The sequence below is a fragment of the Mytilus trossulus genome, chromosome 14, assembly GCF_036588685.1.
Source record: "Mytilus trossulus isolate FHL-02 chromosome 14, PNRI_Mtr1.1.1.hap1, whole genome shotgun sequence".
Taxonomy (NCBI): domain Eukaryota; kingdom Metazoa; phylum Mollusca; class Bivalvia; order Mytilida; family Mytilidae; genus Mytilus; species Mytilus trossulus.
The window spans coordinates 20321955-20445265 of NC_086386.1; the positions used below are offsets into that span (position 1 = coordinate 20321955).

The 123311-nt window shown below is 31.6% G+C and overlaps 3 protein-coding genes and 1 long non-coding RNA gene across 7 annotated transcripts; 1 reads left to right on the forward strand and 3 right to left on the reverse strand.

Annotated features, from left to right (window-relative positions):
• Positions 1 to 16520: 16520 nt before the first annotated feature.
• LOC134696086 (uncharacterized) lies at positions 16521 to 34183 on the forward strand. Its single transcript, XM_063557679.1, has 8 exons — positions 16521 to 16633; positions 23708 to 24113; positions 24402 to 24533; positions 25845 to 25989; positions 27145 to 27310; positions 28810 to 28951; positions 30600 to 30731; positions 32522 to 34183. The coding sequence occupies exons 2-8, from the start codon at positions 23729 to 23731 to the stop codon at positions 32710 to 32712; spliced, it is 1293 nt and encodes a 430-aa protein (XP_063413749.1). The 5' UTR covers positions 16521 to 16633; positions 23708 to 23728; the 3' UTR covers positions 32713 to 34183.
• A 5331-nt stretch (positions 34184 to 39514) lies between these two features.
• On the reverse strand, positions 39515 to 46426 carry LOC134697560 (glycine receptor subunit alpha-2-like). The gene is made up of 6 exons (XM_063559841.1): positions 46415 to 46426; positions 45033 to 45259; positions 43746 to 43828; positions 42577 to 42708; positions 41642 to 42006; positions 39515 to 39926 (listed from the first exon to the last, which is right to left on the reverse strand). The coding sequence occupies exons 1-6, from the start codon at positions 46424 to 46426 to the stop codon at positions 39756 to 39758; spliced, it is 990 nt and encodes a 329-aa protein (XP_063415911.1). The 3' UTR covers positions 39515 to 39755.
• Positions 46427 to 47761: 1335 nt separating this feature from the next.
• Positions 47762 to 48941, reverse strand: LOC134696660 (uncharacterized). The gene is made up of 3 exons (XR_010102983.1): positions 48843 to 48941; positions 48507 to 48571; positions 47762 to 47822 (listed from the first exon to the last, which is right to left on the reverse strand). It is a non-coding gene; the product is annotated as an uncharacterized LOC134696660 (long non-coding RNA).
• Positions 48942 to 61260: 12319 nt separating this feature from the next.
• LOC134696479 (glycine receptor subunit alpha-2-like) lies at positions 61261 to 90964 on the reverse strand. Of its 4 annotated transcripts, none has more exons than XM_063558315.1 (9): positions 90862 to 90964; positions 76249 to 76354; positions 75653 to 75717; positions 72640 to 72707; positions 68384 to 68610; positions 66856 to 66938; positions 63533 to 63664; positions 62322 to 62695; positions 61261 to 61729 (listed from the first exon to the last, which is right to left on the reverse strand). In XM_063558315.1, exons 2-9 carry the CDS (start codon positions 76311 to 76313, stop codon positions 61523 to 61525), a joined length of 1221 nt encoding a protein of 406 aa, XP_063414385.1. In that variant the 5' UTR covers positions 76314 to 76354; positions 90862 to 90964; the 3' UTR covers positions 61261 to 61522. The 4 variants fall into 4 exon arrangements, with proteins under 4 accessions (XP_063414385.1, XP_063414384.1, XP_063414386.1 ...); XM_063558314.1 differs by lacking the exon at positions 72640 to 72707 and adding an exon at positions 72876 to 72943; XM_063558316.1 differs by lacking the exons at positions 72640 to 72707; positions 90862 to 90964 and adding exons at positions 72876 to 72943; positions 86303 to 86409.
• Between the last annotated feature and the right edge of the window lie 32347 nt (positions 90965 to 123311).

The following is a 123311-nucleotide window of genomic DNA, read 5'->3' on the forward strand; positions in this document are numbered from 1 at the left end:
GATAATCAGGTTCTACAATCGACTCTTCGTTTACGTTAAAAAACAAAAGGATAAAATGAAGTACGAAGAACATTGCGGACTACTATTTCATAAAGGTTTTTTCCACATACAGATTTGACAGTCTCTTCTTGGATAGAACAGTATTTCAAACAATTCATTTTTTTTATGAAAAGTTTTTATTGATGATACTTGTACAATGGTAGTTTACGGCGACACGGAAGTTTCAGACTAATAGACTTATGAGATCCTCTCAGTAGCAGTTTTTCCCTTTTCGATGAGATTTTTTTAATTTGCTTTATGAAGTCATAAGTTTGACGTGTAAACAGTTAATTAGATAACTTTGACTTCTAACTCATTCAACTATAGAACTTGTTTGTAACTGGCATAATACTCAAACTTTCCATAAGACTCACTGAACTAGTATTTAGACTTCTTAGTTGAGAATGCTTATTCAACATGTACACAAAGTAAGATTTATATGTGACGTCTAACTTAGCACATCTTGCATTATGTTTCTTAATGGCGTAATCCTATCAAGGAATATATGGTCGGTTTCAATTTAAATTGAAAAAGAAAAGAAACAATGGCGATGCTCAAAAGTCTATGTTAATAAATATCAGGAAAACTCAATAATGGTGCTTTTATTTTTGATCTTTGTCTAAACCAGACTCAAGTTTTTGTGTTATTTCCATTGTTAGCATAGATGTAGGAATAATTAATAATGGCAGATGGCATTGATTAAGGGCATATCCAACAGTTTATTTTTGACGGTGAAATTTTTTCCTTTAAGATATTTTATTCTTCAATAGACAGAGAATCAAATTTTGCCAAAAAACAATATGTTGTCGATTTCGTTTTTGCAAAAAATGCTGCTGAAAATTTTACATTTTTGCAAAAAACGTTTTTTATTTAAAAAAAAATAATTATGATTTTTTAATCAACATAAACTTATATAATTGTGCTCAAATTGAAGCTAAATAATTTAAGATGGTAAGAACAATCTAATTTACAATTTAAAGCATTTATTCTTACTCTAACAAAGCCAAAAACGTCATGGTGAACCCAAACAACGGCAAGAAATCAACATTTGAAATGCACATTTTTGATTTTTTTTAAATATTTCTAACGGTGTCGATTTGACCAAAGTAAGATATGTTATTCTTTGAATTAAATGGAACGTCATAACGTCTTGAAAAATATTTGTCACCATACTCGTTTTTGAGAAAAATTGAGAAATATGATATTGTTTACTCAATCCCTGCCGTAAGCCTCACAAATAGCGCAAAAAGTAAGACGTTTTCCGAAAATAACGTTACATTTCCCCGCTCATTTTTCAAAGGCAGTGCGACGGTGTGGCAGACAAACGTATTTACACTGTGACTTTGTTGGGTAGTTGTCTCGATAGCACTCATATCGCATCTTCTTATTTATAATGAACCAATATCTGGACGAGATAACAATTCAGTTAGTTTTACTATTGTGTTCGTCAAAATTGTGAAACCAGGGTGTGAAACATACAAACCGTAGAATAACATAAATAGTCCCTCTGGTATCTTTTCATTTCTCTTTTAAAAACAAAAGTATTACGCGTTAGAAATCCGTTTCTGTGTCTCGGTCTATATTACCATAGCAGGGTTATTTTTCATACTATATTCCCATTTGATTTTTTTGTTCTGAATATTCATTTAGTATGCCAACTGACGTCCTTCATCCATAATCATTAATTATTTTCCGTTACTTTTCAATGAAGCGTTTTGCTTATATCGAAATTAACAAAGAGCACGTGAAATTTGCAAACAAACACTTATCTAAAAACTCACTGACTCCGTATTATCAAGTTATTCATTTTGCAATTTTCGGGCTTTTTATTCTTTATAGGCCTCTAGCTATAACAAAAATCTGTATGTTGATTCTTAGTGTTTTGAACTATATGGGTCGTTGGGTTGCTGTCGTATTAATTTATATCTTTAAACCTTTTTCAAAACCAAAGGATTGATTTGGGTATGGAAATATTCACATCTCTGGACTTCTCCCGTCCGACAGTATTTCTTTGCTAAAATTAGGTGCGGCCGTTTAGCTGCTCGGATGTATAAATTTGCAGCCTCGTTTAGTAGAAATAAAAGTGTCGTATATCCGATGCATAGTGCAGTGAGAGTGTCTCGCTATCTATACGTTAAAAAAACATCTAAATAAATGATTGAAGGGATATACGAATTTCGAATAAAATCTCTAAACAACAACAAAGGTCACATGAATCTTCAAATAAGTCACATAGCTAATATTAACACATATGCTGCGCCTTTTGCAGTTGTAGATTAAAAACAACTTTATTTAACTAAAGAGATCAACAATAAATTGAGAATAAAAAGAACCGAAAAGCGAGCAAAACGGTCGCTGTTTTACGCTTCAATATATGAGTTATTGCATATACACAATGGAGATTGTTTTCTGTTCTACTGCCTTCCACCTAGTTTGGCTGCATACAATGTAACTACTGATGTTGACTTCTATTTTATTATTGATTATTCAAATAAATGAATTGAAAGAAAAAAATGTGGAAAGAAACTATAAAATTTTCGTTTAAAAATAAAATATAAATAAAAACAAAATACCAAAACTGAAAAACTGTATGAGACAATTATCAGTTGAGAACTAATGATTATGCATCACTATATGAAACTGATAAATTGATTGCTCTCGTGCTCCATTGGCAAATTTATCACGCATATTTACGACGAGGCGAAAGTGGATCTGAAGTAAATCATTGATACATTATTATGATAAAGAGTTTGCTAGCGGTAAAACGTATGCCCTACTAGAATAGAGTAGAATAAGATCAACATCTTGAGTTAAGGAGGCTCCTGGGTACAAAAATTTTAGCAAAATATTAAACCTTTATTTTTTCATTACAAATTTTATTTATTACACGATTAGTTGTTACTTTATAATATGGTACAAAAAACAACCCACAACAATGATTTGGTTTGGCCCCAGATGACTTTAAAACTTGAAAAAGCTCCAAATTATTTCCCTTTGGTGCGAAAATGCCATTTTTTGGCCTTAAATTTGAAATATCTTTTTTTAACTCATCGGTGACCTATATTTTTTATTATTGTTTTCAAATAAGCTGTACATAAACTAAATTATTGTAAAATTTAAGCGATTTCTTATATTAGGTTATTTTTTTATTTCGATATTTTCTCTTTTTCTCCTATTAGTTCAACAGAAAAAAGGACATTTACAAAAATGTATGCTTTTTCCTGAGGCAGATTTTAGCTTAAATGAACGGTGACCCCATTTTTTTAATTCATTTTTCTTTTAAGTATATGATAAAGTTCATTTATGAAAAAATATAGCAAAATCCTATATTAGAAAAATAATCATTTATACCCAGGAGCCCCCTTAAGCTATAAGCCCCCTCCAAAATTTTGTATTATGGTATTTTGATGGCTGTTCTTTTTTCCTCATGAAGACCTACACCGCTTTTTATGGGCTGAATTATATGTGTTTCCTCATACACCTTAAATACCAAAACCGTCAGATATTTTCTACTTGTATGTCAGTGTAAATATTACAATGTGTTCCTATTTCATTTTTTTTTTAAATTATTACAGTGTCATCTTTTGTTTAACATTGTTTACGAGTTAAAGGTCGTATTCATTTAAAACGCTACTGTACATTAATAGCACTTCAACGCAAAGTTTGATGAATGTTAGTTTACGCCGTATTTTATTTTTCTAAAGAACCTTTGTTTTCATCTTTCTCAAGTAAAACAAAACTTTGAGTTTTCTATTCTAAATGACAAAATCTCGGAAAAGTTTGGTAAAGACTGAATTAATTACAATTTGCATTCTAATGCAATAATAAATCATTACGCATTTGTTCTCGTTGTTCATTACTACATGTATTGACGATAATTTCAACAAGCTATAACATTTCAAAAAGGGCTAGTCGTCTCTTAGCTGATGAAAATGGAAAGTGCTCTCGCATTGTAGATTAATTCATTTACTACAATAGCCACATATATATTGCATCGATCAACAAATTTTACCACACACGTGAGGTCACACGTAATGAAGTAATATATATCAGTTAACGTTGTTGTTTACGAAACTCCAGAAGATTCGAATTTTTATAGATAAAAGTTACCTTTGTACCAATATCATATATAGGTGCATGATAAAGGACCAGGCAAAATCTTATTGTTAAAATAGAGAGGACAAATCCGATACTCTACGGGATTGATGGACATATACTAGGTTTGGATTGTCCTAACCAATCAATAAACTTTGGTTATTCACTTTTAATATCTTCAAATCAGGTAGCAAGAAAAATTCGCGCACTAACTGTGCATCGTTCAATTCCTAATATCGACTTCTAGGAGTCGATAATAAAACGGAAACTTAAGTGAGTATGGTCTTTTATGATAGACCAAAAGGACAAAAATATCTTTAAAGATTTGAGTTCTAATTTCTGTTAATATTCTGTATGAGTTTTTTGCCGATTCCCGCCGTGCTCTTTCCTTTGACGAAAGAACCCTCCCTTTCCAGACGGCCATAGCAATTCCAATGGTGATTCCGTTAAGACGTCCTTAAAACAACGTCAAATTACTGGAAACAAAAGACGACGTTTACGTTTGTTATTATCTCCCCTGAAACTATTGGATATGCCCTTTAAGTTATTGATTCAGATCAATTAAAGTAGAACATATTAAGTAAATTGCAACAAAAACCATCGAAATGCATTAGTTTTCGTTCAGTGTACGTTCAGTTCGTTCAGTTATGATGTGTTTTGGTAAATGTATAATACATTGATACCTTTTGTTCAGTGAGCAATGTAACGATCCATGTGTTTGCTTAAAAACATGCTGACATTTAACGTAACCGTATAAAAGTAATATTCCGGTATAACACTTGAAAAAAGAATAAAATAAAACTAGTTTAAATGGGCATCAACTATCCGCCTAACCTGTGACAGTGGTATGATTAAAATTAAATGTGAAACTTGATAATTCAGTAAATCATTGAGTCACAATATCCGTTAGGGCTATCATATTTCCAATAAGTAAGTGGATAGAGTTCCATGTTGATGTGATCACTATTTCATGGTGAACTATTTTAACCAAAACCTAAACCAGGACGGACGGATTGATGGAATAACCGACAAACGGACAAAAACACGGATGGAGAAAGAGATGAACTGACGATAACACTGACCAAAAGGGAACAGTGAAAGTGTAATTCTCAAAATGTTAAACTAAATTTAACTAGAAATTTTCTTTAACTATTGACAACAAAAAAGGCAGGAATGGTTAACCAATGTTCAAATCTTATAAATCGTTTAGCAGACACTTCAAAGTAACAAACAAAAACTAGAAGACACGCATATAATCTTCAAGGAACGAACAGATACGATATATGTGGTCACCAAGAGTAGAAATAGTGGGCTAGCATCATTGTCTTTCGCAAGATAATCTGAAATGTTTATAATTTTACAGAACATTCTATTACTATTTTTATATGAGCGTAATTGCACGATGAGTCTTATCAAGATGCTTGATTGTTTGATTGACAACATATTTGTTACGTTATAATTCAACAGATTACCAGCATTCCAATGGGAACAAAGTGTGCTCCTCTTTTTGCCGACTTGTTTCTTTATTATTTTGAGGTTGACTTCATACATGATCTTCTAAGTAAGAAAGATAAGAAGTTAGCGACATTCTTTAACTCTACTTTTCCGCTATATAAAATGATGTTCTTTCACTGAATAATTTAAAATTTGGTGACTACATGTATGTAAAACGCATCTTTCCCATCGAACTAGAGAGAAGGAATACTACAGATACATTTAAGTCTGCCTCATATCTTGACTTACATCTAGAAATTGACAATGAGTGTCAGTTGAAATCAAAACTTTACGACAAAAGAAATGATTTCAGCTTTCCAATTGTGAACTTTCCATTTCTAAGTAGCAACATTCCAGCAGCACCTGCATACTGGGTATATATCTCCCAATTTATACAATATTTCCGTGCTTGCATTTCTTATCATGATTTTCTCGATAGAGGGTTGTTGCTCACAAGGTGGTTAAACGAAGAGATCCAAATGGTGAAGTTGAAATCATCCCTTCGTAAATTTTACGCACGCCATAACGAGTTGGTTGACCGTTGTTATTTATGAAATAACCGTTTCACAAATGATATCGGATATGTTCCTTACGTCATAACTACAATCCCCTTCCTTTTCATGAATTTGACCTACCGAATTAGACTATTTACCGGATTTGTTATTACATAAGCACACGACGAGTGCCACATGTGAAACAGAATCTGCTTACCTTTACGGAGCATCTGAGATCACCCCTAGTTTTTCGTGGGATCGTGTTACTTATTCTTTATTTTTATATGTTGTCACTGTTGTGTCATGTTTACTATTGTTTGTATGTTTGTCCTTTTCATTTTTCCAATGGCGTTGTCGGTTTATTTTCGATCTATGAGTTTGATTGTCCCTGTTGTATCTTTCGTTTCTCTTTTATGTAGACGAAACGCACGTCTCGAGTACTAAATGATAATCCTGGTGCTTTGATAACTTTTCAACTGGAAAATGTCGTCGTAGTAAAACCTGTAAATGATCTTTAGATAAAACAAATTAAGTCAAGGCCCAGTGTTTGGTGCCGTAATTTGACCTATTATGGTTGAGTTTAATATATTATGACTTTGATAGAGAGTTGTCTTAGTGGCATTCATATCTCATTTTCTTATATCTATTAAAATAATTCAAATTGATACGATAGTCCCTAGCTTGCATTGCCTATCATGATTTTCTTGATAGAGAATTGTTGCTCACAAGGATGGTATTAAACCAAGAGATCCAAATGGTTAAGTTGAAACCATCCCTCCGTAAATTTTTCGCACGACATCACGAGTAGGTTGACCGTTATGAAATAACCGTTTCACAAATGATATCAGATATGTTCCTTACGTCATAACTACAATCCTCTTCCCTTTCATGAATGTGACCTACCGAATTTGAGTATTTACCGGATTTGTTATTACATAAGCACACGACGAGTGCCACATGTGGAACAGGATCTGCTACCTTTCCGGAGCATCTGAGATTATCCCTAGTTTTTCGTGGGATCGTGTTACTCATTCTTTATTTTTATATGTTGTCACTGTTGTGTCATGTTTACTATTGTTTGTATGTTTGTCCTTTTCATTTTTCCAATGGCGTTGTCGGTTTATTTTCGATCTATGAGTTTGACTGTCCCTGTTGTATCTTTCGTTTCTCTTTTATGTAGACGAAACGCGCGTCTCGAGTACTAAATGATAATCCTGGTGCTTTGATAACTTTTCAACTGGAAAATGTCGTCGTAGTAAAACCTGTAAATGATCTTTCGATAAAACAAATTTAGTCAAGGCCCAGTGTTTGGTGCCGTAATTTGACCTATCATGGTTGAGTTTAATATATTATGACTTTGATAGAGAGTTGTCTTAGTGGCATTTATATCTCATTTTCTTATATCTATTAAAATATTTCAAATTGATACGATAGTCCCTAGCTTGCATTGCCTATCATGATTTTCTTGATAGAGGGTTGTTGCTCACAAGGATGGTATTAAACCAAGAGTAGGCTAATGCCGCTACAAGGCAGCACTCGCCACCCGCAAAGTGGAGAGGGATTAATATAAGTTGCAAAACTTGTTTCCCAATCCACTCTAAATAAATTGTGTAAACTATTAAACCAAGAAATCCAAAATGGTTAAGTTGAAACCATCCCTCCGTAAATTTTTCGCACGACATCACGAGTAGGTTGACCGTTATGAAATAACCGTTTCACAAATGATATCAGATATGTTCCGTACGTCATAACTACAATCCTCTTCCCTTTCATGAATGTGACCTACCGAATTAGATTATTTACCGGATTTGTTATTACATAAGCACACGACGAGTGCCACATGTGGAACAGGATCTGCTTACCCATCCTGAGCATCTGAGATTACCCCTGATTTTTGTCGGGGATCGTGTTGATCATTCTTTATTTTTATATGTTGTCACTGTTGTGTCATGTTTACTTTTGTTTGTATATTTATCCTTTTCATTTTTCCCATGGTGTTGTTGGTTTATTTTCTATCTATGAGTTTGACTGTCCCTGTGGTATATTTCGTTTCTCTTTTATGTAGACGAAACGCACGTCTCGAGTACTAAATGATAATCCTGGTGCTTTGATAACTTTTCAACTGGAAAATGTCGTCGTAGTAAAACCTGTAAATGATCTTTAGATAAAACAAATTTAGTCAAGGCCCAGTGTTTGGTGCCGTAATTTGACCTATTATGGTTGAGTTTAATATATTATGACTTTGATAGAGAGTTGTCTCATTGGCATTCATGTCTCATTTTCTTATATCCATGAAAATATTTCATAGAATTATTCAATGTGTATTAGTTAATCTCTCGAAATGTTAGTGCAGCTAACAATATATAAAGTATTTGTGGGGTTGCTCAAAAGTGCTTAAACAATCAAATGATCGGTCCGTTAGTCAGCTTTCGCTGCGAAAATAATTAAAACAAGAATGTGTCCCAAGTACACAGATGCCCCACTCGCATTTTCATTTTCTATGTTCAGTTGATCATGAAATTGGGATAAAAACTTTAATTTGGCATTTAAATTAGAAAGATCATATCATAGGGAACATGTGTACTAGGTTTCAAGTTGATTAGACTTCAACTTCATTAAAAACTACCTTGACTAAAAACTTTAACCTAAAGCAGGACGAACGAACAGATAGATGAACAGATGAACAAACGAACGTACTATTGTAGGTGGAGCATAAAAAGCAAAAAAAGAACAAACTTTAATAAAAAAAAAATCCATCAATGCCAAATTAGAGTATGTTCAGACTTTGGCAGCTAATTAATCTCATGGTTCAAGCTCACTACACAAAATCCTAAGTGCAATAAAGGATATACACCTTACAGCAAAATTTTGCCATGCTAGGTCATTATCACGAATATGTTATACATTGTATTCAGCCTCATATGAAATTATAGCATATAACAACAAAAAACAGCAACTCAGGGTATTTATGCTTTAACACCATAATGACTACAAAATATGTGTATCAGTATACAAATCCTCCCTATCAGGAGGAGGTTTAATCTCAGGATCAGAAAATCTGTGTGCAAAAACAAATACAGACTTACATTTACCATAGAGAGTATAATATAAATTATAAGTACATTAAGTTCTTTCAGATTATTTATCTGAGCATGCAAACTTAGTAAAGAAGTTTAGTCTAAAAGAAATCTATAGTTCTTGTCCATTCGTTTTTTATGTGTTTTGTCATTTGATTTTGCCATGTGATTAGAAACTTTCTGATTTGATATTTCTCTGAGTTCATTATTTTTGTGATTTTACTTTTTTTCATTACAGAAGAGAACTTTGTATTGAAATTGTGTGATACTTCTCAAATGAAAAGTGTAAACTTAGCTTTATATGATTAAATAATTTTATCAAAATGAATGTAGAAAATTTAATTTGATAATCAAATTGACTTTGAGCAAAACAATGCTATTCAGTGGTTGTAGTTGGTTGGTTTCTGTTCTATTGTTTTTCATTCATTGTTGCGTTAAAAAAAATGATATTTTCATTTTACAGGTGAATGAAAAAGGTTTAAGATAGTCTGAGTTTCTGAAATAATATACAAAAAAAAAATACAAAAATACTCCATTTATAGAATTTTAGTATAAAACAAGAATGTGTCCACAGTACACGGATGCCCCACTCGCACTATCATTTTCTATGTTTAGTGGACCGTGAAATTGGAATAAATTCTCTAATTTGGCATTACAATTAGAATGATCGTCTCAAAGGGAACATGTATACTAAGTTTCAAGTTGATTGGACTTCTACTTAATCAAAAACTACATTGACCAAAAACTTTAACCTGAAATTTGCACTATCATTTTCTATGTTCAGTGAACCGAACAAATTGGGGTCAAAACTCTAATTAGGCAAAAAATTAAAAAGATCATATCATAGGGCACATGTATACTAATTTTCAAGTTGATTGGACTTCAACTTCATCAAAAACTACCTTGACCAAAAACTTTAACCTGAAGCGGGACACACGGACGAACAGACGGACGGACGAACGAACGGACGGACGAACAGACGAACGGACGCACAGACGTACGGACGCACAGACGAACGGACGCACAGACGAACGGACGCACAGACCAGAAAACATAATTCCTCTCTACTATCGTAGATGGGGCATAAAAAATAGTGCCAAAAAATTATTTACCATGCATTATAAAAAATATACCTTAGCTCCCCCTCCCCAATTCCACCTATTGAACGTGATTTCAGGAGTCCAACTATATATTAATTGATATATCTTTTTAAACTATTGAATAAATAAAGGGAAACATGTTTCAGCATTTAAAAAACGAATAAACTCAAATAAATCGACTCATATTAAATGCTTAAAAAGATAATATTGACTGTTCAAATCTGAACAGATCAAAACATAACTGTATGAAAGATATTGGACAGACATTAAAGATTATTGAAGTATTTAACATGTAATACAAATAACATGTCAGTATTACAACTAACCCGTGTGTGACAAATTTTCGCTACTTATCTGTTTATATATGAACATCTATGATATAAAAGGTTATTACGATGAAAACGGAATCGACGTAATGTTACGTGTAGGTTCGTGGATATTTACTGCATATACTACACATTTACATACACATGTATCACATGTTTGCTATAAATACTAAATACATCAGTAAAATGATTGGGTTATATCTAATATTTTAAATTTCAGAAAACATATAATGTTGCACATATCGATGTCACACAAAGACAATAAAAAGTATAATTTTTGTTAACCGAATTGACAAAGTAGACCAGTATTCAAACGTTTGAAAACCTAAGATTAAATTTGTAGATTGAATCCCGCATATTACTAAGATTGAATGGTTCAAGCTGTAAATTATGTTCACAAATACGTGTATGCCGCGCATTTTGTTTTGCCATTAGAATTATGTGTAGAAGGCAGTCCAAATGAATTCATCGTAGATTTTGAGTTCTTACATTTATTAGAAGGAAACAACCTAATAACCAGATAATGTACAATAAACAGATTATATTTGAGGTTATGTGAAGTCGGACTCGTGACTCATATATTCTTAATAAATTTAATAATTACTTAGAAAAGAATAAATCTGTTATTTTTTAGGATGTTATACATAAAATATACGTTTGATTATACTATATAAACGCATGTCGTTTTATTCGACTTATACGGAAAAAGTCGTGAGAAGAGGAACATGGTGTTCAAAACCATCAATTTGCATCCTCTTTGGTGTCTGTTTCGTCGTTGTCTCTAAAATTAAAAATATATATTTGATTATAACTGTCTTCACAAGATCACTTAAGGCCTAGAACATTTGTTTACCTAGCATTAAGTCCAATTTTAGTATAACAAAAATATTCAAACACACATATAATTTCTGAAAAAAAAAATATTAAGTAAAACAAAACTTTAAACACAAGAATTGAAAATAACATGCATACAAATTTCATAGTGTATTCGAATAGACAGGCTATATTTCTTATAGAAATTAATTGAAACTGTATTTGTGCTTTCAGTTATATTATGTAATACCAATCATAAAAAGATAACTCAAACCAGTGCTGCCGAACTAATCATCTGTGCATTTATTCTTTCGTACCAAATATTAAAATTGAGAATGGAAATGGGGAATGTGCCAAAGAGACAACAACCCGACCAAAATAAAAAAACACAACAGCAGAAGGTCACCAACGGGTCTTCAATGTAGCGAGAAATTCCCGCACCCGGAGGCGTCCTTCAGCTGGCCCCTAAACAAATATATACTAGTTCAGTGATAATTAACGCCATACTAATTTCCAAATTGTACACAAGAAACTAAAATTTAAATAATACAAGACTAACAAAGGCCAGAGGCTCCTGACTTGGGACAGGCGCAAAAATGCGGCGGGGTTAAACATGTTTGTGAGATCTCAACCCTCCCTCTATACCTCTAACCAGTGCAGAAAAGTAAAAGCATAACAATACGCACATTAAAATTCAGTTCAAGAGAAGTCCGAGTCTGATGTCAGAAGATGTAACCAAAGAAAATAAACAAAATGACAATAATACATAAATAACAACAGACTACTAGCAGTTAACTGACATGCCAGCTCCAGACTTCAATTAAGCTAACTGAAAGATTATGATTTCATCATATGAACATCAGGCACAATCCTTCCCGTAAGGGGTTTAGTATCATACCATCATAACATATATGAGAAGAACATAACCCGTGTCATGCCAACAACTGTTTTTAGAATAAATGTGTTTAGTTCCGACGCAAAGACCTTATCAGTGACTCAATATTAACGCCAAAATATGCAATCTTTAATGACTTGACAACAGTATCGTAATTATATCCCTTCTTAATAAGTCTATTCAAAGGTTTTGTAAGTTTATGAGGTGAATACTGACACCTTTGTGCTTTATAAAGAATATTTCCATAAAAAATTGGATGTGAAATACCTGAACGTATAAAAGTCTGCATGTTGAGCTATATTTACGAATGGTGTCTTTATACCGATGATAAAATTTAGTAAATGTTTTGACTAGTTTGTAATATCGAAAACCCTGGTGTAATAATTTTTCAGTAATACATAAATTTCTCTCGTTAAAATCTAAAACATTGTTACATACACGAGCGAATCGTACAAGTTGAGATATATAAACACCGTAAGATGGTGACAAGGGAACGTCACCATCTAAAAACGGATAATTAACGATAGGAAATGAAAAATCATCCCTTTTATCATAAATTTTAGTATTCAGCTTTCCGTTAGTGATATAGATATCAAGATCGAGGAAAGGGCAGTGGTCATTGTTAGTATTAGCTTTATTTAAAGTAAGTTCACCAGGATAAATTTCATTAATATACATACTGAAGTCGTCATTATTGAGAGCCAAAATATCATCCAAATATCTAAAAGTATTATTAAATTTGTTTATCAGATGTTGTTTTGATGGGTCTTTGCTTATTTTTGTCATAAATAGTAACTTTGACGAGTTTACGCATAGATTAATTATCAGTCTTAAAATTGTTTTGAAAAATAAAACATCTATCAATTGAATCGTAGTAATACACAAATGTTTTCTTCGTTGCTGAGTTATATATATGCTCGGATGATCGTTAAGTATGTCAAATTCTATTTTTTAAACAATCTGAATATAAAAAAAAATCAAAATCTATAAGAAACGGTTGGTTAACTTTATAAACATTTATATCTTACAGTATATCTCTTAGTTTTAAATGTATCAAAAAGCGTTACTTTTCTACTGTTCCCTTTGGTAATTCGATTTAAATCAATGTTGGTTGATATTTCGTCTTCGAGAAACAGCAAAATAGTCATTGCTGTTCATTACTGTGCTATAATGAACTACAAAAATGTACAAATATATCATTGCAACGTTTATTTCCTGTGATAATTATGTTAAAATGTTCCAATAAAGGTGTGGTTCAGAAGTTTGTGTGTACCTGTAGAATACTTTTAAGTTGCGAAGTATCATTCATAAATTTTACGGTGATGTTGTTGTAGAGCAAGACAATTTATATGTTATCCATGTAAGCTTATCGATCCTTTATTAAATGACTTATTCTCAAAGAGGATCAATTTGACATAATAATTGCGATCCTGAGATTTATGAATATCAAACGTGCGTACATAATAACATATGGATGCTAATGGTTCTGCATCACGTTGATACGTATATTTTGACATATATGTTACGTTATCCTATACTAAACAACAATAGGTCAACGGTCTAATGGTATCCATTTATCCATTAGATTGCTTATGATTACTAACTGATGCGAATGCGTAGGATAATAATAAATAGATATTTACAAAAGGAAAGTGCCAGAGATAAAAAAAAAAAATCGGTTAAAACTATTTACATAACTACAAGGTTTACTGTTCTATAATGTAAAAACAAAAGATTGGTAGAAAGTAGTACCGTTGGAGGTAGTAAATTCCATTGTGTAATTGTAAACGGAAAAAATGAATATTGGTAACAGTCTTTAAATGTTAGTAGGTGTCTATAAGTTTGTAGATGAAATTGTAGGGTTCTATTGTCTGTTGGTATGAGTAATTCTGATGGTACAGCGACAATATGGTGAACAATTGTATAGAACATTATACGTCTAGTTTTAAGTCTGCGTTGTTGTAAGGTAGCAATGACAGGCATACCTAGCAGCCCGACGTAGAACCATCTGAAGTTTATTGTATTGTACAGCAGTATGAGGGTTCCAAACCAAACAAGCATATTCTAGTTTTGGTCGGACAAGTGCTAGGTACGCCTTAAGCTTTTTAAAGTTTGTGATGGATGTTCTCTGATTAGGTTTTAGAAGACTAGGCTTTTATTTGCATTATCAATGATGTTGTTTGTATGCTGGGTCTATTTTGAGTCGGGTTGTAGTGTTATACCAAGATATTTAGCGGGGGAGACAGATTTTATGGTATGGCTGTGAGATGTAGTCGTGTTTGATTGTATTTTTCTCGTTTGTGGCAGTAAGAACTGTATATTTGTCAGGATGGAAAGCCGTTAGTCAGTCTTCTTCCCAATTTGCAGCAGCATCAAGATCTTCCGGAAGGCTATCACATTTTTTTTTTGATTTGATACTTTTGTAAATGATACAGTTGTCTACGAACAGTCTGAGTTTACTGGATTTCAAATATTTAGTTGGTCATGGTCATTAATAGAACTGGACCCATAACTTAACTCTCAACAATGAGCAAAACCCATTTCGCATAGGCAGCTAACCGTCACTGATAAATGTCCCGAAATGACAAATGTAAAACAATTCAAACGAGAAAACTAACGGCATACTATTAATAAATGTTCGGTGGTCACCCTCATCCACGGATCCTCTTTTATTAGCCTGGAATCCTGGCTTGCCAGTACGAGGACAGTACTGGTTTGAATAGATGCTAGGTCAGGATACTCTTTGAAGAATTGTCATCAGTTAACACATGGTAAACATGGTTAAGTGTTGCCATGGATTTTCACATTGTAGCCCACTTAAATGGGTGTTATACTAAGCACCTGAAAATGGACCTGAATATATACGACTCAAATTATTCAAGTAGCAAGACCTTTTTTTTTTTTAATTATTCAACAAAATTTCATCAAATTAGAATATTATTAAATGTAAATATCCAAATTTCATTGAAAATTATTTTTTTCAAATAAAGAAAACAAAAGTTAGACCTGAACGGAGAAATGAAAAAAACCTGAACGGGCCTGAAAATCTATGATCGGACTTATTCTTACTTCAATAACTCTTTAATATTCAATGGATATCTTTCAACTTTAGATTTTGTGAACCTAAATATTTAGTATAATGATAATATCAAAAAATAAATCATTTGAGAATATCGTTGGGATGTCAAAACTTGGACTTGAACGGAGATTTAAACATCTCAAGGAGTCTGAAATTCCGCTGATTTTTTTTCTCAAACGAAAATAAAAACATAGAAGGCCGTACATTGACCTATAATGGTTTACTTTTTTAAAATTGTTATTTGGAAGGAGAGTTGTCTCATTGGCACTCACACCACATCTTCCTATATCTATAGACGAAAAATATGTTTTTAAACTTTACCTGTTCGATGTCATTTGGTTATTTTTCTCCTTGGGATCACACCAAATCTGTTTTTTTTTTCAATGACGGGAGATACTAATAGGATACTCAAAACTGATGCAAATAAAAAAAAAGAGACGGGAGAGATCAAAGGATAATAGAAACTTGCATGTCAAAAATTATAAGTCAGAGACAGAATATACCATGATAGACATTAATAATTCGGAAAAAGGTTGGGTGCCTTTAAACGAGGATGACCCTGCCACAATCTGTATATGTGCCAGTCCCAAGTCCGAGGAACCTGTACTTCAGTGGTTGTATTATGTAGCCCATTTTTGAAGGTCTTATGGTGACCTATAGTTGTTTACTTCTATGTCATTTGGTCGCTTGTGAATTCACTAATTATTTGATATATGCTTATATATTTTATTTGTACAGTTTAAAGTTGAATTTGTGACCGAGCAATGTTTTCGTTCGTTTAACAAGGAACATATATATTAGATATACTGTTCCCAGGTTTAACCATATTTAGTGATAATCCAATTTATAGATTTGAAATGTTTATTTAGACTAATGATCCAATTATCACCGAAGGTGTAAATTGAAACCGACACACGTTCATGTCATTAAAACATTCCAATCGACGAACACCCATCTTTATTTTTTATCTTCAGGCCTATTGAGGTCTTTCAGGTCCACTTTCAGGTCTTTATAGTGTAACCCAATAAATGGAGGTGTACCTAGGTTGGCAAAAATTCGACAACAAATTACAACACATTTGAACTAATTTCCTTCCCCTTTACCTACAATATCCAACCAGAAAATATGTGTAATAAAATTTTGTATTTCGAATGTCTAATTCCATTTGAATTTAAAATGCAAAGCAGACATTTTGAATTTTAATATCCTTGCAGTAACTGTGTAAGTTTAACGTAATCTGGAGCTGGATCAAAATATACATGTTTACATGTATGTCCGAGGTCGAAGTCATATAAAACGTACCGTTCTAACTTCATACATGTACATATAAACACTGGTAAACAGGAACTGCCTACCACGGGTAGCTATTCCTTAACCCTCTTGCTGCCAGTTGTTATTTGTGGTTGCATTTGGTGTGCCAGAAAATATGCACAAGATTTTAAAAATGATTTAATTTTATGATGGCTTTAAAATATATACGGTACAAATGATCCAGGGTCTACATCTACATCTACGACATAGCGGAGAGCTATGTCGTCACTTGAAAAGGGTACTTCGACCCATCACTCAAGTATGGTTTAACTTTTGACGTCCTCCAACATGACAATAAACTTTCTATATTTACAAATGGTTCCAAAATTGTGCTAGAAATTTATATACAGGTGCAGGTTAAAAACATTTTCTACCAGTATCGACTGTCTGTGTTGCTAGCCACTACAGAGGAGCTTGGTGAGTTTGGTCTTGAATTCCTCACTGCTCTCGATCTCTAATAGTTCATCTGGTAGTTTATTCCAGTCTCTGATGGTCCTAGGGAAAAAGCTGTATTTGTAGATATCTTTATTTGGCCTTATTTGTACATATCTTTTAGTGTTCGGTTGATGGAGTCTCGACGTTCTTCTTGGTTTTATAATGTGCGTTGGAATAGGTATAGCAACTCTTTCATGGATGGCTTTATGAAAGAGTGTTATACGTGCTACTTTTCGTCTTATTTCTAGTGGTGTTAAATTTAATTCTTCTAGAAGAGTTGTTACTGTTCCAGGCTCTCTTGAGTAATTGCTTTTGATAAAGCGTGCTGCACGGCGTTGGACCATCTCAATCTGATAAATATGTTTTTGTAGGTGAGGGTCCCATGCGCTGCAAGCGTATTCAAGGTGCGGTCGGACAAGGGCAAGATAGGCTTGTTTTTTAACTTCCTCTGGACATGATCCAACATTTCTTCGTATGAAGCCTAGTGCTTTATTTCCTTTGGTGACAACTTTGTTAACTTGTTTGTCCCATGACATGGTGTTGGTGAGTTCAGCTCCTAGGTATGGGTTTGATGCAACTGATTCCAGGATATGACCATTGATGTTGTAGTTGAAGTTGATGGTTTTCCTTTTTTTGGTTATTGTAAGGACATAGCATTTTGAAGGATTGAATATCATTTGCCAAATTTTTGTCCATTTTACCATTTTGTCGAGATCTTCTTGTAGATGTTTGCAGTCATCCTTTGACGAGATTGCTAGGTAGAGTAGGCTATCATCTGCAAACAGGCGAATTTTTGATGTTATGTCATTCCCGATGTCGTTTATGTATAGGAGAAACAGCAATGGTCCTAAAACTGTTCCCTGTGGTACGCCAGATGTTACTTTAGCAGTACTTGATCTTTCTCCTTCCAGTGTGACTTGTTGTTCTCTTTTTGTCAGCCAAGCTTCTAACCATGCAAGTATGTTTCCATCGATACCATATGATGCTAGTTTCTTCAACAATCGCTGGTGTGGTACTGTGTCGAATGCTTTACTAAAGTCTAATATGAGCATATCTACCTGTTGGTTATTGTCCAGATTTCTAGTTATATCCTCTGCTGTTATGACTAGTTGTGACTCACACGATCTTTTGCTTCTGAAGCCATGCTGGAAGTCCACAAGTATATTATACTTCTCAAGATGGTTCATTATGTGTTTAAATATAATATGTTCCATTATTTTACATGGAACTGATGTCAAGGATACTGGTCGATAGTTGACCGGTTGACTCTTATCCCCTTTCTTGAATAGTGCGATGACATTTGCAATAAGCCAGTCTTGTGGTACACTTTGATCTTTTAGTGTTTTGGTGAAGATTAACTGTAAATATGGTGATATTGACTCTGCACACTCTTTCAATATTCTACACGATATATTGTCTGGACCATTTGCCTTGCTTGGGTTCACTCCCTTTAGTAGTTTGATTAACCCTTCTGTACTAATGTGTAGGCTTGGTATTTTTGATGTTTCATTTTTAGTTATCTTAGGGAAGCTTTGAAAGTCTTCAATCGTGAATACTGATTGAAATTGTGCATTAAGTGCTTCTGCTTTTCCTTTGCTGTTGTCTAATATTTCTCCATTAACTTTGAGTGTTGATACTCCCACTGTTTCTCTCTTTTTAGATTTGATGTATTTCCAGTACTTTTTCCCTATTCTGTATTGGTCTTGTGTGTTTGTTGAAGCTTCTGATGTTGATGGACTTACTTCTAACATATCAAATATATACTTCTTATGTGATATATCAAGTTCTGTCTTTACTGCTTTTCTATATTGCTTGAATTTATCCCAGTGCTCTTTAGTTTGGTATTTCTTTGCAACTTTATATAGTCGTTCTTTTTTACGTATCATCTTCTTGATGTGTTGATTCACCCAAGGTAAGTTAAATCTCGATGTCAGATTTTTGGATGGTATATGTAGGTCCATTGCTTGAAAAAGGTGAGTTTTAAATAGAGTCCAGTACTCTTCGATGTTCATTTCAGTTATCTTCTCCTTGAAATTTTCATATTTGCTGTTCAAATATTCTTGAACTTTTTCCATATTTCCCTTCTTATATTGATAGACTTTTCTGGGCTTGTTCTTAATTACCTTTGGTCTTGCATTGACAGTTGTAATTATCATCTGGTGATCACTCATTCCATCAGTAATGCTCATTTTCTGTACTAGATTTTCATTAGATTTTTCTAATTGTGTTGCTAAAATTATCAGAACCAACAACTGTATTGATAGGATGAACGGGTCTTGTCAGGTGATGACCTTGTTCTAAATTTGGGATAGTGACATAAAAAAATCACTTGCTTAAATGTTATACCTTTTTTTCTTCAAAATAATCGTTTCTTTTTAGGTAGATCATACATGTAGGTATACATTTGTAAATGTATGTGTCCCGAGATTGAATTTTCTGATACTAATTAATAATACTGAGCTCATAAGGGCTTATGTTTGTCTATATTTATATACCATGCAGACTCTAAATAAAGCTTATTTATTATTATTAGAAAGGAAATGGGGAATGTGTCAATATTTATTGGTAAAATCTTAATATAGACAATTGGTCTTTTCAAAAATATAATAAGAAGAATGGGTCACCATGCTTTTTCCATGCAATGAGTCCTTGACAAATGAAAATATTCAAAAATGGACATCACACAGGTTCCCGTACAATTTTGACGTGATAATACACATGATACAAAATATCTGACGCCACAATGAAAAAGTGATTGTTGTATGACATCAATACATTTGTAGTTCAACTTCAAGCTGGACAGATTCTCAGGTCAGCCATGTGCATGTAACATAGGTAGTATTCCAGTCTTTCCATCGGCAATTTTCATCACTTTGATTTTTCCTTTAATTTCTGTTTTAACTAGATTGCTCTTACCAGTAAAGTGTGAAATTGTCAGTCATTATAAGTTGTCTACTCCATCCGCAGAAATGGGCCTCGGTAACCAAGTGGTCGAACTAGATACTGCTGTAATCATTAGATAGTCAACACTGAAGATGTGAGTTTCACACCTGCTTATGCGGGTGTACCCAACTCCAATCTTGATTGTCTAGGATTGTCAGTTTTCCTATCAAAGGTCCATGGTTTTCTCCAAGCACTATGGCTTCCTCCACCAATAAGACTGGCTGCCACAAAATAGCCAAAAAGGGGCATTAACGCACAGAAAATCAAATCAAATACAAATACAAAAAAGTATGACTTCATAGACATAGATCACAATACAGAAATTCTTTGGCTAGAATGAAACATGGGGTAAAAAATGGAAAACAACACGTTTTATAATTTATTGCGTCCGAAGCGCTTTTCTGGATTTACCTTCATCAGGAAAGCTCAAAGCCAAACATTTGAAATCCGCAGATGTATAAGTATCGAACGTCGTTGAAGAGCTACATGTCAAAAATACCTAAAATAGATAGTCAAATTCGTCTAAGGCCAACTTTGCCTGAGGGAGTTGAAACCTTAGTTTCGTAATAATTTCAAAAATTTATAAACAGACAATTTAAGTAAAGTTTGTTAAATCATGTCAGTACCGAAGCACTGACTCCTGAGCTGATGATACCCTCGGGGACTGATAGTCCACCAGCAGAGGTATCGACCCAGTGATGTTAAAAATGGAAAACAACACGTTTTATAATTTATTGCGTCTGAAGCGCTTTTCTGGATTTACCTTCATCAGGAACGCTCAAAGCCAAACATTTGAAATCCGAAGATGTATAAGTATCGAACCTCGTTGAAGAGCTACATGTCAAAAATACCTAAAATAGATAGTCAAATTCGTCTAAGGCCAACTTTGCCTGAGGGAGTTGAAACCTTAGTTTCGTAATAATTTCAAAAATTTATAAACAGACAATTTAAGTAAAGTTTGTTAAATCATGTCAGTACCGAAGCACTGACTACTGAGCTGATGATACCCTCGGGGACTGATAGTCCACCAGCAGAGGTATCGACCCAGTGATGTTAAAAATGGAAAACAACACATTTTATAATTTATTGCGTCCGAAGCGCTTTTCTGGATTTACCTTCATCAGGAACGCTCAAAGCCAAACATTTGAAATCTGAAGATGTATAAGTATCGAACGTCGTTGAAGAGCTACATGTCAAAAATACCTAAAATAGATAGTCAAATTCGTCTAAGGCCAACTTTGCCTGAGGGAGTTGAAACCTTAGTTTCGTAATAATTTCAAAAATTTATAAACAGACAATTTAAGTAAAGTTTGTTAAATCATGTCAGTACCGAAGCACTGACTACTGAGCTGATGATACCCTCAGGGACTGATAGTCCACCAGCAGAGGTATCGACCCAGTGATGTTAAAAATGGAAAACAACACGTTTTATAATTTATTGCGTCCGAAGCGCTTTTCTGGATTTACCTTCATCAGGAACGCTCAAAGCCAAACATTTGAAATCGAAGATGTATAAGTATCGAACGTCGTTGAAGAGCTACATGTCAAAAATACCTAAAATAGATAGTCAAATTCGTCTAAGGCCAACTTTGCCTGAGGGAGTTGAAACCTTAGTTTCGTAATAATTTCAAAAATTTATAAACAGACAATTTAAGTAAAGTTTGTTAAATCATGTCAGTACCGAAGCACTGACTACTGAGCTGATGATACCCTCAGGGACTGATAGTCCACCAGCAGAGGTATGGACCCAGTGATGTTAAAAATGGAAAACAACACGTTTTATAATTTATTGCGTCCGAAGCTCTTTTCTGGATTTACCTTCATCAGGAACGCTCAAAGCCAAACATTTGAAATCCGAAGATGTATAAGTATCGAACGTCGTTGAAGAGCTACATGTCAAAAATACCTAAAATAGATAGTCAAATTCGTCTAAGGCCAACTTTGCCTGAGGGAGTTGAAACCTTAGTTTCGTAATAATTTCAAAAATTTATAAACAGACAATTTGAGTAAAGTTTGTTAAATCATGTCAGTACCGAAGCACTGACTACTGAGCTGATGATACCCTCGGGGACTGATAGTCCACCAGCAGAGGTATCGACCCAGTGATGTTAAAAATGGAAAACAACACGTTTTATAATTTATTGCGTCCGAAGCGCTTTTCTGGATTTACCTTCATCAGGAACGCTCAAAGCCAAACATTTGAAATCCGAAGATGTATAAGTATCGAACGTCGTTGAAGAGCTACATGTCAAAAATACCTAAAATAGATAGTCAAATTCGTCTAAGGCCAACTTTGCCTGAGGGAGTTGAAACCTTAGTTTCGTAATAATTTCAAAAATTTATAAACAGACAATTTAAGTAAAGTTTGTTAAATCATGTCAGTACCGAAGCACTGACTACTGAGCTGATGATACCCTCGGGGACTGATAGTCCACCAGCAGAGGTATCGACCCAGTGATGTTAAAAATGGAAAACAACACGTTTTATAATTTATTGCGTCCGAAGCGCTTTTCTGGATTTACCTTCATCAGGAACGCTCAAAGCCAAACATTTGAAATTCCGAAGATGTATAAGTATCGAACGTCGTTGAAGAGCTACATGTCAAAAATACCTAAAATAGATAGTCAAATTCGTCTAAGGCCAACTTTGCCTGAGGGAGTTGAAACCTTAGTTTCGTAATAATTTCAAAAATTTATAAACAGACAATTTAAGTAAAGTTTGTTAAATCATGTCAGTACCGAAGCACTGACTACTGAGCTGATGATACCCTCAGGGACTGATAGTCCACCAGCAGAGGTATCAACCCAGTGATGTTAAAAATGGAAAACAACACGTTTTATAATTTATTGCGTCCGAAGCGCTTTTCTGGATTTACCTTCATCAGGAACGCTCAAAGCCAAACATTTGAAATCCGAAGATGTATAAGTATCGAACGTCGTTGAAGAGCTACATGTCAAAAATACCTAAAATAGATAGTCAAATTCGTCTAAGGCCAACTTTGCCTGAGGGAGTTGAAACCTTAGTTTCGTAATAATTTCAAAAATTTATAAACAGACAATTTAAGTAAAGTTTGTTAAATCATGTCAGTACCGAAGCACTGACTACTGAGCTGATGATACCCTCGGGGACTGATAGTCCACCAGCAAAATGCATTAGTTTGCATTTGAAGAAAATATGACAGATACAAACAAAACATTTTGATGGTATTTTTAAGCCACTCATCAGTATATATTGTTAAGAATAATAAAATAATCATTTATCCACATGATGAAAGGATAAAAGCCAAAAAACACAGGTGATCAATTCAGGGACCTGCATGATTTATCAATGATTATGTTCAAAGCAACATATCTCTTTATGTTCTCTGCTATGTGATTTTATGCAATACTTATAGCTTATATACCTTGAAAACACTCAACTCTAAAAATTAAAAAAAATAAAACTATTGTTTGTCTGTTACATGTTCATTCATGATATTTGAAAAAGATCAAGTCTTACATTCATCTAGTTCAATTACCATGATTACATGTAAGTATACATTTAAGCATACCAGAATCAAATAATTTTCTCATAATATCTCTATTACTACTGTTTATATTTTCATAGGTATTTACAATAGAAAATAAAATGGAGGTATTTATATCAGACATTCCAGAAGAAATTCACATGTTTATCCTGAGTCGCTTGGATGGACAATCACTGGTCAGAGCCAAAAGGACATGTAAAATGTGGGCTTGTCTGATTGAAAATTTGGAGAAATTCTTTGGTATTTGGCTAATGTGTTGTTTAAATGAGATTCCATTGTTTATGTTAACTGAAATAATGGGATATAATCAAAAGAAAACTGAACACAAAAGTCTAATAAAGTCATATAAACAGTTACCATGGATATTTTGGAGAGAGATTTATGCTGAATATAAGAGAGCTTTTACCATTGAGTGGGCTAAGATGAAGATGGCTGATTTATATTATGATCAAACACACAGTGTGGTTACTTCATTAGCTATAAAAGGTGATTTTTTATCATTTTTTTTTGTATATACACTGTATATATTATACATGTATATAACACTTAAAAAGGACAGTTGGTCAGTGATTTTATGAAAGGACATTTATATAACCTAAAAATAACTAAACCTTTGTAATGTATATTTTGTAGAAAAAAAACCATTGGCATTGTAATGTATATTTTGCATTATTTTAAATTCTTTCGTCATTTAGAATCAAATCATTTCTTTCTTCACAAATTGAACTTAATGCCTACAACATGTTCAAAGAAGGATTTTTTTAAAAATTGTAGATGGTAAACTGTTAACAGGACATGAAGATGGTAGTGTGTTCTGTTGGAAAAATGTTGCAATGGAAGGTCTTGATTTGAAACTTGTCCATAAACATCAGAGGAGGGTCACTTGTATGGCTGTCACCACTACATGTAAATATAACTAGTAAAACAGATAACAAGTATGATCTTTTGGATGGGTGTCACCAAATAGGTGTAAATATAACTGGTAAAATAAATTACAAGACTTATTATATTCCTTTGCACGACTGCAACCAAATAGGTGTAAATATAACTGGTAAAATAAATACAAGTTATAATGTTCCCTTCAATTGCTGTCACGAAATAGGTTTAAATATAACCGGTAAAATAAATTACAAGTCTGTTCCTTCAGTTGCTGTCACCATATAGGTGTAAATATAACTGGTAAAATAAATAACAAGACTTATCATGTTCCTTTGGAAGACTGTCACCAAATAGGTGTAAATATAACGTAAAATATATACAAGTTACAATGTTCCCTTCAATTGCTGTCACCAAATATGTTTAAATATAACCGGTAAAATAAATTACAAGTCTGTTCCTTTGGAAGACTGTCACAAATATGTGTTAATATAACTGGTAAAATAAATACAAGTTATAATGTTCCCTTCAATTGCTGTCACCAAATTCTAGGTTTAAATATAACTGGTAAAATAAATTAAAACAATGTACAAGTCTGTTCCTTTGGAAGACTGTCACAAATAGGTGTAAATATAACTGGTAAAATAAATTACAAGTATGTTCCCTTCAATTGCTGTCACCAAATAGGTGTAAATATAACTGGTAAAATAAATACAAGTTATAATGTTCCCTTCAATTGCTGTCACCAAATATGTGTTAATATAACTGGTAAAATAAATACAAGTTATAATCATGATGATGTTCCCTTCAGTTGCTGTCACCATATAGGTGTAAATATAACTGGTAAAATAGATTACAAGTAGGTTCCTTTGGATGGGTGACACCAATAGGTTTAAATCAAATTATAACTGGTAAAATACAAGTTGATATTTAATTTTGAATCATTTATCACATTAATCAAAGGCGATTTTTACTTTGTGCTATAACTTATATATTATAAAGAAAAATCATACACAATAACCAAAAACATAAATTGGAAATACCATATACCATAGATTTCATGATTGAAGTCTGAAAATAGAATAAATAGCATTACCTAATTTCTTTTATAATTTATTATTTCTGTTGAAATTTTCTGACAGGGAGACAAAATTTAATGTAGACATCCTATACATTTTTATTTAATATATTAAACAATCAGTATACTTCAAAATATTTACTTAATATGGTTTTTCACTGATAGATGGGTTTAGTTTAATAAAAAAATATTTGACGAATCTCAAACAAATTTTTTGATTATTTTTAGTAAATTATTTTATCCCTCTTTTTGGTACATTTCAGGTACAGATGTATCAGAACTTTTGTCCAGTAAATGTCATACCTTGATAGTAACAGGGTCACAAGATTATGGTGTGTTTGTATCGGACATGACCAAGACAAATTCTACAGAACTGGACTACTACAATCTTCAAATTAACTCAGTAAGGTAAGAAATCAAGGTAAAATTGAGACTGGAAATAGGGAGTGTGTTAAGAGAAACAATCCAACCGTAGGGCAGAAAACAGCCCTAAGCCACAAATGGGTCTTCAACACAGTGCGAAAATTCTGCACACAGAGGTGGGCTTTGAACATCTGGCCCCTAAACACAATGCACTATATACTAGTTCAATGAAAATAGACTGCTAATGCTGAAGTTACTCTGAAATATTGGCTTCTTTAATTTGATATTTGGAACACAACTATGAATGGAAAGAATGGGTGTTGTGTATTTATTTAGAACAAACGTTACTTATCATATTTAACCACTTGTTGGTGTCAGGGGTTGAAGTCATAAAACTTTGCTCAGTGCTCGGAGCACAAAAATCATGCTCGAAACACAAAATCCAGCCTTTTGATTGGTTGATTCTTGAGTCTGAGAACAAAAATCGTGCTCGAAAGTTTTATGACTGCAAGGCCTGGTCTAAAAGAATATACAAGAAAGTAGTACATATTCTAAACTAATTATTGATACTCATCACTCTTACTTTGTTACTAAATAAGACATTGCAATTATTTGTGATTAAGGTGGTACCCAACACTTTCACTAAAATTATTTTGGCTCGTTTAATTTTCATAAAATTTTGTCAAAGTATTTACTTTGACATTTTAACAAAAATATAAAAGTTTCAAAAATTTTGAACCAACCGTTTTGTCAGAAAAATTACAGTGGTTATATAGCAGTTTGACAAACTGTAATTTTGATCATTGAGAAGCTTCAAATTCCTTTTACAACACAATGTAATTAAAACGTTACTCTGACTTTACAGAGTTATCTTCCTGTAGTGTTAGGTACCACCTTAAGTCAGTTTAAAATGAACCACTAATGGTTAGTATATGATAGTTGGTAGGTAGTAAGTTCTCTTGTTCAAATTATTTTACATTTGTCATTTCCAGGCCTTTTATAACTGACAATGCCATATGGGCTTTGCTCATGGTTGAAGGCTGTACGGTGACCTATAGTTATTGATGTCTTTGACATTTGGTCTCTTACGGAGAGTAGTCTCATTGGCAATCATACCACATCTTTTTTTATAGTAACAAACATATCAACTAAACTAATGACAAAGTAATCAGTAATATCATTTCATTGCTATGTTTTAAGCTGTTTTGGTCCATACATTACATCAGTGGCTAATGGTAGTTTTGTACAAGGTCAGTCAGTGTGGCATGTATCAACCGAAGGCAGCCTGACAGTAACCCAGGAGAGTAAACTAGAACCACCAGATAACTATTCTAATCCTGTACATGTAGCGTTAACAGAGGATAGGGTGAGGAAATATCGTTTATATTTACAAGAATCTGAAAACATAGATGAATGGATGTTTAATGTCCAGTGACAATGCATATTAAGGACAAAATGAAATAACTGTAAGATGACTGTCAATGAGACAATTCTCCCCCAGAGACCAAATGAAGAAAAAGTTAGCCACTCTGAGTAATCATATGTCCTTCAACAATAACCCAAACCCGTACCACATATCAAGGTTTAAAAGGGCCTAGGAAAGATACCTCCCAAAACAATAATTAGAGAAATGAAGAAGAATGTAAAACAATTCAAGCAAAAAAAAAAAAAATCAGCAGCATACTAAAACAACTGAATTACAGACTGACATGCTGTGCTGTATTTTTACATTTTATTAAAACAAAGTAACAGCCTCAGTGTGGGAGACATATCACCCTACCCAGACACATTATTCTGACTTTTGAGCTAACCAGTCTTTGCTTTTAATCTCTAATGCTGGCCACTTTGCTGCTTAGAAGAAGCAAATACTTATTTTTATGAGTCAAGTTTAATCCAGCACAACCTCTAACAATGCTAACAAGGAGACAACCACAAGATCACTGAGGCAGGTGTAAAAAATGGGAAAAAGGGAGTTTATTTCTTGACACAAAAACTTCATATATCACCCTTAAATTAAAAAAGCTTTTATTGTTGATATATATTTCAAAGTCTCAGTGTGGTCTTCAACATGGAGCAACATCAAATATTGACAATGTCATCAGTAGAAAGGCAGTGTAAAATGGAAATCAACTATCTCTGTCAAAGAAATGTATATTTAAAAACTTGGTATTTTTACTGGTGATACATTTTTAATACAAATGAAGTAAATTACATTCCTAAAAGTCATAAAAACTTATTTCTGATTGAGACAGAAAAATGTCCTTATAAAAACAGGAAAGGTGGTATGCTTTCAAATGAGACAACTATCATGCAGATTTCACATGAAGTGGATATAAGCAATTATAGGCCACCATATGGCCTTCTACAATGAGAAAAACTATACTGTGAAAATGCTATTAAAGTCTTATCAGAAATATGTGAAACAATTTAAATGTTAAAAATGATAAAACTAACGACCAAATATTTTGAAAAATATTTTACAAAAAAGATGAGAACAGTTTTGACCCAACAAAAACCCCTGATCTACAGGCTCTTGACTTGGAACATGTGCAAAAAGAAGTGGTTATAGTTTGACCCTCCCCTTAATCAGTGGTATAAAAGCACATCATATGAAAAAAACATTAAAAATCAGTTACAACTGGCTAAAATCAAACAGTGAAGCACAAGTCACAAAAACATTTCTGATAAAAACACTAGATAAAAACAACAAATATAAAAGTATTCCCAATTCCAACAAGCTTGTTCAAAGCAAATTACAACTTTTAAATAAATCATGATCTCCCAGACTAAGATAATTGTTTTGAGCGTTTATGAAGCAATTGTACATTTTGTAGAGGTAAAATATAATTTCTGTTATTGCTCTAGGTATTTGTAGTTGAAGAAAATGGAGGATTATATAGATGGACTTGGAATGATGGGATACCAAACAAATCTGTTGTGATAAGAAATCTCTCTTGTCCTGTTAAATCTCTTATCTGTAAAGACGAATGTCTAGTCTGTCTTCTGGGTAAGATAATACTATGTAAGGATGTCATAACAAATCTCTCTTGTCCTGTTAAATCTCTTATCTGTAAAGACGAGTGTCTAGTCTGTCTCCTGGGTAAGATAATACTATGTAAGGATGTCATAACAAATCTCTCTTGTCCTGTTAAATCTCTTATCTGTAAAGACGAATGTCTAGTCTGTCTTCTGGGTAAGATAATACTATGTAAGGATGTCATAACAAATCTCTCTTGTCCTGTTAAATCTCATATCTGTAAAGACGATTGTCTTGTCTGTCTTCTGGGTAAGAGAAATAAAGGCTATACTAGTATACTGGTGTTCTATAGGCACAATAAATAGGCATTATTCCATTACGCAAAAATAACAAACTAAATTTGAGGAAACACATTAACTATAAGAGGAAAACAACTAAACATCAGAAACACTGAACTGTTACAAGGGCAAATGCCAAAATACATAGAGAAATGGACTTTTTGAACAGTTTGCACTTGCATGATCCTCCTGTTTGTATATCTTGATGTGTCATAAAAGTAAAACACACAATAACAAAAGTGTGTATGGATGTCTAATAAATCTTTGCTGAACTGTCTATGGTAACTATGCCAATGCCAAAATACATAGAAAGGGACTTTTTAAACAGTTTACAATTAAAATTGGGAATGGAAATTTGGAATGTGCCAAAGAGACAACAACCTGACCATAGAGCAGACAACAGCTGGCCCCTAAACAAATATATACTAGTTCAGTGATTATGAACGCCATACTAAACTCCAAATTGTACATAATTACATAAACCTCCTGTTTGTACATCGTGATGTGTTATAAAAGTAAAACACACAATTAAACATGTGTGTATAGATGTCTAATAAATCTTTCCTTAACTGTCTATGGTAACTATTGAAATTATTCATTGATCTGAATTTGGGAGCAACACTAAAATCACTTTTAATCTTTTTTATCATATATTTACTACAAAATACTGCAATTTTGTATATCTAATAAAGATTCCTTTTTCCAGTCTGTATCACCTACCCTGTATCACATACCCCGTATCGCATGGCTAAACCCGTATTGCATAGCCAAACCCATACCTGGCGTGACCTCATAAAGCGAATGACGTCAACGTTTCACATATGACCGTCAGTTGCTGTATTTCCTAGCATTCACACTAACAGAAATGTCCTATCATTTTAACTAAAATTGATATTTTCAAAAAATTATTACCTAGGAACTTTACTATCGATTTTCATGAAGGAAAAGAAAAGAAAAGGCACAATTAGAAGTTTTACTGTTTATTTGGTCTGAATTTTTGTGAAGTTTGTTTCCATTACCCAATGGGAAATTTTTACGATTTAAATTTGATTAGAATAGATAGCAAACTTTTCAATAATTTTTTTTCTTGGTGTTGAAGTCTATTAAAAAAAAAGTCGGCTGGAAACTGAATACAGCACAATCATAATGTTTTTTCTTTCTAATAATTTCCAACCATTTAATAGAAAAAAAAGATTATCCCACGGAAATGATTCTATTAAAATATATGATAAACAGAATAATACTTTGGCCCTCAGGACTAATATTGGTTTCTCGTGGTGATACAGCATGCGATACGGATTTTGCCATGTATTATTCTATATTTATTATATTGTTTCCAGAAAATGGTGAATTAGAAGTCACAGATAGTAAAAGTAGTTACAATAGAAAGTGGAATATTTATGAATTATTACAGAGACAACCAGAAAGTATGGCATGGAGAGGACCCCTATTTGCACTGGGGACTCAAGGAGGTTTGTAGACAAAATATGAGAAAAAATGTAACATGATATAATTTAAAATGTTACACCACATATTTTTGACCTCAATATGCATGATTTGAATTAATACATATAAAAATAAGTTATTTAAGATATGAATAGGAGATATGATATGATTGCCAATAGGACAACTATCCTAGAGTCATAACAAAGCAGATTTAAGCCTTATAGGAGACTGTTTGGTCTTTAACAATGAGAAAAACACATACTGTATAGTCAATTATAAAAGGTGTTCTCATGACAAACTGAAAAATTAAAAACCAAAAAAATAGCATCCTTATTTATGACAAAACAATAAAGTAAAAACTAGATGTGTCAAAACGACACGAATGGCCCCGTCTCAAAAAGTTGAAAAATCTGCAGTTTCAATAACACATGTGGGCCCAAACATGATGATAGTTTAACATATAAAAAATCAACTCAATATGTGGAGGTGTATAGAAAAAAGTCTGTAAAACTGTGATTTTTAACAATTTTCAAAGTTGTAAACCCTTTATTTTGGCAAAAATTAACAAGGCGGAACAAAACAAAACTTTATCTGTAACTCATCATGAGTAACTCATTTACCAAAATTCAGCCCAATATCCCTGAAAGCGTTTTGAAAAAAAGTCTGTATAACTGTGATTTTCAACAATTTATCAGTCCATAGCCAGTAATTGCTGTAAAATTGCCTGTAATTTCAGAAAAAAATTAGCCATTGGGAATAAAACTTTAACTTGATCTAAAACACATCTTAGTTAACTCACATGCCAAAAATCATCCCAATATCTGAAAGAGTTAGAAAAAAAGTCTATATAACTGTGATTTTCAACAATTTATCAAAGTCCAAAGCCCATAATTTCAACAAAAATTAGCTGAGGGAACAAAACTTTAACTTAATCTGTAACTCATCATGGTTAACTAACATACCAAAAATCAGGCCAATATCTGAAGGTGTTTAGACAAAAAATCTGTATAACGGTTTGTTGCGGAATGACAGAATGACGGAATTTTGGAATTAAGGAATTTCGAACAAGGGTAAAACTATATGTCACTGACAAATCCATTGCGGGGCCATAAAAACCCAACAAATATGACAGACAGCAACCAACAATAACCACGTAAGTTTTATTCACGTGAAGGCCTTCACTTCTTTCATCACTTTCTCACACATAAAATCGTCATACCTCCCCAGACCACACAACTAAAGGGGCAGAATATAAACAAACAGAGACATAAATTCTATGGCTTCTAATTATAAATGACACAGTTAAAACACAGCTGCATTATACATTAAATTTAACGGTCAATCAGACGTCTGCGAAAGTTCATTAAAGTAATAAATTTACAAATACTTAAGACTCTTTTACTATAGGAAATTAATGAAGGCAATTAAATACTGATCTGAGATAAGAATTAAATATGCAAAGTTTCACCCTATGACAATATTATTCTTAAAATGCCATTACACACCCACTTTTTTTTTATTTATCCACTTTATTCTTTTCAAATCATGTAAAAAAGGGGATGTATAATTTTTTACTAGCAGTATCTTGTTTTTATATATAGATTGAAGATTACTGTAAATTCAGAAATTATCATGTATTTATTATTGTAATTTTGTCATTTTTGACCATAATTTGATATAAATTTTTCCAATAATGAGAAAAATCTTGCAATAATTTCTAAATGTACAGTAGATCTCAATTTCCTAGTGTGTTTAACTATATAATCTATAAAATATTAGTTATTTATAACTATGGTATGTAATAATTTGGTTTCAGGAGTGGTATATATGTATTTAGTGAAAGACATTGAAGACATGAAAAGTTTAGATCTCACAAAACCTGCAGCAAAACTTATAGTAGAAGCTGAACATGTCAATCATATTGCCATAGGAGATGACGGATCTAGTCCTCTAGTAGCCATAGCAACAGAACAATTGCATTTATCACTGTTTAAATTTATAAAATGAAAATAGTTGTTACAAAAGAACAAATTATTATACATTAATATAAACTATTTTTACCTGTACTTTTGTAATAATGTTTTAACATTGTTTATATTTTATGGTTGTGCAATGTTTAACAGTAATGTGGACTATTTTTACTGGGTAATTATAGGAGATGCCATGTCTGACTATTGTAGGTAACTCCTTGGATAACATATACATTATGTGATGTTTATGTCAAGTAACTTATCAGGAATGACAGGTTTCTGATTATTCATTTGTTGAATTACATCTTTATTTTGACTATGTTGTCTAAGACTAGTATGTTGGTAATGATTTTTCATGATGAATGATAGATTTCAAGAAGATATTGCAATTCATTCATTTTAAAGAAATTTTCAGTTTAAGGGGAGATAACAAGTAGCAAAATTATTTTTGCTATGTTTTACTATTAAAAGTATAATGCCATGATGGTATTGAGTTTATTATTGAGTATTGAGGTGTTATTTGTTTTACATGATGAAGAGATCATCAAAAGTTTAGTTTTACATTCTTCCATTTGAAGTATCAGGCATTAATTTAATACATATTGTAACTCAAATGTTCAGTTTAAGGGGAGATAACAATTATCAAAATTATTTTGACTATGTTTTCTTAACGCATGATGCCAGTATAGTATTGAGTTCATTATTGAGTATTGAGTTCATTTTTTGTTTTCTATGATGGAAGAGTTCATAAACAGTTTTGTTTTACTTTTTTATTTCATTTAAAATGACAGGTAGTTTATTTATTTTAACTATGTTTTCCTTAATTATGAATTTTTAAATGTTTTGCTTCAATGTATGACAGTTATTTGGATTGATAAAAAATAAATTAAGATAAATTGAAAGATTCAACACTTGTTGCCTGTTGTGAGGGATCTATTGAGTAGCTGTTTTTTGTAATACATCATCTGGAATTTTTTTTTTAGAGAATGGTACTTTTTTAAAATCTATTTGAGAGTAATTTATCTTTGTTTTATGGCTATATCTGATGTTAAAGAATAAACCATGTTGGGTGATAATTTATTTCTTTTTTTCCAAACTGAAATTATACCATAATGTTATCATACAAATTATTTTGTGTATAAAAATCTTGTAATGTCAGTACATATTTAACACTGAAAACTAAATATATGTAATTAAAATAATGTTTTTGTTCAAAATTTCTTCAAGGGACCAAATAAAAAAAAAACTTTTATGTAGTCCTCACTATAATATATGTTCTATTACCGAAACATTACCTTAAAAGTTTTGTCACCAGTGTTACATGACAAATATGTCATGTATAAAGTCATGTTAAGGGCTTGTTGCAACCAAACTTAGGTTAGATAATGTATTTTTTCATTCTCTTTACAATTTTTTTTATTAATAACCCAATCGGCTTTCTATCATGGCAGTCAATATTATTAAAAAAAGAAGAAGATTTTGACAAGCAAATTTTAACCCTTTTAAAATTGTGGTTGATGACCCCATCTGGCTTCAAACATGGAAATATTGGTTTCAAAAAGATTCATAATTTATAACATAGAACAGAGTTTCAAATAAAAAATACATTCCTTCTTGAGCTTTTTGTATTTGATGCAATGTTGTTTTTGTATTTCCGCAAAAGAAATTCTTTTTTTTCCACATGTTGAATATAAAACTAGAGGCTCTAAAGAGCCTGTGTCGCTCACCTTGGTCTATGTGCATATTAAACAAAGGACACAAATGGATTCATGACAAAATTGTATTTTGGTGATGGTGATGTGTTTGAAGTTCTAACTTTACTGAACGTTCTTGCTTCTTACAATTATATCTATAATGAACCCTGCCCATTAGTAACAGAGAAAAATATTTGGTAAAAATTTACATAAATTTACCGAATTAATGAAAATTGTTAAAAATTGACTATAAAGGGCAATAACTCCTTAAGGGGTCAATTGACCATTTAGGTCATGTTGACTTATTTGTAGATCTTACTTTGCTGAACATTATTGCTGTTTACAGTTTATCTCTATCTTTTATCTCTATCTAGTATTCAAGATAATAACCAAAAACGGCAAAATTTCTTTAAAAATTACCAATTGGAGGGCAGCAAGCCAACAACCGATTGTCCAATTCATCTGAAAATTTCAGGGCAGATAGATATTGACCTGATAAACATTTTTATCCCATGTCAAATTTCCTCAAAATGCTTTGGTTTTTGAGTTATAAGCCAAAAACTGCATTTTACCCCTATATTCTATTTTTAGCCATGGCGGCCATCTTGGTTGGTTGACCGGGTCACGCCACACATTTTTTAAACTAGATACCCCAAAGATGATTGTGGCCAAGTTTGGTTTGATTTGGCCCAGTAGTTTCAGAGGAGAAGATTTTTGTAAAAGCTAACGCCGGACGACGCTGGACGCCGGACACCGGACGCCGGACGCCGGACGCTGGACGCCGGACGCCAGACGCCAAGTGATGAGAAAAGCTCACTTGGCCCTTTGGGCCAGGTGAGCTAAAAATATGCTATTTTTGTCATGGGCTTTTATTTTCATTTGATATTATTTAAAATTTTGTAAATGATAGACATAAACAATCAGTCTAAATTTCATTGATAAATTATACCAAACTATGCCATTATCACACCTTGTTTAAAAAAAAACCAAAACAAATTCACTGAGAGTATGCAATATGTAAACAGTATATTATATATGTACATTTATAGAAGTAAACCTTAATTTCTGTTTCTCAAGAACCTTTGCTCATTATTGTTTTAGAAAGATCTTATACAGTAATTGTGATTGTATTATATTTTTAGCTCACCTGGCTGAAAGGCCAAGTGAGCTTTTCCCATCACTTGGCGTCCGTCGTCGTCGTTGTCGTCGTCGTCCTGCGTCCGTCATCATTAACTTTTACAAAAATCTTCTCCTCTGAAACTACTGGGCCAAATTAAACCAAACTTGGCCACAATCATCATTGATGTATCTAGTTTAAAGTTTGTGTTTAATTATCCGGCCAACCATCCAAGATGGCCGCCATGGCTAAAAATAGAACATAGGGGTAAAATGCAGTTTTCAGCTTATAACTCAAAAACCAAAGCATTTAGAGCAAATCTGACAAGGGGTAAAATTGTTTATCAGGTCAAGATCTATCTGCCCTGAAATTTTCAGATGAATCATAAAACCCATTGTTGGGTTGCTGCCCCTAAATTGGTAATTTTAGGGAAATTTTACTGTTTTTGGTTATTATCTTGAATATTATTATAGATGGAGAGAAACTATAAACAGCAATAATGTTGAGCAAAGTAAGATTTACAAATAAGTCAACATGACCAAAATGGTCAGTTGACCCCTATAGGAGTTATTGCCCTTTATAGTCAATTTTTAACCATTTTTCGTAAATATCCATGATCTTTTACAAAAATCTTCTCCTCTGAAACTACTGGGCCAAATTAAACCAAACTTGGCCACAATCATCATTGATGTATCTAGTTTAAAGTTTGTGTTTAATTACCTGGCCAACCATCCAAGATGGCCGCCATGGCTAAAGATAGAACATAGGGTAAAATGGAGTTTTCGGCTTATAACTCACAAACCAAAGAATTTAGAGCAAATCTGACGGGGTAAAATTGTTTATCAGGTCAAAATCTATCTGCCTTAAAATTTTCAGATGAATCAGACAACCCATTGTTGGGTTGCTGCTCCTAAATTGGTAATTTTAAGGAATTTTTACTGTTTTTGGTTATCATCTTGAATATTATTATAGATGAAGATAAACTGTAAACCGCAATAATGTTCAACAAGGTAAGATTTACAAATAAGTCAACATGACCAAAATGGTCAGTTGACCCCTTTAGGAGTTATTGCCCTTTATAGTCAATTTTTAACCATTTTTCGTAAATATCCATGATCTTTTACAAAAATCTTCTCCTCTGAAACTACTGGGCCAAATTAAACCAAACTTGGCCACAATCATCATTGATGTATCTAGTTTAAAGTTTGTGTGTAATTACCTGGCCAACCATCCAAGATGGCCACCATGGCTAAAAATAGAACATAGGGGTAAAATGCAGTTTTCGGCTTATAACTCAAAAACCAAAGAATCAAGAGGAAATCTGGCATGGGGTAAAATTGTTTATCAGGTCAAGATCTATCTGCCCTGAAATTTTCAGATGAATCAGACAACCCATTGTTGGGTTGCTGCTCCTAAATTGGTAATTTTAAGGAAATTTTACTGTTTTTGGTTATCTTGAATATTATTATAGATGGAGATAAACTGGAAACAGCAATAATGTTCAACAAGGTAAGATTTACAAATAAGTCAACATAACCAAAATAGTCAGTTGACCCCTTTAGGAGTTATTGCCCTTTATAGTCAATTTTTAACACTTTTTCGTAAATATCCATGATCTTTTACAAAAATCTCCTCCTCTGAAACTACCGGGCCAAATTAAACCGAACTTGGCCATAATCATCATTGGTGTATTTAGTTTAAAGTTTGTGTTTAATTACCTGGCCAACCATCCAAGATGGCCGCCATGGCTAAAAATAGAGTATAGGGGTAAAATGCAGTTTTCGGCTTAAAACTCAAAAACCACAGAATTTAGAGCGAATCTGACATGGGGTAAAATTGTTTTTCAGGTCAAGATCTATCTGCCCTGAAATTTTGAGATGAATCAGACAACCCATTGTTGGGTTGCTGCTCCTAAATTGGTAATTTTAAGGAAATTTTACTGCTTTTGGTTATCATCTTGAATATTATTATAGATGGAGATAAACTGTAAACAGCAATAATGTACAGCAAATTAAGACTCAAAAATAAGTAAAATGACCAAAATGGTCAATTGACCCCCTAAGAAGTTATTGTCCTTTACAATCAATTTTTAACAATTTTCATAAAATTGGTAAATTTTTACTAACATTTTCCACTGAAACTACACGGACAAGTTCATTATAGATAAAGATAATTGTAAGCAGCAAGAATGTTCAGTAAAGTAAGATGTACAAACACACCACAATCACCTAAACACAATTTTGTCATGAACTGTCTGCTTCCTTTGTTTAATTCACATACACCAAGGTGAGCGACACAGGCTATTTAGAGCCTCTAGTTTTTTTATAGTTATGGATTTTATTCGTTTTGAAGATACAGTTGGAATTTTCACACTGTCTTTTTTGTTTTAAAGTATTTTTTTTTATATTGAATTAAAATGAAAAAATCTCGCACTCTTTAGTTTGTCAATGAAGAAAGACTTTGGGTTTAGAAAAGGGTTTATAATTTTCTAAGGAATTATCACAAATATTTCGTCAAAGAAAACAGACCTTTTGGTCAAACATGCCAGCTTAAACTTACAGTCACCTGAGAGTTAATCGGTGTTGAAGGACAAACTTCAACTAACAGAACAGCAATACAACACAGTTCCTTTTTAGTGGTTTATTTATATGTTTGTATACTCATTCTTTGTCATGGATGAATACCCCATATTCTATGGTCTGTATATCAAAATGTCCAAATAAAAAAGACTAACTAAAGAAAACCAGGAATAAAACACTGCCCAAAAACTGAAGATTGAGAATTCTGAACACAAAACCCACCGTATACTTTGAATGAACTTAAGGTGGTACCTAACACTTTCACTATAATAAATTTGGCTCGTTAAATTTTGATAAAATTCTGACAGTATTTACTTTGACCCTTTAAAATTTTTTTAAAAAATTTTGAACCAACCGTTTTGTCAGAAAAATTACACTGGTTATATAGCAGTTTGTCAAACACCAATTTTAATCTTTGAGAAGCTTATTATTTCTTTTACAATTCAACATAATTAAAATGTTTAGCTGACTTTACAGAGTTATCTCCCTGTAGTGTTAGGAACCACCTTAAACAGACAATTAAGAAGTATCAGAAGCTCCTACACCACTGATGACAACAACCATGTGTTGTTGAATAAAACATCCTTGTCTAAATGATTACACAATTATGTAAAATCCGACCATTGATGGATACTTCGCCTTATATGTACCATGTTAATTAACCGGCGAGCATACTTTTTTCTAGCTGCAAAGAATCATTTTACATTAATTGAACCACTTGGTGTTAACAATTGCAAAGAATAGAATCACTGTAAGGTTCAGTCGTTAACACTGAATTGATGAAAAAAACTTAATGCTCCAGTCCTAAATTTTTGAACAGTAGTTCTTCTTTCTTTCTGATATAGACTGGAAACGTTTGTACAAATGAAGAGCTCTTTTATAAATTGTGACTTGGATGGAGAGTTGTCTCTTTGACACTCATACCACATCTTCCTAAATCTATTATCAGATAAGAATATTACAGATATGCCTCAAATTGATATGGAACAAATGTTCTTTTATTTTTTTTATGCCAGATTGTGCACAGTCTTTCTTTCTTTGTTAAAGACCATGTTTGAACTCAAATTTTTTTCTTATTTGTATTTCAATTGCATGAATCGGTTTGTGTCTAATTAAAGTATAATACGCAGTGTTTCCTTAGATATGTGAATTGAACATTAATTTAATACATAAGTTGAATTATATGCTCTGACACATCTTCAATGGAAGGCGTAAAGCTGGAACTATGTTGTTGTAAAGGGTAAAATAATAACTACACCAAGAACAGTTTATATACTAAAGTATAATTCACTATATTGATATATTTTTATACAATTATGCATTTCATATCTCAATAATGATAACAATAAAAAAAAACCCACTTTTTAAATCTGCATATAAAGGCTTCTGTCTTCACATTTAAAAATAAAACATTATTTAGTTAGTATATTAACGCCTGACAAAATACTATAAACAATAAATGTGCTGTTCAAATACATTCTACGATGAAAACATTAAACATGCTCTTAACTTTGTCTAACGTGGAAAAATACTAGTTTATTTGTTAAAACTTCCCAATTTAAGGCAAAATGTTGGCATACCTGTAACATGATACAACGATGTGGTCATGACTTGAGGAAAATTAGTTATCACACACGGTTTGTTGAAATACAATATAACAATGATCTTTCGAATGTAAATATGTGTCTTCTCAGTGCTGAAGTGTTTCTACTGGTTCCCAAATCAGATAAACAGACCAATAAAACATATTGAATATTGTGAACGTCATTGGAAACAAGACACGGGAAAACTTATCAATTATCCTGGCCCTTTCTCTTCCTTTTAAACAACAGCATCTATAGTGTCTTTTATCTGTCTTTCCCTAAAGTTATAAAAACAGGGCGTTTATATATCATGAAAAATCCAAAAGATATGTCATAACTTTCATTACCACACTGTCGTCCTCTTTTTCTCGAATGTGAGTCGTCATCGTATTATTTCTTGCAATAAGTTATACAACAGGCGCCACTATTGCAGTAGGAACTTCTTACCCTGGACATATATATACTATAGTTAATTGCTATTAATAAGTATTGCAATATGCATTGTTTAAATGTAATATCAGTATTTAGTTCTAATATAATCTTAAATCAATCCTAATTCTATTCTACTTTTAAATTATAGTTTTTCATATGTGACAGCACGCTGTTTCTAAATTTCATAAATTCAAATGTTGCGTAACGTTTGTGCCTTTTCCCCATTGTATGTGACGTCATTTTAAAATTTATGATTTACTGCGTTTAGGCCTGAACTGAGTCGGGTGTGTCTATTCTTTTTGGTCTTAGCATTATGTATTCGGGTTTAGTTTTCAGTAATTATTTAATACTTCAGTTTCATTATATATATCTCTTTCATATTCATTTGATAAAATTTACTGTTTACAATAGCATTAATTGTTCTAAATAATAAGGATGTTCTTATCCCAAGCATAAAAACTACACCGTATTTGGCACAACCTTTTTCATCTTTTGATCTTCAGTGCTGTACAACTTTGTACTTTTTTTCACTTTAGATCTTTTATATCTGGGCGTCACTGGTGAGTCTTGTGTTGATGAGGCGCGTTTTTGACGTATTGAATTTTAAACCTGATTCTTTTTGTTATCTATTAATCATGTGTTTCTTTGTCTAATATGTTCTCCTATTTATTTGTATTGTAGTCCTGTAATATTATGTTGTCATTTCAATGTTATATTTAACTTGGCCATTAAAGTGCGAGGTTTGGCATGCCACAAAACCAGGTTCAACCCACCATTTTTATTCCCCTTTAAAAATGTCCTGTACCAAGTCAGGAAGATGTCCATTGTTATATTATTGTTCGTTTATGTGTGTGTGTTGCATTTTAATGTTGTGTCGTTTGTTTTCTCTTATTTTTGAGATATTAAGATAAGACGTGGCACGGTACTTGTTTATCCCAAATTCATGTGTTTGGTTTAGATGTTATATGTGTTATTCTCGTGGGATTTTGTCTGATGCTTGGTCCGTTTCTGTGTGTGTTGCGTTTTGGTGTTGTGTCATTGTTCTCCTCTTATATTTAATGCGTTTCCCTCGGTTTTAGTTTGTTACCCCGATTTTGTTTTTTGTCCATGGATTTATGAGTTTTGAACAGCGGTAAACTACTGTTGCCTTTATTTACCCGTCCGGAGATCGTGGGTACACTCCTGCTTTTGGTATGATTCGTGTTCTCTGAGTACAGATTTATGTTTGATTTTTGTCGTGTTTCTGGTAGGCCACGAGAGCCGAGGTTTAATACACCCTATGCATTTCATTTCTCTCAAGTATCTAGTGTCCTTTTTGCAAATCTGTTTTATGCTTTAATCACCAAAGTTTATCCTTGATTACATTTGTTGGGGTACGCATTTCCTAAAAAATGTTTAGATTTTGGTTGAAAATTTTTGTGAATCGTTGTTTTTAAAATTTTCGTCGATCTATATTAGTCATGTGTGAGCTCTTACAGTTCCTCGACTTATTGCATTTGATTGCACACCTGGTACATTTTCCGTTTTCTACTGACTTATTGACAATTGCAGTTGTACATACCTCTTTCCCCACTCCATTAGCGTCGACATATGTCTCATGTCTCTTCTGTTTCCTATCAAAAACATTGACAAGAGCATACTCAAGCAGTGCAGCAAAGACGAACAGCATGCAGACACTCATCCAAATATCAATAGCTTTAATGTACGATACTTCAGGTAACTTTGTACGTGACCCTGAACTCTGTGTAGTCATAGTTAGGACAGACAACAAGCCAATTGATATTCTTGCTGGGACTGCTTCTAAGCTGATCCAAAACGACACCCAGGAGAGCATGACTATAAGAGCACTTGGGATGAACTCCTGTATCAGATGGTATCCATATTTTCTTGTGAAGTGTATTTTCATAGTAATACAAGTATATTTGACTGTAAAAGACATAAACTATGAAACATTTTTAATTCCTTCTTCGTTTGATACATTGTTCTGATTCTCAGTTTGTCATTCTTATGTTACATTAAAAAGATAATACAACATTTATGCCGGCTTTAATGTGTCATATAGTTGATGTATTTCCCTCGGTTTAAGTTTGTAACCCGGATTTGTTTTCTCTCAATCGATTTATGACGTTTGAACAGCGGTATACTGTTGTTGCCTTCATATATGAGACAAGATCAGTTTATGTTTATTGATAACCATCATCTGTGTAACAAAAGCATGTTTTTCTGTGTATTATTTTATGACACATTGTATTTTTCTTTTAGTGATTGTATGTTGATAGCACCCCTGGTTTTTATTGTATTTTTCATTAATTATTTAATGAATATATTGGAGCTTTAAAAATCAGCATAACAACATATTTCAGTCATATGTGAAAACAAAATCGCTTTTTTCCTGAATGTCTCTCTCCAATTTAATGCGGATATGGTATCTACTACAACTTGTCACTGTTACTTATAACAGAATGCGTACCAGTCTTTATACAAATTCATACTTACTGCCAGCATACAACCTATCACAGATAGCAGTGTTGATATCATCCAGTATAAACTGTGGTAAAGACATATTGGCTGCCAATTCTACAGGTACATTGTTCCATCTCAACATCAACCTGTCGGTACTGTAACCATCTGTAAATGAACGTAAGAGATGATCTAGCATTAAAGTTGTATGGACCTCAGATGTTATCAACTGGTATTCTCAGGATTTTATTTTTACTTTAAACATGTGTTTTCTATACAATCTGTTTACATAATTTCTATAAAGGATATTTTATTGTTTTATGTATTATTAACTTTCCGCGTTACAGAACTGGATCTTGCAGGATAATGCTGCCATACATGATTCCACGGATATTTCTTGTTGTTTGAACAGTTTTTCACGCTACATATCACTAATTAAGTTTAACTGAGATACCAAATCTGGTTGCCCTCTTTCATTTCATATCATTAAGCAAAAATGTAAACAGCAATAACAAATCATTATTTTTAATCAAATTTGTTACTGTAGCTTGTTCTTATGTTGTACTTTTACACTGCTATCCCCGGTTTTGGAGATTAAGTACAGGAATTTTCTTATGTAGAATATTGTGGAATTTTATAGCTAGATAAACCAATGTGAACATCTCACTTATATTGCAGTTGCATATAATTCCATGATATTGACAACGGTGTGTGAACAAAACAAACATAATCTTTGCGCCTGTCCCAAGTCAGGAGCTTTATGGCGTTCATTATCACTGAACTAGTATATATATTTGTTTAGGGGCCAGCTTAAGGACGCCTCCGGTTGCAGAAATTTCTCGCTGCATTGAAGACCCTTTGGTGACCTTCTGCTGATGTCAGCTCTACGGTCGGGTTGTGGTCTCTTTGACACATTCCCCATTTCAAAACTCAATCTTATTAGACATAATACTGTGAAGGTAAATTGTCAAAAAAATGGAGTACAGCAAACAACAGTGTGTATTATCTTAATCACTATAGCAAAATATACAACCATTGAATTACGGGCTTTTGACTTGGAACAGGAACATACATACATAATGTTGCGGGATTTAACATGTTAGCAGAATCCCGACCCTCCAATAACCTGAGACATCAGTCCCTTCGATCTTTCGTTTTATAACATTTAAATATTTCTTGTACAAGTCAAATTTTATTGTACTTACAACTTTCTAAATCAACGGAACAAATCTGGAAATCCATAGGGTACTTTAAGAGGTTCATCTGACATGACAAAGTCACGGATAGTCTGAAAGATTGTAAATTTAACCATGATAGTTTTCATGTTTTACATAACACATTTAGATAAACTAGGCGAACATGGCGTTCAAATTTCCATTTATAGTTCTGTGGAATATTTGAAATTAAGTTTCATTTGAATGATTTAAGATTTTTGTTAAACAATTCGTTTTCAAAATTATCATATCATTTACATATTCTTCCTATCCGTCATATCAAATAAACTGTTCAAAGATGAAATATCATTACGAATAAGTCTAATGTAATTTCGAAAAAAAAACCAACACCTACCTCGAATTCGCCGATTTAATGTAACTTTATCTAACCTTATAACCTCCAGGTTGTACTTTTACATATGAATGACGTCACGTTTAGCCATGACGTCTTTACGTTAAAATCATTCATGAAATATCGCGGATTTTGTTGGTTTGTGAAATTTATACATTTTATCAAGCTTTAACTATTTTTTTATATTGCATTATAATCGGAATAACAGTACTGTAGTTAAAAGGTTGCCAACGTCAGTTTTGATTTGATGGTGCCAAATTTCCGTTTTACTGTCTCCGCTACACGTCGCCAGTAAAACTGCATTTGCAAACGTCAAATCAATAAAATACGGTGGTACCTCTTCCAACTACAGTACAGTTATTTCTTAATTAACAAGTTGATCAAAGGAAGTCCTATAATTCTGGTGACAGTAAAACCGTAACAGTACCAACTATAAACAAACTAGAATGTTAAGAGTTCTATGCTTGAATTCCTTATTCCCACAACACAACGAGAAAATGGAACAGACCATCGGAATATCTAGTGGACTCCTTTTCTCTTTAGGGCATAGTTCATATTACTAGCTTGAACTGCCAACATCTAGGCAGACCACATGATGTCAAATTGATGAACTAATTTGATTGTACATACATTAACCATCTAGTATTGGAGTTTCGTTTGGAGTTGCTTCCTGTTTGTTTGAAATACACTCGAGTAAATTCTACCCAGAGATAGAGTCCGACTCGTAACAGGGAAGAGGAAAATAAAAAATATCTAAAATTTAATTTAACATGGTCTTATTCGTATATAGAAAACACACAACATTACTCAATTACCACAATATAAAAATGTCTCAAACAAAAATATCAACTAATCATGTCTAATAAGTTTGAAATGGATAAATTGGATACTGTATAATGGGATGAATGTGTACAAAATATAATAACCTCATACTATAAACAACTTGACCATCGCTGTAGATATGTAACAGTTTGTTTGGTGTTGTGATATCGTGGATAATAGCTCTCTTCTCATTTACCATATAAAGATCAGGAACCCATACACTATTCATTGCCTTCGGGTCTAACTCAAGTGCCCGAACACCAGGAATTATGTTGTACTGTAGACGTTTATCATACCATTTTTGTCTCAGTATCATAAATAGAGTGTATTCCTGTAAAAAAAATCATATGTCATTCATTCCTTGGTTAAATATGTTTACCTTTTTTTAATTGGAACGTACTTTTAAGCTCTCAAAAGTAAATATCAATAAGAAGATAGAAAGTTATGATTAAACGATATATTATGTAATGCAAACTAAAGATTGACATTTCGGAATGCAGCATTATATTGACGCTGCAAGCATTAAATATTTAATTTGTTTCGCATAAAAAACAAATTCTTATCTATGCATATGTAATAGCAAACTATAAATGACATAAACTTATGTATAGCATTACAAGTGCACCTAAATTATTGTATTGTGTTGATAGGACATTTGCATTTAGTATAGTCGAGTTTTTTTTATATACAATATTGTTTTCACTAGCAACAAACGGCTTCTACTATTCTGGTTCTAAATTTTGTAAATTTAAAAGAAAACTTTTTCAAGTAATTTGGAACTAATGATATCAATTGTATGTTTTAAAGTTTTACAGAAAAAAATATTTATTGACAGATTGATCAAAATTTTTTTATTAATTAAAAGGAAAACCCGACCAATAACGTGATTCATAGTTCATAGACCGGATCCGACCATGTCTCATCAACTGTTCTTATAAAAAGTATACACAGAATATGTATTATTTCAGAATAATTATCAAATTTACCAGGCTTATAATTATGTACGTCAGACGCGCGTTTCTTCTACACAAGACTCATTACTGACGCTCGTATCAAAATATTTATAAAGCCAAACAAGTACAAAGTTGAAGAGCATTGGAACTCTAAAATTACAAAAAGTTGTGCCAAATACGGCTAAGTTTATCTATGCTAAGGATAATAAAATCCTTATTTTTTCGAAAAAAAATCAAAGTTTGGCAAACAGAAAATTTTATACAAATGACCACATTATTGATATTCATGTCAACACCGAAGTGTTGACTTCAAGGCTGGTGATACCCTCGGTGACGAAACGATGATCTGCAGTAGTATCTACCCAGTGGTGTAAATAGTGGTCAAAAGTACCAGGCTTATAATTTAGTACGTCAGACGTGCGTTTCGTCTACACAAAACTCATCAGTTATGCTCTTATAAATACATTTATAGAGTCAAATAAGTACAAAAAAGCCAAACAAGTACAAACAAGTACAGAAAAAGCTACTCTTACAAGGGTATACATGTGTGTAATTTTGTCTAAAAGGAAACGTGTAAACATAATTTCAACACAACAGGACACCTAACGTTAATAATGTAATCGTGTTATGCTTTCAGTATTCTGATCACTGGTTTTCAATAGAAAGAAAAATTACATAAGTACCAAAAACTTAGGAAAATTCAAAACGATAAGTCCCTTAGCAAATCGCAAATTCAAGAGCTCAATTAAATGACACGATTTGATACAAACTATAATACAATAACTATAAGCTATAATAAACTCATCGAAGATAACCAGCTTAAATGTTTGTACGCTTGACTCACGTTTTGTTAACAAAAGACTATGCAATGACGCGTATAGACTTTGTACGTACGAAACTAAGAAGCTTAATCTATCTTCACCAGACACACTGGTATGTAAATGTTGAAAGAGACAAAATTATAGGTCGTTTATGTTCATTTAAATAAAATGGGCTGAAAGGTATAGAAAATTTGAGATTTTCCAAATGGTTAGTTAGCGAATTATTGGGACCTAAAATCTTAACATTTGTGAAACATTTTATTTTGAAGTCTGTGTCACTTTCGAGGATTTGGAGTGATAGAAAAAAGTAAAGTCACAAAAATACTGAACTTCGAAGAAAATTCAATCAGAAATTCCCTAATCAAATGGCAAAATCAAATGACAAAACACATCAAACGAATGGACAAACAATATTCCTGACTTGGTACAGGCATTTTCAAATGTAGAACGTCATTAATATATCTGTAAGTTAATTGAAATATTTGTATAATCGAGAAATGTGTTTTTCTCTTAATCTTTGAGGTAACATTTTGTTCATTTTACAATGTTCATGATACATTTTGAATGAAAACCAAAAAAATTCGAGTAGCAAAATCAACCACATTTGAATACCATGCGCGTCAAAAAGAACTCAATATTTCTGATGAAATAGGAATATTTATTTATTTTAAATCTGTCGTGTAGACATTGATTTAGAAAACAATAAACATTATATAACATCTCAGACGATTGAATGGTTCTTGTGTGTTGTTGACTATGAAACAAAGAAATTTACAATTATTTATAGGAGTCATGTGTCGTTTTAATATTATAATGATTCTATCGAACTAATTAAATGACATTTCTATATATTTAAAAAAAAAAATAATGAAAATATGTGTCGTTTTAATATTATAATGTTTCTAGCAAACTAATTAAATAACATTTCTATATATTTTTCAAAACAAATAATGAAATTAAGTGTCGTTTTAATATTATAATGATTCTATCAAACTAATTAAATGACATTTCTATATATTTTCCAAAATGAATAATGAAAATAAACCACTCACCATTGCCGAATCACTAACGGAGTCTATACCTAGAATGTACAACTGAACAAGTGCTTTAACCGGTTCATCTAGAATATAATTACACAATGAAAAATAAGATGTAAGTTTGAAATAATATCAGTCATGTAATAGTTTATGAAAGGAAACAAAAAAGTAGGATAACGCCTTTTGTTTCGAAGACATTGTTGAAATTTGTTTTTCATTATTATAAAGGATTCATAAAAGCAGTATCTTCAATTTAAAATGCAACTGGAAAGTGAACGAACATAGAATGTTTAATTTAGGAAATGGTTAAGACTCCCTTTAGATAAATAAAACTTATATGCAAGAAATTGTTACAAGTTGGTTAGACATTATTATGCTAAGCAACAAATTATTTTCCTATTTCGGTAACAATATGTGCATTTGTGTATCAATATAAAAAAAGCGGAAATATACCGAACCCCGAAGAAAATTCAAACCGTTTACTAATTACTACTTACGAGTTACAAATGGAAAAAATCGTGAGCGCAAACACATCAAACGATTGGATAACAACTGTCATATTCCTGATACCGTATATGCATAGTCTGATGTAGAAAATAGTGGATTGAACCTTGTTTCATAGCTAGCTCAACCTCTGACTTGTTTGGCAGTCGCAAAAAAATTCCATAGTATTTACAAAAATCATTAAAGACAAAACAAACAGACATAATAGATTAAAATGTCAGTAAAACAGGTGATACATCAGTCAGTATAATGGTATAACTTACCATCGTTAAATGTTGGAGGAATTGTAGAGTCGTAATTTTTAAACAGTTCACGCAAAGTTTCTTCTCTGTAAAAAAAATGTTTGAAAGTGTGAAATTGAAACAAATAAATACACTGTTTAATATCGATTATGCAAGGTTTTATTTTAACAAACTTGTAAGCTTAACTTACATTTTTTTTAAAACTGAATATTTGACGGCTATAAAAAAAAGAACAGAATAAAACGAAAATAGAAAAATGAACTTATTAATATACATATAATAAATATATCTTAGCTTTAAGATTTCATACAAAAAGAGTGAAAAATAAAATTAAATAAAGAGATCAACAAAAATTACCTTGTAAAATTTGAAGTTTCACAATAACACACAATTTGGAATAAGAAAAATATAACTATCATTCTTCTCTGATACAAAGTAAGACCTACAGTCACTTCTTATTTTTACAATGACTGGAAGTAAATACACAGGCTACAATGTATCATAGGTTCTGTTGATCTTTCTTTTGAAATGGTCTTATTACATGACAAAAATACAAAAATGTGCACCTGCACCCAGGTAGGCAACAATAAATTATGATAATATGCAATCGTTATTTTATCATTAGATGTACTTAACATGGTAAATTGAAGTTTTAACAGGAAGCTTAATCTGACACAGGTACAAATAATGTAGCACATCGTCACCTATACATGCTGAGATCATCGTTTAATGTCTATTAAATCAAATTTGAGAAATAGCCATGATTGAATAAAAACGATTACCATTTCAACATGCTAATATAAAGTAAAGCTTAAATCAAATTTTAACCTATTTCGTGATTTTTGATAAATATGAGAAATTTATATTGTGACTCCTTAAAGAGATATTCATTTTACTTAATCGAAAAAGTAAAATTGCTAATATTAAAAATAAATTTCAAAACAAAATTGAAGTTTAAATTTTGGTTCATCAACAGCTAGGCGGTAACTTGAAATAAATAAACCGAACAATATAAATGCATCTAGTAGGTGCAAAAACTGAAATTATGTAAAGATCAAACAATTCGTAATGGCTGACATAACACTTTTGATGTGAAAATTGCATAACCTCGCTGAAGTAGTGTTTGAATTTAAATATTTCGTTGTAAGTGCAATCACATTAAGGATGTTCACCTCTTAGGAGCCAAACTAAACTTTACCTGATTTTTTGGTATATATGACTGTAGAAAAAAAATATGGAGAAACACTCGTATGGTGGTGTACTTTTTTTTTGCTTTATCCCTTTGAACGTACCCAATTCTAACGATTTTCCCATCATACATCAATTGTTGAGCTATTATCGTGAAAAAAATCACGGTTCCAGAATAAAACTTTTTTTCATACTTTTTATAAAGATGAAGTGGACCAATATGAACACATTTAACTTAACAATCGTTAATATAATAAAGTTTTATATAATATTGAGATGCTTTTTTGTGTCAATTTTACTTTGCTGTCAATCTTGTAAATTTGTGATTTTTCTCTGTTTTAAGATCAAAATGCATATTAATTTAAATTCTTAGCTTTAATGATTAAAAATACATATTTTAGAAAAAGGAGATATGGGACGTGCATGTGTCTGGTAAAATAAATTTTAGTATCCCTTACCCATTTTTTAAAATAATTGGCTAAATAGACTGGAATCCCGCTATATATAATCTTTTTCCATAAATATTAAAATATAAAATATGTAATATGAACATTTATCTATACAGACGAACCAGTCTTTTGGCTAAAGAGACTAACATGATTGGTACTTGTAATAAAATTTGAAAAAAATATTACTCAAAAACTACTTATTTTAAATACACATTTTTTTTTCACAGAGATAAGATTGATTATGATATTTATTAAATTAATTGCTATTTTCAACTTGTATCACATGTTTTGGAAATAATTTCGGAACGAGATTTTAACGAGACTGAAACGGCAGTAGAATACATCCTTACTTACATGTCGAAACAACAACACCGGAATACAAAGGATCTGCAAATCAATATCCCAACATTGGAAAGTTGCAAAGTAAAAAGCTGAAACTAGGTTGCTTGTAACAATTCACAGTTTTGATAAGACGCTTATTACACGGTAATTATATGTAAATAACGAATTGGCATACAAGATACAGTTTTGGTATTGAAAAGTATATTACCAATATTTTACACAAAATTTCGTGTAGTATTCATTGTCACATGGTACTTTAGTAAAATGTATGAGTTGTTCTTGTTTCTCAAACAATGATATAAACAAATAATATCAAATGATATTTTCAAATCGATTTATATCTTTAAATTGTCTTTATAAATCATACAAAAGTTTCTGAAAGAGTAGGTAGAGATTTTAATTATAAGTCGGAAAGTTTATGTCATTTTAAACTTTTAGATATTTTTTTTTATATTTTTTGGCTTTTTACCTCCGATTAAAAGAGGGACGAAAGATACCAAAGGGACAGTCAAACTCATAAATCTAAAACAAACTGACAACGCCATGGCTAAAAATGAAAAAGACAAACAGAAAAACAATAGTACACATGACACAACATAGAAAACTAAAGAATAAACACCACGAACCCCACCAAAAACTAGGGGTGATCTCAGGTGCTCCGGAAGGGTAAGCAGATCCTGCTCCACATGCGGCACCCGGTAAATAGTCTAATTCGGTAGGTCAAATTCATGAAAGGGAAGGTGATTGTAGTAAGGAACATATCCGATATCATTTGTGAAATGGTTATTCCATAACGGTCAACCAACTCGTGATGGCGTCCGTAAAATTTACGAAGGGATGATTTCAACTTCACCATTTGGAACTCTTGATTTAATAGCTTCCTTGTGAGCAGTAACCCTCTATCAAGAAAATCATGATAGGAAATGCAAGCACGGGAATATCGTATCAATTGAGAGATATACACCCCGTATGCAGCTAAAATATGAAGTACCAGTTTTTACATTCAAATATTATAAACAAGATGATTTCCATAACATAAAACAGAAGTACATTGTTTATGAGCTTTATGTATGGTAATACTTTTATTGTACATGTTGTATGATCTTGTATGCATTTCCTTGGTTAAAGATTGGAAGTTATGATTTAAATTAAGTTATACGGATAATCAAGTCTTCCATTGTTATCTTATAGTTCGTTTCTGTGTGTGTTGCATTTTGGTGTTTCTGTTATTTCGTTGTTCTCCTCTTATATTTGACGTGTTTCCTTCAAGCTTAGTTTGTAATCCGGATTTGTTTTTTCTTAATCGATTTTTGAACTTTAAACAGCGATATACTACTGTTGTCTTTATTTTGAACTATAACTAACTTTACACATATCGTTTTGTAATTCTGAAGACCACGCCTAAGTTTGAAAGTAGTCACACCGGCTTCTATTGTCTGATAACTAAAATCTTTTTCGGCGGTTATCTATAAATATATATCCTCATTTCGGAAAGTTAACACAATGAAGAACACAAAATCGTCAGGTGTTGATAAAGAGTTTTGCAGACAACGTACAGTTGATATAGCAGAATATGTTTTCCTATATTCAGACAAATCATCAATACTCTCATAGCTCGTCGGGAAAAAATGATGCAACATCTATTTTGATGTAATCCCATTTTTAAAAGCTTTGATACTCGATATACAATGCATGGTAAAAGTGTGTATGCCTAACATCTACATTCCAAATTAACAGTGCACGGTTCATTCTGATGACAGCGAGAAACCAAACCACAACACAAATTAGAATATTACAGTGGGATCAACATGTGTACTTATATTATTCCAATAGTTATAAAATATAACGGAAAGTGTTGCAGAAGCTACGATCCAATTGCGTATCGGATTGACAATGTTGTGATGTTGGCGAACAATTATAACAATTACTTAATTATGTGTGATCATACTCTGATAGATGTAAGGAGTATCGAACAATATTGAGAATACAAGAAAGTGAAAGCATTCGTAAAAAACATCGATATTTTTAGCGATGTTTTGAATTTGCATTTAGGTACATAACGTTATCATATATTTAGTGGGCTGCCTTACGACTTTATCAAATGAATATACTGTTTTGAGTTAATGGCTGTGTAAGAATTAAAAAAAGATTATGTATGTAGCTGCTCGAATATGCTTTAAGTGGAAAGACAATTAGATATAAACTTGCAAGCAAGATGAGATACAGTAACTCCAATATAATAAGCTGCAATTAAGGAGATACAAAAGTTTTTGGAGGATCTTGCATTTCAAAATTTGTAGCCAAAATAATTAGAGGCTCTAAAGAGCCTGTGTCGATCACCTTGGTCTATGTGAATATTAAACAAAGGATGCAGACGGATTCATGACAAAATTGTGTTTTGGTGATGGTGATGTGTTTGTAAATCTTACTTTACTGAACATTCTTGCTGCTTACAATTATCTGTATCTATAGTGAACTTGGCCCAGTTAAGTTTCAGTGGAAAATGTTAGTAAACATTTACAAATTTTATGAAAATTGTTAAACATTGACTATAAAGGACAATTACTCCTTAAGGGGGTCAATTGACCATTTTGGTCATGTTGACTTATTTTTAGGTCTTACTTTGTTGTACATTATTGCTGTTTACAGTTTATCTCTATCTTTAATAATATTCAAGATAATAACCAAAATCAGCAAAGTTTCCTTCAAATTACCAATTCAGGAGCAGCAACCCAACAATGGGTTGTACGATTCATCCGAAAATTTCAGGGCAGATAGATGTTGACCTGAAAAACAATTTTAACCATGTCAGATTTGCTCTAAATGCTTTGGTTTTTGAGTTATAAGCCAAAAACTGCATTTAACCCCTATGTTCTTTGTTTTAGCCATGGCGGCCATATTGGTTGGTCGGCCGGGTCAACGGACCATTTATTTAACTAGATACCCCAATGATGATTTTGGCCAATTTGGTGTAATTTGGCCAAGTAGTTTCAGAGGAGAAGATTTTTGTAAAAGATTACCAAGATTACGAAAATGATTAAGAATTCACTATAAAGGGCAATAACTCATAAAGGGGTTAACTGACCTTTTCAGTCATGTTGACTTATTTTTAAATCTTACTTTGCTGAACATTATTGCTGTTTACAGTTTATCTCTTTCTATAATAATATTCAAGATAACAGCCAAAAACAGCAAAATTTCCTTTAAATTACCAATTCAGGGGCAGCAACCCAACAATGGGTTGTCCGATTCATCTGAAAATTTCAGGGCAGATAGATCTTGACCTGATAAATTTTGTGTTATAAGCCAAAAACTGCATTTTACCCCTATGTTCTATTTTTAACCATGGCGGCCATTTTTGTTGGTTGGTCACCGAACACATTTCTTAAACCAGATATTCCAATGATGATTGTGGCCAAGTTTGGTTTAAATCGGCTCAGTAGTTTCAGAGGAAAAGATTTTTGTAAAAGCTAACGACGACGGACGCAGGACGGACGCCGGATGCAAAGTGATGAGAAAAGATCACTTGGCCCTTCGGGCAAGGTGAGCTAAAAATAAAAAGGAAAACATGTTATGCTGACATGATTTGTCATTGATATGGTTATATTTATAAATTTACTGTTTACAATTTTTTGAATGTTTTGAAATACTAAGGCTTTCCACCTCAGGCATAGATTAACTTAGCTGTATTTGGCAAAACCTGTCGGAATTTTGGTTCTCAATGCTCTTCAACTTCGTACTTTATTTGGCATTTTAAACTTTTTTGGATTCGAGCGTCACTGATGAGTCTTTTGTAGACGAAACGCGCGTCTGGCTTATATACTAAATTTAGTCCTTGTAGCTATGATGAGTTTATTTGCAGCATAGTTTATCCTATTGTTGAAAGTTTGTTTGTGTTTCTGAATGGGAAAATCTTTACATGTTTACATGTATACAGGTATAAACATTGTTACACATAAATTTGATACGTAGTGTTGATGTATATTTTGTTTAAGCGAAAAAAAAGACCTAGTAATGAGTTAAACCGAGTCCAATATAGAAAAACAACCAATTTTATACCACTGTAAAATAGTATAATATGCATGAAGTCATCATGAGTAATTTGGTGTTTAACGTTAAATCGAAATGTGTCACTGTGTCATTCTTTGCGTAAAAAAACTGCCAAATGCCTTTAATTGTTTTGAGAGATATGCTTAATTTGTATTTACCCAATAACCAAAAATCACCAAACATACAAGCGTCATAATTGTACATGTAAGACGAGTTGTGTGTTTACAAAAGACTCATTAGTGACGTTCGAACAAAAAAGACTAAAAAACCAAATCAGATACGAATTCAAAGAGCATTGATGACCCCACAGTATTAAAGTTTTGTCAAAAAATTATACATTCCGGGAAAAGAAGTTAATATAATTCAATGATTTCATTAAAACTTTGAATTCTGAACCATCTTCCACACTGACTACATTTTAAGGTTTCGTTCTTTGGAAAAGAAGTAATTTTAGTTAATTCAAACTTTTACTTATATGCGACAAAGCTTAGCGAAGGTAGTGCGATGTAATCAATCAAACAAACTTTATTAGATTAACTCTCTAAGAAACGATCGTTTTCATTGGTCAATTCAAACCTTCGACCTCACACCTGCGAAAATAGAACACACGTACTACGACGTTGAATGGACTGAATAATATTATCACGTAGCTGGTCAAGGTCGTTTAAAGCTTCCATCATCGTATTCGCATACTTGATGCCAATCTCAATTCTAGCTTTTATAATAACATTATAGGTTCCAATTTTCCTGCACCTGATGCGCATTTCGACAATACATGTCTCTTCAGTGATGCTCGTGGCCAAAATATTTGAAATCCAAAGCTTATATAAAAGATGAAGACCTATGATTCAAAAGGTCCAAAAAGTATAGCTAAAGGAATCAGAAATTCATAAGTTTCTGCAATTGGTAGTTAAGTTTAAACTTTATAATCTTAACAGTTTTCATATCTAAATATTCAATTAAAATGTCTCCTCTAGATCAAGGCACATCATCAAAAGTTCAATGCAGGATAAAAAAAAAATCAATTCACATACTTTTTTCATTGACTCCCCCAAGTTGCTCATCCTGCCTTTTCTTTTACTCAAAGGACTCGATGAATTAACGTTGTGCTTGAAAAAAATGAAACCGCACTATACTACAAACACTTTTCATATTATTTGCCAAGTATGAGATATTCGACATTGGACAGTGATTTTTTTTTTCTGATTCCGTTTACTTGAAGAAAAAAAACCCACTGAAATTGTAATTAAATTCATAACATGTTACCAACCATGATTTGTTTAGAAAAAGCGGAGATGGCCAAGCATGGCACAGAGGATGATTAAATGTTGTTTATAATTTCCAACGATAAACTTCATGAAGTTTTGCTATTCTCGGTTGAAAAACGAACGTAAATCATATATTGTAAATATTAGACCGTTGGTTTTCCCGTTTGGATGGTTTTACACTAGTAATTTTTGGGCCCTTTATAGCTTGTTGTTCAGTGTGAGCCAATGATCCGTGTTAAAGGTTGTACATTGACCTATAATGGTTTACTTTTATACATTGTTATTTGGATGGATAGTTGTCTCATTGGCACTCACATCACATCTTCCTATATCTATGTTAATACAAAACAAACAGTTTTAAAAAAAAGTGTCACAGTATACGGCTTTCAATAATAAGTAATGCCAATAGTGCATAAGTCCGCTATGAAAGGCACCGAAATGACAATGTAAAAGAAATCAAACGAGAATTATTCCTTATAAACTACGACATTTGTCACAAGTATTAATTTATTACTTAGTTCCACACATGCAAAAGAAGTAATCTTCGCAGAAGTAACATTTCAATTTATTACAACAACATGCCTTCACTGAATTCATCCAGGTGCACAACTGATACGATTAAAGTTATTTTGTTTCTAAATTTAGGGGACAATTTTCTCAATTTATGGTACGCTTATAGCTACTGTGTGTATGTTTTATAGCATGAAAATAAAAAAAGAGAAATGTCAGTGCAACTCATCATTTATTATTGTAATGGATCAGTATTATGAGATACTTATTATAAGTGACTACGACATTGTTAGGATTATAACCTATCATCAGTATGAAAGAAATTACAAGTGGTTCATATATTCATCCGTATAAAAGCCGCACTTGTATTTTCTTTTATCCATTCTTATATTTCTCATCATGCCGGGTACAAGATAATTGAGTTGCTGCATGCATAAAGAACTTAAAATATTACTTAATACCAAATATCAAATATTTCGACCCCACTATTTGAAGTTAACAAAACATTTATTAAACTCTTTTGACAAAAGGTTTATAAACTATACAAATCATTATTTTTACGTTCGTAGTAACATAGTTAATTCAATTGTCGGTCACCTGTGTCAATTCACATGCATACTGACTACATTGCTGTTGTATTTGAATCTTTCGGCCAATGAAATGAGACGTTAAAAGTTGTTTGTTTATGATAAGCAAGAATGTAATCAATGAACTATCGAACACTAAACTTCATTGCATATCACTGTATCTCATAGACATAATGTTACCAATGTCGGTCAAATGGTGATAGCAATTCGACACATATAAAGGCGTAATTTGAAAAGATCTTGATAAAGAAGACGGTATACTTATTGAGAATACATTATTGGCCTTTTTTTAAATTCCTAGAAATGACAAAAACTTTTTTGAAAGAATTGATAACTTCTTTCAGCATGGCATAGTCGATTTGAACTTCTAGCAAACCCCCTTTCTGAAGAAGTTTGATATCTAAATACACACTAGAGAGTTGTCAAGATTTCTACAAGTGATAGGAAAATGACTGTCATATGCAAGGGTCGAAATAAGTGCTGGTCCGGTGGTCCGGGACCAGTAGAATGTGCGTCGGACAGGTAGATTTTGTCAGCTGGTGATCCAATCATTTAGATTTGGTAATCATTATTAAAATAATAAATATCACAAATTCACCGAAATGGTGATCGAAAAGCAAAGAAACTAATGGCAGTTACCGGAAAATTATGAACTAAAGGTTTTTTTTTTTTGTGTGTTTTCTTTTCCCCATTTTTATTCCCAATTGTATGGTTATTAAGATTGAGTACCATCCATATACAAAGCCTCAAAACGTCAAAATGTTAAATAATCCAAACAAGAAAACTAACGGCCTGATTTAGGTACAAACAACTCACATGCCAAAAAACGTTCTCATGTGTGTCTTATTTAAACTATTAACTGAGTTGTTTCTAATTGACGAAAACAACCTTACTATACATTTGCCTCTGAAGACAAATAATTTACACTTTTTTGTGAACTATCAAGTCCTGTATGTTGCGTATTTATCAGATATATTATTTTCCTGGTAACCATCTTTACACAAAAATGGTGGAAACGGTAAACATAACAACGATCACAGCAACAATCGGTTGCTATACATTTTAGGCTTGTAATGTGAACAATAGTTTTGATTAAGATTTAGATGAAAATGTTGTGAGAGCTGATAAAGACAAATACAAGTGAACACTCGATATAACATCAACATTAGTATGTTGGATACACTTCAAAATGAGACCAGTTTTGAAGACGAGAAAGTGACAATGAATGATATTCGTCGGACGATGGAAGCGATTGTCAATATAACAGATAAAATCAAAAAGGTGTATTACATCGTTATGTACCACGATGTTCCGAAAGTTGTTTTCCAATGTGCTACAATAGGAGCTACTACGAACGTTTATGAATTTCTTCTAAACAATTGTGGTGAGTTTTAAATAGTTTCCGTAAGGAGCTGCTGAAGTATGATTCAAATGAAAATTTGATTAAAGAATGAAGTTGAAAAGTAGATCAGAAACGTAACAGCATCAGGCTTTACTGCAGAGAAACGTTCGAGGTAGATTCAAAGTTCTATTTAATGTATGAATTCATTTTTACATGTAGGAGGATCAGACATTTTAACATTTGAAGCCAGCAGGAAGGGAAAATTTCTACGAGTAAACAAGTCATTTTTATTAGTGTTTATCATCGTTGTAACTTTGTTGATGTCACGTAATTTGCGACCATAAACATATTTTTTGTTGTAATGTTATCAATTTTTAATCATTTTAAGATCAAATGTTAATGCGGATGTTTACATGATTAACGCATTCATGTCTATAGGGTCCATATAGTGTAAGCATTAACGATATTGATTTATATATGATTACACCATACGACTAATAAAGAGGTAGTGTGTCACTACACCGATATAAATGTAACGCCCTGATAATACTTCAGACATTGAACATCAATTTCTGTAAAAGGAGAAAACTCACTTTTGAAATTCATTTGTAAGGCATTTTACGTTTGTCACGTACATGTCTGAATGGGTTACATTTTTTAAATTTAGCTGTTTCTCAAACCACGCTTCTTTTGGGGAGAGTTAGAATATTCATAGAAAATTATTTTGTTTACATACTGGTTCCCAGTTATGATCTCATAAAGACATAACTTAAGAATGTTACCAGTAAATATACATGACTGTGCATATTGTTTACATTGAAATCTGTTGTAACCTTTTATTCGAAGAAGGGGTAGTTAAGAATATTAGTGTTAGTTTAAACTGTGAGAAAATCAGGGCATGTAAACGTTGAAAATATGCCGCACAGCCCTATGTTTTGACCTTTGAAAAAAAAAATTTACTGCATATAAACTTTCAATTCTAGGATAAGATTGTATTCAAAACTTCATAGTAAAAGTGGTACAGTTATGGCCGTAAAAGGAGTTTATATGGGAAATAGCATTGTAAATATTTACAGAAATGAAACCTATAAAGGTATTTGACATACAGACTGATAAAAATGTATTTATACATTTCAAAAAGGTAATGTTTTGTATCAACAAATGATCTATATCGTGTCTGTGTTCTTCAAAACAAATAACACTGTCTCATTTGTCCCATGATAATGTAATTGCGTTGATCGCAGGAAGTCGTCAGCTTTATCCCGACTGAGTAAAACAAATGAAATGACAATGGCTGGTTTTCCGCTAAACGAGTGTTCCGGCTGGTGTTAGGATTAATCCAGAAATTTGCCATCGACACACGAAATTTATAAAATGCTATTTCATTTACTGTTTTCGATAATCTTATGCATGTTTATAACAAAATATTTTTGCATTATTTCATTTCCGCTTTTAAACACTGTAAACGATACTTGTCATGCGTTAGTTCAATTATCTTCTGATTAAATTATGTTTGGAACAGCTTTAATGTATAGTTCAGCAGTCCAATAGTAATCTATAGTCATGTTTGTCTTGCTTATCATACTTAACATAAGATGCTCATATGGTGAAAAAAAATGGTATGCGAATTAAATCTCGTACGTTTCGAAGTCAATGCGATTCCATCAGTTTGATTTTGTTGCCTTCATTTTCCTGTTTGACTGTTTTATGAAACAAGAGCATCGGTAAAGTACTGTTGCCTCAATTTGTACTCTAAGTACTCAAAGGCAAAATCATGACAAAAGGACATTGAAAATTGCATGTTTTTAATAAAAATAATATACGTCAAATTACAAAAACGTTTTGGCAAGTTCAAAATGTAACGTACATGTGTATAATCATTATATACTTATTCTGTAAACAATACAGATAATTTTTTTTTTTTCAAACTTTGCGTTGTAACTGTAATTTGATTTTATTAAGAGCACCACACTGCATAGCATTGATTTGCAATTCTGCAAGTCTGTTTTATGAAACCACTATGTGACGGCCACAGTGTTATTGATCCTCTTTTTTTGTGTTAATTGTATAATTTTGTTGTCACCAGGAATTCGTTTTTCAAAATTTTGAATTAAGATCTGAATGAAGCCTATGTCTTCTTGAAATTCTTTTTTCCAAGGTACAGTCACGTAACCTTTATTTGCACTGAGTGACCTTAATAATGCCAGAAACTTACAAATATATATCATTGCAGGATATTCAGTAAATGACATAAAATGGCATAAAATAATTTTCTATGATTTTACAATATGCCTAGGGGGTTAAGGCATTTGAACTTTAAATTTGGTTGGAAATGCATAAAATATTCATCACACTCAACAAATTGAAAATAAGTGTCTAAAAAACCGGATAAAAATCATTTTTGAACAGCATTTGTAAGGCATTATACGTTTGTCACATATACATGGTATTCGAGATAAATCGTTTGGACAAATAACATAAAGATAATGTTTGTTATGGTTAAAGTAAGACAACTCACATTTGCTAAAATTTCGTGTTTCTGTATAAACTTTTAAGTACATATGTCTTAAACGTACAAATTGTTGTTAAATATACAGCTAGGAGTCATCGTAAACAAATTGTTTTGCAATATTATAAATTTGTTATCATTTGTTTAAACATCAATCAATACAAACTTTGTTTTTGAATAATTTATGCAAGTGATGTGAGGTTCTTGAAAGTGCTATTCAACAATGTCTACATTTATTGTAATTAACTTAAAAATTAAAAAAAAGATGTGGTATATTAACCAATGAGAAACTCTCGACCAAAGATCAAAATGACATAGAATGTCACCGTACGGCCTTCAACAAGAGCAAGAATTCATTGGTAGTACAAATCTACATGAATTGCAACGCAGAATCTCAACTAATATTGAAATGAATAACTGAATAATTGATCAAGTTTTTGATAATCGAACATACCGCTAAATTTATATTTATAAAAGAAAATAAGCGTTTTGAGAATAACAAGTTTTAAGATTTATAGAATTGATGGATATTCAAATACGTTTCGTGGGGCTTGTAAAGTAATAATAGCAATATATTGCACTAACACTTCAGACAGTCAAAGCATGTGTAAGGATGTAACAGTCAAACATAGCACCCGGTAAATATCATTTCATCGGTGTTCATACAATACTTCCTTATAATTTACACGTGAGTACAAATATAGCTTAAAAGTATGATTATGAAACATGTTGACAATACCAATTACATGCACCATCAAATGATTATGAAAAAAAAATGTCAATATGAATTTGTCATACTTTTGAATCCACTGGTTCCCACAACAGATATATACACCAGTATGTTACATTAAAGGCAACGAATGCTAAGGGAAACAAGATTCGAGCTCCTTTGTCTACCAGTCGAGCTTTGTCACGGTCTGTTGATGTTTCAAAACAAAAGCAACAAGTTTCTTTTTTCGTATCAGAACAATCTGTGTGTGTAGAAGAAGAACGCGAGCGCTACAAAAAAAAAAAGAAACATTAGTATGGCGTTCATTATCACTGAACTAGTATATATTTGTTTAGGGGCCAGCTGAAGGACGCCTCCGGGTGCGGAAATTTCTCGTCACATTGAAGACCTGTTGGTGACCTTCTGCTGTTGTTTTTTTATTTGGTCGGGTTGTTGTCTCTTTGACACATTCCCCTTTTCCATTCTCAATTTTATTTTTTATACTATTAATCTGAGATGTTTTTTTTTTATTAATTTGTTATCGGAAAACCTAGATTCAACATTGAAATGTCCATACTAGTTACAAACCTTTGCAAACTTCCATGATTAAATATATTAACCTTGGGTCACCATTTGTACTGTCATGAGCAACATGACGGGCGCCGCAAGTGGAATAGGATTTTCGTACCCTTTAAAAGCAGATAGGTGATCTTTTATTGTTTCTAATGTTACGTTTTTGAACTGTTGTTTGTTTTTTTGTCTTAAGTTTATTTTCGATTATGAGTTTAATGTCCGTTCTAAATCTTTGCCTCTTTTCTTTTAATGAATTAATTAATCTCAAGAGTAAAGTTGGCAGTGCAGATGAGAAAGAATTTTACGTACCGGTTTTGGATTACCATTTTGCACCTCATGTAAGTATGTAGTTTGTCGTCTTTGTTGCACTCGTGCAAGAACATTTACCCATGCAAATTCAATCAAAGCGGCAAACACAAAAAACAAACACATAGCCATCCAAACATCTATTGCCTTTATATAAGAAACTTTTGGTAAGTTTGCACGTGCACCGGAACTCTGTGTTGTCATGGTGAGAACGGTTAATAAGCCGAGCGATATTCTGGCTGGTGTTGCGTCAATGTTGAGCCAAAATGATACCCATGATAGACAAACTATGAGAGCACTTGGTATATAAATCTGAATAAGATGGTAACCATAGCTACGACTTAAATGGATGTTCATCCCTATGCAAGTATACGTTACTGAAAGAAGAACAAACATATGAAAAGTTAACATCATGAAAAAATAATGTTTCTTTTCTATGATCGATGATTATGTAATATATCGCACACTGTTGATATTACTGCAGAATAGGTAAAAATACCACTTATAAGAATTCATTTGCTAGACATGCTAGAGGTTAGTTATCTTAAATTTGATATAATTGTCATGCCAAACTGTTTGTTACTGTGTATAGCTGGGTCCACACTTTTTGCATATAACAGTTAATTTTGATAAAAAAATCACCGTTTTCGCATATAGTCATTGCTTTAATTCTTTAATCTTTTATCTATATTATTAATTTCCCCCGGTGTAAACAATTTTTATGCATATGTCAGCTGCATTCGACATTGAAACTAAGTATGATTAATATGTAGTCCATGTTGTCTTTAGATACAAGACATGTAATTCATCTTGCTGTACAAAGAATCTCGGATAAGTTTATGTGGTATTATTGCCAATATTGCCAATAAGACCAAATGCCAAAGAAGTTAAGAACAAGAGGTCACCGTACATACGACCTTAAACAATGACCAAAACCCGTTCCGAATAATTTATAAAAGGATCCAAAATGCAAAATTCATTTTCAACAAATTTTGTTTCTATAAAACTTAATTTGGGACATTGATTTCGTTTTCAGTATCTGTGCAGATCGTAGATACTAAATGATAATCTGCGTTTCTGATAAAGGTAGTTGCTTTTTGTCACATATTATGCTAGACATGTACATAGGTACAGCGTATAAATATTTATTTGTAAACAAAATCACCAATGTTGGTAATACATTCAAATAATAAATTTGTATAAACCTTACGTACTGCCGACATATGCTTTATCACACTGAAATGTTTCAATATCACCCAGCAAAAATTCAGGTAATGTCAAATTTTCTTGTCGTTGAACTGGTACTGCATTCCATATTATTTTAAGCAACTCAGTGCTTTGACCGTCTTTAAAATATGAAAAAAATAAATAATAAAATGATTAAAATCATGTTCATTATACGATTAAAATATATTAAATTAGTAAAAAGCAAAACAAAATACATTCGTTTTTTTTCACTGTATTGATTTATCAAATAAAAGTGGTTTTTACCGTATGCTAAAGTAAAAAGGGTAAAAATAAAAGAAGACGAAAATTAGATACATGTTTTTGATCATACGAATGTTTTAAATACTCATATCAGTAAAGTGTGTGAGTTCAGTTTTTCTGATTGGATATTCTCCCTTGTTACATTACAAATATAGACATTATAATGCATAGTTTATGTTCTGAGTAACACTGAGTCTCTAATTTTACTTTTACAAGGAACATTTTGTTTTGCACTCATCCCACACCTTTTTATACCTAAAAAGGGGAAACTGTTTTTTTCATTGCTTAATGTTAAGGTAATGGAGTTCTCAGACTATAAAACTGCTTTAGTACGATTTTGTTATCTGAAAGAGAAACAACGCAATTTGGTTAAATACTGTGAACAGTTATATATGGAATTTTAGGTATATACATTTATTAGTCTGAGAGAATATTCGTTTTTGTAAGCAGTCATAACTGATTTGGGATAAACATTGTTGTCGAACGCCATACTCATGATATGCAATAAAACAAAAACAAAACAAAATCAAAACAAAAAGAAAATTAAACGAACAAAACAAAATGTTACACGATACCAGTTTTAATGCCGTATTGACGATCGCCCCTAAGACGGCTAATATTCCATCGGCTATTTTTAGAGCTAAATTTTGGGGGGTCTTAACTTCACCTCAGTTTAAAAAATGTTGTCTGGGAAACACGTTTCATTTACTAGTTTTTATTGTCTTTGAACTTGCTTTCAGTAACTGCGAGTACTCGTAGGTGGGTTGTCTATAGTCTATTTGTTAGTTGTGTATTGTGTTTTGTGTCGATCTGACGAGTCAAACCTACCTTAACTTTGTTTTATTTTGTGTTGTTTACCGCTGTCCCCGGTTACGATAGGGCTTAATTCTCACAAATTTGTTGTGTGTCGCAGTCTATTATACTTGTTGTACGTGTAAATTGATTTATACTTAAATATGGCTTTGTTTTCTTGTTTGCCGGGACCTTTAATTGCTATTATACTGTATGGACTATGTTCAATGTTGAAGGTTGAAGGCTGTTTACGCCTACGCTATAAAAGTTAAAAATAGTAGCCTCATTGACATTCTTGTCAGATATTCTGATTTTTATATTTTCTGATGGTTAAAGTAGAATTCAGTCATTGGTAATATAAAAAGTATTAACCACAAATCTGATTACAAACATACATAAAACACTTGGCAAGTCAAATATTTTCATCTGTTATCATATCAATTTTATTTATTTTTCTATATTTTCTATATTGTAAATTACCAATCTAGAGCTGATTATTGATTGATTGTCAATTTAAGATATTTCATGTTTCCAAAAGCATGCTTGGAAAGTGGGGTTTTCAATCACCAAAACTTCGTTGTTGCTCGGAAGTTTGTAGCTACTTATGGTTGTGTTCTCTTATACATTTTCGTATCACAATTTTTTACCAAGGTCAAAGTGTTATGAGACACTTTAAGTAAAGAGATAAACTAATCGTATGCTCATTTTCGAAGGGCCCCGCAATATTAAGTAATCCACTAAAATGGACATGCCATCGGACAAGCGTTCTATGCTCTTCAACTTTGTATTTGTTTGGCTATATAACTATTTTGATATGAGCGTCACTGATGAGTCTTATGTAGACGAAACGCGCGTCTGGCGTACAAAATTATAATCCTGGTACCTTTTGATAACTATACGATAGGTCCTAACTTATAAGCGATAATGATTTTCTCCAAGATTTTTTACCTTAGTCAAATTTGCTTTGTTCCAATGTTACCACAATTGCAATTCAAGAACAAAATTCCATATAAGTGATTGAACCAAACTACAGTGAGAAGGAATATTTTATTTGTCAGATATTGAAAGCTATATAATTTTATACAAGACGTTACAATTTCAGTTATGCTATTATCTATTTTCATCTATTTATTGTCCATCAAACGGCGAATTAGGTTATTGGCTTTGATAATCTGTTAGGTAGTAGTTACTGCGGTCAGATTCTTGTAATTACACAATATAACAATAAGAGTTATCAGTTATATCGACTCTCAATGTATGGTACTGGTTGGCGGTAACAAGTTCCAAAACATTCTTTGTGAAATGAATGTTTTTGAACTTGTTTAGTGGCGGACTTTATCGGCTGCACCAGCACCGATGAACTCGATTTATCACTGTATTATTATTTAATTTAGAACATTAATCCATGTAATCTTTATTTTCACCTCAAACGAAATTTATCATGTTGAATTTGGACATCTGTTGCCAGGGTTCAATTCAGCAGCCCATTATTTCAAAATTTTCATTTCATTTCATTTTAGTTTTATTTGAATTTTGAATTTTATTGATCTATTTTATTTGCATTTAATTTACGGTTGCCCAAATACCCTTTGTTTGTGGGTTGGTAACCGACAGAAGCCATGATCTTACTTCGCCAATAAAATATATTTTGACTTTAATAACATCTTCTTTCTTATGATAAATAAGTAAAAAGCAAAACGAAATACATTCGTTTTTTAAACGGTATTGATGAATCAAATAAAAGTGGTTTTTACCGTATGTTTAAGTAAAAAGGGTAAAAATAAAAGACGACGAAAATTAAAAACATGTTTTTGATCATATGAATGTTTTAAATACCCATATCATTTAAGTTTGTGAGTTCAATTTTCAGATTGGATATTCTCCCTTGTTACATTACAAATAAAGACATTATAATGCATAGTTTATGTTCCGAGTAACACTGAGTCTCTTATTTTACTTTCACAATGAACATTTTGTTTTGCACTCATCCCACACCTTTTTTATATCTAAAAAGGGGAAACTGTTTTTTTCATTGCTTAATTCTAAGGTAATGGAATTCTTTCATATACACTGTTCTATACTTTGGTTGATGCCCTCGTCACCTGGTCCCTAAATACAAATGTACTTCATACTTAACACCGAACTATATAAAAGAAAATAAAACAAATCATTTCTCATTAACGTAATTAACGTTTTGATAATGTTTACATTGCATTGGTTGTTCGTATTAACTAAATAGATGACACACAATACTTACAACTCTCCATGACAAAGAGACATACTTGGGAATCCATCGGATACTTAAGAAGGTTCATCTTACAAGAAAATGTTCCCGATAATCTACAATGAAAATTCATTTAGAGGTGAGTCTTTTTTTTTATCTATTAATTTAAATAGAGACAACTTTAAAAGGCGTCCACAAAAACAGGATATTGAAATGGTTTCAATACAATAAGCTATTTAAAACATAATCAGTGCAGTTGTCAAATTCGATATCACTGTATTGTAAAATCTCGGATTTTTGTTTTAGAAATTCTTCTATATCATAGGGTAATTTTTGAAACATAAATGTAGATCAAGTCGACAGAACGTCATGCCCAACTCGCACTTTACGATTATGTACAGTGACCTGCAAAGTATGGGTCCCAACCCAAACTTGCAATTTATATTCATACATATAATACGAACCTCATATCATAATGAACAAGCGTGCCATAAATTATGTTTAATATTAACACATCTTCATTTTTACCTCCCAGAAACCAAAACTTGATACCAGAAACGGGACAGACTAGTGAACAGAGGGATATAGTAGCATATAAATGGACGGAACAAGAACGGAAGAACATACCGCAACACCTAGCAACTTTACTCTTAAAATGATCATCGAAGCGACAAATGATTTTCTATCTTGCTACGGATTAATTTTTCAATCAAACCTTTGATGGATCGCGTATATTGAAAAGATCACAGAATGTTTTGAAAAGAGACAAGTATTATTTGTCTTTCATAATAAAACTATGTTGCAGTGCAACAGGAAATTAAATGTTACACAATGTTTTTAGATTGCACAATATTTGAATCAACATGATTATGTATGTGTTTGGAAACCTTATTGTGTATGTGTTTCTATATAGTCGATGTTTTCATTATTGTTTTGATTAATGATTTCTTAACCTCCCATTTGCGCCAATAGATTCGGTTCTATTTTACCTAGTGTACGGAATAGGTAACAACTGCAATCTATATAATGCTGAAATAGAATAAACAAAGATTTAACAAGAACTATCTTTAAAAAAGATATCCGACGTATTTAAATTTGAGTATATGTTTAAAAAAAACCCGCGGAAAGCTCACATGCATAGATGCGTTCTAAAAGTCATGTACGTTCGTACAACAAAGTTTACATTAAAAATAATATAATTGTTCAGAATAAACAGCTGTCATGGATACAAAGAGCTATTGGAGAAACAACTATTTTAATAAAAATATAAATATTTGAAAGATTTCGTTTAAATATTTATAGTTTTTCACTTGCTTTCCATTACAATATAATTAACGAGACGTTTTTTTCAAACACAACCAAATCATCCACAATGACAGCATTTTGTCCAATCACAGAAAGGACTTTCGAGCATGCGTATTCTGTTGCCATAGTTAAGCGTCCGTAAGTTCAAAGGGCACAAACCGAAACTATACCGACTACGTCGGAAAAATCAGTCAAAGCACCTTATGTAAATTATATTTCGTATATAAGCACTTTTAAGATCCTTTAAATTCTTTACCTTAAACTATAGAAGATCTTTCCGTTACTATAAATATGCATCAGTTTATTTGGCGTTGTAACATCATGGAAATTAGCTTTCTTTTCGTTCACAATGAATAGATCAGGAATCCATACATCGGCCATAGCTTTTGTATCTAGCTCAAGAGAGGTAACTCCAGGTATAGGGTCATACTTCAGTCGTGTGTCTATCCATCTTTGTCTAAGAAACATCGTCATTGAATAATCCTGTAATAAGAATTGATAATTGTTAGGTTAACTATCTAAAGTTGTGTCTCCTCTTTTCAACATGAAAATCAAAACAGATTTTATTTCAATCTTTACAAATATATTCTTACATTTTCAAATTAAGTCAAACACGCAAAACATTTATAGGCGCTATACAAAGTATAGTTGGTGACTCAGGACCCCAGACCTTGAGGTCATAAAACTTTCAAGCACGAATCAACTCAAGAATCAACCAATCAAAATACTGAATTTTGTGTTTCGAGTACTTATTTTGTACTCGGAGTACTGAGTGAAGTTTTATGACCGAAAGCCCAGGTATTTTGAATAATTATTCAACATCACTAACACAGAAATTCATGTAGCAACAACATTTATATTTTTTAGAAAAAAAATATGAAGCAGAATTCTGTGTGTTTATGATTATTAGACAACTAAAACGTTTTCGCTTTCTTCATATTCACATATTTTAGAAAAATTAATCAATTATAGTATTTCAAAAATAGAAAAAGGGAAAATGCATTTTTTGGATCGATTTTCAGTTATTTGCATTTTTTTGGATCGATTTTCAGTTATTTGCATCGATCAAAAGACGTATGCAAAATTTTACCAAAATCTGTGACATAGCCCATTTACTGTTACTTGATCTTAATAGATTAATGAACTTTATATACTAGGTGGAATTAAAAAAGCTTAATATTAAGTTTACAGCGCCTTATAGTATAGACACCTGCTTATCCTGTATTCTGACCTGTATAGTTTATGTCGAATGCTATTTGTTTTTGTTGCACACTCATTGACGTATATAAACTTTAATAACTTGTATACCACATTTTTTTTTTAATTTAGAAATATAAATGTGTTGCTAGACATCATCATTTAACTCAAATAATACACGAGTTCCTTTGTTTTCTATTACAGACAAAGAAAGATTATGTGAAACCTAGAAATATTTCTTATCTCTGTATATCCTCCTCTTTATATGCTGCATTGAGGTATACTTAGTCTACATAGTTATTGTTGAGTCTATAAATTGGTACTTTTAGAATAGTAATTTCACTCAGTGGTTTGCAAAAAGGTAGGAATAAGGTGAATTTACTACATGAAAAAGAAAAAAAAAACACTACTGATTCATGTCAATATATTATAAATTAAAAAGAAGATGTGGCATGATTGCCAATGAGTCAACTCTTCACAAGAGATCAAATAACACAGAAAAAAAAGAACTATATGTCTAAGTAACCGTACGGCCTACAACAATTAGCAAAACCCATATCAACCTTGGACAGTTACAGTACAACATAACTATACAAATCATTTGAAAAAGGCTTAATTTATGTACAAGAATAAACGAAAAACAAATATGTAACATAGCAACAAACAACAATCACGGGTTTACAGGCTCCTGACTTTGGAAAGGCATACACATCATGTGGCGGTGGTGAAACATGTTAGCGGGCGCCCCCACTCCAGGGACAGTGTTGTAACAGTGTAACAACGTAATAAAACACTATAAAAATCAGAAGAAAAAAGCTGAACCTGATTTCTAGTAAGTTTTCTATGATGTATGATGTGTACTATTGTTTGTTTGTTTTTCTTTTTCATTTTTGTTGAGATCCTCGTCATGTAGACACAGCTAGCGCTGACTCATTGACGATGATAACTAAAATTTAGAATGAACACGGGTAATGTGCCAAAGAGATACCAACCCTACAAAAGAGCAGAGAACAACCCTAGGCCACTAATGTGTTTCAAATATCGTGAGAAATTCCCATACTGAACGGCGGGTTTCAGCTGGCACATAAACAAAAAATCTCACTTATTCTGTGAAAATGGACGTCTCACTAAAGTCCGACTCTTTTTTTAAAGTTCAAATTGTAGATATCCTCCTCAGAATAAGAAAAAAAAACATTTTAATTAGTTTACTTTTGATTTTAGAATATCTCTTTCCATTCAAAATTTACGTTACCAATTATAAACTTTGTAAGATCAACATTGTTTATGTCAGGGACTCTTTGTCTTAACTGTACGACATTAGTTTTGCACAAGACCATACGTTGATTCACAATCAATGATATCAAATTCCTTCGACATCTGGCGAATATTTATCTCATTATATTGACATCATACCACATCTCCTTATTTTTATATCTTAAAAGATCTTTATTTGGACTAACACGATGGACAAGTGCATACATATGTAAGTGTAAGGCTTAATCGTTAAATGGCTTGACGAGTTGTTAGTAAATTAAAGAGGGACGAACGATACCAAAGGTACAGTCAAACTCATAAATCTTAAACAAACTGTCACACAGAAATTAGTCTACCATGACTTCATGTCAATATTAATTTCGCAGATCATAAACAACAGGCAGAGAAAACCACAATCTAGATTCCTGACACAGACAAGACAGATAAGTACATAAGGTTTGTGGGTATCTGTCCCGTATCAAATCGAAAAACTAGCAATCAACAATATATCGAGAAGATAACAATCATTTCTATAACATTGGGATAAGAGACGACATAGCTAATTACTAGATTTCATCTTTCAAAAATAAAGATGGTATTTTATTATTTTCGGACAAAGCACAAGTATTTAATCGTAATAAAATAAATGCAAGAACCATAAGCAAAAAAAATCAGCAAAGATACTAAGGGGAAGCTTACAGTGCCATTTATCGAAGAAGAGCGGTTCGCTCTACAAAATACTATAATCAGCGATGTTCGAATAATAGAAGTTAAAGCCTAAATGAAGTACGAGGTCAAAGAGTACTAACATCCAAAAATTCCCGAACGTTTGGTCAGAGACATATAATACAATTATTATATGTCTCTGGTTTGATCAAACATTTATAATGTTTGATTCCTGGGATGTAAAATTCTTAGTATTCGAACAATTCAAAGTTTTACACTAGTAATTTTGGGGTCCTTTATAGCTTTTTGTTCGATGTGAGCCAAGGCTCCGTGTTGAAGGCCGTACATTGACCTATGATGGTGTACTTTTATAAATTGTTATTTGGATGCAAAGTTGTCTCATTGGCACTCACACCACATCTTCCCATATCTATGTATTTATCTCCGATAAAATGTTAGCCTTCAAACCTATACATTCTTTTCTTCTCTATTTGCTGTTGCTAACCATATGTCTTATAATATTATTATGTATGTCTATGTGAGAATAAAATATATATAATGATACAAAAGTCTCGTAGATATCATTTGCAATCAAACTAAAAACGTACAATGAAAATCACGATAATAAGAATAGCAATTAATTGTACAACATTGCCATGACAGACTATTATATTTACATGATAGAGAATGAGAAAATTATATTTCACTTTTCGACAATAAAAAAGATGAATGTACTTTTAAATATATACATATTAACATGAAATAAATATAGAATATCATAATATGGTTTCAAAGCGATTTAACGATAAGCGTGTAGGGCTTATACATTATGGACTATTTTTTTATTCTATTTGATGTTAGTTTTCAATTCAATAATAAAAAAATATATCCAATGGAATTTTCCCAGTTAATTGTGTGGTTTCATTTCTTGATTAAAAATGAAAAAAAGTTGTCAATAGATTAAAATTAAATATTGTTTTGAAAATTTTATGAAAATAGAAAAATCTATTATAATCAAAGTGTTAGATATCTCCCTAAATTCTGTACACAAAAAGTATTATTTAATTATTTTGATGAATGACCAATTTTCTACAGATTTATTACCTTGGTTGCCTACTTCACATTAAAAGCACAATTATGTGTTAGCCCAACGATATACTATCAGTCAATACTATAACAATAAGAATGAATTACAATATAAACAAATCATGAAAACTGCAAAGTTAAGAATAAGAATGATAACATTAGTGAAATGAATGTAGTAGTCAAGACATCTATATATTTAGTTTTAAGTTAACATTTTTAAATGATTTTTTTTAAAATATATAAATATCTTGACTTTTTGGAAATAAATAAATGTTAAAAGCAGTGCTGGTTCTAGAGTGTCTACATTACCATGGTGGAATCACTCATAGATGCCATATCAGATATGAATATCTGAACTTCACTGACCACGGGACCACCTATAACCAAGAAAATGTGGAGCATTTACTAAACTAACAAAATATAAGCTATAAATATATATTAGATATCAAACAACTCTTTTGTCATAAGCAATTAAAGACAGCATTTATAAGCACTGGTGACTACTCCTTTCTGGTGGGAAGTTCACTATGTGAAAACGATCTTACCATTGTAGCTTCACTGATAGATGCGATGCTAGATATATATATCTGTACTTCATCATTCACCGGACCATCTGCAACAAAATCTTTCAATTTTTAAAAGTGACTGTGTGTCTTTAAAAAATGGTGATACATGTAACAGATATTACAGGAACATTTCACCATTTACAATTTAAAACTTTAAAGGGACTTGCGTTCATATCAGAAGGTGATTGCATTATTAGGCTGATGTTCTAAGATAACAAAGATACATAAAATTGTATATGTGCTACATGTATAAGCAAGAGACTTGTATAGGAAGTAAATTCCAACATTCAGCATTTAAGTCTTTTCCTATAAGACTCTTTGAAAATGTGACATTTTTGTTTATCAATAAATCAAACATAAACAAATAATGTCGGAATTAAATTTTCACTTTCCTTAGCTTGTGGTATATACTGGTAAAATTTTGATATTTTGCCATTTTACCGCTTCAAAATTTGTACATGTAACGTCGTTCAATAAAAATATTCGCTAAAAATTAATTGCATTACAATTTTGCATATAAATGGGCTGTTATTTCAATCAAGTTGCATGGTTTAGCTTAACATAATAGCAATGGCTACAAGGCGAAGTAGTCTTTTAACATTTTCTACAAAATCTGCGGTGACATTTGTTAAAGTGAGTTACAGAAACTGTGGTACTTCCAAAATATAATGTTTTTTTTATCAAACAAAATCGTCTACAACTTGATATTGAGATTTTACTTCTCTTCGATGAACCAGTTCAATAGTTTCTGTCCATGAACTCGCGAAACTCAAATGAACTGATTTTATTTGAATTTCACGTATAATGTTAAACAAGAAGATGTGGTACACCTTTAAGACAACTCTCCACAAGTTTGTTTAAGGTGAAATTCAAGTCAAGTCCATAGGATTTGCATGGGAAGTCAGGAAAATACATGTATAGCAAGTATATGCATGTACCAACACAATTACTGTTGGTAATTTAAGTTTTCAAATTTGAAATCATTACTCGTCATTATTTTCGTAGACAAAATAATTCCTTTACTTTTATGGGCAACTATCGTTAGGATTTTATAGCCTATTTAATAGCCCTACTGATTATTAACTTCGAGAAATATACCATGCTAATAGAAACTACAAAGCTTCGCAAATTTAAAATAATTGCTTTAAGAAATTGATTTGATGTAAAGTTCTTTTGGTCTTGCTTTGATCATACTTCCGTATTACGTAAGACAATTAGTTTACAGCTTAATGACGCTGTTAAATAAAGGAACATTATGATAGCAGTTTAACGTACATAACTATTTGTATAATAACCACTAAATTCAATTTATTCGATCAACTTTAACAATTGCTCTTTTTAGTTAAAATTTAGTTACTGTTAAATAAATTAATATTGATACAAAAACCTAATAAAACCAGAAAGTATTTATAATACTTTAGAAATTTGCTATTTGTTTTACAGTATTGATGTTAGAATATAAGTTCAGTGTGAAACATTGACAATCAAAAATTCAATTTGTATTAAAAGATTCGTTCAAAAGAAGAAATACTAGGGCGTAGAAACAACACAGAGAATATGGCAAAACTAATCAACACAAAAGCATATCCTAAAAAGTTACAGTTACATATTATATATAAACAAGAGGACGATTAAAACGTTCATTAATGAAGCTAAAGATTGAACATATTTTCGAATTAGACAACAAAGTCAGCTTAAAATCTGATGGGAGATGCGTATCCAATAAAGTAAAGGATAATATCTTTCGTAAATTGTTGAAAGCAAAAATTTCCTTGAATAACTTTCACGTTTAAAAGCGTTAATCAAACATTAATTCATATTTCCGAAGAAAAAAGCTTAAATAACTTATATGTCATAATAAAAAATTATCGGCACAAAATAGAAAATAATTCAGAAAAGGTCCTAATATAAGAACAATACCTCTAGCATTAAGTACCTAAAATGGTTTCTAGCACGTTGTTCCTGATCAAGACTGTTTTACCTATCATAAATAGCTTTCAAAATAATATTAAAAAAACTTATAAATTGTAAGTATTAGAGCAATATTTTCTATAATGAATGATCCCATGGTTTTGACCTGGCTTTATTTTTTGTAGATCTTGTATTAGGGATCATTTTCTTCTAGTCTATTGCAGTTTTCAAGACAATAAACGAATACTGTGGATTAATTTATTTCCGTTGGTATCAATTTTGTTTGAATGAAGAAAACTTAAATTTTCGTGGACATTTATTTCTTGTCTATCTCTGCATATAAAGCCTATATAAAATATATAATTTATTGGACAAACCTCTTTACGGAAAATATTATTGCAAATTATAGGAGGTATTTCTTATCAATCTGAACATGTTGCCCTTAACAAATCTCCTCTCTCTATTATGGGTTTCAGGATTCAAGGCAATAATAATGTTCTATTTTTAATCAGTGGCTGGAACAAAAACGCAAATTGTATACAAGATACCATCAGGATCATTCAGTAAAAGTTTGGTTACGATTACATTTTTTGTTCATTTGTCGTTTGTGAGAGGATTGTTGTAAAAGTTTACGACAATAATGATAATCGCTAGCTAGATGACCTAAAAAAATTACGTCGATGTTGTACGCGGATAGAAATTATTCATTTTCGTTCTGATTAGTTGCCCTTGCAAATATTGTATTCAATCTTCCGCTGCATTCAATAAAAACTTTTAAAAGAATCAATTATCATCAGTATTCTCTTGTATATTTATACCATAAACTGTACTAATGAACTACATACCTTGAAAAAATGCTGGTGTTAGTTTTGGGTCATAGCCATCAAATAAAGTCCCAAGAACATATTCTCTGAAATTGGAATACAATTTGAAATAAAAGATCGATTATGAGGCTTTCTTAGATATATGTTTCCACAAACTTTACAGTATATTTATGTATCAATTTTACAATATTTTTGTTTATCTCAACTGCATATCCCATTTCAACCTGATTCTTTTTTTAATGTATTCATGTTAATTTTCTTTCTTAATATGTAGTCATTGTCAAAGATATGCAAGCGCCATTTCTTTTTGTACGCTAATTATACAAAAAACAATTGATCAATTAATCACAAGGAATATCAATATTGTGTTTATAGAGGTGTTGGTAATGTCAATTCAGGATTTGAAAGGAAGCAGATGAAGCAAAAAAATCAGTAAATTGAAAATTTACGACAAGCCGTGCTAGATTTTGACACCAAAAGAAAAAAACCCACAAAATAATCCACCGAAAAAATGTAACCCACATCCCCTAAAAAAAACCACCAAAAAACACACAACGAAACTAACACAAAGTTTAAAGGTCAGATAAACACTTTGAGAAGAAAGGGACTTGTCTTACCTTGTATTATTGTCAGATGCTATAACAGCGATGATTGTTGATAGTATCAATACAATTGCAAACATGATAAAATCTCAATTAGTATGTCGTCGATCAATAACCAGTACTGAATATATAAAAAACCAAAATATAAATATTTTTGTATTAAATATTCAGTGCATTCTTTGCAAATATTTAGGGCATTCTTTACAAATATTTAGTGCATATTTTACAAATAGACATACATACAACCCGAGTAGATATACGTTGCCACTTATCATTTATACACTGAAAGTTTAAAAAAAATATATATCACCTCCTATATATATGTATATGAAATAACCATTGCATTCTTTAAAAATCCACATAAATGCATCACAAGTAGAATTATAAAATCATAATTACACTGAAAACTTTAGATTTTAACTAGTATTTACCATGTTTATATATGAAGTTTTAATCAATATTTCGATATAAAAGTAATAAGAATTCGAGATTTCAAAATAAAAGTAAATTCACATGTACACATTATAGAGGCAGTCAAACATTCAAAGCTACATCTGCATATTGACCTTTCTATAATTATGTCCTTTCATCTAATTTTTAATTGCACTTTTGATAGATTCGACTATCAATATTTCTACAATGATGTTTTATAAGTTTAATTCTTAAGAATAAATATAAAAAAAAACTATGAATGTATGAACACGAGTAATTTACAAACCAAATACATAACATAAAAAGAAGACGATGCGGGATTATTGCCAAATGCGACAACTCACCACCAAGGGCCCATAGACCACAAATAATGTACCAGATATACTTTATTTTTGTCAGTAAACGGTATATATTAATGAGTAAAACATAAATCGTATAGAAAAGTATTAACGACATCGACATGGAAATGTCAAATTCAATTGCATACCTTTAACATTTATGTACTAAACAATAAACTAATGCCACATAATATAAACAGCAACAAACGACAACCACTGAATTTCAGGCTACTAGTTTGGGATAAGCACATACAGAGTGCGAAAGGTTAAACATTTTTCGGGCACTCAACCCTCTCAATATTACATAACAGTGGTGTAATCGCACAACATGTATTGTAAAAACACTTGCAAAGGATTTATTCATGAGATCGACGCAAAGCAAAAATCCCCCTACCCCATATAAAAACCACACAAAAAGGACACAAAAAACAGATATGAGAAGATTATTAGTTACTGAAAAGTAGTTCAGAGCTAATATCAACTAATAAAAGAGAGTCGGATTCGTAACATATAAGTTCAACAGGTAACAATTCGCATCAAGATATGTTACACTTCCGGAAAAAGTATTCCAAGCCCAATACTTGTACTTCTCATACAAGCCAAGTGCTTAAATCAGAATCAGCAAATGTTAAGTTTATGGTAAATTACAGAAATAAAAAAGAATGTCCAATATTTTAAAGGAGTATTAGATAACAAACGAAACGATAAAAGATATATTTAATGATAAATTATTTAAGTTAATTAATATTCTTCATACGATCAACTTGAAAGTATGTTCAGTATCGACAGTTTCTCTGAAAAACTTAAACCGAAGAAGTGAAATAAAGCCTTTTGTCTTACCACTTTTACGTACTAGTTGTTTTAAAGATTTTATCCAATAATTTAAAAGACAATCATATTCTACTCACAATAAGTCTCCATAAAGAAATATGATTTCATTATTATAGTTAGACGCATTTATATATATATATATATATTACCATAACTATATACAACAGACAGAGTTGATGGATAGTATAGTATGACGGAAATGAAATTCCTAATGATTTTATAAACCAGTAGTTTAGCTTATTGATTGAAAAACGAGAGTCCACTAATCACATATAGGTTATGGTACAATGCATAATACTGACATATATCACAAAGTACCTTTAAATGTTTAAATTAACATACAGAGTTTCACAGCTATACATGATACTGGTAAACAAATAAAACTAAACAGGGCAACTGAAAGTAACGGTGCTAATTAATAGACGTTTTGTATAAAATCTATTTACATAAATACAAGAAAGAAATATCGAAATGAATACGCTGTTGTTTGTCATAATCTTTCTACTAATTATGCTATCATGATAAAATTGAATACTTTACTAAATAAACGAAGTTGAAATGAAAGGCCAACTTATAGGACTAGAGACTTAGAAGGAAGGAAGCATTGAATTTGTTCGCTCTGTATGTTCTTATCCTTTACAATAATCACTAGTTTAGACAAAACGTGTAAATATCAAAACAATACAAATATCGACAAAAACATTTTTAATCCAACTTTAGAACTCTTATACTCTATTTTGTAGAAATTTTATATAATAAAAAAAACCCGTATAGACGTTTTTGTTCGAGTGAGTGAAGAGCATCCATTCTTTTGAAGATGAGGTGTTTATAACAAGATAAACCAAGTATTAAGACGGTATATACTTTAACAGTATCGGTAATTCAAACTGTGATGCTGAACAATTAGCCCAATGGGTTCTAACAAAGAGAGAGTATCTTATAAAAATAAAAACCATAAGTGAAAAACAGAGACCATGACAAAAAAGGAAACAAAAAAGGTAAAAAAATATGTCAAAACAATAACAACAATACAACGAATGGATTTAATACAAAAGTAGTTCTACGTGATAATTCATAAAATGAACTGTTTCGAAAAACGGTAGTGTTAACATAACTGTTCGATCAAGATTGAAGCAAGTGCATGTATCAGTAGCGTGTTTTTTTTACAAGTAGAACTTTATTTGAATTCACGTAATCGGTTCGATGACTACAGTTTATTTCTACGAAGTTTGTATAAATAACGGTTCTCAGTTACGTGCCAGTCTTTGTTAGAATCAGGCAATTTATGTGAAAATTAAAACATGATTAGAAAAAACCCACCGAGCAAATCATGCTATTTAATACTAACCATCATCCTGAATTAAAAAGTATTAATCTTTCGTTTGTGTGTGTCTGGTAATATCAAATAACTTGGTTAGAAAATTGGTTAGAATGATAGCAAATTGTAGAGTTATCTCCCCTTATTCGTTAATTTCTAGTGCATTTCAACCAAATTGTATCTTTTGTTACCAGAACAGAAAATGGAAATGAATGTTATTTTTGTGCTAAACTACTTATTATGAACTGAAATCAATGTCAAGTTGGGTGGGTTTTTTTTGTCATGTTTTCACCACTGCCTGATTCTTAGGCAGACTGGCACTTAAAAGACAAGCTTTACCAAATCCCCAATTTCAATTTGAAACTATACATTTAGCTCATCGGAAGGTATCAAGACCTTGTTGATATATATTTCGGGGCAACTTCACAAATAATTCAAGATGGTCTTGATGTATAGATTCCCGTGTTATATACACCACTGGGCCGATGCCACTGCTGGTGGACGTTTCGTCCCCGAGGGTATCACCAGCCCAGTAGTCAGCACTTCGGTGTTGACATGAATATCAATTATATGGTCATTTTTATAAATTTTCTGTTACAAAACTTTGAATTTTCGAAAAACTAAGGATTTTCTTACGCCCAGGAGTAGATTACCTTAGCCGTATTTGGCATAACCTTTTTGAATTTTTGGGTCCTCAATGCTCTTCAACTTTGTATTTGTTTGGCCTTTTAAATGTTTTGATCTGAGCGTCACTGATGAGTCTTATGTAGACGAAACGCGTGTCTGGCGTATTAAATTATAATCCTGGTACCTTTGATAACTAATTATATTGTTCTTTCGTTTGTCTTTGTTATATTATTAATATTGTTTTTACTGTTTGGTACGCTTTCTGTGATATCTATTTGACAGGGCTCGGTACTTATATATCCCGTCAATGTGTTAGTTTTATCTTTCATTTTGGCTGGTGAGTTTTGTATGTGCGACTCTGTGTTTCTTTGGTACATATGACGCGGCTCTGTACTTTTAAAGATCTCGCCAATATGTTATTGTTCTAATATGTGCCATTATGTTTTTATTCTTTTATAAAATTGGAAATGTACACTTTAAACGATATTTGTTTTTTTACTCATGTAGGGATATTAACCATAGTTGGATTCTTACTAAATACAAAGAACTTCTAGATAAGTTTCAATCTCTGTTTGTTTCTTAAATAAGTTATAACATACTTTTGATTTTTTAACCGTGTATACCACTATTCCCCATGTGAAATTATATATTTCTTTTAAAAACATTGAACAGCAAACTATTTTTCTATTTCTTCGTATGTGACGTTTACATTTTATTGTGCGAAAACACACGAGGCAATGTATGTGATTTCGGTATTTGATATTCGTTTTTTCTGTTACATATTTGTTTGTGATTGTGACACAGTGATGACTTCCGTAACCATATTTTTAATATTTTACCTATAACGTCTGTTTTTTGTCACGCATCGACTATGAATGTCAGTGCGAAACATAACGTAACGACTGAAGAGATTATCTAGCTTCCCAAATGTGATCCAGTTGTTTTTTAATCAAGAGATTTTAATGGTGAAGTAATACTCATCATTTCGTAAATATTACGGACGCCATCACGAGTTGGTTGACCGTTGTAGAATATACGTTATACAGATGATATCGAATATGTTCCTTATGTCATTACAACAATCCCTTTCACTTTTCACGAATGTGAGCAACACGACGGGTGCCCATTCGTTTCAGATGATTTGTCATTTGATTTGCCATTTGATCGAGGACTCTCCGTTTTAAAATTTCCTTGGAAATCAGTATTTATGTGATTTTACTATGTAGAAAGCCTCCACAAATATTGCTGTTTCGTTTTTAGGTTATAAAAATCAGGATATGAACCTTGTGTTAATAAATTCCATAAAGACCACTTACACTTTCACCTTGACAATTATCCGGATTAAATTAACAGGTGTAGTATGAAAATGACATAAAAGTTATATACCTTAAATTCAAATATTTAAAGGTCGCTTTTGAAAAGAGCATATAATTCTTATTTCTATATGGTATGTTTTCATACATGTACACATGTGCATTCGTGAGTATTGAAGCGTTGGATAATATCTAAACAACTCTTTTATATTATTCAATTTACCATTTTTTATTGAAATTATCAATTATCCAGTTTTAATGACCCATGCCAGGACGTTTTTGACAATGATACTTTGCTTTTTATACAATTAAAATTAATGTTTTCATTTGACGTAGTAAACAACCTAAAGACAGTTACTATGATAATAATGCTATAAACATCAGTTCATATTTAATTATTGCTAAAAGAAAAAAACTAAATACCGAAAACAAGATAAAACAAACTCAACTACAAAAGTTTATTATTTTTCTTTTTCTTATGTCAATTACTGAATTGAAATTAAAAACTCTGAATAAGTAAATGAATTTACAGAATGAATAAAGATTTGAATTACTTGATAGATTTGATAAAAACAACCTTGTACTAACAAAATATTTCAAAGGATATTCAAATTATCATTTAATTAGGAAGCACAAAGACATCAATAATCAAAAGATAAATTGGGGTAACATAAAATGTTTTTACAATAGACTGGTGAACTTATAAACAGCTTTCACAATACATTCAGCCTAATACAGAGTTCCAAACAATAACACAAAAGGTATAGTTATAAGCCTTCAACAATATATACATTGGCTAGTACACAGTTTTTCATCAAAAGCTTAAACACAGCTTTTAACATTTACAAGAATGGCAGACAATTGCAAAAAAAAAACCAGATTCCGACAAAATTCAGATGTCCGAAAGCACCGTTTTAAACTATATACTAGTGTAATTATACACAAAATTAAACAATTCACAGACAAACACTAATACACAGTATCCACAATCTGAGAGGTTGAATCATGTACAGTTTTTACAAACTGAAAGGTGATCAAATATACAGCATTCAAAAATCGCAAGGTGGACAAATATGTGTTAGACATTTTATAAAATACAAAGCTTTTAACCATTAACAGTTGAACAAATACACAGAATCTAACAAAATATAGGCGGTCAAATACACAGCTTTCAACAATTGATAGGTCACAAAAATCAAAGTTTCCAACAATAGACAGTCGAACAAATACACATATTTGAATTAAATGACTGGCTGTACATGTATCCTACACAAAATTAAAAAAAAAACAGGTAAACAAACACACAACTGTAAACAATATACAGGTTGACAGAAAATATAGTTTTTAATTAAAACAGGTGAACAAATTTACAGATATTAACAATTGACAGGAGGGCAATTACTCAGCTTTAAAAACAAGTGAAATTGCGAGCTCCTGCTCACTGATGATACCCCCGCCGCCAGTGGATAATATTACTAGTGTTAAAATATGCAAGTGTTTAGTAAACAGGAAGTTGTCGAGTGATGAGTCTGAAAACGCATCACACGGTATAGCTGACTTACATAAATCTTGAAACCAAATTTCAGAAATCCTTGTCTTGTAGTTCCTGAGAAAAATGTGACGAAAATTTTCAACTTAGCTACCATGTGTAAAATCATACAAGTGTTCGGTAAACAGGAAGTTGTCAAGTGATCAATCTGAAAAAGCATCACACGGTATAGCTGACTTAGATAAACCCTGAAACCAAATTTCAGAAATCCTTGTATTGTAGTTCCTGAGAAAAATGCGACGAAAAATATTCATGGGACGGACGGACTGACGGATTGACGGAAGGACAGACAGAGGTAAAACAGTATACCCCCCTTTTTTTAAAGCGGGGATATAAAGAGACAGTTTGAATAATTGACAGCTTTTAACAATAGACAGATGAGAAAATAAACAGCTTCCACAAAATACAGACAAGTTGACAAATATACAACTTTCATGTAGAGACTAATGCAACGCTTTTAACAAAAGCACAGTTGCATTTTATAAAAACAGTACGTATGTTGCATAGTCGTTTGTTTTTCTTGCATATCAGTGTTCTGCTGTTTTGTTGTATCCCTCTTATAGTTGATGTATTGTTCTCGGTTTTTGTTTGTTACCTTGATTTTTCCTCGAAATCGATTTATGACCTTTAAACCGCGGTATAGTAAGGTTTTCATTATTAAACACACGACAGCTAGCCTAAAAAATGAAGCATTAAACAATAGCTCATGTGGACTTATAGCTGACTATGCGGTATGGGTTTGCTTATTGTTAAAGGCTGTACGGTGACCTATAGTTGTTAATGTTTGTATCATTTTGATCTTTTGTGGATAGTTGTCTCATTGGCAATCATGCCACATCTTCTTTTCTAAATTATAAACAACCTTCAACAATAGTATATGTAGACTAACACATAGCCTTAAACAATAGCACACTTGAATTAATAAACAGCCGACAACAATAACACAAGCGGACTAATGAATAACAGCTGATCAAAAATTAAAAATTAAAAGTGTTAGTTTTGAAAAGCAATACAAATGTTCCAAAAAACGTAGCGAAAAGTAAGGGTGTAATATAATACAATTATAGCATTTGTATCAGGTCGATACGAGTATATATAGACATGAACGAAGTAGACTGATGACGAAATCCAATGTCGTAAAACTTCCTTAGGGCTTTAGGGCGATAAATATAAATCATCGTATTGAGTTTATACAAATGATACAATTAGTATGGTATAATTACGAAAACAATAGGTCAAAATTAGTGCACCAGTTCATATATTCATTCGGTATTTGTGTCAACTATTCTTAAAATAACTGTGCAATGTGACTTTTTATCTGCTGATTAAGGCTATCTTTGAAAAGAATTGTGGAACATTTGATTTTGTATAGTAACCGAAAATAAAATTGACCGTTCATTAGCTTATAAGATGGTACCGAATTAAACACCTTATTACTGACAAAACTAGGATTTTGCAGTTTTATTAGCTTTTGAGTGCAATAAAAGGTTTATTAAAAGTTTTTTCACGTTTTTTAGATCATGCACTAATTCCTAAGTTCAATGTATATCAACTATGCGGTTGAAAGAACGAACAGTTAGATGTTCTGAAATATAGAAAGGGGAGAAAAAGAAAGGCCTCATTTACTGAAATTTAATACATATCTTTATTCAAATTGTCTTAAAATATTTAACTAGAATGCCAAAAAAAAAAGTATGAAATGTTTTTGAATATCTTTTTTTTATCAATTACGGTGAACTATTTTTTTGTGATTTTTGTTATGCATGTACTGATTTGGTGTCCTTGATAGAAAACAAGAAACTAAAATTAAAATGATACAAGACTAACAAAGGCCAGAGTCAAAATGCGGCGGGGTTGAACATGTTTGTGAGATCTCAACCCTCCCCTATACCTCTAGCCAATGTAGAAAAGTAAATGCATAGCAATACGCACATTAAAATTCAGTTCAAGAGAAGTCCAAGTCTGTTGTCAGAAGATGTAACCAAAGAAAATAAACAAAATGACAATAATACATGAATAACAACTGGTTTTTGAATAAAGGTGGTTAGTTCCGATGCAAAGACCCTATAAGTGAATCAATATTTATGCCGAAATATGCAATCCTTAATTACCTGACAACAGTAATATAACTATATCCCTTCTTTATAAGTCTATTCAAAGGTTAAGTATGTATGCGAATCTGTGACCAACATATGCAATCTTTAATGACCTGACAACAGTATAGTGACATATCCCTTTTTAATAAGTCTATTCAAAGGTTTTATTAGTTTCTGAGGTGAATACTGACACCTTAGTGCTTTATTAAGAATAGATAACCATTTCATTCTTAAAAAATCAACATAAATTCAACACAAATAGAATTATAAAATCATAATTACACACTTGACACTTTTGAATTTAACTATTATTTACTCATGTGGTGGTTTTCAATATTTCAATACACTAGCAATTGGATTGCAAGATTCTGCAAAGAAAGTAAATTCACTTGTATATATTAAAGAAGACAAGAAGACAGTAAAACATTTAAAGCTACGTCTGCATGTGGACCTTTCAATAAAAAGAATCCTTTCATCTAATATTTTAATTGCACTTTTGCTAAATTCGACTATCTATATTTCTACCACGGTGATTTATACGTTTTATTCTAAATAATAAGTATTAAAAAACAACTATTGAACCGTGAACATGATATACCTACATGAAATACAAACTATGCAAAGTAGAATATGCGATATTATTACCAATGAAACAACTCACCACCACGCCCAGATACCGAAAACACTGTTCTAGTTAGCAACAGTTACTATAAGTTAATATACGGTTCTACAAAACATAAAACATACATTGCATAGCAAACCTTTTGACATGGAATTGTTTAGCGATTAAAATAGGAATTGTCATATCAGATTTATTTACTAAAACAAACAAAATATCATACACACCCAAAACCCGACAACAACTGCATTACAGGCTCCTGGCTTGGAATAAGCACACAAAGAATATGATGGATTAAACATTTAAAGGGCGCCCAACCCTATCATTATAATAGAAAAGTGGGGTAATCGTATAGTCAATATGCAACGTAAAAACACAATTTAAAATCAGTTGAAAAAGTATTCATTCGTCAGATCCACGCAAAGCAAAAATGATTAAGAAAATAAAACCAAGACATACACACAATAAGGACACAACGTACAAATATGAGAAGGTTATGAGTTACTTAAAACTAGTTCAGAGCAATGTTAACTAATAGAAGGAAGTCAGATTTGTAACATACCCGTTCAACTATTAACAATTGGCATCATGATATGTAACCCTTCCAGATAGTTAGAGCAGTCTAACTCCAAGTCCAATCTTTGTTAAACTCGAAAGTGCCACATTCTCAACTTAGAATCAGCAAATACCCAGTCTATGGTAAATTACAGAAATAGGAGAGTATGTCCAATATATAAAAAGATTAGATTAATGATTAAATGAAACAAACAACGATATATCAATTAAGTTAATATTCTTTATGAATATCAAGGTACTTTCAATGTCGAAATTTTCTCCGAAAAATTGAAACAGAAGAGCTGAAATAACACTAATGTCTAATGATTTTAACTAAATTATTTCACGAATTTGATCCAGATAATGTAAGAAATAATCATATTCTACTCACAATAAGTCTTTTATAAGAAATATAATTTCATCATAAGAGTTAGACGCATGTATACTGACATGTATATATCCATCACTATTTGGAACAGATCAAGTCGCTGAAGAGTATGATATTACGAAAATTAAATAACTAATGATTTTATAAACCAGTAGTATAGCTTATTGATTAGGAAACGAAAGTCCACTGATTACATATATTTTATGGTACAAAGCATAATACTGACATGTATCACAAAGTACCTTTAAATGTTTAAATTAACATACAGAGTTTCACAGCTATACATGAGACTGGTACACAAATAAAACTAAACAAGGCAGCTGAAAGTAACTATGCTAATTAATAGAAGTTTTGTATAAAATCTATTTAGATGTATACAAAAAGAAATATTGAAAGGAATACGCTGTTGTTTGTTCTAATCTTTCTACAAATTATGTCATCGTGAAAAATTTAAATACTTTACTATATAAAGGATGTTTAAAGGAAAGGTCAAGATGTAAGATTACATGCGTAGAAGAAAGTAAGCCTTGAATATTTTCGCTCTATGTGTTCATATTTTTTACACAAGAGTAAATAAGTTGGACAAAACAATTTCACATGTTAACACAATACAAAAAGATATCCAGAAAGACACGCAAGATATTCATGCAATTTGACAACTGATTTCCTAATTTTATATGGGGTTCTACACACAAGATGACTCCGTTGATGTTTTTGTCTCATACATGGAAACCAACTTTTATAATCTAACACTTCATTTTGTAGCTATATTCTTATAATTAAAAAAAAACCAACATAGTATTAATGTTCACTAGAATATTACAGTTTTTCATTCGTTAGATGTGTTTGATCTTTTGATCTTGCCATTTGAGTAGGGACTTTCAGTTTTGAATTTTCATCGGAGTTCAGTATTTTTATGATTTGACTTTTTACTGAGAGTGAGTCAAGAGTGAATGAAAATAGTTAAACCTGATGAAGATGAGTTGCATAACAAACTTTGTCAAATATTAATATTGTATATACTGTAACCGAATCTGTAATTCAATTTGAGATGCTCATCAATTAGTGCCATGGGTTATAAAAGGTAGAGAAGATGTCAAGGGATAAAACACTAAGTGGAAGTTTTAGACCATGAAAAAAGGAAAATAAAACAAATATGAAGAAAGCACTACATGTTTAACAAAGATTAAAACTCAACAAATGAATTCAACTTAAGGGTAAACGAATACATATTTTTCGGAAATAAAACCCCAAATGAACTTTTTTCTTTCAAAATACGGAAGTGTTTGCATAACCGTTTGATTAAGATGGAAGCAGGTACGCGTATCAGTAGCTTTATTTGATCAAGTACATGTACAACTGCTTTCAAATAAACGTAATCGATTCTTTAAAATTTAGAAATTTGCTACTTTCATCTTGGAGAGTACATTGCGTTATTTCTGATGCATTTGTATTTGTCCCTACTACTGTATTCATAGATTAAATATCACTAAGACTTTTTTGATATAAAAATCATTAAGAAAAACTCATCACACGTATTGCTGTTTCGTTTTGAATTATAGAAAACAGAATATGTACTTTGTTTTATTAAATGCCATAAAAACTACTTTAAACGTTCACATTGAAATTTATCTGGCGTAAATTATCAAGTCTAATATTAAGATTACATAAAAGTTATTTAACTTCAATAAAAATATTTGAATGATGCAATGAAAAGAGCATATAATCTCGTTTCTATATGGTATGTTTTCATACATATAAACATGCTGTTGATAAGGATGTGCATACGTGAGTATTGAAGCGTGGGATTATATCTAAACGACTCCCCTGTATTACTTAATTGAATATCTTTATTGAGATTATTAATTATTCAGTCTCAATGAGGAATGACTTTCTTGACAATATTACTAGGATTTTTATACGATTATGTATAACACTTCATATTAGTGTTTCAATTTGATGAAGATGACATTTCAAACAAAACCCTATTGACAGTAACCATGATACTACTTGTATTAACACTTAATCATATTACATATTAAGTACTATAAGAGATAGCATAAATACAAAATACAACTTACAGTATTCAAACGAAACATTATATTACATATTTTTATTTTCTGATATCAATTTCTAAATTAAAGTTAATAATGTACTTTACATATTAAACGACAATTGATTTTTATATATTTAGTTATACATTTTATAAAAATAAATTAGAAAAATATATAAAAGGAGTTTTAAATTATAAGTAAATGAGAAAGTAAAACTAATTCATAAGAGGTCTTATTAAAAACCGTCAACAAAAGATAATTTGAAAAGTTCAAAGATGATCAACAAATTATAAGTGGATTTATACATAGCTTTAAAAAAAAAACCCAGATAAACAAATGTACAGATGCCAACAGAAGACAGCTAGTATAACACGCAGCTTTTTAAAATTCATGGGTCAATATATACACAGATTAAAAAATTTAATAGGTGAACAGAAACACTGTATTCTACAATAGACAAGAGGGCAAATACACAGCCTTTAACAATAGAGAGATGGACAAATGCATAGATTTAAACAATAGACAGGTGAACAAAAACATAGCTTTAAACAATAGACATGTGAACAAAAACACAGCTCCAAACAATAGATCGGTGAACAAATACACAGCTCCAAATAATAAACAGGTAGACATATACAAAACTTCTAACAATAGACAGGTGATTAAAAAACATAGCTTTGAACAATAAACAGGTAGACAAATACACAGATTTTAACAATAGACACATAAATTACACAGCTGCAAACAATAGATCGGTGAACAAATAAACAGCTCCAGATAATAGATCGGTGAACAAATACACAGCGTTTAACAGAAGACAGGTGAACAAAAACAAAACTTTTAACAATAGACAGGTGAACAAATACACAGCGTTTAACAGAAGACAGGTAGACGAATACAAAACTTTTAACAATAGACAGGTGAACAAATACACAGCGTTTAACAGAAGACAGGTAGACAAATACAAAACTTTTAACAATAGACAGGTGAACAAAATCACAGCTTCAAACAACAATGAACAATAGACAGGTAGACAGATACACAGCTTTTAACAATAGATTTGTAGACAAATGCACAGCTTTTAACAATAGATCGGTGAACAAAAAAAACAACTTCATACAATAGATCTAGCAGTTAACTGACATGCCAGCTACAGACATCAATTAAATTGTTAAGTTATTTAACATTAATGATAGGCAAAATTGACTTCCATGCATTAAAGTAATGGAATAGTTCTTTTATTTGCTAGTATGTTTTATTTCTTTTCTTCAAACAAAGGAAAACAGAAAAAAGTTAATCACACATGATGTTATTGTTAGCTTCTTAAGTGGTAACATTAATATCAAAACTATTACTTTTCATTCTAAATTTCACGAGTTCAAAAGAACAATAAATAAAAGTCAATCAATACCAGATTCTGAAACTTATTTAAGAAATATTTCATTTAATCAATGTTTTTTTATTCAATTTATTAAATCTCATTTCTTTATTAAAAAGTCACTGTATGACAAATGTTTGCAAATTGAACTTAACTGTTATTGAGGGGACATAGTTTACTTCTATTAAAACAATGTTTTATCGGAATTGTTAAATTGCCCCATTATCACCCCCTAAATACTTGATATAAAACAAAAGAGCCACTAAAATTCGTTTATACTTTCATATAATGTGATGACATTTATTATAAAAGCTAAAAAGACGCTTATTGATCAGGAAACTTATGTTTAAGCATTATCACAACGTACAATGATTGATTATATTAATCTTAGTAATGTTTTGGGACGTCATTAACATAGGTTTGCTTCTGACACAAAACCTGCGCATACAGAGTTATGTGGAAGAGCGATTGATAATAGACAAGGTTGAGGTTTTGCAATCAGCATCAATTCTCTGGTAATATAACGTTAATTCTTTTTCTTAAAAGCCAAGATATTCCTACCCAGACATAAAGGATATATGATTTATTTGGCCCAAAGTATTAGAATATTTGGTTTGCAATATTTTCTAATTTTAACTGATTTGTATGCTCTTCTATCCTCTTATTCGACCACCACTGATGACCCTACGTAGAGAAACGGGCGTCTGTTGAACTATATGTATTACATCATCTTTGAATCTTGGATAAATTGTTTTTGATCATTAAGTGTTCACCAAAATGTTTTTAATCAAAGAAAGAAGAACATTTTGGTTTAATCATATATGCATATACATATTTGAAGATTTTATTTAATGCTTGTTTTGTATTTCTTCATTGCAATGACTAGTATCTCATTATGTTTTACTATACGTTTATATTTGTCTGGTTTCAATGAAATCACTTTTAATATGACTTGGAGTTCGGTATATAAGTTGACGGTTATTTCTTAAAAAGAAGCGTAAAACATAGAAGGATAACTAATTAATTATCGTAATAATAATTCCTATCTAACGTTATCATCTTCGTCTAATTTCAGCTAGAGTCATTCGTATCACTTTCGACAATAGTATATAAATCTATGTACATCTTACCTTGCATTCACGAATAAATTCACTTGACAAAATACCAGTATAAAAAGATAAATATACCATTTGACATCCTTTATAATATGCAGCTTAAACATTCATTTAAGACTTTGATTCGTAAAACTGGCACTTAAAGAAACTTTAGAACTTTAAATACTGAATAAATCGAAGGGCTATGCATTATTTATATTTAGTCATATCATTTTGTACTTTTGATATATTTAAACTCTTTCATCAAGTTAATATGAATAAGGCTGTATACCTTAAAGAAACTTGAAGCCTATTTCTTCTCAAAATTTTTTTAAATACTAATAGATAAGTGTTGTATTTCTTCTTAATGATTTGAATTGATAAGTGTTGATATTAAGACCAAACGTCAGTATCTTTTGTAGTATTACATTTTGAATGTAAAAATCACTCCTGACAAACATTTAAAAAAAGAACTGTTGCATGTAGCCCCTAATTATACTTTGTTTGAACTTAAATGCAAATAAATCCTGGTTTATAAAAAGGTAGATTTCTATGAAATGAAAAAAAATCTTAATGTAGACTTTTCAAAGACTAACCAGGAAGAAACAATACAATTGTTTTGTTTCATTCATAAGATATCAAAGACAATTATTCCATACAGTTATATAAGTATGTGTTTTGTGCCCTTTGCTATTTGGCCTTTAGAATGACAGCAACCATCTTAATAGAGGGACGTAAGATACCAGAGGGACAGTCAATCTATTAGTGACTTTGTTAATGCAATCAAATGCCAAAACTAATGAACTATGGAAATGACAATTATCAAAATCAAACTCGACATCCATTTTGACAGGAGAAACAGTACATTTAAAGTTTTACTTCCATTTTTTACATCTTTACAAAGTTTAGTTATTGATATTGTTGAACGGTTCTAGAGGTGTTGCAAACAAAAATAATAGAGCCATCCGTATGCCGTACTGGTATCACCAAAAATAATAGATTTTTTCCCTCAACAGACTAAGAATGGCAACTGATCAGTTAAATAGTCTAGTACTAATCATCTGCTGTGCTTACACTTTACATTATATATGAAACTGATATTTAGAGGCATAAGTCGACTAACAAAATGGTTTGGAGATTCTGAGTGTTGTCAGACATTAACAGACATGATACAGACAATATTGTGACAATATCACATAATCTTTCAGATCGTGCCAAACGAGGGATAAATTTTTATTTTACCTCAGAATGGCACACCAGAAATTGAATTCTACATTTTAGCTGTACAAATTTTGTACATACATTTGTAGTCTAGCTATGTAGCTAAAAAAATATAAATTATCTTAAAAAGTTCATACTCTTGATGATTCTGGTATGAAAACAATTATTTCATAATAAAAGATCCATTATACAAAAGCCTTTTTGAAAAATAAGTTATGTATATGAAGAAATTAAATAATAATACCAAATTTAGATAAATCTCCAGCTTACGAATGTTCGCTACTCTGTTTCGATATAATAAGCTTTTTAATAGACTGTAACAAATCGTTGGTAAATAAACGAAGAAACTTAAAAAGTATAAGGTGTGCGTCCTTGTTTTGTAGATACTATCAATTGACAATTTGGTGAGAAATGTGTCTTCATACATTTACAAAGTTAAAAAAACTTACATAACAAGGAATTTCAAAACTGTTTGATAAAGAATTATGACAAGAAGAGACGCGTTAGTGGGCAAAAGTTCCACTTCATTTATACAACTACACACGAAGAAATATCTGACAAAAAAAAAACCCCACAAGATTAGTGAGCATTCTTAAAAGAAAACAACCTTACATCAACAAAAAACAATGCGAATTTGCAAGGTTAAAGAAGAAATTCATGATATATTTTTGAAAGTAAGGCTGAAAAGATGTACTTGTTTTATGATCACTGTCCATATTAAAACCATATTTTAATGTTAATGTACCAACATTCTTTCCAATGAATATCTGATTTATTTACGAAATGAAATGAAATCGTTCGTAACCAAAAAATAACAAAACATGAAAAGTTTTATTCAATTAATAATTTTCTTTTATTGCTATGTTTTTCATCTTACTCTAACGGTATAACAAAAGCAAAACCTTTTCGATATTCATTATACGTACAACCAAAACCTTGATTGACGCAGTTTAATTTTCAACGCTGACTTTTTTATTAACAATTTTCAAGGTTGACTTTTTTATTAACAAAGTTGGTAGGAAATGAAAGGGCTAACAAAACCAAGGTCAAATGATTTAGTCTAAGTAACGACATTAAAAATTAATGTACATTAGCTGTTTGTACTTTTTCATCAACCGAAAAAATAGTTCCTGTTGTTAATAGGTAAGCAGTCTTTTTAAAGTAATGCAAAATTGTCAATAATCATTCAACACTTGTTATGAGTGTTATGGCTTGATAAGTTAATGAATAACAAGATGCTGTCTCTTAATTTTATTGGATTGTCTCTGCTAAAAATAATTAATAATAATGGTTGATAATGAACATTTACTTTTCATATGAGCAGCCATTACTTTTTATGATGTTCTTTCTCTGAAAAAATATTGAATCTTTGAAAAAGGAAACAATTAGGTCACAAGGAGTGTTGACAGGTAACTAATTAAATCAATTATATTCTGTTCCCGCTATCAGCTGATTGATATTAATACCGCAAAACCAAAATATCACCATGACTTTACCAAATACAAATGTTCCGTCAGTTTTAGCTATATTAGTCATTTGATTTTTGTCTTCATCATAAGAAACTTAACATATGTCCACAAGCTACAAATTTTACAATACCGAACATCTATACCTTATAACCAATTCGTCAACATTTTTTTTCTAACTGTCCCTCAGTGTTTCTTCCTTCGAGCGATGAGGACCTATTTCGGTCTAGATTTCTGTTATGACAAGATGCAAAAAAAGTGTCATAAATTCCTACAACCAAACTTGTTTGTTCTTTTTAATGGTCTCCTTTGAATAGGAGCTGGTTTTACTAAAAAAAGTGCTGAAATTTGTTATCTTCATTTTTCTTCCTTATATGATTTTAACCATTTGTGGCAATGATCTCTTTATTTGCTATAAGCCGTTGTATTTTTTGTTATTTTTATTTACTCTCTAACACATTATCTTGATGATGATGATTTTTCATCTGACGACTATGTTTTCTGTATTCAGCTTGCATTACAGCCTCTGAACCTTTTATATTAGTATATGAATGATTCTTAAGTTTTACACGTTATTCATCAGTTTTTATTTTGTTTCAATTCATCAACTTTTTGATTTTATTCGCACACTTATTTGTTGAGAAACTTCGTCCAAAGAATAGAAAATTCTCTAAAAAGCTACTTATAATGCTTGTATTTCAAAGTGTCCTGTAGGAAAAACATCTTCAGCTACAATTTGAATAAAATAATCTGCCAATCCCATGTTACCTTTTTTGGATGATTCCTTCATTCTTTATATCATATTATAAATATACAATATTAGGTCTGTTTCAGAAAAAAAATTTATTTTGTTTTTGTATAAGGCTGAGAAACTGGGGAAGGGCGAGGTTCTATCTAGCCTTTCCCCTAATTTGTGCCGAATACAAAAGAGTTTATAGTTTTCTGACATTGATCTAATATTGTTTTATACTGCAACTTAAATGAATACATAACTTCAAACTTATTTTCATACTTTTAGGAACCCCTGATTGTGGAAAAAGTTCTCCATAATGAAATTGATATTGCTCAAAATATAGCTGTGTTAATATATTTGGGAAACAGACACAACTAGTTGCAGTATAAACTAATATATTTTTGTTTAAGTGCTTTATCTGAAAGAACGCTAATAAACTTTCATTATTGATATTGTTTGAATCATTGACAACATCTACAAACGCTTCAGAGGTTCCTTGACTCCTGGGTTTACTCCCTGCAGGGGTCACCGTTAAAATGTTTCCATTCGAAAAACTGTCATTTATTTTTTTACATGAACAATGAAAAGAGGTTCATGATTTTTCCTCAATCGTGTTTCTTCTATAAAAATGCGGTGTCGTTTTTTGTCTTTTTGTCTTTTTATCATTTTGCCTTCTCCAAGTTGTCTTGAAATTTGTTTTTTTTTGTCCGTCAGTTTCTATCTCCATGTACATATAAATATCCGATATGTCTTTTTTGTATCTTAATTTTTGTTCCTTTTAAACAGTGAAGTATTTTATCTCTGTACTTGTTGTTTTTTTTATTTCTAAGATCGTCTTGTACATCACTTATACATTTACTGTTAAGTTAGTACTTCGATTTTTGCTGATTCAAAAATTAGTTTTCCCTCATTATAAAATATTAGATTTTGGTAATTTGACATAAAAAAAGTTGTGCATAAAGAAAGATATACGAATGCAAATTATCCTTTCATGTCGTACCTTCTTAGAATTGTAAATTGATATCGACTATTTTGCACTTGGTAAATAATCTTCATTACCATTTAACATGTTCAATACGCTGAATTTTATTAAAATACCTGGACCCAGTTGTTCATCACTTGGTTACATTTAACCCTCTGTTAAATATAACCCAGGGTTAAATAATTTAACCGATGGTTGCATAACCAAGGGTTAAAATTCTGTTGTTCAACATGATTTTAACCCTTGGTTATGTAACAGTCGGTTAAAAAAAAATAACCAAGGGTTAAATTTTAACTGAGGATTTATGTTCCCACAATGCATTATTCCTATGTATTATTTCCTGGCAGCAAGAAATCAATATGGCAGAATCAGTCACATCAGACAAAAAAAGGCTTAAAAAATCCTTATTTCAGCAAAGATGAAGATTTGAAAGTGCAACATTTAGTCGAGAAAATGTTGTCTTATTCTAAATTTCAAATATACCAACACAAAAACAACAAACAAAAAAGACCGAAATTTGGCAAATTATTGCTCACCAGACCAGTGCCACTATCCGTTGGCTAGTTTTCAATTGTCGAACCCAAATTTGATGTATTTGTTTAAAAAAACAGCTATTTTTTACTCATCCATAGTAAATAACCACAAAGCACAAATAAAGAATAAACATAATATATGATTACATACACCTCCAATGCAAATTAAGATTTCAGGTGCGAGTGTTTCACAAAAGTGTTCCTCACCATAGGTACAAAAGGATATTTTATTTAATGTAAACATATTATACTGAATACACTATAAAATTAGGGTAGACTGTATTATATCATACTTTAAAAGACAATATCATCTTCTATCTTTTATCGTAACCTGTAACGTAAACTTATAAAGAAGAAAAGGGTGCTCTCTAACACGACCGCGTTTATGTCTAAAAATAGAAATAATAAACCCGGAAGAAAATTATCATCACAGATGAAGTCCAGCTCAGCATTAAATCGTACTAGAACACACCCGCGAAATCGCGGGCATTCAGAGCGTATTTGAAAGGATGTAAAGTGTCGTAGGAAGAATTTTGTAGAAGATTTAATGACTTGAGAATATCAGGAAAAGTATCAAAAGTCATAGGTACTTGGGGACAGGAAAATGTTTTTTTTAACCCTCCTCCTTTATTTCCAAAATACCCAATGTTTGTTTTGTATTAATTTCATTATGAACATACATTTAGTGTACATGTATTATGAACATTCCAGTCAGGAGCCTGTAATTCAGTGGTTCAGTGATATTTGTTTTTCGTTCTTTTTTTGTACATAAATAAGGCTGTTAGTTTTCTCATTTGAATTGTTTACATTGTAATTCCGGGGCCTTTTATATCAGACTATGCAGTATCGGCTTTTGCTTATTGCTGAAGGCCGTAAGGTGACCTTTAAATGTTAATTTCAGTGTCATTTTGGTCTCTTGTGGAGAGCTATCTCATTGGCATTCATACTACATCTTCTGTTTTTTTGTAAAACTTTTAGTGACTTGAGAATATCAGAAAAGGTATCAAAAGTCATAGGTAATTTGGGACAGGATAACTGTTTTTCTAGCCCGGCTCCTCCTTTTTCCACATAAATGTCCTTTTTTTTGTTTGTTTGTTCTCTATTATTTTTAATGACACATGAATAATTTTAGCGCTTATCTGTATATTATGAACATTCATTAAAGGGGGTCGGGGCAGAGGCGGATTTAGGGGGCCCGCCCCCCTTTTCTGGAAAATAATTGGTTGCTTACATAGGGAATCACTGAAGAATGACCGGAGCGGGCCCCTCTTCAGCAGTCAACGGGCCCCTGCGTATGAAAATTTCCGCCACTGCGGAGGGGCCCTGATCCCAATATCCCGGGCTTAAAATCATGAAATCCCGAGGTTTTGAATTTATTATACAAATTAAATATCTCGACATCCCGAAATTCGAATAAAGAAATCCTTGGATCAGGAAATGCAGGTCAATCCTGAAATTTCGATCTTAAAAACACCCGTTCCAGACGTCCCGTTTGTGTATTTTCTTTTTACAGTTAATTCTCCGTTTAATAATCAATCTACAGCGGTCATTGATATATTAGTCAGACCCTCTCTATTAAAAAACCTTGTGACTGCCATGGATAGTAAACTTGAAAATGATATCAGACAGAAAATACACTTTATTCGTAGTCTATGTATTTGTTTCAAAGTAAAAAGAAAAACGCAAACCAGAGGTCTAACCTGACTTAAATTTCGTCCAATGACGGATATAAAACAGAAAATACACTGTATTCGTAGTATTAATGTATGTTCAAAGTATACAGAAACGCAAACCGGAAGTCTGATCTGACTTAAAATTTCGCCCAATTACGGAAACATATCCGGACGTCTTTTTCTCGTTTTTCACCCAAAATAACTCAAGCTGAATAATCATATGAATGGATGACAAATGCGATTATGCACTGTACCCATAGGACACAGAGGCATGATGATTAATTTATTGTGGAAAGAAGAGAAGCGACACCAAAAATGAGGTCTTCTCGTTTAATAGTATAGATGTTGATCATCATTCATTTTTTTTGTATGGGGAATAGATGTATGATAAATAGATGTACATATCTTTATTTGCTTTACGTTCATTTTCAGGTGAGGGGGATTGTATTTTTTTTTATTTTCATATTTTTGTTTGCGGGGAACAATTAATGAGGGGAAGGGGGATATAAGGCAGCAACCATTTGATTTTCGGGTGGGGGATGGATAAAAAAAAAATTGTTTTTTTCACCCTCAGCTGCCACCACATATTTATGTAATGCTAAAATTGAAAAAAAATCGACTTGTGGCCCAAAAGATAGGTTGTTTTTTGCAGAAAAAAATTGTCCGGAATAAATTCAAACCAACCCCCGAAAATCAAATGGTTGCTGATTCGAGAATAAACTTGGTCTATTTTAAATATTGAAAGGCTATTTTTTTTTGTGTGACGCCTTTCTTCAAGACGACATAACTATTTCGACTAAAACAGGGGACTACCGGAAAGAAAACGATAATTCATAGTTGGACGTGATGCTGGCACACATAATTAAAGGTATCATATATATGTGGTAAGGTTCTGGATAATATGCATGAGTACTATGACCACAGGGAAACATATTCGTTTGGTTATTAACTGTCTTTATATACGAGGATTTAAGACAAAATAGATATTATGAAATAAATTCTAATATTCTTCTCAGGAACACAATGTTCTAGTTCTCCGAGCTAAAATTTGACCGGTTAATAACTGATCTCCCTTAATGACTGAAATTGTCTGAATCTTGGTTCATCTGTCGTTAATAGCTGTAACAACAAGTATTTGTGGGATAGGTTTTTTTTAATACACGGTTAGATTTGGCATATTTTTATAAAAACCCCGGTAATTCATTTTTTTTATGAATCCAAATGAAGTTTAATTTGGGATCCATCGGTCCTCAATGTAGACCGGCGTTTTAAAAACACATTTGCATATACAGTTTAGCATATTAAAAATAAAAAGAATCCACGACTCTGTTGAAAATAGTCAAGAAATGAGAAATTTCATAACTGTACATGTCCCGTTTTGGTCTTTTTATTATTCCTCATGGTAAGGGCCATAATCCCAAAAATCAATGCCCCTTTTTCATACAAAAATAAAGACAATAGAATGATTGCCAAAGAGACAAATATACACCTAAGTTAAAATTAATTGGATTTTAGCAATTATAGGGGGGAAAAAACACTTTTATGTTGTTTCATATTGCGTGCTTGCCACGATTTGAACAATTTTGTATCTGAAAAACATTTTCGGTAAAAAGTAACAGGAACTTCCCTTTACCTCTTGCAAGTTTCATTTTAATCTTTCTACGACATTATATTCTGTGCTGTAAATAGATATGTATCCACGTCATGGTGGGAAGGTTTACGTTAAATCCAATGCCTCATGCAGACGAATGTCACTATATCAGCTGCATGTTAAAGAATCACTGAAATATCTCCTTGTGGTCTGAAAGATCGTGAGCCTGTTGCAAGGCAGGATTCCTACCTAATTCAACAAAGCCTCTTTCAAAAGAGCCAGTTGATATGTGTGCTTACAATTCTTCAGGACTTGGCATATTTTTTTGTTGTTCTGAATACACATGAAAACTCCAATTACATGAATCATTCTTTTGCAATTGTGTTTTCGGCATAAAGTAGTTATGATAAGTAGGATGTCTGTTAAAAAAAGCATTTATTTAGTCTTCTAGATGCATGCATGATTTGTTATTGTCTCGCCTTGGCAGGGTAAACAAGTGAGACATAGTTTTGCTGTTCCGGGCGTCGGCGTCAACTTCTCATTTTACATTTAAAATATCGGGGCCTTTTATAGCTGACTATGTGGTATGGATTTTGTTCATTGTTGAAGAACGTATGGTGACATATAGCGTTGGTCTCTTGTGGAAAGTTTACACTCATCTTTTTTTTTATATTTACTTATACTAGTATATTATGGGAAATATTCATTGGTTCCCTTTCATCCAACTATAAGAGATCTATCAGGAGCGGATCCAGGTTTTTTGAAATGGGAGGGGGCGAAGATTTTTAAGATCTCCGAGCGGAGCAAGGCGAAAAATTTAAGGAACTTTTTTAGGCTAAAAAAACATGAAATAAGTTTAAAATGCACCCTATAACGGTTCCTAACGTGGAAAATGAATTTTTCAGTTGATGTAAAGTGTAAGGGCTGGGCATGTTTTATGCTGTATTATTTCTCCCTATCAAGTGTATATCATAAAATGATAGTATGAATTAAAAGCTATGTACTGATATATTTGATGTGGGACTTGTCAGTCAAACATAGACATGGCAAGTTATCATGTGTTGTATCTTAAATTAGGATAAACTTTCAGATTTCTTTTTGTAAGCAAAACATACGCCAGGCTATTCAATGAAATGTACAAAACGACCGATACGAGTTAAAATACAAACAAGCAATGTTTAGCCAAATGTTTCGTTGAAACGTTTTACCCAAACAAGAGAGGTAAGGGGCACCAAATCACACAAAAGCTACGAATGAGTCTGAAATGACACCGAATTCACGAATGCCGGTCGACAAATGGATTCATAAAGGTTGCAGTCTGGTCTTTAAAAAAGTATTCAATATATCAGTTCAGCGAAACAGACATTCCGATCAGTCATGGAAAACCGGCCCTCCAAAAATACACCCGTTTTCATTCATCATCTTCATTTAATGCTATAAATAATTCTGTTGGAAAATTTCTTTTCTATAATAGTAAAAAAATATGGACAAGATTATTTTTTTCAATCCAGATACGGCCATAATTATTGTTTAAGGCAAACATCACAGTTAAGATTTTTTCTCAAATATCTCAGACTGCCTCCTCAAATCAAATGGTTCGTACCTTAGACTTTAAATCTATCTAGATTTTTTTTTAAAATACTGACTTGTGGTCATTGTTATGCACTGTTATTTTGAAATAGACTAGGGCTTTTGGGGTTAAACATGTATTCGTATGTAAATAACATTGCTGTGGAACGTTTCTTTTCTTTGTGAGAGTGTAATAGTTTTACTTTCTGTTTGGAATTGCGAAATACAAGTCAGTATGTTCTAGCTCAATCCTGTCTCGCTTTGAAGGTGTCATGATTGTCATCCTCAGCCTAAGCAATGTGTTACTGTTATAGAATTTCAAAATGACCGAGTGACGTTTTTTCGACGCACTGGTCAACTCCACCAAAGCGAATCGCATGACTTTGCCATAGTCGGTAAATACCATCGAAAAAAAGTAAAAAATTGTTGCATAAAAATTAAATACACGGGAAATGACAAAGTTTACGAAGCCTAGTCTGATTAATCAATTTACAAAAAAAAAAAGAAAAAAAAAAAGGCACAGCTGAAAAGAGGGTGGCGTATGTAAACCCTCTACGCCCCCTCTGGATCCGCCACTGTCTATAGCTATAAGTTTAAAATAAAAATATGTCAGGACATCTGCTTTATAGGGGTAATATACAAGCAATAGCGAAATTAATATAAGTTGGACCTACTACTACTTTGATACATATTTGGTATAAAAAAAAACGTGCTAAATTTAAAATAAATGTTATACGTTGGTCAAAATCAACAACGGCAAAGAAAATTATCATAGTTTTTTAGAACCTTGAATTATAGATATTTTTTCAAATCTTGACCTTTAATTTACAACAAAACAGGTATAGGGTACAGAGTTGAAGCACTTATTTTATACCTCGCAGTAACGCGAACCTGATAGAACGCATGGCAACGGGTAATTACATTGAAACTATGGATTCATAATAATGTACAACTCTAAATCTATCACTTGTACCTATATATTTTAAAATGCGTGCAATTGTAATGAACAACCACCACTATATATTGATAAAGTATTGTTTTCTTAATTTCTAGACTGATAATCGCAATGTGCGAATTAAAGAATAGTGTACTTGGAAGCGGGACACTGCTTTCAATGGCAATGAAAATAACACGGATCTATAAATTGACATGTATATCTTGTATGTATTTTGAGTTGTTGATTTCATAATTAGCTAATAAAACACCACAACTTGGCACAAGTGGGTGTTTACTGTGACCGACATACTATTGAAGTTAAGGGAAGATTTATATACGGGGATGGGGGGAGGGGGTAAAAATTTACACCGAGATCAAATTGTCATGGGGTTCACAATAAAATTTATGAAATATAATTAGGTGGACAAGTTATAAACAATGAATTATCTGTAACTTGAAAATCTCAATTAAAAAAGACAACATTGTAAATCAATATCAATGCCATGTTTATCCAAATTGAATGACTTAAACTTCACCAGCCTAAAAGTACCGACTAAATTTATCCAGCGGATAGGACATTTTGGGGGGTCTCATTGGGGGTATCCGATCCCGGATCCCGCTTACTGTTTTGTCGGATTCCCGTATCCCGCTTACACTATGTACGTAAGCAATTCTCATTTTTTTGTCATTTCCCGGGTCCCGCAAGACCTCATTTCCCGTTTTCACGCCACAATAATTTGACTTTCACGTGTCTCTCTTACAAAAATCGGCAATCCCGCGTCACGCTTAGACCCCAATGAGACCCACATTTTATCCAACATTCTGAGCTATAGAAATAATCCTCAAAAAAACTCAAATTTGAACTCCAAAAGAGTAAGATCTAAAGATCAATGATTAAAATGAGAAAAAAAGTTGCGAAAAGAATACTTGTATACATTGATCTCGAATAGGAAATAGTCTGTTCATTATGTTGATGGGATTAATTTCTCCCCGAAATTCTCGCGGTTTTTTAACAATAGGATTTGGAATATTTAAAATAAGTTGTTGTGCTGCTTTTTTGAAAATTTTAACCCTTGGTTAAATATTTAACCCAACCCCTAAAGGTGGGTTAAATATATCTGCTTTAACCAAGGATTTAACAGAGGGTTAAATTTAACCACAGGATGAAAAACAGAAAATAACCAAGGGTTAAAATTTAACCCAGGGTTATGAAATTTAACCCTTGGTTAAAACTTAACCGAGAGATGAACAACTGGGTCCTGGAGATTGAATTACAAAGACCTATGTTTGGTAGATTACATTTACAGCAGTAGTTTAATGCACGACATATACCAACTACACGCAACATTAAGTCATCTTAACAAATGATTATTTTTTTTAGTTTTAGATAATATTGAAAATATCCCCTGAAACATAATAAATATGTTATCTAGCCCCAATTCTTCCCTACACGAATCACTAATTGAATAACTCTTAGATCTGGAAGTGAAAAAAACTGTTATATCAGAATTCTAATTGACATACAAAAAATGACGACGTAAAGATATTTAGATAAGACAAGTCATCTGAACCTTTGAAAATAAACAAAGGATTAATTTTTATCAACATCTCCTTAAAAATGCAAACACTTCAATAAATTGAGTGTTATTCGCAGATTGTAGATATTTCAACATTATATTGCATTTTTCATTTGAAGTTAATTTCAAATGAATCGTTATAATAGCATAACAATTAGTAATAGAAATAGATTAAAGTTTTCTTTCGTGTAGATGAATGTTACTTAATCGTTAAGTTTTTTAGACGCTTTTATTTTCCTGCATTTGCCCAGAAATCTACTTCCTTCTTCCGGTTTCGTTTGTCATAAACTTTGAGTAAATATATTAATCAGTCTAGCAAAATAAAGAAAGGAAAACAATACCAATTTCATTTTCAATAATTCTTTGATATGGGAAAAACATAACCTGATGATACCGTTTCTTTGTTTACATAGAATATGACGTCATGACTATCACAACGCCAAAACTAAAATCCCTTACAACAGAACCGAATTCGGAAACGTCACGGTATTTCCATTTTGTTAAACAGATTTTGAAGTTAAAATACGTTTAAATTAGAAAAAAAAATCATACAGACTTCGTCCCCTTTCACAGGTAATGCCTGCCTCATATTATTCTTATTGATAAATTAATATTGTATCACATGACAATTAGAAGATAAGTAAAACAGCATGGCGCCCATTGGCCACATGTTGGTTGTTTTCTCATCAGTTTGTTATGAATAAAGGCAACAGTAGTATACCGCTGTTCAAAACTCATAAATCCATGGACAAAAAACAAAATCGGGGTAACAAACTAAAACCGAGGGAAACGCATTAAATATAAGAGAACAACGACTCAACACTGAAATGTAACACACACAGAAACGGACCAAGCATCAGACAAAATCCCACGAGAATAACAAATATAATATAAAAATCAAATACATGCATTTAGGATAGACAAGTACCGTGACACGTCTCATCGCAATGTGAATTTACACTCATGAAAGAGATAACCATAATTGGAACAAGGATTACTCATAAAAATTTAGATTTACCGAATGAGACTATTTACCGGGTTTGTTATCTCATAAGCAAAACAACGGAGTGCCAAATGTGATGCAGGATCTGTTTACTCTTCCGGAGCACCGGATATCATCCTTAGTGCTTTTGTAGGGTTAGTGTTGCTTATTTTTTAGTTTTCTATGTTGTATCATATGTACTATTGTGTGTCTGTGGTTTTGTTTTAGCTCTGGCGTCCCTATTTTAAGGGTGTTCAAATTCAAATAAAACTAAATACTTTATTATCCAGAATACTCCTTTCCAAAATGTATTTCTAAAGTAAATCATGATAAGAAAACGCCCTTTTTTAAACATTAGTTCAAACACTGTATTAGCCACTCATATTTTGAGTTGCCAGAGTTTATTAATGAATGACATCTAAGACATAAAAGTATAAATAACTAATAGGAAAACACTTTCATGTGATGCCTTTGGCAAAAACACTACAAAATGTAGAAGAAGGACGAATTTTGAATGATGAATTAAAAAAACCAAGGATACGTGTTGGGATTTATTTGCTTTATCAGCAAATCTGAAAAATCACAATAAATATTTATTTCAAGATTTGTGTCAATCATTCGTAAAACTAGCATAATTAAAAACCAATTGTTCAGAGAACAATTGAAGGTCTTTCCATCAAAACAATGTATTTTGATATGAAAAGTTGTGAAACTAAGTTTAAAATGTCATTTCAATCGTCAAATGATAGCTCCTAGTAAACTGATTCCAAAAATATATTGTTTTCATACTTTTTTTTAAATAAGGGAGATAATTTGTTACTTCCGGTTTGAAAAATGTTACTTCCGATTATATTTGAATATTTACTTGACACTGATTCCAAAAATATCTGGTTCTATATACTTTTATATTAATAAAGTACAAAAAAATAGCTACTTCCGGTTTACAAAAGGTCACTTCCGGTTTTTTTTTCAAGGTTAAATGGTTTGATACCTTTTTCTAAAAGTTGTATATCTTTATCATGTATAAATATAGAATAAAAACAAAGGTCAAAATCTAGAACGTCAAATTAAGCTATGACCTTGAGATCAATTTCAAGGTCATAAACCAAGGACCTCAAATCAAAAGACCATAGGTCTTAATTGTATTTAGTTAATGAGTTATATCACCAAACGCGTATTTTTACATACAAGAGGGGAGAAAACTCCCTTTTACATTCAACGTACGCTTGCAATCAAAATTTACATCTTACGACATGTCGCAACTAACAATTTAGTAAAATTAATTTGTAGATATCTTATACAGTCTTTGGATATAAGTGAAATTAAGCCAAATTCAATGGTTGGTGACCTTGAAATTGAGGTCAAGGTCAAAGGTTAATAGGATGTTCTATATTTTGACCTTTGCTTTAAATTCAGAAGATGACCTTGACCTTTGACCTTGACCTAATTTTAATTTTTTGGGACCAAGGACCTCAAATCAAAAGATCCTAGGTCTCTATCACTTATGATTCATAAGATAGAAATTCATATCACTTATATCAAAAGCATAAGGGGAAATAACTCTCATATGGAGCGGTCATATGGCTTCGGTCAAAATAGGACAAATCATGCGAAGGATATAACGAGCAATTTTGTAAAATAAATTTGTCATAATCTTTTACGGTTGCGAAGGAGATGCGCTAACAAGGAAAACAGTGTTTGGGGAGATAACTCCTACAAAGAAAAGTATTCGTTTACGCAGGGTAAATTTCAAAAGCGCATAAACTGTTCGATATCATATACAAAATATCTAAGCGACATATTGCGAAACAAATGTTTATCGCAAGAACAAAATTAGGCGGAAGAAAAAAAAAAAAAAAAAAATAATCAGAAGAAAAACAATAGGTCTTTCCACAGAAAAGTGGAAAGACCTAAATATTGAATAATTCGTGATCTGCTGACTGAATGTTGTGATTTACACGAAGTTACATGTATCAATACTTTATTGCAATGTAGCTCTTTCATTATTTATTGCCAATATCCAAGCACAAGATCTTTTGATGAAGAACACGACTGTTTATTTGATGTATTGGTATTTCCCCAGTAAGAAATTAATTATTGACCAAAATAGGTCAGCTTCAAATCCTTGCCGTTTGCAATTTTAGCAGACGTCATAGTCAAGCTTTGCAATTATGCAGTTAAATATGCTTTAAGAGAGTAATGTTACTTCAAAGAGAATAAATATCATAATCCGATCTAGTGAAACCTTCCTTAAACGTAAAACTACATATTGTATTAATTTGAATGCTGCAACCCGTTTCATGTAAGCAACCATAATTAAACAGGTATTTCATTTATAATGGAAGTCAATTATTTTTTCAATTCTAATTCTCTTTTAATATTTTTAATTATTTTAAAATTTTCAAACATATGCGCTGCAACTTACACAATTATTACACAAATCGTTTAAAATACAGTGACAAGAGTAACAAAAAGACTTTGGTAAAAATGTAGACATATATATTTAGATGTATAAATCATAAAACAGTTTCATATTGAAATGTATCTTTTCCAAATGACTGTTATGCATATGTTTTAACTTCTATCATTTTAATCGTTTCTGTATAATACGCGAACAACACAGCTAGTAAGGTAAAACTATTTAAGAGGGAAAATGCTTGAATATAGAGGCTAATTAACAAACAAGAAGACCTATTTGATGCATTTTCCTTTTTATCATCCCTCCCCCATGAAGTCAAGAAGGTACAGATGGGCTATTGCAAAATTTAATAGAAGGATATAAAAGTCCGATTTATTCATCTAATTATCTTTTTTTTAAACTTCTTTTTTTCTATTTACTTTTGCTGTGTGAAACAAAGATTATTTTGTGATTTACAGATTATTATGATAAAAGAAATCCTGCAGGAGTAATACGTTTCGTTTGCCGTATCAAAACAAGACGTAATATCGATATTTTTGTTTAACGACGAATGGTTACGTGATTTCTTTGTAAAAACAAAATGTTATGTTTTATATTCTGTATTTATATATACACTTCATAACATGACAATCGACATCTTAATGATATATACCAATCAGCTAATTTGTCCTAAAGGAATGTTTATGTATGATCAAATTAATTATCATTAATATAAATGTTAAATGTTATTATTGTAATTAAACACCAATAACCCTTAACGTGACATGGGCATACAGATCAAGGTTGTTTGATATATACATATATATAATTATTACAGGGTTATTAACACAATCTTAAAAGAGTTGGTTTAAATCATGTTTTATTTGATGAGTGTAAGAAAAATGGGATTGGAATGTTGTCCGTTTATAAATTTTGAAATTATTAAGAAAATAAGGTTCAACTTCCTCAGGCAAAGTTGACTTTAGATGAACTTGGTTATCACTTTTAGGTATTTTTGTCATCTGTTTCTGAACTTATACATCTGCGGATTTTGAATGTTTTGCTTTGAGCGTTCCTGAGGAAGGTAAATCCAGAAAAGTGCTTCGGACGCACAACATTATCAAACGTGTTGTTTTCATTTTTTTTACATCACTAGGTCGATACCTCTGTCTGCTGGTGAACTATAATTCCCCTTCTTTTCTAAAATTGTCTGTTTATGAATTTAGAAATTATTAAGAAACTAAGGTTTCAAAGCCCTCAGGCAAAGTTGACTTCAGATGAATATGGCTATTAATTTTAGGTATTTTTGTCATATAGCTCTTCAACGGTTTCTGTACTTATACATCCTCGAATTTCAAATGTTTGGCTTTTAGTGTTCCTGATTAAGAAAAATCCAGAAAAGCGATTGGGACGCATAATATTATTAAACGTGTTGTTTCTTTTTCATTTCTTTTTCACGTTAGTGTTATCATGCGATATATGTATAGTATAAATACAATGTCAGGATGAAATATTACCACATGCAGATGATTTGGAATTGCTTCGAAAGATTGTTTGTACTGTGCGTTAACCATACACAGGATCTAAATAAATTTCCGTTTTTACAGTTTTGGTTTACAGAATGTCTATCGGATGGTAGTGTCACCTATACTATTCCCCTTTCAATTAACTTTTTAGGTTGTTCTTATGTTATTCAATGTTCATTATAAAGTCAATAACTTGTTGTCTTTTCTTTTAAAATTTGATATCTAAAGTTGCGTAAAACTCAAAATAAGTAAATTGTTACATGATGACTTACACGAAAAGAATGTCCTATTGACCCTGAAATCATATTTCTGCATGACATAAATACATAAGAGCATAGTGAAGTACATCAACAAACATAACACTTTCTAAAGTGAAAATACAACAAAAAATACAATTAATTAAAGAATTGTCTATACAACATCCACACTTACCTTTTTCTAGATCGCTGATGAAATGAATATTTTAATAGTTATAAATTTTAATCCAACCCTAAATATGGATTCTCTAGGTAGTAAGGAAAATGTATGATAATATAAATAATTACATGGTCTCATGACAGATGCAGGATCTGTTTACTCTTCCGGAGCACCGGATATCATCCTTAGTGCTTTTGTAGGGTTAGTGTTGCTTATTTTTTAGTTTTCTATGTTGTATCATATGTACTATTGTGTGTCTGTGGTTTTGTTTTAGCTCTGGCGTCCCTATTTTAAGGGTGTTCAAATTCAAATAAAACTAAATACTTTATTATCCAGAATACTCCTTTCCAAAATGTATTTCTAAAGTAAATCATGATAAGAAAACGCCCTTTTTTAAACATTAGTTCAAACACTGTATTAGCCACTCATATTTTGAGTTGCCAGAGTTTATTAATGAATGACATCTAAGACATGAAAGTATAAATAACTAATAGGAAAACACTTTCATGTGATGCCTTTGGCAAAAACACTACAAAATGTAGAAGAATGACAAATTTTCAATGATCAATTAAAAAAACCAAGGATACGTGTTGGGATTTATTTGCTTTATCAGCAAATCTGAAAAATCACAATAAATATTTATTTCAAGATTTGTGTCAATCATTCGTAAAACTAGCATAAATATTGAATAATTCGTGATCTGCTGACTGAATGTTGTGATTTACACGAAGTTACATGTATCAAAACTTTATTGCAATGTAACTCATTCATTATTTATTGCCAATATCCAAGCACAAGATCTTTTGATGAAGAACACGACTGTTTATTTGATGTATTGGTATTTCCCCAGTAAGAAATTAATTATTGACCAAAATAGGTCAGCTTCAAATCCTTGCCGTTTGCAATTTTAGCAGACGTCATAGTCAAGCTTTGCAATTATGCAGTTAAATATGCTTTAAGAGAGTAATGTTACTTCAAAGAGAATAAATATCATAATCCGATCTAGTGAAACCTTCCTTAAACGTAAAACTACATATTGTATTAATTTGAATGCTGCAACCCGTTTCATGTAAGCAACCATAATTAAACAGGTATTTCATTTATAATGGAAGTCAATTATTTTTTCAATTCTAATTAGGTCTTTCCACCTTTCTGTGGAAAGACCTATTGTATTTCTTCTGATTATTATTATTATTTTTTTTTTTTTTTTTTTCTTCCGCCTAATTTTGATATTGCGACAAATGTTTGTTTCTCAATATGTCGCTTAGATATTTCTCATATTGTATCGTACAGTTTATGCGCTTTTACATTTAACCCTGCTAAGCCGAACACTTTTCTTTGTAAGAGTTATCTCCCTATTCACTGTTTATCATCAGAGTGCATCTCCTTCGTAACAAAAAAAGATAGCGACAAAATTCTTTTTACAAATTGTTCGTTACATCCTAAGGAAAATTTGGCTTATTTGGATCGAAGCGATTCGATGAAATTTTATAGGAGTTATCTACCTTTACAAAATCATTTTCTCAATATGTGTTATTAACTAATAAACCGTCAACCGTATAACCCTGGAATGTATTTGTTTGAGATCCCTAGGCCCTTTATTGGAAAATGGGGTCAAGGTCAAAGGTCAAGGTCAAGTTCTAAATTCGGAATTTTCCATGTTTTTGCATTTTCTCCAACCCTTGAAAAGGTACATATTAAAGAACAAGTGCAAAATGATTGCTATATAGTTATGAAGATATGTTACATTTGGTCTGATACAATTAAATAGCATCTAATAGGAGTTAGTGCCCATGAAATGTCTTGATATGAGGTTATTTGATTATAACTTCAACTAAGTCCATTTTAATGCCATTTGACCTTGTGCAAAAGGTTGGATGACAAATGACCTTGACAAATGACTACCGGAAGTGACCTTGAGAAAACCGGAAGTAACCTTTTTTGCAATTTTTTCGTATAAAAGTACTCAGTATCCATATATTTTGTCATATAGATACATTAACTGATTACTGAAGACTAAAAATGACTTCCAACAAACCGGAAGTGACCATGTTTCTCCTATTCTAAATGCAAAAGTATATAGAAACTATATATTTTTGGAATCAGTGTGAAAGAAGCTATCATATTAGACCGGAAGTGACATTCATTTCACCGGAAGTAGCATATTATCTCCTTTATATCACTTAAAAATATGATTAAACCATTATTTATCGTATCAGTATGAACAACTATCTTCTTATCAAAATTTCTTTGATATGGAAAGACCTTCAATTGTTCTCTGAACAATTGGTTTTTAATTCTCTTTTAATATTTTTAATTATTTTAAAATTTTCAAACATATGCGCTGCAACTTACACAATTATTACACAAATCGTTTAAAATACAGTGACAAGAGTAACAAAAAGACTTTGGTAAAAATGTAGACATATATATTTAGATGTATAAATCATAAAACAGTTTCATATTGAAATGTATCTTTTCCAAATGACTGTTATGCATATGTTTTAACTTCTATCATTTTAATCGTTTCTGTATAATACGCGAACAACACAGCTAGTAAGGTAAAACTATTTAAGAGGGAAAATGCTTGAATATAGAGGCTAATTAACAAACAAGAAGACCTATTTGATGCATTTTCCTTTTTATCATCCCTCCCCCATGAAGTCAAGAAGGTACAGATGGGCTATTGCAAAATTTAATAGAAGGATATAAAAGTCCGATTTATTCATCTAATTATCTTTTTTTTAAACTTCTTTTTTTCTATTTACTTTTGCTGTGTGAAACAAAGATTATTTTGTGATTTACAGATTATTATGATAAAAGAAATCCTGCAGGAGTAATACGTTTCGTTTGCCGTATCAAAACAAGACGTAATATCGATATTTTTGTTTAACGACGAATGGTTACGTGATTTCTTTGTAAAAACAAAATGTTATGTTTTATATTCTGTATTTATATATACACTTCATAACATGACAATCGACATCTTAATGATATATACCAATCAGCTTATTTGTCCTAAAGGAATGTTTATGTATGATCAAATTAATTATCATTAATATAAATGTTAAATGTTATTATTGTAATTAAACACCAATAACCCTTAACGTGACATGGGCATACAGATCAAGGTTGTTTGATATATACATATATATAATTATTACAGGGTTATTAACACAATCTTAAAAGAGTTGGTTTAAATCATGTTTAATTTGATGAGTGTAAGAAAAATGGGATTGGAATGTTGTCCGTTTATAAATTTTGAAATTATTAAGAAAATAAGGTTCAACTTCCTCAGGCAAAGTTGACTTTAGATGAACTTGGTTATCACTTTTAGGTATTTTTGTCATCTGTTTCTGAACTTATACATCTGCGGATTTTGAATGTTTTGCTTTGAGCGTTCCTGAGGAAGGTAAATCCAGAAAAGTGCTTCGGACGCACAACATTATCAAACGTGTTGTTTTCATTTTTTTTACATCACTAGGTCGATACCTCTGTCTGCTGGTGAACTATAATTCCCCTTCTTTTCTAAAATTGTCTGTTTATGAATTTAGAAATTATTAAGAAACTAAGGTTTCAAAGCCCTCAGGCAAAGTTGACTTCAGATGAATATGGCTATTAATTTTAGGTATTTTTGTCATATAGCTCTTCAACGGTTTCTGTACTTATACATCCTCGAATTTCAAATGTTTGGCTTTTAGTGTTCCTGATTAAGAAAAATCCAGAAAAGCGATTGGGACGCATAATATTATTAAACGTGTTGTTTCTTTTTCATTTCTTTTTCACGTTAGTGTTATCATGCGATATATGTATAGTATAAATACAATGTCAGGATGAAATATTACCACATGCAGATGATTTGGAATTGCTTCGAAAGATTGTTTGTACTGTGCGTTAACCATACACAGGATCTAAATAAATTTCCGTTTTTACAGTTTTGGTTTACAGAATGTCTATCGGATGGTAGTGTCACCTATACTATTCCCCTTTCAATTAACTTTTTAGGTTGTTCTTATGTTATTCAATGTTCATTATAAAGTCAATAACTTGTTGTCTTTTCTTTTAAAATTTGATATCTAAAGTTGCGTAAAACTCAAAATAAGTAAATTGTTACATGATGACTTACACGAAAAGAATGTCCTATTGACCCTGAAATCATATTTCTGCATGACATAAATACATAAGAGCATAGTGAAGTACATCAACAAACATAACACTTTCTAAAGTGAAAATACAACAAAAAATACAATTAATTAAAGAATTGTCTATACAACATCCACACTTACCTTTTTCTAGATCGCTGATGAAATGAATATTTTAATAGTTATAAATTTTAATCCAACCCTAAATATGGATTCTCTAGGTAGTAAGGAAAATGTATGATAATATAAATAATTACATGGTCTCATGACAGAGTATTGATAAAGATAATAATCTAATGATTTTGATATGTTGCTTTTCAACAAGAATTAATTGTGTATGAAATATTAACACTATTTTACACGTATGAATTACAAACATTCGAGATGTAGTCTATACTACACAAAGTTTTTATTGTTTTCTTTCAAAAAGCGTTTGATATGATTACAATATCATCCGTTTATCGCGTCATTAATCTTTTTAAAATAGTTTAAATAAATATCATAACTATATCTTCCTTGTATGTTTATTATACTAAACATTTTCATACAGAATAAACAATATGATAAGATGATTTAAAATGATCAAGGTAAGGATACATAGAAATTACACTGTGGACGCCGTAGATAGGTTTTTATGTCCAAGATGTATGCACTTATATTAGTTGCCCGTATTTGGCACATTTTTTTCCAAGTTGTAATGCCCTTCAACTTTGCACTTGTTTGGATTTTTAATTATTTTGATCTGAGCGTCAAAGATGAGTCATGTAGACAAAACATGCGTCTGGCGTATTAAATCATACCTTTGATAACTATTTAATAGGGATGGCAACGAGTACTCGAGTACTTGGGTACTCGCTCGGAAGGCCGGGTATTCGAGTACTGTTGTAGGACTCGGATACTCGTTTGCGTGTTATACATTTATATATTTCTCTTTAAATTTCCACTCTTTTTATATCCTGTAATATTTTGTTGTCATTTCAATGTTATATTTAAGTGCGAGGTTTGGCATGCCACAAAACCAGGTTCAAAATACCATTTTTATCCCCTTTAAAAGTGTCCTGTTCCAAGTCCGGAAGATGGCCATTGTTATATTATTGTTTGTTTCTGTGTGCGTTACATTTTAACGTTGCGTCGTTTGTTTTCTCTTATTTGTGAGATATTAAGATAAGACGTGGCACGGTACTTGTCTATCCCAAATTCATGTATTTGGTTTTGATGTTATATTTGTTATTCTCGTGGGATTTTGTTTGATGCTTGGTCCGTTTCTGTGTGTGTTACATTTCAGTGCTGTGTCGTTGTTTTCCTCTTACATTTAATGCGTTTCCCTCGGTTTTAGTTTGTTACCCCGATTTTGTTTTTTGTCCATGGATTTATGAGTTTTGAACAGCGGTATACTACTGTTACCTTTATTTAGTTCCGTTGAAATATCCCCTTCGTAATACTATAAAAAATCCATAGTATTTATAGTAATGGTATACATTGCATTCAATTAGTGTACAGTTTGCTCATGTCCGTCTATTATTTCACTCTAGGGTTTTTTTCTTTATTGAAATTCCTTTGGAGTCCATTCATATCGTTTTATATAGTCTTACGTTATTTCCAGTCAAACATACAACATATATATTGATGTATACCGTGGTTGACGAACAGTTTTTATCATTTCTGTGTATTATAATGATACTGTTGGACAAAAAATAATATGAAATACAAGTAACATTATTTCACTAGGTTTTAACTCTCAAAGGCAATATTGACTTCAAATGAGTTTTGCTGTTTTATTTAGATAATTTAAATTATATATTTCTTGACTTTGCGACGTATATATAAATAGCTTTGTAAAAATTGCACTGCAAAGTTAAATCCTTACTTTATAAATCGATCATCGATGAAAGAAGGAAGTATATATTATAAATTATGTCATAGACTTTGACAATGATAATCTTATCTATTTTTTAAAATTGTAATCTCATGCGCAGTAACGACAAGATTTGTGTCATAAATTATTGCAATCAAGGGGATGACAATGGACACTGTTACTTGGATACACCAGTTTATCTATGTTCTTTCCTTACTTTAATCTCATGCGCAGTAACGACAAGATTTGTGTCATAAATTATTATAATCAAGAGGATGACAATGGACACTGTTACTTGGATACACCAGTTTATTTCTGTACTTTCCTTACTTTAATCTCATGCGCAGTAACGACAAGATGTGTATCATAAATTATTACAATCAAAAGGATGACAATGGACACTGTTACTTGGATACGCCAGTTTACCTATGTACTTTCCTTACTTTAATCTCATACGCAGTAACGACAAGATGTGTGTCAGAACTTATTACAATCAAGGGGATGACAATGGACACTGTTACTTGGATACACCAGTTTATCTATGTACTTTCCTTACTTTAATCTCATGCGCAGTAACGACAAGATTTATGTCATAAATTATTACAATCAAGAGGATGACAATGAAGAATTTTACTTGGATACGCAAGTACTACATTAACAATGCATATGTCGTGCATAATTTCTATTAAATACATTGAACTTTAAAAGTCCTTTATTTCTGATATTTAGATATTAGCAATAGCTTGTCCGAATTCTGTTTTCAGGAATTATTAGATTTTTCAAAGGCTGATGTAATAAATGTTTTCATAAATATGAAAAAAAAATAATAAAGAAAATTATTTCTAAATGAAATACAAGTAGATTACTGGGAGTAATTTTCAAACTCTGGTATAGCTTTTCTTTAGCAAATAGATTTTCATAGAACTATATCATTTGACACTTATATTACAGTTAGTTTGAGTACATTGTTTAGATTAATTAGTTCATAGATGGGTTCAACATATGCTTCTGTAGGGTAGTGCATTATGTAGTTCTATTTTAGGGTGGTGATTGACTTGTCAAAGAACTAGGTATAGCTTATTGCGTTGTGCATGTGTTTTTTTAGTTATGTTCGTGAAACTAAATATGATTCTTATATGTATATGAACATTTGTGACTCTATCCAACCTATAATATCGTGGCATTGCACATGGTCATGTTTTTCTCCGACTATTAATGACGTCTTTATACTTCATTGATTATACGTTGGATGTTCAATGATTGCTATTTCAATCTGAGACGCGTGATTCTGTTGAAAAGTTATTATTGGCTTTGAACAAGCTGTCAGAGCCTGGGAGTGCTCTTAGATCTGTACTTAGTGTCTTTCCGATTTATAAAGATCTGAGGACCTAATGTCCTTTCAACTAATTTGTATAGTTTGTTTTTATGGTGTCCTGTTGCACAACTGTATATTGTTTAATATATACTTAGTTTTTAAAGGTTATACTGCCGCAGAATCAATAACATTTAATTTCAATTAACTGTTAACGTTAATATATATTTATGAACCTGTATTCAAATGTGACCACGTATGTTTTTTTCTTCAATAAATAATGAGTAAATCATGATCAAAAACAAATTTTACTGAAGTTGAATATCAGTTTTAAAAGGATTTCGACTTGAACAATTCATACAATTCTCATACAATACAGGTTGTTTTCACTGTGTTACTGACATTGATTTATATACATATATAGATGAATAGATTTTAACTGTCAAACACTTACAGATATATGTTAAAAGACTAATTGTAATATTATTTGTATAATAGACATTACAAGATCTTTAAGTGTGACGCCTGTTAAGCGTTAAAAGCGTTAAATACGTGTATCTATATTGTCATAGCATCTGAATGAACTCTATAGAACTATAGCAATTTATTAGTGCTATTTATCTATGGCCATAAAGTCGCCACTAGTTTCTAATAATTGTAATATGCTTAACATGTAAAGATAAAAACAGATTTAATGTATATTCTGGTCAGTTTTAAGTATATGTTTCTCGGTGTGAAAAGTTGGTTACATGTTTGTAATAATAAGTATTTTATATGAACTGGATGTTGTCTTTTTAATAAGTATTGAGTTGTAACAATATAAATCTCACTTCAAAATTAAAACATGCATTAACTTGAATAGAAAAAGATGCACATATACAAATATACCATCGTGACAGCGTATGATAATTGCTTATACCTGGAACGTAGTTCCTTGAACCAGGATATATATAACATACCGACATACTACAAAAACATGTAAAATGAAACAAAATTAGATTTAACTTAACCTCGAAAAAAATCTCTCCAACAAGATTAAATATACCTGTTCTGTAGTTCTCTACAATGAATTTGATCGTGTGTATCGATTCCCTAGACAGAGTGAACAATGTAAGATAGCCTAACAAATCACATGCTCTTATGACAGTGAAATTATACAGAATAAACTTTGATGCATTTGGAATTTTTGTTTGGCCACATGAGATAATTTATATGATCTTTTTACAGTTATATTATACACAAATCACACAGATTTTGAAAACTAACCAAACGATATTATTGGATATCTACTGAACACTAACTTACCCGGAATATATACTCAACATGTAAAGACACATCAAATAATGTAACAGGGTAACAGTACTATACCGCTGCTCGATATATATAGTATTATAAAAATAATAAAGTTTTTATAATTAAAAATTGCCCGATACTAAATATGGGTTGACGAAAAATTATTTGTTCCATTAATAAACGATACAAACTGACTCATTAAACTAACATCAACCTCACATATACACAGGAATATGCTTCAAAGAGTTATTATACCACATCTTCCATTTTTTATATATGAATTGAATTAATAGATAAATAACCCTTTATAATCATCAACACAACACTGTACATTTTTAAAAGCAAAGACGTAAAAACAACATATGATAATAAAATTTGGCTTTCAGTGAAGATAACCGTTCAGTTCATCTTTTCATCGAAGAATCGAATATCGTCCAAGACCATACAGCTATATCATGGACATGGACAACACCATCGTACATTTTATCATTTAACAACACCGACACATGTTAAATGTTTTCTGACGCTAAATTTTCCAATTGAATTTATTGTCAGGAAGAGCTCTCGCTCGAAGATAAACCTATAATACGGAAACAAACAAATGTGTATTTGTTGTTCACCAGACAAAAATTCATCTACATAAGTGGAAAATAAGTTAGACACCATGGTAAATAGCTCTTTTCCTTCAAGTTCTAATTAACATGACTAAGTTAACAAAATATAACATAATCTATATAAATTGAAGGAGACGTATCAAAATATTATGACAAGGAAACCCCATTTCAAACAATCATATAAAATAATCGTGAAGAAAATCAATTCAATGTTTATAAAGGCGTAGGGAATAAAAGTGTAATTATTCAATCGGGGTCAACAAAGGATGCAATGTATTTGTTTATTTGGAGCATTTTCATATTAACTATGATTGGCGACTGTCGGTTTTGCAACTTTGTAAATTTCAGTCTAGCCGACGAAAATATTTGCTCTCACGGTACCGACTTGACAAAATGTCTAAGACATGCTTAGTGGTTTACTTTTGTTTCAATTGTTATTTTGATGGAGAGTTGTCTCATTGGCACGCACACCACATCCTCCTATATCTATTAGTTTAAAAAAGGGGCTAAAGATTAATAATGTGTTATCAACTTATCAACAAAAATGTTTAACATTTGCTATTGAATGTGCATGTTCATTTGGAGGGTTCTTTAAAAAAGGAATTGTGTGCACGTAAGTTATGTAAATGAAAAAATAACTTTGTTCCTTTCATGGGACTGAAGACCTTTATTGGATTTACTTAAACAAGTTGAAGTGTTCCATCTGTTTTTATGATAATTTGTTTTCTTTCAATCGAATTTTAACTTTGTACACCGGTATATACTACTATTGTTTTTTTTTTATTCTTGGCGGTCCGATGTGTCGTTTTACTTTCTGTTTATTTGGTGTTAGTTGTCAGTATAGTCAAATTATGAATGATTCGTCTAGAAAGTTATATTTTAATGTGTTTGTTTTCATGTATGTTAAATGTGTTGTCTAACATGATCTTGCTATTTATGACATATTTTTTATTTTCATTTTCATTGTGTATGTAGTAAATGTCCACTACTTAACATTTATATGATTAAAAGTTTTAAGTTTAAAGCCACCGTAAGCACAAGTTGTTATACACAGTTTTGATTTAAGAAAAACCGAAATTGTAAAAAATGTATGTCTATCTTCTTTTTTCTTAAAATGTCATCTAACAAGTCAGTAATATTGCAATTGGTTACTACATTTTGCTTGGTTTACAATAGATAAAACATTTGATTTTTTAATTGTCCATCATTTTGATGATGGCTCCTACAGGCACTTCATAAATTGGTGTCAAGAAAATCGTACACGTCACTTAATCAATGATACTTTGTAGTCCATAAAAGTTCATTGTAAGATTTTCAGATAATATAAATATATCCCAACAGGTATGCATGATATACAAACGAGAGAGGGAACAACTATGCTTGAAACAAATTACAATGCACCGTTACAAAATTCCAAAATTTAAGTAAAATTACTTGCAGTATATAACTATAACATGACCATATAAGATGCCACTGAAACAGAAAACACAAACACAAAATTATATACTTGATATTATACATTTTCTGAATACCAGTAATACAGTATAAAATAAAAATTATAAAAGGTGTACAGAAATTGATATTGACAAACTGGTTTTTTTACATTATATTGTTAATCAATTATCATGCTTATACTAAATACTGGATGAAATGTTAACAAATATAAGTTCTATAGAGAATATCAATAACAGTTTTTGTTTTCGAAACTTTTGTATTCGATTGCACCAAATGAAAGTTATACGTGTCGAAATTGTACCATACATTAGAAACAAGGTTATACATTTTATCTGTTTTGATTGTCTGTTTTTACTTATGTATTGTATAGAGTTTTTTTTTTATCTCATTACTACGATAAAGCTTTGTTAAGATGTAACATTAAAAATTTATTTTTTAATTTGGAAACATCTTGTAGCAGGGATTTGCCCAACAATGCCTCTAACAGATACCTGAATACCAATCAAATATTGATATGTTAAGGTACAATCAGCTTCCGTGTATCAATAAAATTCTTCAATTTGTCTGGCACATGCAGTGTACTACACCAACATATACTAAAAAATAAAATATTCACTTTATCCTCAAATCAAAACATAATAAAGGGTAGTGCAAATAAATAGTTAATCATTTCATTAAATAAATCACGTAAACAAATCCTGCATCTTCATGTGCACAGTTTAACCAGGTACAAACTGAGATCATAAAACGTCTTCAGTAATGACACCAAATGATTCCAAGTTAATCCTGATGGAGCTTACTCGGTCAATTAATCTAATGTTTTTCAGTTTGATGTTCATGAAGTTTCATCAGTTTTAACTTGATATAGTTATTTGTATTGTCAAAAATGAATTCACTAGATTTAAAGTCGTAGATCCAATGAGGGGCGAAAGATACCAGATAGATATTCAAACTCATAGATAAAAAATAAACGCTATAGCTACAAAAGGAAACAACAAACATACAAGCAATAGAATACAAAACACAACATAGAAAAATAAATACTAAACAAAACGAACTCAACCAAAATCTTGGGATGATCTCAATAAACTCATCATAGATACCAGGACTATAATTTGTATATACGCAGTTGCGCGCTTTGTCTACAAAAGACTCATCAGTGACGCTCGAATCCAAAAAAGTTAAAAAGGCCAAAAAAGTATGAAGTTGAAGAGCTTTGAGTACCAAAAAAGTGATCTGGAAGGATTAGCAGATCCTGCTCAACATTTGACACCATTAAAAAGTCTTATTCAGTAGGTCACATCCGTGTATAGGCACCGGGAAGGAAGGGGGTGGGTGAAATAACTACTGCTGCCTTATGTTTTTAAACTGTTTGTTATAACACATACGACTACGGGAATCGTATCTTCATATAATGAGTACTGTTTGTCTTTAATCGAGTTAAAGCTTGATTTATAGCATAAATATCTGAATTTTGGTAGACCGATTTCGATGCACACAACAGCGATTCTTAAATCAACTTTAAAAGTAACAATATCATAAAAAATACTTTAAAATTTAAAATAACAGAAATACCAAACTCCAAGGAAAATTCAAATCAGAAAATCACTTATGAAATGGCAAAACCAAAAGCTCATACATATTAAACTAAAGATAACAACTGTCATATTCCTCACTTTTTACAGGCATTATCTTATATACAAAATGTCGGATTATATCTGGTTGTATATGTAGCTCAACCTCTCACTTGTATGACCGTTTCTTCAAATGTCATCATATTGAAAAAAATGTGAGAAAAACACAGACAGGAACAATGTAAAAAAAAAGTAATGTTAATCACTACTATGGAATTGTTTGTGTTTCCTCTGCTTGTGTATTTTGGTTTTCCCATTGGTTACAACTGTTGATAAATATTCCGTATCATCTTCACAAATAATACATGATGGTCTTGGTGTATAGATTATGCGTACTGACGCTGTTTATCATCTTAACAACGTGTTAGTTGTTCCTTTAGTTTTCTTTGTTCTATCATTAATAACTTTAACTGTTTTGTTAGCTTTCTGTGATATCAATTTAACGTGGCTCGGTACTTATACATTCCATCAATGTGTTTGTATTATCTTTCATTTTTGCCGTTGTGTTTTGTATATGCGATTTTTTGTGTGTGTTTCTTTGGTTCTAATAACGTGACTGTAATTTCAGAGATCCTGTCATTATGTTTTTGTTCTAATAGAAATTTTAAAAAAATGTGGACGACAAACGACAAGTTATTTTATTCGCGTAGTGGTATTAACCATATATGGATTCTTAAATATTTAAACAACTTCTGGACAATTTTAAATCTCGGTCTATTACTAAAATAAATCTTAACATAACTTTTGATTGTTTGACCCTGTATACCAACATTCCTAATGTTAAATTATAAAATTGAATAAATTTTTTTTCTCCTAAGTAACGTTTACATTTTTTGGTATCAGACATGCGAAGGAATGAATGTGTTTTTAATTTGATATATGCTTTTGAGTTTTTTTGTAAATGATTGTTTGTTTGAGATTGCATCACATTGATGACTGCTACACCAATATTTTGACTATTTTATCTATTATAAGATTGGGAATGGAAATGGGGAATGTGTCATAGAGACAACAACCCGACCATAGAACAGACAACAGCAGACGGTATTATGTCTGTTTGTTCACGCATCGTTGTAAATATAAACGAATTTGACGAGACTGTAGTACAAGTGAGAGGTTTCGCGCTTAAAAACCAGGTTCAATCCACCATTTTCTACATTTGAAAATGCCTGTACCATTTCAGGAGTATGACAGTTTTTTCATTTGATTTTGTTATGTTATTAGGGACTTTCCGATGGAATTTCTTCGGAGTTCAGTATTTTTTGTGACTTAACTTTTTATTTAAAAAAAAAGTGCGACACGCTCTAAAGGTAACCCTTATTATTAGTTTACAACTTTTGCGTATAGACTGCTTAAATTCAAAACGAGTCTATGAAGCTTAACGTCGAACACTACTAACAGCTATTACAATCAAATTAAGACTTCTGTAAACAAATCTGGTAATAAATGTTTTATAGTGAATTCGTTAAAATTCAAAAGTGGTGATTGTCATCAGTAATTAATTTTACACAATTGATAACACAAATATTTTCTTATATCAAAACTTCAGGGCATGGTTTCAGAAGACATTTATATTTAATACACTCAATGTGACTTTTTGTCAAGCATTTCTATAAATTTTTTTCATAATCAGCTCAATAGTTTGAGAAAAATTTAATATAATGAAAGACGACATCTATAAAGATTCGAGCAAAATTTCTTTGACAAATCTAAACCAAGCCGCAGCTAGAATATTGTGTGAACCAATTGCAATAAATGATCAAATATTTTTCTCATCTTCATTCAAACAGTTGAATTTGATAAACAAGATGATTTGTACCATGATTTGGTGGTATTACACCTTGCAGGTAAATGTATTGTAAATCATGTATTCAAACTGTTTTATCGACGAAGCCGTTTTGCCCGAAGTAAAAGTATCAAAGAACGTTCAAAAACTAATAAATTCATCTTCAAAAAAATGATACAATTGGGATCCTTTCATATCAAAATTACATTCATAGTTTTAAGAAAGAATAGATTTAAGATTGGATATTTTTTCCTGACAGAAACTTGACATGTATGTCTACGGTTCCATTTTTTGTAGAAATGAGAATCGATATATTAGTATAAAGTCTTTCGGCTGTACATGTGTAATAGAAGTGTTAAGCGTATGACATCACAGGTTTTATTTCAGCAAAAAATGATTGAAAATTTTGCAATAGATAAAAAAAAACACCCTTTTTAATTTCGATGTGGAATATTGAATTAATATAGTGTACATTGTAGCTGTAGTTTACAATCAACACTTTTCGGAAGAGTTTGCTTCTAATATTTCATACAATCAGTTTTGCATGTACAGTTGTTGTATAAGCAATACAAGAAGACATGGTAAAAAGCGTAACAGTACATTTTTCCCAAATTTTTGTTTGCAAAAGAGTATTGAGAAATGACTTCGATAGAGCTGAATTAGAAATTATTTGTAACCGTTTCTTGTCGAACAACAACAGCTGTTGTTCAATATGTTATAATATAGATAATGATTCAAGAGAAACGTAATTTCATTTCAGACTGTACATACTATACTATGATGAAACGAAA

Bases quoted from the DNA above. Each gene is read 5' to 3' on its own strand.
- LOC134696086 (XM_063557679.1), top strand. From the start codon at position 23,729: ATGGAGGTATTTATATCAGACATTCCAGAAGAAATTCACATGTTTATC. The intron at 27,311-28,809 runs GTGAGGAAATAT...TTATTGCTCTAG, and splicing joins TAGCGTTAACAGAGGATAGG to GTATTTGTAGTTGAAGAAAA. The intron at 28,952-30,599 runs GTAAGATAATAC...TATTGTTTCCAG, and splicing joins ATGTCTAGTCTGTCTTCTGG to AAAATGGTGAATTAGAAGTC.
- LOC134696479 (XM_063558315.1), bottom strand. From the start codon at position 76,313: ATGTTTGCAATTGTATTGATACTATCAACAATCATCGCTGTTATAGCA. The intron at 75,718-76,248 runs GTAAGACAAGTC...TTCCAATTTCAG, and splicing joins GCATCTGACAATAATACAAG to AGAATATGTTCTTGGGACTT. The intron at 72,708-75,652 runs GTATGTAGTTCA...TCTTGGTTATAG, and splicing joins AACACCAGCATTTTTTCAAG to GTGGTCCCGTGGTCAGTGAA.
- LOC134697560 (XM_063559841.1), bottom strand. The intron at 42,007-42,576 runs GTAAGTATGAAT...TGTCTTTTACAG, and splicing joins TGATAGGTTGTATGCTGGCA to TCAAATATACTTGTATTACT. The intron at 39,927-41,641 runs GTATGTACAACT...TTATAACTTTAG, and splicing joins CTAATGGAGTGGGGAAAGAG to GGAAAGACAGATAAAAGACA.